At 36.3% G+C, this 121896-nt stretch overlaps 1 protein-coding gene and 1 long non-coding RNA gene across 3 annotated transcripts; one reads left to right on the forward strand and one right to left on the reverse strand.

Moving 5' to 3' along the window:
* Window positions 1-41083: 41083 nt before the first annotated feature.
* Window positions 41084-79246, reverse strand: LOC126831802 (uncharacterized). 2 transcript variants are annotated; one of them, XR_008789226.1, is made up of 8 exons: window positions 79125-79246; window positions 58791-58909; window positions 56454-56664; window positions 54320-54423; window positions 49132-49267; window positions 47998-48042; window positions 45739-45832; window positions 41084-44950 (listed from the first exon to the last, which is right to left on the reverse strand). It is a non-coding gene; the product is annotated as an uncharacterized LOC126831802 (long non-coding RNA). The 2 variants fall into 2 exon arrangements; XR_007684351.2 differs by having other exon boundaries at window positions 58764-58909.
* A 13315-nt stretch (window positions 79247-92561) lies between these two features.
* On the forward strand, window positions 92562-97230 carry LOC126831794 (cyclin-dependent kinase 5 activator 1-like). The gene has a single exon (XM_050562442.2). It carries the CDS (start codon window positions 92963-92965, stop codon window positions 93827-93829), a length of 867 nt encoding a protein of 288 aa, XP_050418399.1. The 5' UTR covers window positions 92562-92962; the 3' UTR covers window positions 93830-97230.
* The last annotated feature ends 24666 nt before the right edge of the window (window positions 97231-121896 follow it).

Here is a 121896-nt window from a genome sequence, read left to right on the forward strand (position 1 = left end):
AGCAACATTTTGATAAGCTAAATAAGCTAAATTTAACAAGGACATTATTCTTTCAGCTGGATTAGCCCAGCTGTGACCAGGTGCTGTTCTCCCAGCAATTAGTAAATCAAGATCTAAATCTTTAAATATTGCTATTAAAGAGAGTTTCACGCTATTATAGGTAACTCTGTGATCAGGACCCCCATCAGAATATAGCATGAGTATAGGTTTAGTGCAATTTTTTTGTTTCAATAAGTCTACAAGTTCAGTGGCATGTCTAAATGGGCTACTGGCTTCAAATATTGAATCTTTCAAAGTAACAGTAACTAAACCAGAATAGAAACTTTTGCTGGTTTCATCTGGAATATTAACATCTAGACATACTGAAGGTGTAAGAGACCCCTTTGAGGCTACATCATGGTCTAATGCAACTAATTTTGATGTAGCTGGAACAAGAGAAGTTTTGCCCCTCACACCTGTTGATAACACAGCACCTGGTTCACCAAAATCAACCTTAGATTTATTATCAATGCACAACAAGGTAGTGTTAGTTGAGAATTTCACAGCAAATGAACGCATATACTTAAATTGAGCAGCACAGAAGTGTTCATCTATGTGAGAAGAGCGTAATTGTCTTGATTGAATTTTAAACTTTAAGGGTATTTTGCTTTTATACAGTTTGCTAACATTTGAATGAGCACTTCTAGGAACAAATGCAAAAAGTATTGTGGCCTCAGATGGGATGGGTGTTTCAGGTGGCAATTCTTTGCAAATATCCTCTCGGAGGTCCCTCACACTCAGATATTTGGCCATATGCTCCACACCATGTCGTCTCTCATTTTCAGCACACATTTGATCAACTTTTTCTTGGAGTTTATCAAAAAATGCAGTAAATGTGTCACCAGGGCGTCCTCTATTTAAATGTCTCATGTCTATGATTAAATCTGGATCATCAGAGAGTAAGGCTTGTTGAACACGTGCATTGAGAGTGGAATTTTGATCTACCGAACAATCTAAAGTCAAGTCTGCATATATGGCACGTAGAACATGTTGAGGAATTTTGTTACCCGAGATATTTCTGAACTTTTCACTAAATTCCTTGTGCATACGTCTGGTATGATATTCTGGGAGTCTGTCCTCTAATGATTTTACTATTCTCGCTGCACTACTCATCATTTCTGTTGGGTTACGCCCATGTGGAACTCTCCATAGGAATAATGTTTGACCACAAGCACCTCCAGGGTCATATCTCAAAACATCCACTGGTACACTTAATTTTAATTTTTCAAAAAACCTAGATTTCTCCATGGCATTTGTAAAGCGTTTTGGCACATGAATTTCCTCATCAAAGTAAATAGGTTTATAGTCATCACTAATTGATAATGTTTCATCCAGTGTATCATAATTGTGTTCAATATTTTCAAACTCGACATCACAGGAATTGTGAAATGAAACCCATACATGTGTACTAATTTGACGAACTGGTTGTGAAAGGGCATGGTTTGTTTTAACATCAGCCAGTCTTCTTTCTAAATAAACTCCGTATGAATTTATAGAGACAGCTAACTTTTCCAAGTCAACTCTTAAATTTTCAGGCCAAGTTTTTGTAAATGGTCGGCTAATAATATTAAAAATGGAATCTGCATATTGTTTTAACTGACCAGAATCTAGTCTTGGCACTTTCTGTTTTTTCTTTCTCCAATCATTAAAGTCATTGAAATTTATTTTAAAGCGTTCAGGAATATCTTTGACTATTCCATGAATTGATCGATCAGCAAATTTTGATTTATTTCCGTCCAAGTACCATAAACAGTTAACAATACTACTTATGTAATTAACACAAGTAAAAGTGTTTCTTGTAAATATCAGTCCTTCTTGTTCAAAATTATCACAAACACAATTATACAGTTTGTCTTTCCCAGTAAACCTTTCTCCACTTTTGCTCTGCTTTCTAGGAATTTTTACGAATTCATCTGAACTGTGCATAAGCACGTCAAATGCATTTTGGTCAGTTTTCACATTACCATTGGTGTTTTGCCCCGAGCTCGATTGATTGATATTGGGTCTGACGTAAAAAGTGACAAACTTAAAGTTTTTATTAAACTTTAGAGCTAATTCGACAGCTTGATCCTTTTCCGGGTGGAAACATTCGTCTTCTTTATTTGCAAACAAATCGATGCCAATAACATCGGGATTTTTCGTGGTGCACGATTCGCACACGATTTGCCACGAATTTGAAGAATGAATTTCCTTCAAAACGTTTTTAATGATCGTGCGGGTTGTACTTTCATTTTTCTCGTAAATCGATACCGAAAATAGTGTGGTCATGGTTAATACGACGCTCCACAGACATAGTAGAGGCAGAATCATTTCGTGGGAACGGACATTTTGGTGAGAAGCGACACCTATGACGCTTTCGTCTTGATCAACCAGTATGGCCATAGTAAAGGGAAATAACTCTCGTGATATAATTTCAGGTTGACACATAAAATAAAATAAAAAGATCGCGGAAAAGTGCAATAAAATAATTTAAGTCGGGGGTGGTTTTAGGTAGTCGGTCGCGTTAGGCGAAACAAAGATATTTGTAAGGTCAGCCTAGTTATAGTTTCGAATAAAGAACCGCCCCTGTCGTCTGCTCCACATTGGTGACATCGTTCAATCGTAGCCATGGACAATAATAATCAGGTATATTTATGTTTGAATATCTTCCACAAAAAACTTGTTCTTAGAGCACATAAGCGTACAAATATACTACATAAGTGACACAGGTCTTTCTTCTTTTTTTGGTTGTCAGATGGTAGCACTATCTACACTACAGTTCTACACTCGTTCAGTCGTTGAGTCGTTATAGTTTCACGCGTAGACGCCGTAGATACCACATGGTCAATGAAATGGGGTTTAACGTCCTATTTTGATGTATTTTTTGTATTGGCTAATGAAGACTGGCATATACCATGCAGGGTGCAATGAGGGAAATTTTGTCAGGACATCCATCAATAACTCGCCTAGCCCTAGCTAGACTATGTCTATGAAATGAATCACTAGGCCTACTACTACTAGTACTATCAGTATCTCTAAGAATTTCCAACTGTCTGGGATTTTTAGCATGCGCCCTGTCCTGATGCAGCACACTGGACCTCGGTTTTTCGTCCCATCCAAACGACTAGGTGCTATTCTTTGCCAGCCCCTCAGCTCGGGTCTGCACCACTGTGACTGACAAGGAAGGGGAATCCGTCATGAGTTTTTATGACCGGGAATCGAATCAACAACCTGGACCTGGTTAGTAAGCAAGCTCCGTAGTCACTGAGCCACTGCTGCTCCCCATATAATAAATAAGAATGATAAATAAATAGCTCTAACTAAATATCATGAATGATCATCTGATCTGGATGTCCATTATTCATCAAATATGCATAGATTTAGAAAGGGGTAGGGGTGAAGGTTACCTTGATCATGGCCTGATGCCCCCCTGAAATTGCGCCGTTGATTACAGTCTGGCTACGGGCCTGCATATTATATTATAATGAATCAAGGCCAATGCAAGGTAGATAAGCTCTTACGTGATTGAGTGTAGTTTAGCTTTATTATAAGATTATAGTAAACAAACAATATTTTCGAGTTTCTATTAGATGGGGGTTGTTTTGAACATAACATGTATTACATTGGTCTAAAAAAAGGGTATCAAATTCCTGTCCTGACAAAATTTCCCTCATTGCACCCTGCATGGTATATGCCAGTCTTCATTAGCCAATACAAAAAATACATCAAAATAGGACGTTAAACCCCATTTCATTGACCATGTGGTATCTACGGCGTCTACGCGTGAAACTATAACGACTCAACGACTGAACGAGTGTAGAACTGTAGTGTAGATAGTGCTACCATCTGACAACCAAAAAAAGAAGAAAGACCTGTGTCACTTATGTAGTATATTTGTACGCTTATGTGCTCTAAGAACAAGTTTTTTGTGGAAGATATTCAAACATAAATATACCTGATTATTATTGTCCATGGCTACGATTGAACGATGTCACCAATGTGGAGCAGACGACAGGGCCGACAGGGGCGGTTCTTTATTCGAAACTATAACTATGCATTCAAAATTATGTTAACGACATGAACACCAGAAATGGTGAATTCAAGACACATAAAAATAACAAAGAAAGCAAACTATTAAAAGTTGTATTAAAATTTAGCATAAAACAATATGTTAGTGTTAACTTCCGTTAAAAATTATTGATGCTCCCCATGCAACTTTCTGGTAGTAGGAATGACTTTCCTCGAAGGGTAGCCTCGGTCATCCAAGCCCGTTAGTCGAGGGAGCTATCGCGGAGGAGCCATATTGTCTGGATGACCGAGACTACTTGAAGGGAGGTTTTGTTTTTATGACGCAAGCTTCGGCTAAAATCGGAACCACGCCTTGATGGATGTGACATGTGGAGAAATTACATTGGAAGAAAATACCGATGTCGAAGTTACATATGTCGATTATGCACTAGTAGAAATTACAACAGTTGAAAGATCAGATGTAGAAAATACAAACGTTACAAGGCGCATTTGTACATGTGTTTTTTCGTTAGTGGACAATACTTTTCTATTTTGTAAAATCGAACATGGAAAAATCATCAAAACAACACTTTCATATGCTGACATAGTAACTTCTACTCGTGTTTACATGTCTTTTAATGTGGCGTCGATCCCCTTCCATACAATTACGGGGATACTTGCGAACTCAACTTATTAAAACCTTTAAAAAGTTTTATGGCCGTCATATTGACTTGATTGGTAAATATAACATGTCTCTCTCGGCTATTATTCTATATATATATTTAATTGACGCGTACACTATCTCCCTGATAATGTCTGTCTACTACATCGTTAACACTGTTCATCACGTGCATTTTGCATACCGATAGTCCATTGGTCAATCACGCTATTTTACCGAGATTTCGTCTAATAGTTTGGATGCAGCTATGGCGGGTGTGGCGCCAGGCAGGGTAAGCTTACTCTTCCGGACACCTGTTACCACTGTTTGTCGTGTATTTTGGACACGGTGAACAGTCCATATGCTGATTAAACTATTTTGCCTTATTACATTATTTTGCCTATACCGTTTTTTTAGGACTTCGAATTTTGTCTAATGGTTTGGATTGTTCGTACTTGGTTTTATTTCATTGAATTAGTATTATATAGAATAGACTTCTAATTGTCTTGGTTAACAATTACGCTGCCTGTGGGCACAGACAGTAAAGCTCAGAAGACGCCAATTTTTATTTGTGGTAAATTGAAATGAAATGAAATGGGGTTTAACGTCATACTGTTCTGAACCTATACTGGGCTAATGAAGACGGGCATACGCCACACAGTGTGCTATGAGGTAAATTTTGCCCGGGAAGCGGCACCTACTCTTGTATCGAATTCCAACTATCATGTATACACGGGACTTCTGTGTTTCGTCCCATCCCAACGACTAGGCAGGCTGTCTTTGTCAGGCCCTCCGTCCTGCATCACTGACAAGGGGGGGGGGGGGGGCTCACACCGGAAAATCCCCATGAACTTTCTCGGCCAATGCAGGGATCGAACACGCGACCTCCAGGCGTCTTTACCCACTCATCCCCCATGGCTCCTTATTTGTGCGGGGTGGGGGTGGCCGAATGGTTAGCACGTGCTGTATCATAAGGCCTGTCATTGAGTCAACTGGCGTGGTTTCGAATCCCTTGTGTACGTGACAAGGAGTAGGGTCGCCTGTCCAACCTCGTGGGTTTTCTCCGGTTTCCTCCCACTGCTAAAGACCCCTACGCGCAATTATTGAAATAAAATTAAACCATTTGTTAGTCCCGAAATGACCTTGTTTGTGTCGAGTGGACGTTAAACCCCGTTTCTCTCTCTCTCTTCTTATTTGTGGTAAAACATATTATCGTCTGCGCACGCAATTATAAATAATTTTATACTATCAAGTTAAATTATACGACAAAGATGCACGCAAAATAATTGGACATGTTTTTAACGGAATTAAATCGCAAATTGCCTCGATGGTTATTATTAATCATTCAATATGTGCCTCCATTATGTCGTCTGTCTAACCTACCGATTTTCTCCAGGTTCATTGGTACTATCTATAGCTAAAGACCCACGTGCGTAAACGATTTATTGAGTCTTGAAATAATGTACCTCTCTCTCTCTCTCTCTCTCTCTCTCTCTCTTCACAAACCGGGTAAACGAAGACAGATGTACACTTGAAATGCATTTATTATTTTGGTTAACAATTTCTTATTGCACCTGAACATTTGAATTGTGTCACTTTTTCAATGTCAAATATATGGAAGGGTATCGCTGCCAATATTAAATGCTCTGCGACAAAGTCCTAATGCCGATAATGATGAAGTCAAAATACCAATAAGGCAAGAGTTAAATGTAAAACGTCAAATGTTAAGTGTTAAATGACAAATGTTTTGACGTGTCTACATTTTACATTTCTCTCATTACATTTTACATTTGCGCTCTGCCACATCCCATTTGTCCTTCACGCTTTCTACATAGCATCTTTCGCACAGCATCAAATTTCATATGCAAATGTAGGCTAATAGTGCGTAATTATTAACATATACGGAAACCTGGTACACTATAAGCCAGAACATGGATATTCACGACACTATAACAGGAAATCAGCCTAGCACACAATAAGAAATGTACTTACCTTGACACTTGGACGGTACTTTACCATGATTACGGGGGTTGGGGTGGGGCTGGGCTGTGCAATGTCCAAATACGAAAATCCAGGTATTATGTTACATATTAGTGAAAAGCACATTCATTTCTATTTGTAAATATGTAAATATTTTTCTGGTACAATCGTATTTTCATAATTCAAATCCAATAAATATCACACTTTTAAAGGGATATTCAAGTAAAAATACTGGTCTAAATACGATATTCCAGATACCATGTTATGTATCACTGATTTCTCTTTTCAATTATGCAAATAATTTTCTGGTACATTCATATTTGCTTAACTTTACAAAATAAGATGAAAGTTGAAGTGAAGGGTGGGTGGGGTGGGGGTCTAAACAAAACGAAAATAAAGATACGGGGCTTAACTCTTAAACGACCCAGAGGTTTGACGTCATAACGTCATAAAAACCCACGTCATAATGGTCAATAGTATTAAAATATAGATATGCATTTTAAAGTCATATCATTAATAAACAACTGTAGATAGACCCTTAATGTAAATGGATGAAATAATCTAAATTTAATGCCATTTTCATAAATATAAATTTATACAAAAAATTAATTTAGACATTTCATGCAAAATCCATGTATATAATGGTTATTTCTATTTTTTTTGTTTTTTTTGTTCGGCTGTTGTGAACTAAAAATTATTCATCATGAATCTCTTTTAATTTAAGCTTATTTAAGTACCGTAATAGAAATTTGTTGATTAACTAAGCCTACTTCTATCACGTTCTAGGCCTAACGCAAAATCTGAATCACTGTCATTCACTAACGATGGTAATCCGTCATTAGGTGAACGTTGCCGAATAGGTCTAGACATATCACCGTTTTATTATAATTTTTCATGGAGAAACAGTAAGATTTTTAACTGTCAAAATGTCAAACAGGAAGTAAACAAATGAGATAAAGTCGTCTGTTCATAAGGGAAATAACTCTCATTACGCTAGAAACGTTGCATTCGGCTAACCGGTTTTGTCGACAAAAGTCGCCGTGGGTACTTAACGGTAACGTTATAGGTGTCGACAAAAGTCGCCTTGGGTCAGTTAAGAGTTAATCAAAAATTCTTTATATCATTTATTTGTTGGGCACAATGCTTAAATGGATCAAAGTTAATTAGGCTGTACGCATCCAGATTTTAAAAACCGAGGTCTCGTGTACACATTGGCGTGCACGTAAAAGATCCCTTGACAGTTGGAATTCGATATAAGAGTAGGCCGTAGTGCCGCTGTCCGGGCAAAATTTCCTTCATAGCACACTGTATGGCGTATGCCCGTCTTCATTAGCCCAGTTCGGAGCAGAACAGTAGGACGTAAAACCCCATTTCATTTCATGTACTCAACTATGTTTATAGAGAGACCGGAAAGAGTAGGGGGTGTTTAAATATCAAAATACGGGTATTAATAAGAAATTCCAGTTATTGTGTTATAAATTGCTGGAAAGTATGTTTCTTTGGCCCTTTGAATCGATCAATTATTTCCTGGCACATTCATGATTACGCACGGTCGTCTAGATAGTTTCTTATAGTGTGCCAGCTTGATTTACTGTTATCGTGCGGTGAATATCCTTATAGTGTGCTGGTTTATAGTGTCCCGGGTTTCCGTATATGTTAATAAGTCACGTGGTATCCTACATTTGCATATGGGAGTTGATTTTGCGCGAAATATGCTATGTAGAAAGCATGAAGGACAATGGGATGTGGCAGAGCGCAAAAGTAAAATGTAATGAAAGAAATGTAAAATGTGGACACGTCAAAAAAACATTTTCCCGCAAATGATTTGTCATTTAAAACTTAACATTTCACGTTTTACATTTAACTCTTGCCTTAGAGGTATTTTGACTTGATCATTATCGGTATTAGGACTTTGTACATTGTACTTATTACGTATAATCATTGGAAACGACATTGTCGCAGAGCATTTTAATATTGGCAGCGATACCCTTCCATACAAATATGCATTGTGTTCATTAGCAAAGTCAAGTAGCCTGCGTTCAGCAATTACTGTTGGTTCCTTTAGAATTATTGCCCTTGATCCCTACCTTTAACACTTGCACAGCTGCGTCCCATTACACAAAATTGCCAGTTTAACTTCTAGTTTAAACATTTCACAATTACGAAGCCCGATAGTGCACGCGGAAATTTTATTTATCTCGTTGCCACGATACATCAAAAACGAGAATGACGTTACACTAATATGACATCTTTGTTTTATAAGATAAAGAAGGTAAATTTATCTGAAACAGAAATTTTCCAATGTTTTAAAGAAATATTCCATGCTTTAATAAGCAAACATACATTCGCCCACTATATAATATCTATTTGTATCAATTTACATTTATTTATATATTCAGTTTTTCAAGCTCAAATGGATGACATTTTGTATATTTTTCGCGATTCTAAAAATCATACTCTACAAATATTATACTTGTAGGGGTTCGATTAAATTACATTATATAATTATTTCGGGGGAAATATATTTCCTGAATTGTATTGTATTTGATTTTGAATGCATCCATATTGTATTATATTTTGGTTATTAAATTTGTAACCTAATCTGTATCAATTTGATATACACATCACAAATATATAGACATTTTCATTAAAATGCTCTCAGATAATATTGAATGATTGACAAAACAGTAAGAACCATAGCGCTAGATGCTACGAAAAACTAATGATAATTTTAGCATTTTTCATCGTCGTTGTTAGGTTCTTTGTATTTTTTTTAAATTTTTTTTTTAAATAAACTCCTTTCTGTTTGTTTTACTTTTTTTAAAAAACAAAACATTAAGGGACCAGTCGTAAAAGATAAACTCCTTTCTGTTTGTTTTCCATTTTTTAAAAACAAATCTTTAAGGGACCAGTCGTAAAAGATTGGGCTATTATTGATCGGTTTTAAAGGCTTGTACATGTATACCAAAATTTACATTTTAGCCGAACAAAGCCATTATTAGTAATAGTAGTATGTCATATTTATAGTGTTCAAGGGCACTTTACGATATAACATGAATCGTTATTATTGACAATAATTAATATAAACCCTATGATCAATAATAATTAAATATTGGAACAAACTAAATGTGCTTTAACCAGTTTGAAATTTCCCTTCCGAGTTCTTATATCAAGGGGCAGTTGATAGTTTACAATAATTTAGAAGAGTAAAGAGCTTAGATTATATCTTGGCATCGAAGTCATGGAATGTGAATCCCGTGATCTCAAAAACAAACTGAAGGCGTCAAATAAATACTTGCGTTGAGCCACTTGATTTGATTATGGTGTTTGGTCCCTTTAAATGTGATCTGGGTATGAATTAACTAAATGTTTGCAAGTGGTGGTTGTTTATTTCAAAATGTCTGATCCAGACTTGTTTTTTACAGACATCGATAATACGATTTCAATTTCTTATGGTGTATTAAATCTGTTTCTGTGGTCTAACTGCCTTAAAGTTACTGATAGATGGTATAAAGTCAATTTATTTTCATGCAATCATCCATATTTATATTTCAAAACCATAACATTCGTAATACTAGACCACAAATTTATTGTTTTCTAACATCAAATTGTTTAAGAGTCTTCGACAGAAATAAAATTATTCGCCTTTCTTCAGGAATATTGCCATTTGTAATAACAGCATTTGGCTTTAACCCGTGAACGTTTCATAATATTGCCGTCAGTATCCAAAGCGAACGATCACGAAAAAAAAAACAACCACGAATATAATACACCTAGGTTTCTAGCTACATCATTATAGTTAGGATGCCGCACACAGCCAAAATTTGCTCTATCTATTGAAAGATGTACACGCCACAGCGAATGTGCATGCTTCAGCGACTAGTCTCGAAATGATTTCTGGCACGTGGAATTTTCAACACATCTATCGACTATTGAAGCCGTAAATAATCTATTGTTAACCATTCTGAATAACAATAATGTTTAGCTGATTCGTTGTTACAACAGCTTTAGAAAATTACGTTCGTTTTGTTTTTAAATTTGCTATTTTATGAACTATACTTGTTAGCATACTAGTAATATTTTCCTTTTGTTTTTACAAGATGCGTGTTTCTAAATAACATTTAGTGATCTAGCTTTCTGTAACGTTTCGTAGAAAATAGTCTTGATTATCCCGGAGAACGGTCCGTAGACGGGTTAAGGGGGACTAATTTCATATCAAGGGCAGATAGCCAATTTTGGACGCAAGAATGCCTGGATTTTTCAGTCTATTTTTTTTTTTTTTTTTTTTTTGGTGGTTGATGTTAAATAGTTTTAACTTGTTAAATACAACATGACCGTTTATTTAGGGGCTATTAATGTGAGATGGCAAGTTAATACTTGCTATATATATTGTGGTATAATTATCGAAATAGTTGAAGATATTGGGAGATATTTATTTATGGTGGGGCTTCCTATTATAGTAAACTGTAGTTAATTGTTTAGTATAATACCGTTAAGGGTTTCGAGAGATATATCATTGATGGTAAGCAACACGATGGGGATTCCGCGGCACGGAGTAGGTAGTTTCTGCGATCTCCACTGTTGGACGTTATGCGCCACTGCTACACGTCAATGATTTGGGGGTTTTTTCTATGAAGATTTCAACCGGGTGAAATTGGCACTTGGATCTCACGAGTGTAGCCAGGGGTGCAAATGTGGGTGTTTGGGGGGGGGGGGGGACCAAGGAAAAAAAGTAGTCGCTCTCAAAATTATGCATCGGCGACTAAATGAAATAAGGAGGTAAACAAGCAATGCCAGACAGGGGCGTACATAACGAGTACGAGTGAGGCAGTCAGGAGCCGAGCACCACAGGTGCGAGTTTTGTAGGGGACATGTGCAGTAGCGGATCTAGATAGCGGTGTGTTTGTATGGGGGGGGGGGGGGTCCAAATCTAGGGCGCCACCCCAGCCACAATTCCACCCCACAATGAATGTCAACAAAATACTGGCTATAACGTTAAGCGTCCCGGTAGAACATAGGTGGTATTGTATAATTATATAGTTGTTTGCCGATCGTTGTCTCGCTGGAAAGCAGTTTTATTTAAGTTGACATAAAGTTTATGTCATATATGATTGTGCCTATAACACTGAGCAGCCTGAGAAAATTTTGAAATATTGAGTCAATATCTTGACATTTGAGGTCATTGCTTGGAGAAATTCTTGTGGACGAGAGGACCAGAAATGTGAGTCAATTAGACAAAATCTCAAGATCTGCCCCTGTCAATTCCGCCTGTTTTGCAAGAATTGACAGAACTTTTGTATAGCCTGACGCCCCACACACCAGTGCCAGCGGTACTACTAACATAACCAGGCAGATCAGTATAACCGTGAATACGATAGTGCTGAGACAGTATAAGACAACAGAGGAGTGGAAGAATGATGTTGTAATGGAATCGAGCGCCGCAGGCGCGAAAAAAATTCAGATGTGTAACCGAGCTTTTAATTTTTGGGACTGGGGCTGACAATTTTATTCAATGTCATGGCAAATGGATCCAAATTCTCGTTAACGAGAGGATAAGAAATGGGACAGAATATTGAGGCCTATCTGTCAATGTCGCCTGTTTTGTGAGAGTAGAACTAACAATTCTACAGTCTTTTGAACCAAGACTCACTCACTAGTGGTACTACTAACTGGGCGATTCACTGTAACTGTGAATATGATAGTGATGAGATAGTATAAGACAGAGAAGAAGTTGAAGAATGATGGCATAATAGAATTGAGCGCCGATATGAAACTGAGCTTTTAATTTTTGAGGACTGGGACTGAGGGCACTTTACCTCAATGGGGCGCTTACTTGGTATATGAAATGCCCTGGACTTTGGGGAGAGATTTTGCAGAATTCTGATGGTCAGAAAACACCCCATTAATTCATTTAGTCTGAGACCGACTGCGGTGAGCACTTTTTTTTGAGACCGACTATTTTTTTGCCATGGGGTGAAAAACATTTTTTTCAAACATGATAAGCTGACAAGGTTATTTTATACTAAAGTTTTGCGTGAGTACAGTGACGTGTGCAGTGAGCACTTATTTTGATACCGACTGCTCATATCTTACGACCGACTGCACTGATTTTGCGACCGACTAGTATTTGGGATCTATTCTGGCATTATTTGTTTACCTCATTAATTCATTAAGACGGCGATGCATGCTTTTGAGACCGACTGCAGTGCCTGCACTTATTTTGAGACCGACTATTTTTCTACCTTGGGGAAATTTTGTTCTAGACCTACATACTCACAACAGAATAAGAGTGAAACACATCATTTTTTCAAACATGATAAGTTGACAAGGTTAGTTTATACTAAATTTTTGCGTGAGTAGCGTGACGTGTGGAGTGAGCACTTATTTTGATACCGACTGCTCTTATTTTGCGACCGACTGCACTGATTTTGCGACCGACTATTCTTTTTCCTGGGGGGGTGTACCACCCCCCACCCCCACCCCCCACATTTACGCCCCTGAATTGCCAGAATAGAAGGGGGAAATCCCAAATATTTAATATATACTCAGCCAAATTAAAAATTTGACACTAGGGATTTTTGGGACCAGGTTTTTAATATTTGGGTTAAGGCAACTATTTTAGTGTTATGTTGTGCACAGACGACCTTGACATCAACAGAAAGCAAGAATATGTCTCGCCGAAAGTCCTTGACATTGATAACGTTCGTGATGTCACAGTAACCCCCCCCCCCCCCCAAATGAAATTCACAGACTTGGAGAACAATCGGAATAAAGTGTTTAGTAACGGTTGTGGCCTCCTCTAGCGTCTCGTACTGCCACACAAAGTCTTCGCCACTGCTCAGCAAGAGCATGTTGAAGGTCCTGCAACGTCAGTGGTGGATTCACTTGCTGACGAACACGTCGACCCAGTTCGTCCCAGATGTGTTCAATGGGATTAAGGTCGGGGCTAAGCGACGGCCAATCCAGGACTTGGACACCGGTATTTCTTAAAAAATTCTGGGTAGCAATTGCTGTATGGGGTCGAGCATTGTCTTGTTGAAACGTTAGTCCAGGCCCATGTCTCCGCATAAACGGAAGAAGAACAGGTTGCAAAATCTGATCCCTGTACTGGACAGCACTTAAGTTCCCTTGAACAACAACAAGAGGAGAACGTCCATGTGCACAAAAAGAACCCCAAACCATGACGCTGCCGCCACCAAATCGGTCAACTTCTCTGACGCATACTTGAGCGTAACGTTCACCTCGTCTGTGGTACACTCGGACCCTGCCATAGGCAAATCTCAAAGTGAATCGAGATTCGTCACTAACGACAACTGAATTGCACTGTCTTTGAGTAAATCTTATGTGTCTTGGGGCCCACACAAGTCGGTTACGGCGATGAAGAGGTGTCAATATTGGTCCATTATAGGGCCTCCGAGCTCGAAGACCAGCAGCCTGCAAGCGATTTCGAACAGTTTGTGCAGTTACCCTTCCACCAAACATCTCTCAACTTGTGGAGGTTGCAGTGACAAATCTGTTTCTAAGATGACGTAATCGTATTGCTTGATCTTCCTGGAGTGACGTCACACGTGGCGCTCCCGCCCTTGGGCGGTCGGCAATAGTTCCAGTTTGAAGCACTCTCATTCTAAGATTAATTTTTGTCTGGCGTCAACAATTAAAGGCTCTTGCAACAGTGACCACAGACTGACCAGCATAGAGCCTACCTATAGCACGTAGACGTTCTACATTTGAAAGGCGCGGCATTTTCTAACAAAGATGAAAATAACAATTTTAATTTGTTTTTCCAGTTCAAGTTACGTGTGCGTGTTCAGTTTAAGCAAACTTGCATCGATTGACCTCACGAGTTTGTGTTTGCACGTGTTTTTCAGGTTTTTCATCTTTATATGCTCAAAAGTCACGTGATCCACGTGACTTTACAATTTTATGAAATTAAAGGCTTCTTACTACTTACTACCGTTAGAAACACTTTAAAATTTATTTGACTTACCAGAAAAAAAAATTTGTTGAAATTCATCAGCGTCAAGTTTTTAATTTGGCTGAGTATATGTATGGTTATATCTGTGTATACTTTTGATTGCTTTGATTGGATATCACAATACGCGCCAGTTTTTCAAAGCTCAAATTAATTAGTAAAACCTGTTAAGCGCTCTCAGTATTGAAATGAAATGAAATGGGGTTTAAAGTCCAACTGTTTTGCTCCGAACTGGGCTAATGAAGACGGGCATACGCCATACAGTGTGCTATGAGCGAAATTTTGCCCGGACAGCGGCACTACGGCCTACTCTTATATCAAATTCAAACTGTCAAGGGATCTTTTACGTGCACGACAATGTGTACACGGGACCTCGGTTTTTCGTCCCATCCAAACGACTAGACAGCTGTCCTTGTCAGGCCCTCAGTCCTGCATCACTGACAAGGGAGGAACACGCCGGGAAATCTGGATGAACTGTGTATAGATGGACAGTCCGAAACCCGTGTCGAAAGTCGGTTTGGGTATGTAAATTCCAATTTCCGCCCACTTATCATAATATGATCGAGTTTGGTATCAAAATATACGTTTTCGGGGTAAGTGAATCTATTTCCATACACATTTTTGTGATTAGTGATACAGCTGAATCAATATTGGGCGGTCATTTTTGGCGGGAAAATTCGAATTTTACATAAGGATCAAGTTTGGTGTCAAAATATACTTTTTCGGGGTAGCTTGTACATGTTTTTGTGATTTAGTGATTTCTCTGTCTCAATATAGGAGGAATTCCAATTAAGGATTTAGGTTTCCGATTAGGGATTGGAGATTAATGATACTCCTCCTTTACTTAGACCTAATACAATGACATTCATCCAGTATCAACCAAATTGTATTTGGAATCACTAACAAGGGGGGGGGAGCGGCGACTGTGGCCACTCTCGTGTCACTGCGGAAGCTGATCTTGCCTATTGGAGCACGTTGCGAATTTATTTCACAAAACGATTCAAATGTTGAGACATAGATGGATACAGTTTGTCAAATATGCAGTGAACCATTTGATCATCGTCATTCCGAAAATAACGGGTATTTCAACCTTTAATAAGGCGGCTAAGCTGAGAAATTATGGTCGTGATTTCGAGCTCGGTGACAAAATTTATTTTTGCGGAAAGATTATTACACGGTCAATTACAGCAGATAAAATAGGTGACAGCTGTTACAATAGTAAACAGTAGAACTCGTAACATCCATTTTGTTGACATTAATCTTTTTTTATTTAAACAATATTTTATTCATTTAAATTTACACAATTTATATAATAAATATAGGATACGATAACAAGCTTTATCAGCTTATATAAAATCGCTTTCTTAAAATGGATCTTTAACAGATTTGCAACTGGACATTAATCTAGTTGTAATCAGCAGTGAGACTGGTGTCCCTAAATAGATGACACTCATTAATTCCTTGCATAAAACATCTTAATAAAACATCTAGCAATGAAATTGTTCATCACTGTGTGTAACCTAAAAAAAATGACCATTGTCGAACTTAGTCAAGTTATTGATGTAATGAAACTATACACTAAGTTTTATTCTGTCCTAAATTATCTGCCATTGAAATCATTATCTCCGCTCAATATTGAAATTAGTCAAGCCTGGGATCTTAATCGGCTCATTATTGTCGGCCTCCAATACCCGTTATCTTTCCGCTATTTTCGGAATGACGTTGGACATTTTATTATCAAATGCTTCCGAGCATATAGGGATCCATCTGTCTCATCATTTGTATCATTTTGTGAAATAAATTTGCTGCGTGCTTCCATAGGTTTGGTCATCTTGGTTCAATTTTCGAGGTTGGAGACCAAAATCAGACACGCCCCACAACACTGCACCCAAAGTGAGCTGAGAGTGGCCCAAGGGAACTAATTAATTACCAAGATGAGAAAATGTGTCGAGAAGGGGATCAGCTCATCCAAAACGTATATTTTTACACTAAGTGTTATCAATTTGTAAAATTCGAATTTTGCCGCTCAAACTCACCGCTATCTGGAATTGTTTCCCAATATCGACTAATCACCAAAATATGTATGGAAATAGATTCAGTTATCCCAAAAGGATAAATATTCATACCAGACTCGATCATATATGATAATTGGATAAAAATTGACATTTTGATTTTCTCCAATTTGACCAATTTGGACACGGATTTCCGACTAGGGCTTTTTTGGGGCGATAATATACGTTTAGACCGACCATAAACCGTGGTCGGCATTTCTATTGCAGCAACTGCTCGGGATGGTGCGGGTTTGAGTTGAAATATCGGGACTATAGTATAACGATGGTTGTCGATTGAAGAACTTGACAATCGAGAATATGAACTTGTCAAAACTTCAAACATGTTAAACTTCGCCCAGAATTTCTATATATTTACTTTTCATTTTCTATTTCTGAACTTTATCTAAATCTTACATAAAACACCTTTAATTCATCACACCTGAGTATAAATACTTTCGTGTGGAATGTGCTTGAACAAAAATGGTAGCAAGATTATTATTATGTGAAGATTTAATTATTCATACATGACTATAAAAAAGCTTTCATTATTGTTATTTTACTTGTCTAAGACACATAAAAATGTCGATGTGATATCAGGTAAAACTAATATAAAATATGAAATGAAATGGTGTTTAACGCCCTACTGGTCTGCTCCGACTGGGCTAATGAAGACGGAACGTAAATATAAAAGATACTTACTTCAATTGGAATTGGTCGACTTGAATCATTGTTTAATAAAACACTTCTGGTTGTACCTGCTCTCGATTTAACCTTGCATATTGCCAATATTATTGGGGATTTAATAGGGATGCGAATTTTATCCCTCGGTTTACCTTGCATATTCATAGAATTTAGATAGCACTCGGAATGTAAATATTTTACAGTTCCAGACGGATTTACGATGATCTTAAACATACATTATGCAAGAGCTAAATCTGCCTATTGCAGCTCATTCTTTAGGCCTGAAATGTTATCTAAATTATTAATTAGACATTAATTGACTTATCCAGACCATAATCAACTCTCGATGTCATCGATAGCCTGCGATGTTTATTGGATTAGGTTCCGATTTGCTGTTCGACGTCTATTTATCCTGAAATGGATAATCGAGACTATTTTTTTTTATCGTACCGACTTTAGTAATGATGATCTAGGCTAGGCCGAAAATTCAATCGCTAAAATCTCGGTTCAGAGTGGATCAATTTGACTGAAATTTTCAGCAAATTCGTTTTACATTATCTAGTTTTTAACTATTACTAGAAGAATGCCCGGTTTCGCTCGGGGGTCATAACCCCGAAACCGGAAGTGGTAGACTAACGCCACCTGACCTATGTTACTCCCCGGTCCGAGCTACCCCTATACCCCAAATTTCAGACTCGGGGCAGACCTAGTGTAGCCGCCAACCCCGAACAGACAAACAGACAGACAGACAGACAAACGACAGTCACAAATATTAGTATAGATAGATAGTAAGAACTGCCAGCTTTTTATCTAATCTCCCATAATGTATCTTTAAAGAATGTTTTTGTTCCCATTAACAACTCCTTGTCCAATACTGTTTTTCTTCAGTAGAACAGTTTAATGATATATATTAATGTTGTGCCATTTTGATATGATAGCAACATCAACACGACATAAACAAGGTGTCACCGCAGGATACTGGTCCTTAGCAGGAAGTAAAAATAACAGGAACAAACATTTGCTAAATACAGGAAAATGTAAACCATATTCTTCAAGGACAAAACATAATTTTATCCTTACAAATTGGCTGTAATGATTAGTGTTATTGTCTTAGCTTTCAGGAAATCTAAAATAGCAATTCGCGTGTAAAATGAGAAACTGTATAGAAGGATTTTCAAGAAAAGATTTTAAATAATTGAGTCTAGTTTTCCCTTTATCGGACAGAATTTGCCATGATCATCACCCACGCCCAATATTAAGGAATCATAGTAGTAAGTGAGGAAAGTCCCCGAATGTGAATAAAGACTAGTAATTACTTCTATCGAATGTAGTGCCTCTATTTATAGCAATTCTCTCTTTCTCCATTTTCTTCCCCTTAACATGGCAGGTCCAGCAAAAAATCGAATTAGTGGACCTCTTGTAATATTTCTATCAGATGATAGTGACGCGTTGGGTTCTTTGTGTTTATAGAGATTAAGATCATCGGAATGTTCAAAAAAAAGTCAATGCGAAGAGAATTACTAGTCCGACACAGTTACATTGGCGATGCAGTATCTATCAAAATATGAGTGGGTTATATCAGAAAACTATTTCTGACTAACAGGGCTATTTAAGTGATAAATGTACACCCTTATCTACCATTTACAATAACATATTTTCAAGATTACCTAAATGTTTTGCCAGAAAACTTGAAAAATGTAGCGAAATCTGTGCTATCTTAAAAGTGGTCTGTAGTTATAACGATGAATGTAAAATGTCAACAGAAGGAATAGCTTTTTCTAAAGTGAATGTCTTTTTAAGCGAATGTCTTGTTTGTATGTATGTCTTTTTATAAGTGAATGCCCTGTTCTTTGCATTTAAGGAGTATATATATGTTTTAAGTGAATGTTTTGTCCTTTGAACTTGACGAAAATATATGTTTTTAGTTAATGTTTTGTCCTTTGCCATTAAGGCGTAATACTTGTCATTTAGTACTTCATCTGATCTATTGTAACTGATGAAATTGGGTAAATTGTTGACATTGGGCCTGTTCTGGGGGATACTTTAAAATGTGTCACTAGTCAGAGTAAATGTCCCAGGTAAAGTTGTCATTATAGAGTAGTAATTATATTAGTATCTAGATTAATTATTCCAATAAATCTAGGCTCTTTTCTTCATGTAATGCTTTATATATATTGATCAAATTTTTTATCTTTGGGGAGATAAATCAAAGGATGCATTTTAATGTTTGTGATCGTCATTTGAGGGGTTTCGGTCACCCTTGCTAGCCATGAAATTTGACCCTTTAAAACAATACCCGTTCAACTTTAACAAAGCCGCCGCCCAGCTCGCCTTTTGACTGACATGCGTGACTAACCTGAAAATTTTCCAACATTCGGTAGGCTATGCTACAATATTTAGCCAGAGCAGAGTCACCTATGTGGTTAACGTCACAATAATGTACGTTTTCATCACGTAAGGGATTTTTACCCACAATTCAATATGTGCATCGGAAACTTCATCCCAGTTTCTATTACCACTTGAAAGACAAGACGTGTTTCTGTATAGGCGTTCCACACATTATCCAGGGCACATATGAACCGGGAATGGAAAATATAAAAAAGTCGCTGTGGAATTGGCTAGGAACATTCTAGTCAATGGACACGATCACTGGGTCCAAAAGACTTGACGTTGCTTAACTTCAGTGCCTGGTGCTTTTGGCGTGTTCTGGCCATAGACATTTATGCTTTGTAATTCCGCTTCGCCTTTAGAAATTTCCAAACACCAAATTTTCACTGATGGTCACTCATCCAAGTACTGACCCGACCCGACGTTAATTAACATCAGTCATTCGACAAGAACTGGCGCTCTCGTCGCGGTATGGCCCCGTAGCATTCGTGTTTCTTACATCTGCAAAGTTTTTGGCAATTTCGAAACAACACAAGTCCATCTGGTAGCATTCGATTGGTCTAAATCCAATTCTGTCTGTTTGTTTCTTTAGTTTTGATTCGAAGGTATTACATACAAGTTCACTGTTTATTTTTTAAATCCTACGGAGAGGTATGGCTCAATTTGTCAGCAATTTGTGCAGATTATAAAGTATTGATGATAGACAGTTTCCTCCAGTGCCTTAACAATTTTGCACTGTTTCAGCCAACGGAATAACAAATTAAGTTGAGATCACGGAAACACAGAAGAAAAAAAAACAATTTTACATTTTGATCAAATTTTTAATCAGCAGTCAATGTCGTATCTAATCAATTAATAATTATCATGAACAAATTCCCTACAGGTTTTATTTTTCTTTCATTGTATTAAAAGCTCAATACCACTCTTGTTGTAACTGAATAATCTGTCCCAATCTTTATTCTGGTCAACAAATTGTACTATTTTACAATATTCCAATTAATTGATGATACAAATTTCACACCTAATTTAAAAAATTGGAAAAATTCAACTAAATGATTTGAAAAGCCTGACGTAAAGCTTTTCAAATGTGACTTGGATTTAAAAATATTTTTGAACCCTCTGGACAAGTAAAAAATAATTTACACAACAGGTAGGACACTAACACATCTAGTACTTAGAATAAGGCTATTTTTTAATTTCTGGAGCTGTCAAGCCAGCAAGAGTGTTATTATCCCTTTAAGCTGAATGAAATTGTTGACGAACAATTTGTTTATTGGTATCATTGTCTTAAAAGACGGATATATCGATTTACACCAATCAAATACATGATGGAATGGAATAATGAACCTTCCATATTGGTCATGCACGGATAATATTTGTTTCTGTTGCACATGGATGTTACAAGTAGTCAAAATAATCACTCTATGATCAGCGATGGGTGGGATGGAGGTACACTTGTGTCTTCGTTTTGCCAAAACAGCCAAATTCCAAAAATGCGTCATTTTGATCAAAATTGCAAGCTTCGTTAAAAATCAGAAATTTGCTGCCTGATATACTTTGATCGAGGTCGCTGTCCAATCAAAATTCTCTACTCTAGCATTGTACACGTTACAATGAAAAATATCTGTATGTTAGTCTAAAAATAATCAATGCGCTGTGTTGACGAGAAGTTAGACTCCGATCTGTTCCTAACCTTATTTAGTTTAAAAATTGTTAGGATTCTTTTATAAGATAAACAGAAAACTACGGATACCTGAATAGGTTAGCTCACAAATTTCTTGTTCCGCAATGGGAAACGCGATGGCTCATTGTTAACGAGAAAGTACATGGGGATTTTCCGGAGTGGTTCTCCCTTGTCAGTGGTGCAAGACAGAGGACCTGGCAAGGGACAACATATAGTCGTTCGGATGGGATGAAAACTGAACTCCCGTGTACATTGGATTGCACGTAAAAGATCTGTTGGCAGGTGGATGTAAGTGTATGCCATAGCGCCGCTGTCCGGGAAAAATGTCCCTCATAGAAGACTCTTCATTAGCCCATTCGGAGCAGAACAGTGGGATGTTAAACCATTTCATTTCATTATTCAGTGGTCTTTGATATTTACTCGAAATCTGTTTTTATTGTAAAATTGATTCTTTGTGTATCAACATCATAGATGATATTTTGACACCAGTTAATTTGCAATAAGGAAAAGATCGTGTTCGCTGTATGAGGATGTGATTTGGCCAATCACAGTTTGCTTTCTTTTAATATTTTAAGATTGGCATTCCACACGTCGACAGCTTCTTATCCCATTGTTGACTGGTATACGAAACAATCACACGCCATGACAAGATAATTTTCAATACATTAAGAAAAAAAAATAATATATGATAATACAAAAATAAAATAGAACTAAGGACAAATTTATGTATTATTGCACTACTTTGTGACTTTCATATTTAATGATAATATATTTCCTACCTCTGTAATGTTGTTCAAAATAAATTCAAGTAAGATAGTAATGCGCCTCTATATATGTGAAATTCTTAGGTTTTAATGACGCAAACTTTGGAAACTTTTGTAAGGTAATAAGCAAATGTTATACGGGATTTTGATCAATTTATCATTTTATTATGCATTTGCATACCTTTAATCTTTTAGACATTGGGGAGCTGCTGATAAAGTTCTCATTGAGATCTTATTCAGCCTATTTTATAATGGCTGTTAACAGTTGAATATGCGATTAAATACTTGTGGGAATAGGATAAACCCACAGCATTAATAAAATTATGTACCATTCGCGAAACTTTCAACGCACATCGCTGTTCTAACCATAAGTTGGCATTCCAGATCTGAATTACTTACAAACGCAAAATCGCTTTTCGTAACGATTCGTATGTTGGAAATCTATGAAATCACTCGCCAAATGGGTGATTTTACTTTGTTGTAACAATCTTCCATCCCACACACGTTGCAGTTTCACATTCACTCTTGAATATAATTTCCAATCACAGGGTTATATTTCATAACTCACAAACACCCTGGCCCTGTTCATACACTAGTAACCATTTCCATCTCCAACTCTACATAGAGGGCTGGCTGAAAAGTTCTAAGCCTGAAAAGGATAGATAAAATGGGCTGAAACAAACTTTTGCCACCAACAAGTACAACCATTGAATGAATCATAGATATAAGAACTGCAACGGTGGTGTTATTATTGTCTTCGTACTAGACCATCTTGTGAACCTACCAATTGAAATTACCGGAAATGGACATAGGCCTAACTAGCTATAGGGCAGTCATCAAGTACCTGCAACTGACAGGACAAACCCCAGCACAGATACATGCCAACATGGTCTTCACTTTAGGGGATGACGCCCCTTCCTTTTCCACAGTAAAGAAATGGGCTGTGGAATTTAAGTGTGGCAGAGAGTCTGGACCATATGTACCATTATTACTGCTGTAGCAATATTGTGACCTTACCAATTATTGATTCCAAATTCATAATTAAGAAATATAACAAGTTAGACGTCACGTATCCAACAGATATAAGGGATATATTGATATCTGAAAATGCCATATACTGGTATTTTATCTTCTTTGGTTTATCATAATCACGCCAATTTGTTTTTAAATGTTATTGAAATAGAAATTTACTAGATATTGTCCCAAGGCCAATGTCCATATTTGAGCAATTCTTGAGTAATTGGGTGTGATTACCCAATCGAATAATGAATACAGGAAATTGGGGGATATGTAAAGAAAAATAGGCAAGATATACAAAACTAAATCTAATGAACAGTTCTCTACCTAAAGGCAATGCACAAAAAAGTTTTAACCTTGATAAATCATTATTCTAGACTGTCATAAAATGTGTCAAAAAGGAAAAAGGAAACAAAAAAAAAGATGCAACTAAAAAACAAGGCAAAAAGTCAAACAGCATAGTAAACCAATTATAGGTCTAAAAGGAACTAATTAGAGACGTAACTAAAAGACAACGTAAAAAGTAAAACAGCATGATAAACCAATTCTCGTCTTAAAATAGGTCTAACGGTGACAAAATTATTTCATTAAAAAATAAAATCCCATGTAAAATGAACTGAGCCAAACATCGACACTAAAGAGATGAGAAGCATATTGCGTGTAGTGAATATGCTTCTTCGAGCATAATTAATTCGTCTATTCGATCCATACATTATTGTTTAATGAACCTCGTATTTCTAATGACCGGGAAAATAATGTAATTGATTCAAACTGCCTGTAAGACCACAACCATTGCCGACTATTGTTTCGACTGTTAATAATTGTGTGTGTGTGCATTACTCGTAGTTTCAAGGTAACACTAATGTTCATCCAGTAGTCTTTCTGCATCTGTATAATAACATAATGGCTTCCCGAGATTGTAAAATAAGCTATCCTTGGTGTTTCTGGGAAAGGGTATAGTTTTCGTAGTGAGAATTTATCGGGAAGATTATTTCTTAAGTTTTTTATAAATATAAACCAGGCATGAACTATAATTTAAACCTAATAATGATATTTTTTTAAGACTTACGTAACATAAACGCTATAAACTTAATCTTCCATGCAAGGACGCGACCGGTTAATGACCCTACTCACAGATAGAATCAAGAAAACAAGGCTTGATTCATTTGGCAATAAATCGGAATAATTTGTGTCAATGTCAATTGGTCATCACCGGAGTAGATGCTGTAGGTGAAATACTTCAAGTGTAAATAGGACGAAATGTAGTTAGTTACTGTGACGCAGCTTGATGTACGTATACATTTATAAGTATCCCGTCTCGGTGAAAATCAACTTATCTGAAGAGGGTCATCGGTCGGTTATCCATAAGCCGAAAAAGAAAACAGACGCCATGGACATGGTAATTTAATAAGTCGTCAACGTATGGTGCTATAATATTTAGCGGAGGTTGGATGGTCGAATGGTTAGTCATGCGCGTTGCATCATAAGGTCTGTCTTTGAGTCAACTGGCGTGGTTTCGATTACCGGTTGTACGTGACAAGGAGTAGGCTAGGGTCGCCTATCCAACCCCGTGGGTTTCCTCCCACAGCTAGAGACCCCTACGCGCAAGCGAATTATTGACCAAGTTTGTGTCGAGTGAACGTTAAACCCCATTTCTCCCCCTCTCTCTCTCTCTCTCTCTCTCTCTCTCTCTCTCGAGATTTGTGCCCAGAAATGTTGGCATATGTAACCATCTTCATACCATTCTGGTGTATTGGTCTAACTACGTTAGTCAATATGATAACAAAATGTTAATATCATAAGCGGTTTAGCCCAACATCCTGATGCCTAGGTGCTTTGATTTGTCAGGAGATAAGTGACATTAGCATGCCCTTTTAACACTGGAAGGAAACAGTCTGTTTGATTTCAGTAAACTAAAACCGCCAATGTTATAAAATTGGGTGTGTTCTTTGGTTGTGTCTACCTAAGAGAGTCAGCGTCGTTTCGGAAACGAAAATTGGATCGTGCAGATCTTGACCCATTACTATTCCAAATAAATCACACCGATCCAATTCAATTATTTTGACCCAACTCAAAATGTTAAGCTCCCTTAAACATGGACAAAGTATAGAGTTCGCCCAATACTAAACACCGTCCAATGCTAAACGGCCACGGATCACCAATGATTTCCCCATTGACTCTAATGTTAATTCTCGTTTGACCGGCTCTAACTTTTCCCCAAATTTTCGTTGTGTAGAACGCTTTCTACCACAGATGGGGCAACATGTGGCAACCTGAGGTTCAGCATGAAAAACTTGAGATACACAAGCTGTAATTAGAAACAATAAAACATGCAAATTTCCGCCCTACATTTCAACCTAACCAACCTCTTAACTCTTGTATCCTTCCGCTTTAAAATTATGAATATTCACCAAAACCTGGCAGAAAATGTATATTCAACACCTTTTCTTTAATTCTACACCAAAAATTCAACAAAGATCACCATGCAAAAGGGGGGTGGGGAGAAAGGGGGAGAAAGACTAAAATAGCTTTGGCCATGGTTTCGTGACGGCGTAGGAATAATTGGTGAGTTGTTTCCAAACACCATAATTCTCCGCTTTGCTTCACATAACAATACAAGTTAATGCACAAAATGAGCATTCGTTAATCATGTCCAATAAATCACTATTTTGGGAAGAATAGTCATAAATGTGCGAGGTCTTTCTTTTGTCTTTCCCCGTATCAATGAAGTGGGGCTATCATTTATTCTACTTTTGAGAGACAACCAGACTCATATGTTTACTGTTCTATCGATTGTCCACTCAGTGGTAAGTGGACATCGTTGTTGTTGTTAGTTAGTTGTATTTTACGTCCGCTTCCACCGAGGTGATATCGCAGACAAGAAGTGGACATCGGTCACGCACTCCTTATATTCGATGTCAAAATGTAATTAAAGGGTCAAATCTGATGAACTATTAAATATTCTTCTTGTGACCATTAATCAAAGATTCATTCATTACCTTAAGAGACTTTTATATCCGGTATACATAGATTGTTTTGAACATGTAATATCCAAATGCCGAACTGTGAAATGGTAAATGTGGCGTCTCTTGTGGCTAAAATGGCGACTTCGTTCTAATATAAAACTGTCAAGCTGAAGTACCGCGCTTAGAATTGACGAACGACCGAGGAACGTTAAATTTGAACACTTCAAAATCGCTAAAGTAAGACCTGGATCGTCGTTTTTATTTTCTACTAGCAGGATACCCGGCTTCGCTCGGGGGACATAACTCCGAAACCGGAAGTATTAGACTAACGCCACCTGGCCTATGTTACTCCCCGGTCCGAGATACCCCTATACCCCAAATTTCAGACTCGGGGCAGACCTAGTGTAGCTGCCAACCCCGAACAGACCGGCTTCGCTCGGAGGTCATAACTCCGAAACCGGAAGTGGTAGACTAACGCCACCTGGCCTATGTTACTCCCCGATCCGAGCTACCCCTATACCCCAAATTTCAGACTCGGGGCAGACCTAGTGTAGCCGCCAACCCCGAACAGACAGACTTCGCTCGGGGGTCATAACTCCGAAACCGGAAGTGGTAGACTAACGCCACCTGGCCTATGTTACTCCCCGGTCCGAGCTATCGCTATACCCCAAATTTCAGACTCGGGGCAGACCTAGTGTAGCCGCCAACCCCGAACAGACCGGTTTCGCTCGGGAGGTCATAACTCCGAAACCGGAAGTGGTAGACTAACGCCACCTGGCCTATGTTACTCCCCGGTCCGAGCTACCCCTATAACCCAAATTTCAGACTCGGGGCAGATGTAGCCGCCAACCCGAACAGACTTCGCTCGGGGGTCATAACTCCGAAACCGGAAATGGTAGACTAACGCCACCTGGCCTATGTTACTCCCCGGTCCGAGCTACCTGTACCCCAAATTTCAGACTCGGGGCAGACCTAGTGTAGCCGCCAACCCCGAACAAACCGGCTTCGCTCGGGGGTCATAACTCCGAAATCGGAAGTGGTAGACTAACGCCACCTGGCCTATGTTACTCACTGGTCCGAGCTACCCCTATACCCCATATTTCAGACTCGGGGCAGACCTAGTGTATCCGCCAACCCCGAACAGACAGACAGACAGACAGACAAACGACAGTCACAAATATTAGTATAGATTTAAATTCTATATCCGGCTTCCATCATTGATTATACATTCTCATTGTCCAGCTTTATATAAGACTTTAAACCGCAAAGCTTATATTGCCATCTTAAATATTTATTCTAATTGCACATGAAATATAATCAATAAGTAAGTTTACACTTCCTTCCAATCTATCTAATAATTGGTCAATGAATAATTTATTTACGTAGGTGGCTCAATGTTGAATTTGAAAATGAAGCGATATTACTATCTGAACTGAACTAACGAGGATATTCACTAAGCACGCCATATGGTTAATCGGAGTAGTGGACAGACAGATTATAAAATCTAGCCAACAAAATTAAAATTTCTGGAAAAATGTCTTTTAGATACTGTGCACTTCCAAGATGCATGCAAATTGTTAATGTTGCAGACAGTATTTCATACATTACACGTGCACTATTGAGTGTTTGTAATTATGTTAACCAATCTATGTCCTGCTTCGTGTATCAGGGTAGAGTAGTGTAAATGCCCGGGGCGATTGCCTTCACGCTCGTGGTATCTGAATTAGGGATTTGATTTTTAGTTAGTCGGGTGCTGTAGAAATTCTCAAGTTCAATGACGTCATGGTCTGGTTATCCACATGATTGTGACCGTGATTCTTGGTATAATTCACGAAAGTTCTGTTGTGTTAAATAAATTTGTACATGATCACCGATAATATTTCTGTAAATAAATAACGGTTTTGTCTAGAAAAAACATTCGGTACTCCTACGTGATCGGCTACGGTAAATAAAATGTGATTTTGCCGTTGCAGCCATGATTTGTTACGGCTTTTACCATATAATCAAAGGTCACGAGATGTAAACAGGGATAGCCCTAACCATACGCGTACGGGGAAATTTTTGACTGGGGTGGGGCGGTGGTGGTTGGTGCCCAAAAATGTAGTTAGGTTCTTAGTATGTTACATAATAATAATAAATTCGCTGTTAAATTGGACACATTCAAGAACGCAATATTAATTATTTTATACAACTTTTACAATTGTGTGCCCAAATTTTCCCAGCATTTGGTGCCCAGAATGGGGGGGGGGCGGCCGCCTACGCCTATGACCTAACCCTAGCTCTAGCCCACAATCTCGTCAACAATCACGTGCCCTACCCCTATCTTCATCTCGCTACCTTGATGAAATCTGCAGGTGGCCTTAATATTTAGACCTGACCCTCTACAACTTACTATTCTGTTGGATGTTTTGAGAATACCTGAACAACACCTGAACAAACTTTCGTAGACACGTGTATCATTGAAAGAAGGCCAACATTAACTCCCTGCGTGCTTGTTTGTCAAATTACTATATAAATGTATTCAACTAATGGTGGGGTTGGATGGCCGAATAGTTAGCGCGTACGCGTTGCATCATAAGATCTGTCATTGAGACAACGGGCGTGGTTTCGATTCCCCAGTTGTACAGGGGTTTAATTGATGTGAAGCCATTTAAATACATATAGCCGGTAAATCACAACAATAAAAACAGGTTATTATTAATTGTCAATTAAGATCTACGAGCTTTATAATCCTGATATTATTGTACATTTCAATTTTACCTATATCAAGAATTTTAATTATTTCAGAGTTTACAGGCCATTCCCGTTCGGATGATTTGACGATGCGCAGTGGTCAACTGAACACCATCTGTCGCCTTTATTGTAGTGATTGCAAAATGTCTAGTAGAATAAATGTACTAGCAGCAGGGCATCGATTCCCACTTCAATCAGAGTTGGGGGTAGTTTCGATCAGAGACATATTATGCTATGATTCGTCGGTCGAATGATAATGAAATGGCACGTCGTCTAGATAGGAAAATGAGCTTAATCTTATCTAGTTTTATACATCTTCGTATTGAGATTTTGATTAGTGAAGTATTCAATAACATATTAGTCTAGACATATGACTTGTTTTAACCTTAACTTACAACAGCTAGATTATGGTTTCGCAATACATACATCTGAGAGTATGGAATCTGATGTTTTAACTCGAACAAACGATCCTGGTTTAGTTCATCGTTATATGAAGCAATCGGGATTATTCGGTTAATTCCGGGATTTCAACCAAACCCAGGGCGTCATACACGCAAAAGTATTTTATGTTATCAAAACTAGGAAGCGTTTTGAAATGTTGCCAATGAAACCTTCCCTTGGATGTCCTGTAACCAGTACTTCATAACGTAGGCTACATAATGGTGATATAAGGCAATCGCAAATTGGGGAACCTGTGGTCGCAGTAATTCGCCAATGGGAAGTTGCTTTGTGATAAGTTTTATTACATGTATAACGTTCCGAGTTTGATTTTCCAGTCTAGAGGTGCAAAAGGATGGAACAAAACCCCAGGTCGACCCATATTAAAGAACCCATTACAGTTACAATTTGATGACGACGAGGCGAAAATAACTAGATCCGGGCAGTCACCTGTCTTCATAAGCCAGGTTGGTGTTGGAAAGATAGTTAAACCCCATTCCATTTCATTTGTCGTTCCATGAAAATGTCTCGAAAACCTAGACTATATACGTTTACATTATAATCTAGAGATTTTGCAAAGGAAAAACGTTACGTTCTTTTCCGGGCAATAACTCCACTAAATAAAAATAATCTTTTTTATAAGATTATTTCATTTTCGATAACTTTCACTTTCAGGAGTTTGGAGTGCAAAAACAACGAACTCTCCTTTCAAAGGAGGTGAAAAAAATTTTGAGCCGCACATAAAATACGACTAAAGTACCGCAATTATATTTTCGACAACACCGAAGAGTGTAAATTCATCACGTGATTATTCGGGGAAGCACGGTGGCTCAGTCAGTAAAACTTTGGCTCGCTAATCTGGTGATCCCGTGTTCGATCCCGGTGTTAATTGAGATATTTCATCGGGATTTTCCGTAGTGGCTCGTGTCAGTGGTGTGGGTCGGAAGGTCTGGCAACGGACAACAATGTATAGTCGTTCGGGTGGAACGAAACAACGAAGCCACGTGTACACATTGGCGTGCATGTAAAAGAACCCTTGACAAATGGAATTCGAAATAAGAGTAGGTCGAAGCGCCGTTGTCCCTGCAAAATTTCCCTCATAGCATATTGCATGGCGCATGCCCGTCTTCATTATTCCGGTTGGTGCAGGAGAGTAGGAAAGTAAACCCCATTGCATTTTTCATTTGCATTTATCACTGAAAACTGCTTTTGTTTTCTCAATTTATATAATTAATTTGAGAACATTTTAGCGTGGATTACACCCTGACAAATTATATAATTTCCGAAAACATAAAGATCGGTACCGGTGGCTTTGTCCGATATGGCACAAAATTTAAATGAAGTGAAGTATTAATAATATACGTAACTTCAACAATATTTAAACGAAGCGTAGTATATAATAAAAGTAGGAACACAAGACAGTCAGATAGAAGATACTTATATTTAACAAAATTTAATCGAAACGAATTAGTAAGCAAGGACAGAAGACAGGCGGACAGAAGATAGTCTTATATTTAACCAAATTTAAACGAAACAAAGTATTAATAATATAAGTAACCAGCGGCTGCCAGGCAGGATACGCCCACATTTTCGAGAGATGGATAGAGAACAAGCTAAAAAGGAAGTGATTTTTCCTACAATCAAGGGCCATAATTCAGAAAATTACAATTCGATATGCGCAAATATCGAAAGGAACCGAGATCTTTGGTTCAACAAAATCGGATAAAAATTATGACCTCTATAGGGTCCACAACCTTGATATACCATATTTTTACGCTATTTGAGAACAAAGGGCGGCCATTTTGTCTGTCAGTTTTGGGCCGATTTTCACGAAAGTTGAACTCAGCCGTCCTTAAGGTGTAACGGTGATATAATAATACGGTTTTTGAAATCGGATAAAAAATTATGACCTCTATAGGGTCCACAAGCTAAAAACGCGACTTTTTCGTAGAATCAGGGGCCATAATTCAGGAACTTACGTTCCGATATGCGCGAATATCGAAAGGAACCGAGATCTTTGGGTTATAAGCATACTTTTCAAGTTTGAACCAAATAGAATAAAAATTGTGGCCTCTACAGTGTTCACAAGCTAAAAACGTGATTTTTCGTACAATCAGGGGCCATAATCCATGAAGTTACAGTCCGATACATGCCAATATCGAAAGGAACCGAGATCTTAGGGTGATAAACCTATATTTCAAGTTTCATTGAAATCGGATAAAAATTGTGACCTGTAGACTGTTCACAAACAATTGTGGACGGACGGACAGGGGCCACGACAATATACGTCCACATGAAAATGTGGGCGTATAAAAACAGCAGAACAATATTTAAACGAAACGGAGTATTAGTAAGGACAGGGGGCAGGACCGGTGGCGTAGTCCGATATGTTACAAAATTTAAATGAAGCGAAGTATTAATAATATACGGAACTGTAACAATATTTGAACGAAGCGGAGTCTATAATATAAGTAGGGACACAAGACAGTCGGACAGAAGAAATGAAATTAAATGAAATGGGGTTTAACGTCCTACTGTTCTGTTCCGAACTGGGCTAATGAAGACTTGCATACGCCAAACAGTGTGCTATGAGGGAAATTTCGCCCGGACAGCCAATGTGTATACGGAACCTCGGTTTTACGTCCCATCCGAACGACTAGACAGCTGTCCTTATCAGGGGGAAACCAATCGGACAGAAGATACTCATTTTTAACAAAAATTTAAACAAAACGAATTATTAATAAGCAAGGACAGAAGACAGGCGGACAGAAGTAGTCTTATATTTAACAAAATTTAAATGAAGCGAAGTATTAATAATATAAGTAAGAACAGCAGAACAATATTTAAACGAAACTAAGTATTAATAATATAAGTTAGGACAGGAGTATGTCTAATATGTAACAAATAATCGTCATTTTCTACATGTTTCCCATTCTTTCACTTGGATCAAAAATAAAATCATCTATTTCATTAAAATTTATGTTTAACCGATATTGTGTTCCGCTGTTCCGTTTATACGTTTAGAAACAAAATAGAAATAACAGGCCCGATTTAAACATATCCAATGATCTTTTCAATTTTAATACTAAATCAAAGAAGTTTGGTTCCCTTAAATTAATCAAATTGCAGAAAAGTCTGTGCTTTTGAAATATAGACTCTATTAATAGAATATTGTTTTATCAAGGGAATAATACGACTTTATTTCATCTATTAGATGTCAGATTATAAAGACTGCGGGGTAAACAGATACTTGATATACGTGTACAATAAAGAACTAATCATGTCATCATTTGATATTATCATCATATGATAGTCATTTGTAAAAAATTCAGACAATTTTATAAAAAAAAGAAATCTCACCAGAGAGAGAGAGAGGGGGGAGGGGATTAACGTCCACTCGACACAAACTAGGTCAATTTGGGACTAACATATGTTTCAATTTATTTCAATTCGCGTGTGTGTAGGGGTCTTTAGCAGTCCACAAGTAAGGTCCCTGGAAGGCAAACGATCGTTCACCGTAGCTCACGAGGCGAACAGGTCTTTTAATTAAAAGATTACCATAGGATGACCGCAAAATACGATTAGGAGTATATAATTCTAACAGGTTGCTCAAATAAGAAGGCGCCATGTGATAAAGACATTTATAAGTTAATACAAGTATTTTAAAACGGATTCTAAAACGAACAGGGAGTCATTGTAAATGGTATAAAACCGGAGTAATGTGGTTTAAACTGGATCTACTTATAAGCCTGGCAGCACTATTCTGCATCTTTTGAAGTTTATCCGTCAATCTTTTGGGAAGGCCAATTAAAAGAGAATTACAGTTATCAAGTCTAGAAGTGACCATAGAATGAATTAAAATCTTTGTAGCTTCCTCGGAAACATTTTCCGAATGCGACTAATGTTTCTGATGTGGAAATAACATGATTTACAAATATTATATTATAAACTTGTTGTTCCATGGACATCTTAAAATCAAATACTACACCTATATTGCGAACAGAAAGAGAAGGAGACACGTTATATTCAGCTAATCTAATTTCCTTATTGAACGAATCATTAAGTTTTGATAGCAGATTATCGGATCCCAAAAGCAAATACTCGGTTTTATCAGCGTTCCTTTTCATGATAAGTATAACTGTGTCGTCAGTGTAGAAATGGAATTCAACGCCATGTTTCCTTACTAGATCGCCAAAAGGGTAAGTGTACAGACTAAACAGTATATATGGGTCCTAAAACTGACCCTTGCGGAACTCCATACTCAAGAGTAGTTACATTGAACGAGCGACCATTGACTGGGACACACTGCTGACGCCCTTTAAAGTAAGTCCTAAGCAGTTCAAGAGCACTATCTACAATACCAAAACGTGAAGACAGGCGTTTCAAGAGAATGCTGTGATCGACAGTGTCAAACGCTGCTGACAAGTCCAACGGTATAACATGGTTATAACCAGACGTTACCTGTCGCTGAAATCTTTTGATTTTTTGGATTTTGTTTTCTTAATGATGCATTATGTAAGATTTAGATAAAGGGCTGACCGTTCTTGCTATGGTAGGTTGATTTTTAAAAAAAAAAAAAATAAGACAATGAGAAATGAATATATTGAAAATTTAAATCAAATTACTTTATTCTGGGCGAAGATGTGGGTGTTTAAAGTTTTGACAAGATCGCCTTTATTGTCAAGTACAATTTCATACGATAATAAAGTCTCGGTTATCCAGTATATCGTTAAATTATTCAATGACGAAATTGAATGGGCTATATCTCAGGAGTCGTTACTCTAATCTAGCTAAAATTTGAAATACCAGTGTTTGCAACCAAACTAATTATGGAAATCGTTGCTCCTAACGTTGAAGGACAGGCATATGGACACATTAATATATGATCACATTAATGTGGACGTATAAAAACAAAAGATTAATTTACTACTATTAATGGGGGAACAGGACCACTATTCTACACTATATTATTATATAGACATTGATAAAATGACACCACCTATTTGATTTGATACGTATAATATGCTGGTTTGATTTAATAAATGTTACCGTAGACAGTGTTCAGATCTTACCGATTTTGTGTTCTACTGTCGACACAGTCAGCCAAAATTCAAAACAATAAATAAACAAACCGCGTAATCTTTCGAAACAAAAATGTAATGGTAGAGAGTTTAGCCCATCACTAAAGCAAATAACACACCACCAGATCAACCCAATTTGCGTTATTTTGATCTAAATAAAGTAGCTTTAACTCCTATAACATCTCAACTTCCAAAATCAACGGCAATGAAAGTGAATAAGCTTCCCCTTAACGGTAACACGCGTCATTAGATTTTTAGCCGTTGACAAGAACGGGTCTTATATATTTCATATGGTCATTTCGAATATCTCAATTTAACTATATGAACATAAATGGGTCATATGCTCGAATCTTGAAATTTATTTTCATCTGAAAGTAGCATATTTTTTTAATCAAAGGCTAAAAATCTAATTATAGACTCAAATGGCTTACTCAAATGATGCTTCGACCCTTAAATCGCTTTTCGATTTTATCGACTTGAAACTGTTGTAAATAATGTTAAAATTTAAAGATTTGTCAAAAGAGCAGTTCTTGGAGTATACGAAGAATGACTTTGGGTACAAATACTTTTTGCCCGATAATTTTGAATTGTTTTCCATTCGATGGGTAAAAGGCTCGCAATTTTCAAGAAATGTCCTTGATGTTCTCGTTTGTTTATATTCATATTTTATTTGTAGCGTATTTCGCATTGTGTTGGCGTCATTATTGATTTACTTAGCGAAATGAACAATTATTCCAAAAATAAATACAAATACGGTCTTTGGTTTGTCATTAAAGGTTTTTTTTTTTCCATAATACTACTTCCGTGTGCGAAGATTCCTTTTAAGAAGCAGACCATAAAGTCACAGAATGAAAGTATTGTCATTGGATTATTTACTTTTAAGAAAGTCATTAGGATTTACAATTGTTATTATCCCCCCTAGACCTCATTAATACATCTTAAAAGTACTGGAAGTTGCTCACAAATCATCAATATGGCTTCGTTTCCGTTCGTGGCGGTGCTTCTTGTAGTAATGGTCTATAGTTTCTTTCTTCTCTCGGGTAAATTAAAATAGAGGTCAAAGAGTCATAGCCGGTGATTTTTTTGCGTGAGAATTCATCGTAAACTTTGAGAAAAGTAATGATCCCCAATGTTTTCTTTTACAAAATGTTATAATGACGTAAAATTGAAGTATCTCTGGCAGGAAATGTTGTCATTGTAACCATGGACACGTTATAATATTGTAAACAGCTAGATTTAACATCTTGGTTTGTATACTTATTGACCGTCACATAAGCTGCCATGTTTTTTAACTTGATTTAATGTTACGTTTTTTAAAACACGAGAGACATCACTGTGGGTGGGTGTGTTGTGTATGAATCTTATTGTTACTGAGATGATGTAACGGTGTGAATTATTTCAAAAATAAAGACTTCTATATACAAACATTTAATGCGAATCAAAAGTTCATTTCAAGTACTCACATGAACTTAAACAAACGGTTGTCATGCAAGATACAGCCACATTTTGTAAGAGATGGGCGGAAATCTGAATAAATTGGAAGGGCCCATCCTCTCATTGTCCCAATGCTTTACATCGAATTTGAGACAAAATATGTTGAGGTATGCATACTATGCAAGATACACCCACATTTTACAAGAGATAGGCAGAGATCTGGGGAAAATCGGAAGGGACCATCCCCTCATTGTTCTAATGCTTCAAATCGAATTTGAAAAAAATGCCTTTTCTTTAAACGTTTACATTTTTTTAATTCCTTTGACCAATAACTAAAACTTCTTTACTAGTATATGGTAAGTGCCATATATTTATTGTTAAGGGTTCTAGCAATAGACCTGGGGTCGGTTGCTTAAAACTAAGTTATTTTAACGATACGTTAAACTGTAACGGGTCGTTATCTTGCTAATGTGTCGTTTGTTAACGGTCCGTCTTGCTGTTAAGTCAATTTCATTATCCATTAACTAACGGACTGATTAAAGTTAATCCAAGAGAAGACTGTTTGTTCATTGGCTGAATTTTAAAGTTTTAAATTCAATGTACATGTGGGACAACTGTGCAGTTTGTTCACAAAATTTGATTAAAGACAAAAAAATAAGTTACTGTAGAATTACTACAGAAAACACTATAAAAAACTATAGAATACTTAATTTTTTTCCTTTAGAAATTTTAGCATAAAGCTGTAGGAAAAATTAAGGGATTTGCACTACAGAAACTGTAGAATATTTGGGGCCATTTTTTCCTACAGGCCCCCAAAATTCTGTAGAATACTATAGAATTTAATCCTATAGCAAATGGAATAGCCACCCATCGCCCGACCCTCTAGAATGTTCTACTGAAAATTACACTGGTAATCTATGACTTTTTGCTAAAGGGTAAACTTTGACTGACAACCGACTAATGCCATTGTTAAACAGATAACGGGGCCAAGCACCTCCGTTAAATATAATGGCAAGTTAACGACATGTTAAAGTTTACGGGGCTTCCAGCAAAAGACTTTCTCTCCGTTAAAGATACGATCCATTAACTCCATGTTAACGAGTCGTTAAAAGTTAACGGCGAGCTTTGAACAACCGGCCCCTGATAAACGAAATGAAAATGAAATGAAATGGGGTTTACCGTCCTACTGTTTTGCTCCAAACACGGCTAATGAAGACGGGCATACGCCATACAGTGTGCTATGAGGGAAATTTTGCCCGGACAGCGGCACTACGGCCTACTCTTATATCGAATTCCAACTGTCAAAGGACCTCGTATCACCCGAATGACTAGACAGCTGTCCTTGTCAGGCCCTCCGTCCTGTATCATTGACAAGGGGGAACCACGCCGGAAAATCTGGGTGAACTTTCTTGGCCAATGCAGGGATCGAACACCCAACCTCCAGGCTAGCGAGCTAGCGTTTACCCACTTAGCCACCGTGATCCCTCCCTTGTTAAACAACGAGACACTCAGTCTAAGTACATGCTTAAAAAGTCACGTATTTTCTTAACGATATATTTAGTCCGGGAGCTAGCTGGGTATTTTACTGTTTGTCAATGATGTTTTTTTATGAACATTGGTCAAATCTGCTGTGAATCCTATGATCATTCCCTACATGTTACACCTTGTTCCAATGTCGCATCTTTCATGTTAATTAAATGTCTAAGGGGTCATTCAGTGCAAACCAGCATTATTCTCTTCTTAATTACACTGACCACCAGAAATTTCATTCTTAAGTTGATGATCATAATTTCTGATATTATTCCGCACATTTAGGCTTGAAAGAAGAAAGGTCAATATGGAAACGATTTTTTTTTATTTAGAATAACGCACCACCTAGCTACCCAAGGGTGCAACGAAATAACAAGCCAATCCATCTCGGTACATGGCCTATATAAATATTCAGAGTCTATTCCATTCCTGAACTAATCATCAATAGCAAACTTTTACTACCCTCTTCGGAACTAGTAAGGGTCACCAGTACTGAACTGAAGTAAGTGATTAATCTCGTGTGAATGACCTCTTAAAAACTTGACAAATGGACTATAGTAGCCTGTAATTATAAAGGTTTATATCCAGCAACTGCAATCTGTGTAAAAGGTAAAGTCTATTTGTAATAAAGATTTTGTTAAAAACGACAACCTCTTAAGAGTTGTTTAAACAGGCATTAAAGATACATTAGTTAATAGTTTAATAAAGAGTTGACCATTCTTGCTATAATAATTCAAAAATAGATGATAAAAAAAAGAAAATATTCAAAATTTCATTCAAATTACTTCATTCTCAGCCAAGTTATCATTGTTTGTAGTTTTGACAAGATGTGTGCAGTGGTAACCAGGGCACTGGTATAATCGGGACTTAGCCTCGTTTTCCAATTTTTAAATTAAATTTTTAAATGGCGAACCGTTTTAATCTAGTTAAAATCTCGAGTATCCGATGCCATCGACAGTTGATTATGGTCTGGATAAGTTAAATAATGTCTAATTAATAATTTTAGATAACATTTCAGGCCTAAAGAAAGACCTGCTATAGGCAGATTTAGCTCTTGCATAGGGTATGTTTGAGTAAGATCTAAATCTGCCTATTGTGGATCTTTCTTTGGGCCCTAAATATTATATGAATTATTAATTAGACATTTATTAACATCACAAGACCATAATCAACTCTCGGTGGAACCGGATAGCTCCGATATGAGGTAGATTAGAACGCTTCGGCCATTTAATGACTTAATTTTAAAATGTAGAAGCGGGGCTGAGACTCGAATAACCAGTACAGTGGTTACGATCAATGAATACATCTTGTCAAAACTACTCCAATCGATAACTTCGCTCAAACTAAAGTAATTTGAGTGAAATTTTCAATATAATAATTTAGCATTATGTATTTCTGAAATATTATAGGGAGAACGACCAGGTCTTAATCATACATAATCCCCCTTCAAGCCTAGTCGCTAAGAACAAGCGAGTCCGGCTCTGGCTTGTCATTGAAAACACTGAGATGGTACAAAAAAAGTATTTATTGTTACTAAGAAAAGAAAACTGGCTATTGACTCGTCTTCCCAGTATTCATTATTCAAGTTTTGTATGGGTGGGTTTGTGTGTTTTATTTTTTTTATTTTCTTATTTTTTTTATTTTATTTTATTTTTTTGTTGGCGACAGAAGCTGGTTTACACTATTAACAGGCCCGGATTAAATATGGGGGCGGGGGGGGGGTGTGTTACAGTCAGGGTCATCATATTAATGGGAGCACCAGATTAGTTGTAAAAAATAATTTGTGACTTTAATTATGTTGTATATCTTTGCGCTAAATAAATCTATCCATCTACAATACTACTGACATATGCCCTGTTTTCACTGTTGATGCATGGGGCAACAGTGACATTTTCGGCCAGGGACCTCATGCCAGCACTGACTCTTAGCCTATATTTTCATTTCTTTATTTAGTTTCCTTGAAAGTATTACCAAGTACAGGTCTACCACCTTATTTTTACTCAGGGGCCACGGCCTGTGTATAAATCTTGGTAAGCGTCTTGTTCTTGGGGTTTTCTCAGTTTCTTCTTAACTGCTACAAAATGACCAAATGAAATGAAATGGGGTTTAACGTCCTACAGTTCTGCTCCGAACTGGGCTAATGAAGCAGGCATACGCCATATAGTGTGCTATGAGGCAATTTTTTTTCCGGACAGCGTCACTACGAACTACTCTTATATCGAATTCCAACTGTCAAGGGATATTTTAGGTGCACGCCAATGCGTACACGGGACCTCGGTTTTTTCATACCACCAGAACGACTAGACAGATTTCCTTGTCAGGCCCTCTGTCCTGCGTCACTGACAAGGGGGAACCACGCCGGAAAATATGGATGAACTTTTTAAGACAAAATAAACATTTTACCATTGGTACATGAATCGTGTACCATAATGCGTTTCAGTGCCATTTGTAACAAAAGGACTTGAAGAACGCCGCGAGACATATTCCACAATTCATGTCAATAAATAAATATTAACGTGTTTGACGTATATCTAGATAAAAAAAACATTTCTTATTTAGTGTAAATGGGTATATAAAATGAGTAAAGGGCACCATTCTGCCCGGACCAGTTAATGCAATAACGTCTTATGTAAACCATGCACGCGCCATAGAGCCAATGATAGACGCCCCGTGATGTGACGTCGCCTGTAGAAGGCACACTAGAACTTATAATGGTCAGTAATCTAATAAAGGGGTATAAGAACGCCTATTGGTCTAGATGGCCGGTCACCTCTGACTTGCGGTGTTTACTCCGGGTACTCCGGTTTCCTCCCATAGGAAAGACCCCTGCGCGCGTGCTAAGATAATAAAAATGAAAAATAAGACGTATCTGTGATATCACCTTCGGTAGAACTGGGCGTTAAACATTAAGAACTAAATGTACCAATTTAAAACCGATTGTCAGTGCAAAACAGGCTGAATTCGGACAGTTGTAAAGGGGGAATAACTCCTGTTTTTTACTATTTGTATAATAACATGTTTAGAATTTAACATGACATGCGATTAGCCTCAACCGGGATAATGATGACGGGAATACGCCATGCAGTGATGAACGAGGGGAAACCATGACCGAACAACGGATATATATTAAGGGCAGGGCTTATTTTCCGTGCACGCCAACGGTCGATTTACGACTAGAACTTGGTTTTCGTCCGACTCGTACTGTTAAAGCATTTTCCATATCAGGTCCTCTCTGTGGGGCATAACATTTCTAACAAGAGGAAAGCAGGCTGAAAAATCCCGATGACCTTTCTCGGCCAACGCCAGGATTGGGGTCGGCCAACTCCAGGATTGGGGACCTCTTGAACCACCTTAGCTCGTTTGAAATGTAATCACTACTAATGATAATAGTTTAGTCCATCTGCGGTGTTGCTAAATGTTTCACTCTAGTAGACAGTTCATCTATACTTGCAGGTTTGATTACGTCTAACAGCAACCAGTCATTAGATCACGGGTTTTCTTATATAATTTTATAACATTAACTTGTCTTATAAGACAGTCGAAATTCTGTCAATGTTATTTTGAAGACACACCTACACCAACTTTCACCATTGATCCGGGAACATTTTCATTTTTTTTTTTTTTTTGACGGAGAGTGGTGCTTTTGCTATCACCCCCTCACTAACACGGAAGAAAGAAAATTTTGTAGCACAGATTGGATTTTATATTGTAATATATATATAAGCTATAACACAATCAACAATACGTTTTCAAATGCACCAACTTTGCGGAGACAAAACAATCATCATCAAAATAAATATTGTTTAAAATGTGACGAAATACAATAAGTGAACAGTAAAACAGAAGCAAAAACTTTATATACAATGGAATGCGGTTATTCACAAAGCATATTTCTTCCACATTGATTACAAACTGCGTTTTGCTAGTCTGAAACTTTAAATCAGAAGTTCCTTATTTATCATAAAATTGTATTTCCTCTTATTACTGCACCCGTGTGAGAATAAGACACAAAATCACAAACGGTATCTTCGTCTACTTATACAGGATTACCAAAAACTTTTATTATATTGAATGCGAAGAGAATTTTAAAACTCTATTTGATATAGACAGGTTGACCGCTATATGTATAAAGCAAATTGCTGTTTGTAATCCATGTGGTAGAGACTGCAGAAGGTAAATCACACATTTAAGTAGCAAAGACAATATACAAGACACACTTAAAATAAAAACACTATTTTATGGATACCATTTGCTATGGCTTATTAGACCTGTTTCAACAAGATTTCACACGTCGTTATCAAGCATCTAACACAAACAAATAAAATGAACATTTAACAGTTACCTAAGACGCTGCTTTTGTAATGGTCTACTTTCTGTTTTTTACCTATAGATTTGGTTTGAGGTTTTTACAGGTCTTGAGTCTTCGTTTCGTACTTAATGATTCGGCTTTTGGGCTTGTGGTTTGTCTTTTTTAACCCCACAACTAATGATGAGAAATGGATTTGATAAAAATGAGGATTGCATAATGTGGTCGAATAGGGTGAGTTGACTAGAAGATCCTTGCTTTTACGAAAATGTTGATAAACATGAAATGACAAATTTGGTAATGATGATATGTGTTAAAAATTATTCGTTTAGGGGCTATTCCTACTTGTACAAGGCTACAATAAATTTACAGTATTGCAGGTAGCTCTCTAATATTCCATTATATTTTTGAAGCGAAGTGTCTGGCGGCACCAACCGGGTTAATGAACAGACATACGCTTACGAATTCCAAGGTGAACATCGGGTTTTCGTCACATCTGAACGTCTAAACGCTGTTTCTCACCAGGCCCCGGGCCTTCACCACAGACAAAGGAAAAGCATGCAGAAACATCCTGCTAGTCCGTATCTCGCCGTTATCGTATTACCTTTTATAGCCACGTTACTGTATGATCATGAATAAAACTGTAATGGAGGATGAAAGGTCTTCTGGGGTGTAAGATATTTTAATTCCAGCGGAATCATCTACTCCCCAGGATGGCAGTATAATTAGTTTGAGATTGCCCTTTCAGATCTGACTAGATAAACGATATATACTATAACAACATCTTGAGACGTATATTGGGGGGGGGGGGGGGGCAGACAGCTAGCTGATGATTTGGTGTATATCATAATGAACTAAAATGGTTGATTTTTTTACCTGGACGTATTTTTATGTATATATACTAAAGTACTAGTAGATAAAGTACAAGTACTTCTTTGTTTACGATAGATAAATGCATAAATAAATAAAATATATACATACATTAAAAGCTAAAGAATAATAAACTAAAGACATATATATAAATAAAAAATGCGTCCTGGTACAAAAATTCACAATTTACTTCATTCTGACATACATGTACATTAAATAATTTATATGGTATAACAAATTTCAAATACACGCAATAACTTAAACGCAAAATATACTGAGACGCAATATGACGCACCACTAATTTCACTGGAAGTTCTGGTGAGACATGACTCTATTGAAATTTGATTTTTGGCATGGTTGTCTCACAGTATTTTTTAAAAAACCACATTTAATAGTTACATGTCTGTGGCAAAAAATCGTGGATTTCAACAACCCTATTCTGTCGAATTCAATCTTTTTTATATTTAACAGAAGTGATCTGTGGTGCGTTTACACGATCATGAAATCATCATTCTAGTATCATCATCGTCTATGATGTTGACGATGTTGTTACATCCAGAAAAGCATAATTAAAATATATCTTTGCATCAATCATCCTTTTATAAAAGTGGAGCGTTTTCATTGCGTCCCTGTATATTTCTTTTTAAAAGACAAATAGCCGTGTTCAATAAATATGTTATGCAATTTTATCGTAGTTTTCTACACAATTAATCCTTCTTGTAGGGACTCTAAACGAGATGTCATTGCTCTAAACATTTCAAATAACGCTCAAGTCAAGAGGATGTAAAGGACTCGTTGAACAAGGCTATAGCCAATTTCTGTCAATTAAATTATTCCTGGCTTCATATAAAATCAATGATAAAACATAAATAACAACCGAGCTTAAATGCAAGATAATAAACAATAAAAAAACAATGTAAATAAACATAAACTAAAAAATAAAAAGTAGGCTATAATAATTACTTACATAAAATACTACATTTTGTAGCAGTAAAATTAACAGTTAGGAAAGTGCCACGTTTGTGTAAAAAAATAAAATAAAAATAAAAAGAAATTGCAGTTCAGAAATATAGGCAGTGAGATAATTCCTTCTGGTTGGGGGCGCTTAATTAGTCTATCCAAGATTGTTATAGGCTGGCTATATGCCGATAGATACAATACTGATACAAACGGTGGCGATACAAATGGTGCCGGTGCCGGATGTATATATAGTGTATAAAGATGGTCGTCGGGAATGCATACTGAATATATAAATATACATAAGTTACAAATAAAACATAGGTTACATACCACTGGGGGAATCATTTATCTGTGGGTCACAAAAATTTAGAAAACTAAGAATCCATCATTTTACTCATTTAGGTGTAGATAGCATAGAATACAAGATATATATGGGCAGACAACTGATTCCTTATAGGCTACCAGTAACATCATTTATTATAACTATATAATAATGGTTAAATATCCCACAAATTCTGTTTTCAACTAGGATCCGATCATTTTACTCAGAAAATCTAATTTCTGTATATTTCATTTACTTATAGATGGTGTAGCATACAATACATATAATCGACAGGCAACTCTCATATTTACATTATTTAACAAATATATACATAACATAATATGCCATGTTAAAAATTAATATTATATTAACAATGTGTTGTCATCCTTGGCACAGATCCAGGTGTTACTATTATAGTAGTATTTATATCTTTATACTAGTCATTGATTACTTCTATCATGCAAGTAGACCACTTCCGAATTAACTTATAGTAAATATGAACATCAAATCAAACTTAATGGGCATATTATCTAGATCTAGTTTGTCTTGGGTTAATTCATAGTGTAACAATATTGTAATGACCATCACCATAAACACTTACATGATTCGCGATTGATCGGTCCCCAATGATGTTAATAGGAATTTTAAGCATGTGCACGAAAGAGTTGATAACAAAGTGTTTGATCGTTTTTGGATAGATAATTACCATGGATATTTTTTTTTTCAGGAGGTCCTGTTGAATTTTGTTGGCTAGGGGAGACAACTCCTTAAATACAATTATCTACCTTTGAAATGCAACAGAAAATCTATGGGTATATTGATTGAACGTTGTGTTTAATTACATCACGATTTTCTGCACACTACCAATGTTATTGGAACTGACAAAACTGTGATGGCACTGAATCTGTGTCACTTAATGTCCCCTTTCATAACTACAGAACAATCAAGCTTCCCTACAAAGTATCAAGTGTCTTTTTTTCCAATTTAGTTAAACATTTAAATTGCCCAATTCTTTAACAGAACCACCAAAAGAAACCATGTATCCATATTAACACATATTATGGGTGATCCTTTGCTCCATGCTTCTTCCTGAAACGAAACATTAAATAGACACATCATTGACTGTCAGTACAAAGTTAGTAAGATTCATGCCAATATGGGATTCAAAATAATCCACATGTTTAATACTAGATGAAATGAAATGGGCTAATGAAGACGGGCATACGCCATACAGTGTGCTATGAGGGAAATTTTGCCCGGGCAGCGGCACTACGGCCTACTCTTATATCGAATTCCAACTGCCAAGGGATCTTTTACATGCATGCCAAAGTGTACACGGGACCCCGGTTTTTCATCCCATCCGAACGACTAGACAGCTGTCCTTGTCAGGCCCTCCGTCCTGCATCACTGACAAGGGGAAACCACGCTGGAAAATCTGGATGAACTTTCTTGGCCAATGCAGGGATCAAACACCCGACCTCCATGCTAGCGAGCCAGCGTCTTACCCACTTAGCCACGTGATCCCCTTAATACTAGACAATTGCTAGATCTCTTAAATTATATACTTTATTTTTGACATTGGGTTGAGTGGTTTTTTTTTTTAATCCTGGGTATGATCTGTTGATCTCTTGCCATTTCATCTGAGACACAATATTAATCATAGTGCCTTAAGTAGAATATGACTTCAGGATACAAGAGTGGGGTGGGGCGAGGGGAGTCTTGGGTTTAAATGATCAGATAGGTAATGTTAGGCATATTTTTCAACAAGGTTGAATGCTTTAGTTGGGGCTATAATGAACAATTTTAATAGCAGTTAAATAACTCACAGTACCAGGACTTTTTAATTAATGTTAATTAAAATTAAACAAATCGCCAACCTGATAAAGATGAAAATAATGAAGATAATGATAACAACGGGAACTGCAACACCAACAACGCATCCCACTATTACTCCAACTCTAGCATCTTTACCTACAAAATACATTTAAAATAACAAAATAACATAAAATAAAGTTATAAGAAATTGGACTTTCAAAGACAAAATGAATATGTCTGCTTATCTAATTATAATAACATACAATTCAACATTTCCACATTTCAAGCAATGATGCAATATAAAGAATATTACTGAAGCAAAATGTTTCCCCTACTGTACCAGCCCCTACAATTCATAAAATACATGCGTCAATATGTGGCTGCTACTATGATTACAGTTCAGACGTGCTTATTATTATATTCCTAATACTACAGATGGAATAAATTCTGTAAAACAATCAATGAAATATTTTTTTTAGGAACTTTAAATATATTATGCAAAGAGCGTAACGGCCATTTACCATATACACAATTGATGTCACTTTGTCTAGACTAATGTGTGGTATAAGTGATGTGGAGAGATAAATTGGGATGGGTTGATCAAGAGTTTCAGCAAGGATGTTGTCAGACTGTATTGTACAATGTAAATGTTAACAACATAAAAAAAAGAAAACAATAAAAAGAACAATTCAAGTTTGATAGATATTTGATTTAAACAGTTTGCAATTTACACTTTGCATAGGGGTTTGAGAAGCAGACAGATCAATTAATTTGGTGCTATGGCATCTTATTTGAATGGGAACAGAGCCAGCGAGAAACGATGAAATTAACCATTCATGATAATGTACCATGTAAGATGTTAATGGCTTCTTTCAGCTGCTAAATCCCATTCCATTATGTCGATAAAATGTAAAAAATAAATAGTCTTGTATAGTCTTCTGTAAAACAATCAATGAAATATTTTTTTTAGGAAAACAGAATTTCACTGATTTTAAGTCAACAAATGGACATAATTCACAAAATAATTCTTAATTCCAACAAAAACAAATTTTAACAGGAAATCTTTAACAGAAGTGTTTAAATCGAATATCTAAAAGATAAATTCTAAAAAATCTTGAAAACAACATGAAGACGTACCGGGGGGCTGTCAGATAGGTTGTATGGAAACCTTATAGTCCCCTCCAGTAAGGTATTATATATAGAACTTGCTCAGTAATAAACAATAAATGTATTCCATATTTCCATTTCAAGCAGGATATTAAAGTGCGTATGACTCTATTCTTTTGAACATTAAAATAGACGAAAATGGATCTAAAAGCACATATTAGTGTAATATAAATGTATATAATGTGATTTATATTCATTTTTAAAAAAATAATATTGTAATTTCAATTATGTTCGGGAAATACATGAACTGTTCAAATTGAACAGCAGTCTTTTAAGTCTAGTATTTCCATTCTACATGCTTTTTAAATTATTATATTGTCATTTGTGAATCAGCTATTACTTCTGAATTGTCTTGTAGGATATTTTGGTCTTGTTCATGACAAATGGCACCAGAAACCATGAGTACACAACTCGTCTACTGATGTAAAAAGTGCATTGTGTCTTTTAAAAATATTGGATATATTGATTTAAATCAATCTGATTAAAATACAGATCTATATTTCGTTTTGTTTTTTTTATACTTTCGATGGCCTCCGCTACCGGTTGTAGTGGTAGTTCCTATGAAGTTAGTTAGACATTTGATTAACCAACCAGCGTTAATGTTTCTAGTTGGTTACCCACAGTTCTGTGTCGATTTTCTTGCGACCCGTTGGAGCTAAAGTGGGAATGCGAAGAACCAATATCAACCAATTCATCACCCTACGAAATATACCATACATAAACAGAAAGTTGGAACAGTCAAAGGTAGTTTTACTGTTAATGAGCAGAGTATCAAAATAGAAGGCTTTCTTCGAAATCTTGTCATACCATTTTTTTTAATTGAGTTAATTATTAGAATAAAATATTGTTATTTACTATTCTGAGTAATACTTGTTTCTTATTTATGTGCAAACAAAATCTGACGTGTCGTGTAGGAGCTAATGTGACCCCCTGTAACCCTGTTTACATTTGTACGCTGATATGTCATCTCGGGAAAAACAATATAAAAGGCCGATACACTGGCCATAATTATAGTATATCGCAGTTATTTCACAAACAAACAGCATGTTGCATATTGCCGCAATAATAGTTTTACTGAAATATGAATACTAAAATATCGCAACATTAAAAATAGCTGATATCGTCCCATCCCCGATATATTATATTTCTCTCACCTGTATCACTTGAAGTACCTTTAAGAGTTCTATTTTTATGTTCAGCTGAAATTAAAAATATAGCATAATTATGTCATCTATTTCAGCCATAGAGCCACAGTGGCTTTATGGGTATAGTTTTACACGTGCACTGCATAATGTCTGTGTAGATTACAAGATTGCAGAAATTTGATCTAAACACCAATCGTCATATCTCGGTATATTTCAGTAACCTCCCCCAAAAAATGGTACTTTGCCATTGACATCTGCTGTTATGTACCAGCAAAAATCAGATAATGTATATTTATTAACAACTGCTCCTGGCTGTATCATCAGGAGACATAACTATGCAAGTACCGGTACTTAGCGGAAACACCAAAAGTCAACAGGGGGTAGATTTAAATTTACCCCCAACACTTTCTATACCATAATGTTTTCTTATCAAAAATAATTGGGAACTTAACCTTGTAGTATGAATACAAGTAAGTGTGGACTGACCCATCGATATTTACAACCACAGTAAATAAAGAAAGGTTGTCAGGCAACAAAACATACACCCACGGTAGCTAAATAGGACAGCAGTCTAACAGAGGTAATGGAAAAATTAAAAGACCACTAATAACTGGTCAAGAATAACAACCCAGTAATTACCAGAAATAATTAAAATTTGATTGGCTTCTAATTCTTGTTGTTGCTAACATTTATTATACAAACTTGTACCGGTAACGATGATAAATAGTTTGTGTTATCGGTTACATCAAATAATCACTGTGTATTAATTTCAAATCAATCATAAAATAGCTTTAACAGGTAAAGGGTCTACAAGATTTTAAAAAAATGATCACGGGTAATAACCCAGAAAGTAATTCATTTTATGAACATATACTTGGTGTGTAAAAATTTAAGGCAATTGAAAATAAATTTAAAATCTTGAGCGTTTACAATATTTTCAAAGTTATCAAGGGCAATAACTCTTGCAGTAATAATCGAAAATCAATAGGCCTCTTTGTTTCATGACCATAAACACTGTGTATCAATTTTAAGTCAATCGGATGATAACTTTTTTCTCTAGTTAGAGCATCCACATGCAATAGCAGACATAGGGCAAACATGGATGACGACAAATACAATCACATTTCAATTATAAAAACTCACCATGACATGTACAAGGGCCTGTTTCTACTAGGAGACACTGTTTTTCACCGTTGACAAATTCACCCAGTACATAACATCCATCCTTTTGAAATTCAATGTCTGCAGAACACGCATGCGGTGTTTTTTGTATTTTTTTCTGTGAGTATAGAATAGATAATTAATCAATACAATGATATTAGTTAAAATTTGTTGAAATTTTGCATTGGAATTGGAATTGCATATCAAGAAAAAGACTAAGACAAACTAATTAGAGATTTAATTTGTTGTATGCCATGACATAAGCAATGGTGAAAAAATACATTAGTCATGTGTAATGTTAGTATCACATAACATAATATATAGCATATGTTTTACGCATCTATCTCAGATTTCATTTTCCTCAACATAAGTATTATGTAAGCATATACATAAATAATAGAACAAGCCAACAGTGAGGCTGATGACCGCAATCCAAAAATAAATAGATGATACATATTAATTCCACATTAATCTTTTTGATTAATCTTTGTTCACAATCAAGCTCATTCAAGGTGTTGAAGTACCTGGTAGTGAAACTGTACACTAAGTTTCATCACTCTCCATCAGTTAGAATCAAAGTTATCTTGTTCCAAAGCATCGACCAATGAAATTGATTAGCTTTGCTTAGCTTTAGTGGAAAATGTTAATCATTGAACTCAGTCAAGACATTCACCTAATGAACACGTACACCAAGTTTAAACATTCTTGACCAATTCCTTATCAGTCATTGGATTCGGCGGGTAGAATTCTTATAGAAACTACCTACAAACCGAGGTCCAAAAGAATGTCACATATTTTACCTCATTAAATAGCCAGAAAATGCCTCATGGCGACCATCTTGAATATTTAAATTTCCTTAAAGTTGCTAGGGTGGCATCATCCGGATTCTGAATCTACACATACTAAAGACATATAATCCACCAAAAAACCTTAGGTGGACTATATATCCAGGTTTGTCAACCTGCTGCCAGTCTCGCAATTGACAGTTAAAATGGCTTTACAGATTTCTATCAAACTTAATTGTATACCAAACAACAAACATGTCTATGTTCTCTTTAATTATCCTAAAACATGGAAATCCCTATTCATTTTTAGTAGGCCGGAAGACTGTGTGAATGATGTTCACAATTTGCCCTAATCTCACGTCTACCGGTATATAATTATTACATTCAGGATACAGAGTATAAAATGTATGGAAGACCAATGCGGTACACATGTCTATGACGTACATCCCTCTACAGCTATTCGGTCGATATTGATTATCTTCCCGAGTATTTATGAGAATGTGTTGGTGTCAACAAAAGCTGACAAGGAGTTATTAATACATTACCCTATAAATCACCATTATCTCAATAATTACAATCTATTCATTGCCATAGAAAACCTGAAGGGCTTCAAATAGGTCATTATGAGAGTTCCTGTATTTAGATAACATGTTCTGAGTGAAAATAAGGTATATATTATTGGTAGTCTATAATTAACTGATGATTATTGATAGATTGATGGTTGGTTTCCCACTCCGTCACCAATATCTAAGGTAACAAAATAGAGAGAGAGAGAGAGAGAGAGAGAGAGAGAGAGGTCCAATCACACAAACTATGTCATTTTGGGACTAACATATGGGAGGGAACCAGGGGGACCCTGAGAAAACCTACAATGTTGGACAGGCAACCCTACTCCTTGTTACGTACAATTGGGGAATCGAGACCACACCACTTGACTCAATGACAGAACTTATAATCCAATGTGCACACATTAACCATTAAATAAACAAATCCACCATATATATTATAGAATCCATTTTTTTTTTTTTTAATTTCAAAGATTCGCATGGTTACAGTGGAGCATTTCAAGACAGAATTGTATCTAGTCCCAGCATCATCTTCATCCTGATTTGCATTCTATGCATTATATAATAGCTTTACTTATTTTCTGCTTTTTCTCATGTGTCACTCAAAGAATCTGATGGTTTTTGTTATTAAGAAAATTCTTGGCATTTTTTGACATTCCTTGTATTAGAATGTGCATGAATAGATCATAGACATTTTTCTTGTAGAAGAATAGAAGAATATGAGTTTAAAGTGAAGAAGAAGGGAAGAACAGACTAACTGATCTAAGGTGGAAAACATTGATTTGTAAATGTTCTGAGCGCTTTTTTGTATAGCCTACGTGAATTATCTGTTTCCTGTCAAATTACCCAATGTTGTTAATTTTTTATCTTTCTTCTTCTTCTATAAGTGTTTAACGTCTGCTTCCACTGAGGATGGCATAGCAGACAAGTTGTCATATTTTACTATGCTAAGCAAACTAGAGATTGAAGCGCTGCATTCTTGACCACTAGGCCATTCCACCCCCCACCCCCTTTTTTTTATCTCAACTTCTATCTGATTTAGATGCTGTATCTTTACTTCTATCTAACAACTTCTTTATCAGCTATCTAATATAACACAATGTGATTGGTTCAAAACCACTATTGCAAATAAATGTCATCTCTTGATTGGTTAATTGAGAGGTCGGTGAAGTCAATTCATAACTTCTTAAAGTAGTCTTGACTACTCCAGCCCAAAATGTATCAGTTTTGACAAAACCAAACAGTACATCCTAAAACAGCTTGAGAAGAAAAATTACCTTTATAACCTGATGCTGGAAACAGGGCTGGATTAAGATGTTTGGAGGTCAGAGTATCACATGTGTAAAATGTATCATTAACCTGTTAAAGTTTTAATACTATAAATATATAATGGGGTGCTGAACTGCTGATTCAAATCCAACACTGGGAATAAACTGTGGTGCTCCCTTTCCCTTGGTACCTTAAGCACTTGCTTATTTTGTTTAGTTAATCCAGGGCTGATTGGAAGTTCAAAATTTCATTCTGTTTGTCTGTACTACACTAGGATCTGGAAGAGTTGTTATATAACAGGCGTTCTGGATGGTGAGAGGGATTAGCAAATGAAACCATCTGTTACGGCGACTTCTTGGCGTGCCATGTACGGAACTGTGGGTAATCTAATCCACTAGAAACGTCAACGCTGATTGATTAATCAATGTCTGACGTCATAGGGTCAACAGCCGCTCGTACGACCCCTGACAAGAGCTTCCAGTACAACTGGTCAGATCTTCATGTAGTGTAGGCCATCGAAAGTATAAAAAAACAAAGCCAAATATACATCTGTATTTTAATCAAACTGACATATACGATAAGTCATTGCATGAACTTTAAATATATTATGCAAAGAGCGTAACGGCCATTTACCATATACACAATTGATGTCACTTTGTCTAGACTAATGTGTGGTATAAGTGATGTGGAGAGATAAATTGGGATGGGTTGATCAAGAGTTTCAGCAAGGATGTTGTCAGACTGTATTGTACAATGTAAATGTTAACAACATAAAAAAAAGAAAACAATAAAAAGAACAATTCAAGTTTGATAGATATTTGATTTAAACAGTTTGCAATTTACACTTTGCATAGGGGTTTGAGAAGCAGACAGATCAATTAATTTGGTGCTATGGCATCTTATTTGAATGGGAACAGAGCCAGCGAGAAACGATGAAATTAACCATTCATGATAATGTACCATGTAAGATGTTAATGGCTTCTTTCAGCTGCTAAATCCAATTCCATTATGTCGATAAAATGTAAAAAATAAATAGTCTTGTATAAACACTATCAAGGGAATCAGTTAATCAATGGAATTAGCTAAAACGCTTTTACTTGATAATACTGTTTCAATGTCAATCTTTAAGGTCACAGTCATTAGTTTGATTCCAGGATTCCTAAACTTGGTTTCTTTAGTGATGCTTGCATGACTAGGTTAAGATACAATACACAATATGCTCTGTGCTAATCCTGTGTTCAGTAAATCAAGTCATATGTACAGTAAATCAAGTCATATTTACAGTAAATGAAGTCATATTTACAGTAAATCAAGTCATATTTACAGTAAATCAAGTCATTATTACAGTAAATCAAGTCATATTTACAGTAAATCAAGTCATATTTACAGTAAATCAAGTCATATTTACTGTAAATCAAGTCAGTAAACAAGGAGAATTCATTACATATAAAAGATGTTGTTGTCTTTAATCGCTGTCCATTTACCATAAATATCGAAGCCTACAAATGTAAGTAAATTCTGGGATTATCCCCTGCCCTCAGAATCTGTTGTATGTTTAAGTCTCTTACTTTTTCCAGGTCTGCTCACAATCATATTTATCAACATATACATTAAGCACTCCGTAATGAAAAGAGGTCAGATAATCTATACATGCAATATTTGACGTCACTCGAGCAGACAGGCCTAATCATCAAACTGCCAATTAGTGACACCCTTACATTTTTGTCCTGTGCGCACTCCATGGATGTTTTTCTGGGAATCCAGTATATTTCTAGTAAGATTGGGTGTCTCTACTTTCAATACATACCAAAAGTGAAATAACCACCCAATAAATACTTTCGATGGAAATGAAATGAAATGGGGTTTAACGTCCTACTGTTCTGCTCCTATACTGGGCTAATGGGCATATGCCATACCGTGTGCTATGAGGGAAATTTTGCCCAGGCAGCAGCACTATGGCCTACTCCTATATCGAATTCCAACCGCCAAGGGATCTTGTACGTTCACACCTATGTAAACACAGACTTTTGGTTTTGTTACGTCCCATTCGAATGACCAGACAACTGTCCTTGTCAGGCCCTCCGTCCTGTACCACTGACAAAGGGAAACCTACTTTCAATGGCTTACATTACATGAAGATCTGACTGGTTGTAGTGGGAGGTCATGTCTGGGGTCATATAAGTGGCTTTTGATCCTATGATGCCAGACATTTGATTAACCATGCAATCAGCATTGATTTTTCAAGTGTGTATTTGAAAGTACAACTTTTGCTTTGTCTGCGAATGTCTACCCACAGTTCCTGGCACCACATGCCAAGAACATGTAGCTAAACTAAAGACCGTTTCATTGGCTAATCCCTCACATCAACCGGAACGCAGATTATATAACAACTCTTCCAGATCCTTGTATAGTGAAGGCAAGTAAAACAAAATTTGAACTATAAAAATTGAAATAAGATCTGTGTTCTAATCAGATTGGATATTGTAGGTCTTTGAAAGTTTTTTGGGGGGCTTATAATACTAATAGTGATTTTTAAATCAAAATACTTACATCTTTGTATGATTCAGTTAGATTCTTCACCAAGTCTGTTGACGAGTTAAGATCTATTGTTGTATTGTATAGTTGTTTTTTATCCTCTACACAAGCATTCCATGCTGCGAATTGAAGAAACATTAAATAAACAAACTTTTACCACAGACACATACATGTAAGAGATAGGTACAATTCTAAGTTATTAGCTTTATTTTTAAGATACGGGGTAACTTATATAGGCTTTATGTAAGATATACTGGCATACATCTAATAAATGGAAAGCCATATCTTAATTTGAGACCATTTGGTGTTACATTTACATAGATGGAAGAGCAACACAGGTCTAATTTGAAAACATTTAGGGTTAATTGGCATAATCCTAATGACCTAATCAGTGATGCAACATTTTCGTAATTATGGTCGGAAGCTAGTTAACTTGTCAACACTCAGCCTCGTCCACATTTAAGTCTTCCACAAGCATTGGTTGACTCTTCCACATGGTATTGGTTATGTCATGCAAAACTAATACTTGACTGATACACATATGGTAATTGTATGGAATAAATCAGATTAGTTCCCCGATGTTTTTATAATAAAGTAGCCTTTTATTGAGCATTGATTGGCATTTTGCTTATTCTTAAAAGTTAAAACTTTTATCAGTTGGTAGAGTCATGTTGATATTTTCATTTTTGTTTTGAGTTGGCCTATATGTAATTCAAAATAAATTCATAGGGCGAGGTTTTTTTTTAAAAATTTTTATCTAATATATACCAGCGGCTGCCAGGCAGGATACGCCCACATTTTCGAGAAATGGATAGAAAACAAGCTAAAACGAAAGTGATTTTTCCTACAATCAAGGGCCATAATTCAGGAAATTACAATTCGATATGCGCAAATATTGACAGGCACCGAGATCTTTGGGTTATAAACTTACATTTCAAGTTTCAACAAAATTGGATAAAAATTGTGACCTCCATGTCCACAACCTTGATATACCATATTTTTACGCTATTTGAGAACGAACGGCGGCCATTTTGTCTGTCAGTTCTGGGCCGATTTTCAGGAAATTAGAACTCAGTCGTCCTTAGGGTGTAACGGTGATAAAATAATACGTTTTTTTAAATCGGATAAAAATTATGACCTCTATAGGGTCCACAAGCTAAAAACGTGATTTTTCTTACAATCAGGGTCCATAATTCAGGAAGCTATGGTCCGATATGCGCGAATATCGAAAGGAACCGAGATCTTTGGTTATAAGCTTACATATCAAGTTTCAACAAAATCGGATAAAAATTGTGACCTCTATAGGGGTCCACAAACTTGATATACCTTATTTTTACGCTATTTGAGAACGAACGGCAGCCATTTTGTCTGTCAGTTTGGGGCCGATTTTCACGAAATTCAAACTCTGTTGTCCTTAGGGTGTAACGGTGATATAATAATACGGTTTCTTAAATCGGATAAAAATTATGACCTCTATAGGGTCCACAAGCTAAAAACGCGATTTTTCGTACAATCAGGGGCCATAATTCAGGAAGTTAAGTTCCGATATGCACGAATATCGAAAGGAACCGAGATCTTTGGGTTATAAGCATACATTTCAAGTTTAAATCAAATCATATAAAAATTGTGACCTCTACAGTGTTCACAAGATCTTTGGGTTATAAGCATACATTTCAAGTTTAAACCAAATCATATAAAAATTGTGACCTCTACAGTGTTCACAAGCTAAAAACGTGATTTTTCGTACAATCAGGGGCCATATTCCATGAAGTTACGGTCCGATACATGCCAATATCGAAAGGAACCGAGATCTTAGGGTGATAAACCTATATTTCAAGTTTCATTGAAATTGGATAAAAATTGTGACCTGTAGACTGTTCACAAACAATTTTGGACGGCCGGACGGACGGACGGACAGGGGTGACGACAATATACATCCACATGAAAATGTGGGCGTATAAAAATATGAAAGATACAAATATATAACACATATATAAAAACTTTATTTTTATAACAATCAATATTGCATTGGTTAAATACAATGGAAATATTGTCGACTTTATTAGACTTTTCTTGTGGACGAGTTAACATGCATTGCTATGGGGTCACGGTTACACAGTGTATAAACCATATTGTGTTTTCTACTTACCTTTGTTTATAACGTATAGTTTATTTCGGGTGTTTATAGATGTTGAATTAATGAGTACAATGTTACTGTTATATATTCCTGTGTCTTTTGAAGTAGCATTCATTATCTCTAAGTGCATATCTTTTTTTCCCACTTTTTCTACACGCATTGTTTTATTGTAGCCATTCTTTAAGTTTATATTATTTTCATACCAGTAGCCAATTTTTGTATCCTATTAATGTCAATTAAATGTATGATTATAATTTCATACACCAACACAAAAGACAGGTTGCCAGGCAACAAAACATACGCCCACAGCAGCTGAATTGTCCGAGCGGTCAACAAGGGTTGTTACATACTTATTTATTCTTTTGAAGGTAATGGAAGGGGGGGGGGGGGTATTTACAAGACAATTTTATACAGATCAGATAGTTATTTTCATCGTTTGAGGGTTCACAAGGTTCTACAAATTGAAACAAGGGCTTTTAAGTATGGAAGTAACCTACAGAAATTGTTGTTGAATTTAAATAATTCCTGTCGATAACATTTGTCATTCAAGCGTTCACAGGGTTGACTTCACAAAGTTCAATGAGGTGAAACAAGGGCCATAACTCTAGACGTAATTAACGGAAATTGCTGAAATTCATTAATCGTCTTTGTTTCACTAATTCAAATGAGGCATATAAATTCCGTACAAATCAAATGATAACTTTTGTTGTTAAAGCGTACACAATGCGCAAAAAAGTGAAACAAGGGCCATAACTCTAGACGTAAATATCGGAAATTGCTGACATTCAATAGACTTCCTCATTTCACTAATATACGTGCTGCATATAAATTTCTTATAGATCGGATGATAACTTTTGCAGTTAGAGCGTTCACGAGGTGCAACAAAGAGAAAAAAGGGCGGACATAACTAATGAAATTGCTGAAATTCAATAGGATTCTTTGTTTCACGAACCTAAATGAGGCATATGAATTTCATACAGATCTGAGGATAACTTTTGTCGCTAAAGTGTTCAAAAGATGCAACAAAGTTAAACAAGGGCAATAACTCTAGACGTACATGTAATTATCGGAAATTCATATCAATTTCATACAGATCAGATGATAACTCTTGCCATTACAGCGTTCACAAGGTGCAACAATCCACATAACATCACAACGTTAAGTTTACATAACAATGGTCAGTCACTGTTTACCATCATTTTGCTCATTTTTTTTAATGATAAAGTGAAACAAGGGCCATAACTCCAGAAGTAATTAACGGAAATTATTGAAAACAAATAGGATTCTTCATCTCACTAATGTAAACAAAATATATCAATTTCGAAACCAATGAAGCCTGTAGAGTGTTCCATGTGGTTGTATCAAAATACAACAAAGGGTCATTATGAATGGTTCAATCAAAACATGACAGATATATTCTAATTACCAATACATATTGTTTTCCTTATAGATTTTCAGCACATGTGTGACAACGAATTCACTGTCTTGTGTTAAACTGTGTTTGAAATCTGAATCTCCTGCTTATTGTTTCTTCATTCAAACCAGAAACCCATGGGTGCAGTCCGTTGATAACTGTGTAGTATTACTTATTACAGAAAACAGTTCCGGAATGCCTGTTTTGGTTTCACTTATAATATGATACATATTAATTTTGAATTAGGAAACTGTTGAAATTTGATGTGCATGAAGTTTTAAAAGATCGGGTGAAAAATAATCAGGCGCTAATAACGAAGTGTGCCCAACGAACAATTGGAATAACAACAGGTGCACAGCAATATAGGCCTACTATTACATTATAAACCTTGTCATTGCCAGGTAACAAATACTTTTAGGCAGGCTTTGAAAGTTTTCATAGTCAGGGGCAAAAACTACAAATAAAGGTTGAGGTGAATTTTGATAGGGATCTTCCTCGTGATAAAACTGCCTCATCTACTTGAGTCTTTGCAAGGTTCTGGTGAGCTGGACAAGAACTCAAGTAAAAAATACTGCACAATTCTGACCAGCACAGCAGAACAATTTCATTATCGAATTCCAACTGCCAAGGGATCTTTTACGTGCATTCCAATGTATACACGGAACCTCAGTTTTTCGTCTCATCCGAAGGACTAGTCAGCTGTTCTTGTCAGGCCCTCCGTTCTGCACCACTGACCGAAGGAAACCTCTGACCTGTACTACATGTATGTTTAAAAGAACAGTGGCCAGCTGGACAGGAGTGACGACAATATACCCAATTGATGTGTTGGCTATAATAAACACATCACAAAATACACATTATAATTAAATAATTATTCAAATACTTATAAAAAAAGAAATTGTAAGTACGCTAGCATTGTCATTCTGTTTGTATACCCAGTGTACTGCTACATAAGTGAAATCTTCCGCATGCATGTGCAATTCACACTCTGTATCTTTTAAACAATATATGACCTGGTCTTGGTTCTTGCCACTGCACACAAACACAAAAAAAGCTGGAAAATAAACCGTGATATATTAAAATAAAAAAAAAAAAACAGCAGCTGCCAGGCAAGATACGCCCACATTTTGCAAGAGATGGATTGAGAACAAGCTAATAAAAAAGCGATTTTTTGTACAATCAGGGGCCATAATCCAGAAAGTTATGGTCTGAAATGCGCAAATATTAAAAGGGACTGAGATCATTGGTATGTAAAGATATTTTTAAGATTCATCAAAATCTGAAAAAAATTGTGATTTGTAGTGGCTCCACAACGCGGCACAACCTTCGTACATGTATTACATACTTTTACACAATTTGCGTACAAAGAGCGGGCATTTTGTCATGCAGTTTCATTTCGATTTTCTCAAAATTCGTATTCAACCTTCAATATGGTAGAATGGCGATATATTTAAACTGTTTTTAAAATCAGAAAAAAATTTTGACGTGTAGAGAATCCACAAGCTAAAAATGCGATTTTTCGAACAATCTGTAGTCCTTTTTATACGCCCACATTGAAATGTGGTCGTATATTGTCGTCGCCCCCGTCCGTTCGTCGGTCCGGCGTCCACAATTGCTTGTGGACGCTCTAGAGGCTAAAGTTAATATCTGATTGACTTTAAATTTATACACAGTGTTTAATGTCTTGAGACGAAGAAGTCTATTGATTTAAATTTATATACAATGTTTAAGGTCATGAGACGAAGAAACCTATTGATTTTCAACGATTTCCGATAATTATTGCCAGAGTTATGGCCCTTGATCACTTCAAAAAATCTGGTGGATGCTCTAGAGGCTAAAGTTAACATCTGATTGACATTAAATTTATACACAGTGTTTAAGGTCATAAGATGATGAAGCCTATTGGTTTTCAGCGATTTCTGATAATTACTGCCAGAGTTATGGCCCTTGATCACTTCAACAAATCTTGTGGATGCTCTAGAAGCGAAAGTTAATATTCGATTGACTTTAAATTTAAAGTTATGGCCCTTGATCACTTTGAAAAATCTTGTGGACGCTCTAGAGGCCAAAGTTAATATCCGATTGACTTTCAATTTATACACAGTGTTTAAGGTCATGAGACGAAGAAGCCTATTGATTTTCAGCGATTTCCGATAATTACTGCCAGAGTTATGGCCCTTGATCACTTCAAAGAATCTTGTGGATGCTCTAGAGGCTAAAGTTAATATCCGATTGACTTTCAATTTATACACAGTGTTTAAGGTCATGAGACGAAGAAGCCTATTGATTTTCAGCGATTTCCGATAATTACTGCCAGAGTTATGGCCCTTGATCACTTCAAAGAATCTTGTGGACGCTCTAGAGGCCAAAGTTAATATCCAATTGACCTTAAATTTATACACAGTGTTTGAGGTCATGAGACAAAGATTCCTATTGATTTTCAACGATTTCCGATAATTACTGCCAGAGTTATGGCCCTTGATCACTTCAAAAAATCTTGTGGACGCTCTAAAGGCCAAAGTTAATATCCGGTTTGACTTTAAATTTATACACAGTGTTTAAGGTCATGAGACGAGGAAGTCTATTGATTTTCAGCGATTTCCGATAATTACTGCCAGAGTTATGGCCCTTGATCACTTCAAAAAATCTTGTGGATGCTCTAAAGGCCAAAGTTAATATCCGATTGACTTTAAATTTATACACAATGTTTAAGGTCATGAGACAAAGAAACCTATTGATTTTCAACGATTTCCGATAATTACTGCCAGAGTTATGGCCCTTGATCACTTCAAAAAATCTTGTGGATGCTCTAGAGGCTAAAGTTAACATCTGATTGACATTAAATTTATACACAGTGTTTAAGGTCATAAGATGATGAAGCCTATTGGTTTTCAGCGATTTCTGATAATTACTGCCAGAGTTATGGCCCTTGATCACTTCAACAAATCTTGTGGATGCTCTAGAAGCGAAAGTTAATATTCGATTGACTTTAAATTTATACACAGTGTTTAAGGTCATGAGACGAAGAAACCTATTGATTTTCAGCGATTTCCAATATTTGCTGCCACAGTTATGGCCCTTGATCACTTTGAAAAATCTTGTGGACGCTCTAGAGGCCAAAGTTTCGTTGCCTGGCAACCTATCTTTTAAAAATCCAAAAGTGGCCAAAGTTACCCATATGGAGTCCATAATGTATATTTGAAATGATTATATTTTTTTAAAATTCCTAAGGTGGCCAAAGTTACCCATCTATAGTCCACATGTTGATTGGTTCAACACTTTAACTCTGATTCTAAAGTGGTCAAACTTACCTATCTGTGGCTAAAATTACTCATCTGTAGTCCACACAAGCAGTTTCAATGGGTCCTGGGGGGTTGAATGGCCTATTGGATTGCGTGTGAGCATTGTATCATAATGGCGAATACTTAATGCATGCACATTGGATCATAAGATCTGTCATTGAGTCAGGTGGTGTGGTTTTGATTCCCCGCTTGTACATGACAAAAAGTAGGGTTTCCTGTGCATCCCCGTGGGTTTTCTCCGAGTCCTCTGGTTTCCTCCCACTGCTAAAGACCCCTACTTCTGTCCACAATTTGTTTGTGTACACTCTACAGGTCACAATTTTTTGACGAAACGTGAAATATAGGTCTATCTCCCAAAGATCTTGTTTCCTTTTGATATTGGCATGTATCGAACCATAACTTCATGGATTATGGCCCTGATTGTACGAAAAATCACATTTTTAGCTTGTGGACACTCCAGAGGTCGCAGTTTTCACCCGATTTTGATGAAACTTGAAATGTATGTTTATAACCTTTTCGATATTCGCACATATCGAATCGTAACTTCCTGAATTATGGCCCTTGATTGTACAAAAAATCACGTTTTTAGCTTGTGGTCCCTGTAGAGGTCAAAATTTTTATCTGATTTAAAAAAAAACAAAAACGTGTGAATATATTACTGTTACACACTAATGATGGTTGAGTTCGAATTTCGTGAAAGTCGGACTAAAACTGCCGGACAAAATGGCCGCCCCTCACATGCAAATAGTGTATAAATATGGTATATCAAGGTTGTGATACGTTGCGTCAGTGTAGTTTTAGAGTTTTGGCAGATGTTCGCGCCGCGTACGTATGAGTAGCTGAGCTGAGCTTAGTTCTCTTACAACATGACGACGGTTATCTACCAAAATCACCATCAGTGCTAGTCAAGTGCCTAGCCACAAATGCCTAGACTCGACAGCAATTTTGGATTTCACTCATTTCAGAAAGGTTATACCCCTTTACGGTAGAATCACACCATTTACACCTCCCTAAATTTAGCACGTAGATCAATCAGCATGCAGACAAACAGGAAAAATATGAAAAATCCAAGAAAAACTTATAAAAAATAATGATTAAAAACACGTCTTTATCATGGTTAAATCACATCAAATATACACCTCCGTGTTCTAGGATACATATAGATTCATAAAAACGCTATGCCACAACATTTCAGCGTATAAAAGTAGCAAAAAGGCGATGAAAAGACGACGATGTTATACAGACCTTTCCGTATGAAAGCTGTTCGATATGTGCTGCCGTATCCGTGTGCCGTATCACGTATGAGAAATACACACACATTGATGACGTCACACACAAAATTCATACGGATACGCGATGCGGACCAGGAATTTACGCTTGCCAAAAGTCTATAATATCCAGGTCTACTTTGACGTATGCTCTCACTAATACTGTCGTTATGTTGTGTTGTCTGGCTATGAAAATGGCGAAAAATTACATGGTCACTATCAGCCACCATAGTATTGGAGAAAATCTGCTTTAGAAATTCCTGGCTAGAAAATCTGAAGTGGAAAGTCGAGAGTCAAAAGTTGACAGTAGAAAGTAGAAAGCGGAAAGTCGAAAGTCAAAAGTTGATAGTAGAAAGGAGAAATTTTGTCCATGAAAGTAGAATTATGACGATTAAAAGTTGAAAAGCTTGATGTTTCTACTGACTAAGTACATAAATTTATAGGTTTTCACCATAAAAATACCCTTTTAGATAAGAATTTTCCCGTTTACTTTAGATTTTCTACTTTTTACTGTTGACTTTTTACTCTAGATTGCATTTTGAAAACGATACCCCGCCATAAACCACCACCCTTTGCTATAATAGTTTAAAAATAGATAATAAAAAATTAATATATTGAAAATTTCAGTCAAATTACTTTATGCTGAACGAATTTATGAATCTTTAAAGTTTTGACAAGAAATTGTCTACACATTGTATACCTCTCCCACTGAGGAGATCATCACCAAACACAATCTAGGTGCCATGATCTATACAGATGACAGTCAGCTCTATTTAGTATGTAAAGATCTGTCAATTCAGTTGAATCGTTAGAGACTTGCATTGATGAAATCAGAGCCTGTTTTGAATGATTCCAAAACCCAAGCTCTATCACTTGCCTATCCCAAAGGTCTAGCAAACAATAAATGTTAAGGTGATCGAATCTTCTCACGATACGCCACTATTTTATGAAATGGACTGCCATGTGAAATTAGAGCTGTGGTGAACATTTCGGATGTTACACTTTTTGTCATTATGTTTGTATTGTTTTTATAGTTCCTCTTTTACATATCTTATTACAGTTTTACTAAAGTTTCCTCTTATGTACTTTTATTATTTGTAACAATCTTATTTTAAATTTTATACCACTCCATTTTGATGACTATTTTCCTTTACTTGTAGGTCGTAGTTCTTCATTCATTGTTGCTAACTATGTTTACAAATGTATGTTCAGGTCTTCAGGACTTAATCATATCCCACACAACCTAAAATTTCCTGCAGCTGCCCCCCGCCCCAACCCTAAAGTGTCCTAAGTTTGGTCTGCCTACCCTCCTTCGGAGGTCCCAGCGCACCTCTGTTTAAATATACATTCTGGACTACAAATGGATAACTTGGGCCACTTTAGGATTTTTAAAAATATACTTTGACCCATAATAATCATTTGAAAATATACATTATGGACTACATATGCATATGGGTAACTTTGGCCACTTTTGGATTTTTTAAAAAATATATCTTTCGATCCCTTAAAACTATTTTTTAAACAGTGACACATATTAATTAATTGCGCATATATTATTTTCAAAAGTATCGAGCAATCAAACTGATTATCTATACTTAGTCTAAGCATTAAATGTTGACAATCAAGATCAGTCAAGGTTAGAAGTACCTGGTAGTGAAACTATACACCAAGTTTCATCACTCTCCATCAGTAAAAATCAAAGTTATCTTGTTCCAAAGCATCGCCCAAAGAAATTGCTTAGCTCTGAACTCAGTCAAGACATTCACCTAATAAACATCTACATCAAGTTTAAACATTCTACCTCAATTAAAAACAAAGTTGTTATATTCCAAAGTCTTAACCAATCAAATTGCTTATCGCTACTTAGCCTAAACAGAAAATTCTCATCATCAAACTCATTCAAGGTATTGATATAATGAATCTACACTCGAAGTTTCATTGCTCTCACCCAATCAAAATCATTGTCTCAACCAATCGAATTGCTTATGTGCATGATCAACTTTGTCAAGGCATTTCACCTACTAGACACCTACACAAAGTTACAAAGTTTAAAATTAGAAGGAGAGACGTTGTGTTCCAAAGTTTCAACCAATCAGATTCAAGTCTCTACTTCGCTTAAGCAGAAATGCTTATCATTGAAGTTAGTCACGGTATTGATGTAATGAAATTTCACCTACATGTATCGCACTTCATTAGAATCAAAGTTATCGAGCTCCAAAGTCTCTATCAATCAAATTGCTTATCGCTCTGCTGACCCTGAGCCGAAAATGTTCTTTATCGAACAAAGTCAAGGTATGAATGCGACTAAACTATACGCCAGGTATCATCACTCTCACTTGATTAGAACCAACGGTGTGTAACTTTGGCCACTTTAGAATGATAATTAAGGCATTCAACCAATCAGTACTGCTCAGGTGGACTACAGATGGGTAACTTTGGCCACCTTAGGATTTTTAACAAAATATGGGTAACTTTGGCCACTGTAGGATTTTTAAAAAATATACTTTGACCCCCTAAAAGGTCCACACACAATCAAAGGTACATTTTGGTCCAAAAATTATTTAAATCGATTATTTTTAACTTATGGCCCTTTCCACTTTAAAGGAGCTAAGTCGCTAATATTTGGGACCTAAAAATTGACACAAATGGGTCACAACGCATACAATAATGTAATATGAATGTATATAAATTGATTTACATTCAATCGTTTCTGTTTTTACTGTAATTTCTAATCAGTTAGGTTCGGCGAAATACGCCAGTATTCTCAATCGAATTTCAATCTCTAGCTTCTGGTTATTTCAGTCTTTGCCGATAGTATTTATTGGGCATGCTCTCCATATAAAAAATATAGCGTTACCGTTTGACATGACTTGTGGAATATGCCTAGCCTCGTTTTACGAGTCCCTTATTACAAATAGCGCTGAAACGCATTATGGTTCACGATTCGTGTACCAACGGCAAAATGTTTATTTTGTCTTAAATATTGAATATTAGAAGGCCATCTTTTCCTGGTAAGATCACAACATCAATGTTGATTTAAACCGACAAATAAATCGTGTTTTCAATTTCGAAGATTTTGGATGATATTAAGTTAGAGACTTAGCTACTTTAAGCTTTACACTGGTTGCTATTGATTTCAAACCACCACCCAGTGCAGATTCAAACGCAAGAATCTGGTTTGTCTTTTCGTTGTCAAACCCTCCATCCTACCCCACTGACAAGTGGAAACCAACCCCGACAAATTAAAACGCAAGGAGTTGTCAAAATAATATAAATGTTGAAAACCTCAGAATGTAAAATCAGATTCAGTTTAAAGTTGTATATTTTAATATTCATTAATGCTTGGTTAGTGATTAGAGGCAGACAGCAATTAATCTGTCAGTCAATTTAAATTATGATAGGCTGGCTACTAAAATGGTTGATCTGTTAAGTATCTTCTAACTATTCTTTTAAATGCCTTAAAGATACATAAGGGAGATTTGATAATGAGTTGGCAGTTCTCACTATAATAGTTAAAAACTAGATAATGTAAAGGCAATTTGCTAAACATTTCATTCAAATTGATCCACTATGAACCAAGAAATTTCCGCCTAGACTCAATCATCATTACTAAAGTCAGTACGATAAACAGCATAGTCTCGATTATCCATTTAATTGTTAAATTGTGAAGGAAAGTTATGCAGTAAATCAGCTCATAATCCACTTCTAACTATTCTTTTCAATGCCTTAAAGATACATTATGGGAGAATTGATAACAAGTCGTGTTATAAGCATAAAATGTTCAGGATCAAACACAAGTTTTGAAGTACCTGGTAGTGAAACTATACACTAAGTTTCACCACCCTCCATCAGTTAGAATCAGTTATCTTGTCCCAAAGCAGCACTAATATACATGCTACATATAAATTTCATACAGATCGGATGAAAACTTTTGTCATTGGAGCATTCATAAGGTGCAACAAAGTGAAACAAGGGCCATATAACTCCAGAAGAAATTAATGGAAATTATTGAAAATAAATAGGATTTTTCATCTTACTACATGTAATGTAAACAACATATACCAATCTCAAAACAAGCAGATTTTCATCGTTTGAGGGTTCAAATAGGCCTGAACTCTGGAAGTAATTTGAAGAAATTGTTGAAATTTCATTTGACTATTTAAATACGTGTAATGCATATCAATTTCATACAGATCAGATGTAGGTTCAACAGGGTTAAACAAGGGCCATAACTGCAGAAGTTATAAACAGGAATAGCTGAAATTCAATAGGCTTTTTTGTGTCACTAATATACATGCTACATATAAATTTCATACAGATCGGATGAAAACTTTTGTCATTGGAGCATTCACAAGGTGCAACAAAGTGTAATACCAATCTCAAAACAAGCAGATGATCAATTTTGTCTGTGGAGTGTATACAAGAAATTGTGGATATGGACTGGCCAACGGCATTTCCATGTAGGCGTATAAAAACTGTACAAGCCCTCTCCATCATATTTTTATAAAGTAAGGACTTGAATTTGGCCCATATAGGGATGCGTAGTTCTCCAACTTAAGTTAATGCACAGAAATGAACAATCTAAATTACATTAATATTATTAGTTCAAGAGGTGATCAGGGGAGAACATACTATTTACCCCACCCACCATATTTCTGCTGTTTAAAAGGAGCTAAATTGCTAATATTTGGGACACAAATGGGTCGCAGTGCATATAATAATGTAATATGAATGTATATAAACTAATTTACATTCAATCGTTTCTGTTTTTACTGCAGAGGCGGATTTAAGGGGGGGCGCAAAGGGCGTGCGCCCCCCCTAATTTTCGACAGTGCCCTTTTTTACTGCTGAAAGTGCCCTTTCTCAGACCCAAATATGTCCGTTCCCAACCTGTTGCAGGGATCCCAAATGACTCAAACCATCGATTCAAACACACCAGTCTGGTCTTATTAATGCTTTCACTTGCAAACGAATTCTTGTTGTTTAGCTAACGGTGCCCTAATCCTATAGAGTGGCTATAGACAGACATCTTGTGGAATCGGCGGCGTATACACTCATGCCCATCACCGACGCCAGTAGCGGATTAACAGTGAGGCTGATGAGGCTTCAGCCTCAGACCCAAAGATTTTGTAAAAAAAAATTTTTTAGACTTGTCTGATACGATTAAAAACGCATAGACAATGAATGTTTGGGGGGTGGGGTTTAGGCCCAACGGGAATCAACATAGGCCCTGACCCAAAATTAATTAGGCCCACGCCATTTTAAATAGGCCCTATTGTTTGGAGATCTGATCTTATTTTTTAAACGTAGGCCTACAATGTACGTTAAATCCTTGTAAGTTTTCGGTTATGTCTTGCTTATTATATTGTATCCACGTGACTCATTTATGGGCATATAAAGTAAATTACGTTTATAATGTTAGCAACTACCTTGGCTCTAACTTTAAAAACTAAATAGGCCCTCCAGCAACTGCCGCCTTAGGCCTTGGTGGAGCTTAATCCGCCACTGACCAGCGCACATGAGAGCAACTTGATGTAGCATTGTTTCATGTGTGGACAGTACAAATTACAAGTTACAAGGCTTAAATAGTGAAGTGGCTAGGGAATAGATTCGTCTTTTTTCTATCATAATGCCTCGCTCGCCTTGACAATTTTCGAGTCGCATGTTCAACTGGTTTTTTTGCTCGATTTTAACTTATTTAAGGCTATTTTTCAACGATTTCCGAACGTTTACTTAGACGAAAATATCAGCCAAATAGCTCTTGGAATGGCTACAGATGCAAGGGAATGACGGATAATTTTCTTGGGGACCCCCCCCCCAAAAAAAAAAAAATCTCCTCTCAGCGGCGTGCCCCGTCTCCGCGGTCAGTGCCCCCATTTTGCGGGGGCCCCCCTTTTCAAAATTCCTAGATCCGCCCCTGTAACTGTAATTTCTAATCGGATATGTTCAGCGAAATATGCCAGAAATCTCAATAGAATGGCCATCTCTAGCATCTGGTTATTCCTGTCTACACATAAAATATTTATTGCGCATGCTCTCCAGATAAGAATATTGCATCACCGTTTGACGTGACTTGTGAAATATGTCTAGCCTCGTTCTTCCCATCTCTTGTTACAAATGGCTCTGAAATGCATTATGGTACACGAATGGTAAAAATGTTTATTTTGTCCAACATCAATGTTGATTTAAATTGACAAATAATTCATGTTTTCAGTGTCGAATTCTTTGGATGATACTGAGTTAGAGACTTAGCTGCTTTAAATATAGGCCTAATCATAAGATTGATGATTAGCCAGTCGGGTATTGGTTACTCATTCAACTGTTTTTGTAATTACCACGTGAACACCACGTGCTGATTTATAGATTCAGTGATCTAATAAGAACAAAACGGAAACCATAATTTGTGGGCTATATAACTGCTCGTATTATTGTGAAATGAGGAAATAATGACGCTTAATCAGCAATCGTTATCTGTAATACAACCGGTGGGAAGTGGGAAAATTCTGGTTTTTCTGGCCCGGCATTATTCTACGAAACACCAAACAGGAAATCCTGGATTGAACTTTTCCCGAGAATTGATAAAATTGTTATTCGCCTGGAATTTCACCGATTCACAACTTTTATGGCAAGACAAAATGGGGTAGGCCATATATCGAATAATCACTAAGGTTTAAGCCCCGTTTACATGACGAAATTTGCACACGTGCAAACCTTTTGCATATATGCAAAATTACTCATGTATGCAAATTTCGTCATGTAAACGCATTTGCATACATGTGTAAAAATACTGCAGGTGCAAATTTGCACCTAGTCCTGACCAGATGCAAAAGTATATTTGCATATATGCAAAAGTATTTAGGGTAAGTATTTGTGCAGATTGTGTCATATAAACGCTCAGCAATATTTGCATATGTGTGTATATCTCATTATCAGTTGCATCATCGCTAAATATATGATGTTGAGTGGTGTTTTGGGTAAAACAAATACATCATTAGTAGTCTGAATAGTCAGCAACATGTCTAGAGGTAAAGTCGGTCGCAAAAGTCGCGGAATCGCATGGGATGATGAAGCAACTAGGGCTTTGATAAGTATTTGGCTTGAAAATAGTATTGAGCATCAGTTAGAGGACCCAACTGTAAATAATGGGAGCATTTATAAAAGTTTATCAACAGAACTATCTGAGAAAGGCTTTGAGAAAACCTCTGATCAATGCAAGGTAAAAATTCATACACTTAAAAGAATTGAAAGGTTCTTTGACGACGAATCCTTGCTATCCGCTCCATGACTAAATGGCATCTAAACACTTTATTACATATTTACTGTGAATGCCTATATAACATGTGAACGCTTAGCAAATATACTTTTGCATACGTGAGTAATTAATACATATATGCAAATATGCACATATGTGTATTATTTGGTCATGTAAACGGGGCTTTAGATAAAGAGCTGACCATTCTCGCTATAATAGTTCAAAAATATATAATGAAAAATTGATGTATTGAAAATGTCAGTCAAGTTACTTTATTCTGAACGAGCTTATGAATGTTTGAAGTTTTGGCAAGAAATAGCCTAAGTCATTATGCGCACAGAGAACTATCTATTTCAAGAATAGATCTCTGCCCTGAATGACCGCCATATCCAAACATTAGTTTGCTACTTTGAAATGCAGCTTTACTACGTTTCGCGTCTGTCATACACAAACGGACTCTTCAATTTTATTAAATGGATGCGGAATAAATACTTCCCAAAATTCTCGAGGATATACTTTGAATTTTTCAACTAAAATGATCGTTTTAGGAATTAATATTTCAGTCAACTAGCCCAGTTGTCTGTTCACAAGCAGAGCTAATTGTAGACAGACAGCGTAAGTTTAGTATGAGCCTAAATTTCCGACGATTGCCGATTGCAATAACATTTTCTCAATGGGTCGTCACCATGACATATTCTAATCCACACTAAACCATCTAATTGATCTAGAGAGTTTATTATGTGCTAGCTATGTGAATAAATGTCTGTATAATAATTTATAAAACATCTGGAGGCAGAGAAATACCACAGTATGCAGATTTGGCTCTCATATTTGACTATCATACATGTATCTATGAAACATTTGTTCGTATCGTATCAATTTTCGTATATTTCAAAACCGAAAATGTCAAAGCTACAATTATTGAAATATACAAGTTATAAAACATGGCATACATTACAATTTTAGATATTTTGATACATGACCAGACACATTAAATCAAAGGTTATTGGTATGCACGATAAGGTATAACATACATACATGTAAGGTAATCGATACAATGATCACACTATAATTTGTTATTCCGAATGTGTGTGCTTTATAGTTTGAAATGCAAATGATATAAATACAATCGAGTAACCAAACCAGAAAATACAGGTATATGTATCCCGTTAAAACATCCGAAAACGTGAACCTGTGGGGGGGGGGGGGTCTAAGGACTCCCGAGAAAAGCAACCAATGCTCCAACACATATTAATTGTTAAAATCGGCGAAGAGTTGAAGCGAGAAGAATGGTCAGACAATTTCATTGCTGATGTACGAAAAACATTTCAAATGACAGTCAACAAAAAAGTAAGGGCAGTCGGGCATTTGCCACGTGCTTTTGGGGTCGGGGGGGATTTGCACCCATAGCTAGCCGTTCCGGCGCCCCTTGAGTTGGGGCGGGGGGGCGTGGATTTCCAATCACGACCATAGTATAAGCACACTGCTCACGGTGGTGCATTGACAATGATGGACTCCATATGAGTTACTGACATTACCGAGGACTCATAGACGGCCTCGAGAAGTTATTTCTTAGAATTTTATATTTCAAGAGTTGTGTCTGGCCGGCTTATTTGACCTCCCAAGTTCTCGAAAATAATTTTATTTTTACAGACTAATATGGTAAATGCCCCAGGCGGTAACTTGTCCAGTCTAAGGTAAAAGATATTGCAGTGAACGTGACCTCGGATAAATATCTATAATAGAAGTTCCTGATAGCGCCCACATTCATTACGAATATCCTTATCAGGCATTCGTGTGTAGCGTTTGTCATGATGACATCACCGTATGATCAATACGGTTGCCACACAACATGGCGTGAGCTCATGTTCTTACAAATTGATGTTGTGTCACTGATCAATGAAACTGGGTTTTCCCTGGGAATGACAAATAATATCTTCGTGACCTAGACGTTATCTGAACAATTTTCGGAGAATACTTTTTTCTAAGCAGTTGACACGCCGACCATCTGCTACATATACATGAACAGAATTACCTGTCGTTAGTAGTCTCAATGGGGGCTAATTCATGTGTAAAAATCCTTTAATCCTTTCTTAGAAACTGTTTTTAAATATTCAAATAATATGTTGGTTATTAAAAAAAAATCCGCCTTTCCTGGAATACATCATCAGACTATCGTCAATTTTAAAATCTATAACAAGCCATTACGAATGCAATGTTCGTTTTGCAATGAAAACGGGTAAAATATCGAGATTTACACCATTACATTCCTTTTCAGAAAAAAATATAGCACGTGGACCTCATTGCACAATGTCTACGTAAAACAATTTATGAGGGCATCTTGAGATAGGGGGAAGGCCTCACGCCAATCTCCACCACAAAGCATGTCATTCTATGCAGCTTTGTTATCTCGAGGAGTGTTGAACCAAGTTCTAAACTCAACAATACAATCCATATGCACAAAGACGATTTTGTGAACATACATGCACACAGAAGTGAGCCATACGTAAGTTTGTGACAAAGATTTCAAGCAAAGAGTATGTCAAGGAAATAATGTGAACCTTAATACATTAACATTAAAGATGTGTTGTGTAAGATGTAGATAACGAGCTAGAAGTTCTTGTTACAATAGTTCAAAAATAGATAATTAAAGGAATAATTTGAAAATTTTATTCAAATTACTTTATTCTGAGCGAAGTTAAGACTATTTAAAGATATAGCGTAGCAACTGTACTTGACAACCGAGACTTAGCCTCGATTGTCCATTTTATCGTTAAACTTTTAAATCTCGCAGAATGTTTAAATCTCGGCCATCCGATGGTTGATTATAGGCCTGTCATGTTAAAATATGTCTAAATAATAATTTATAATTGTAACATAATGTATCTTTAAGTCACGTGATAAAGGTATTTATTCAGTAAACTAATCGAACTGAACCAATAGTGTGTTCGGAATTATCCCCCAGAGGGATAAGTCAAAAATGTTTTGATAGATGATTCAGATTAGAAATACCGCGAGAATGTGTCACGATCTCACAAATTTCTCAATAATATTAAATACAGATAGCCAGACAACGAACCATACGCTCAAAGCAGTTCAGTCGTCCGACAATCCATAATGATAATTTTCGGTCTTGGCAGTCTCCAAAAAGTTGAGCGAATCATAATTTTAGATGCTCGAGTCCTACCAATCTGATTAAAATACAGATCTATATTTCGTTTCGTTTTTTGTTGGTTTTTTTATACTTTCGATGGCCTACACTACATGAAGATCTGACAAGTTGTACGAGCGGCTTTTGACCCTATGACGTCAGAATTGATTAATCAATCAGCGTTGACGTTTCTGGTCGTTTACCCACAGTTCCGTGCATGGCACGCCAAGAAGTTGCCGTAACAGACCGTTTCATTGGCTTATCCCTTAATTCAACCAAAACGCCGGTAATATAACAACTCTTCCAGATCCTAGTGTACTGAAGACAAGTAAAACGAAATTTTGAACTATAAAAATCGAAACAAAATAGGATCTTTGTTTTAATCAGATTGGAGTCCTACTAGATTTATCCAAATGATTAAGGACTGTAATTCTAAAAGTAATTCTTCTGTCCGCATTAGTTCACTGTGTCTCTTTATTAGAAGGCTAAAATATGTGTCCTTTGTTAAGTTTAACACTGTCAAGAGAGAAAGTAACCACCTCCGTGTGATAGTCCACCGTAAAGAACTGCTACGCGTACGCACTCCACCCAGAACCACTGGTACAACAAATAGACCCACTTCTGGAGTGGTAAAGATGATTTGGGACGAAAATATACATATTTACATTTAGAGTGGGTCGAAAACCAATTGTCCCGTGTACACATTGGTGTGCACGTAAAAGAACCATTGACAGTTAGAATTCGAAATACGGGTATGCCGTAGGGCAGCTGTCTGGGTAAAATTTCCTTCATAGCAAAGAAGAAGGGCGTTAAACGCCGTTTCAATTCATTTCACTTATGTTTCAAGAGCATATTTTGACACTGTTACTATAAAGCCGACACCTTGACCATGTTAGTAAAACCCTAGGTTATCTTACAGAATAACTCTAAAATAAGAGGACTAAATTATACAACAGTTAGCCCATTTGTTTGTTTTCCACACAGTTTAAGTCGATTAATTAAACAATTTTTTGAAGTATTCATAGCTGAATAGTCCTATGTATATAGAACATGTATATGAAAATAAATAAGAAATGTACAGACACAAATATACTTTATTTTTATGAAGTTGGGGACAGCACTCGCATAAAAAAATTCAGTTAAAATCTCCCCATTTGATAGTCTCCACTTCAGTGCTTGATTGAAGTCCTCGATCAATATTTGGGTGCTATTTTTGGCAGATTTTAAGGTTTCTTTGTGCTAATACTTAGCAGATTAAGATAATTGATCAAGTAACATCAAACATGATATTCAACTGGCTTGATTGGCCTTTATAATATATATAAATAATATATATTGGGATAAAGTTTTAACACTTGATTAACCTTTAAAATATCTACAAATCGAGGTAAAGTATTAACAATTGACTTGATTAACCTTTACAATATCTACAAATCGGGGTTTTGTATTAACAATTGACTTGATTAACATTTAAAACATCTACAAAACCAGAGTAAAGTATTATAAACTGGCTTTATTAACCATTAAATATGTACATATCACTGTAAAGTATTACCAACTGGCTGGATTAACCTTTAAAATATCTGCAAATTGAGGCAAAGTATTTAGCACTGGCTTGATTAACATTTAAAATATCTACAAATAGGTAAAGTATTAACAACTGGCTTGATTAATACTAAATCTTGATTTTATGAATAGCGTACTAGGTAAAATATCAACAAATATTTATTCTAAATCATGATTTTATGCCAAGTGTACCTTTATACTACAAATCTAGTTAAGGTAGTCTATTAACAGATGATTAATCGTATAGTTTTATTGAAACCAGATGGCTCCGGTAGTTTTCTTTAGTAGTCTGCAATTGATTCCATTAACACCATAATAGAGCATGCCAGAAGACTTCTGGTAAATCTAAGCCTGTCTTTCTGTTAACTGCTATTTGGTAGGAAATTACAGGTGCGATAAACCATCCTTTTTTATGATTTGGTATATATCAAACCCACACAAAGGAAGGTTTAAGTAATTAAAGCTCATGCCTCACACTTGGGCTTGGCTGTGGTTAAAGACATGCGAATTTGTGCGATAATAAGAATGAAATCAGTCCTCAAAATCAAGTATTAAATATAGATTTGTTAATTTGCTATATCCATACTTCAAATTTCAGAGATTTAAACATACATCATGCAAGCGCTAAATGTGCCTATAGCAGGTCTTTGTTTCGGTCTGAAATGTTATATAAACATAAGACATTTATTAACATGAAATAACCTTAATCAACTCCCGATGCCATCCTATGTGTCGGATTTTCACTGGATTTGAATCCGATCTGCTGTTTAACGCTCATTGATGATTTAATCCAAAAATTGAATAATCTATTTATCGTACCGACTTTAGTAATGATGATCGAGGCTATGTCTAAAATCCAAACGCTAATATCTCGGTTCAGAGTGGAGCAATTTGACTGGAATGTTAGCATATTCCTTTTACATAAGGTAGTTTTTAACTAGCACAGTGAGAACTGCCAGCTCTTTATCTAATCTTCCATAATGTCCCATTAACAATCGATTACCAATACGCCCATGCATGATTCGTCAGGAGGTAATGAATAGACATTACTATAAGGCTTCCCTACTTTTGTTTCGAAAATGGATAACTATTAATTTCTGTAACTATTACATTTAGATTTTATCGTTTAACACTATACACATTGCTGCACTAAAAGCCACAACTCCATAAGGACGTCATTTTTTAACATATTTAATCTTTTAACGGAGTTTTAACTGAATCGTACCAATAAACTGAATGTTTAACATAATTACTTTAAGCTGCAATTAAAATAAACTTTAAGTACATTTTATTAGTTTTTCCGTTCATGTCAGAACGTAAATATGATAGACAGGATTTTAGTATTTAATTTGGGGTATGCTTAGTGCAGCTGTATTATGTACCACGATAAACAATCTGATTAAAATACAGATCTATATTTCGTTTCGGGTTTTTTACGTTTGATTGCCTACACTACATGAAGATCTCACCGGTTGTAGTGGGAGATCGTAATTGGCTAATCTCTTTCATCAAGCAGAACGCGGTTTATATAACAACTCTTCCAGATCTCAGTGTAGTAAAGACAAGAAAACGAAATTTTGAACTATAAATAAAAAACGAAACAATAACAAAATGTGGATTATTGCCCAAGAAAGACATTATTCAAATCAGATCTTAATTCTGTTTTCACTTTATTGATTCGGTTGATTATTACGATGAACATCATTTCAATTGTAAACATAGAAGCTTTAGGGATATATCATTTCCATACATGTTTTTGTGTAATATAAAACATTATTCAAGCATTATCCGGGAATAGGGATTAACATAAATAGACTACTGGTATCGCCTATTCGGTGGGAACTGTAAACAAATATATATCGTAATACGTTACATGGTAATAAAAGTTGAGATTACAAAAATTACGCTAGTTCTTATATATATATAGAGAGAGAGATTGAGAGAGAGAGAGAGAGAGAGCGAAATGGGGTTTAACGTCCACTCGACACAAACTATGTCATTTCGGGACTAACATGGTTTAATTTTATCTCAATAATTCACTTGCACGTAGGGGTCTTTAGCAGTGGGAGGAGACCGGAGGACCCGGAGAAAACCCACGAGGTTGGACAGGCGACCCTACTCCTTGTCACGTACAACCGGGGATTCGAAACCCGCCAGTTGACCCAATGACAGACGTTATGATACAGCGCGCACGTGCTAACCATTCGGCCCTAACGTAGTTCATATAAGGACAACGTATTGGGGTTAAAAAAAAATGAAAATTTTTTTTTAAAAAAAAACAGGATTAAGACTTGTGTAGCCTATACATGTTAAATAAACTATAAACATACTTCTGGAAAACAGCTACTGATTTATTTAGGCGACGTTTTGAAGAGTATTCTCTCAACGTTTTCAAGCTAATACATGTTAAAGTAAATTGAATTTCAAGATTAAACATGTATACATATTACATTAAATTTTTTAAGCGTGTCTAAATTATAAATATAAATATTTGTATTCAAGTGAGTTAGCATTAGATTTCCACTTAAAATTTGCGTTTACAAGGAATAGACACAGATGCAAGTCACTTCTTGTATCAGTGTAAGCGTCTAAATAACAAACGATACGGGTATTATAGGCTTAGTGATCAAACAGATAATAAAGACCATTAGATCATCAACCGTTACCAAAGAACAGTAATGATTGATCCCTCGGTTTCATATCCCAGTTTACTGCCTTAAGAGGTCATAAGGCCAATGACGTGTTTTTTCCTTAGACCCAGTTTCCATGTGCACGTTTTGGCAGGTTTTCGCCGGTGAAAAAGTCGGTCTAGTGCAAATTTAATGTGACTTGAACTGAAATAAGGGTTGAAAAGTGTATTTTAGATAATTTAGTCGATTAAGAGCTCAATGTTAAAAGATAGAAAAGGGTTATCCATAATCGACTGATTGGCTTTTCTGACATGGTTAAGATGGCGACATAAAATCTATCGTAAATGTGAGCTTCATATGATCTTAATATTTATTAGACTAACCATCCTTTAGTTACGACTAGTGTTATTAGGCAAAGTCTGCACGGATCTTTTAGACTGAAAGACTGTGCCTTTAAAGTTCATATCGCATATACAAGAAATACTACACCAATATTTTATATTAACGAGTTTCGCTCAAAACGTAAAGCCAAATGTCCAATTAATTATAGGCCCTCGTGACCCCTTTCGCGAGTCCGATTGGTGTTAACTAAAGTGGGTAATCTACTTGAAACGGGGCAGGAAACACCTGATTTTTCACTTAATGTGTGAAAATGGTTTACCCTCTGTTCTTTCTGCCAACATATAGGTCGTGTATACATGTACCTATATTATACCTTTCATAAAATGATTCCTCATTCTTTAATACAGTTTGATCAGTATATTATATGTCGTGTATATACCTATATTTTACCCTTTTATGACATTATTCCTCATTGTAGATTCCAATGTGCACAGTACTGCACAGTATGTAATACGAGGCATTACTACGTCATCTTAAATGCTTATGCATTCTAACATAAACTTATTAGGCTTCCATGCATGTGCATAACTGACACAGAACAAAATATAGTCTAAAGTCAGTCTTAATTATAAAACAGAACTAGTCCTTGTTCATAGTTTTATGACAGAGATCAATAAATACCTGCGCATGCAATTGCTGTTAGCAGTCTAAATAACTGACTCAGTTAAAAATATACGCCTACAAGAAATTTTCACCTAATGCGTAATTCAATAAGTCTCTATACATATTTAATGTATAGCTACACTGACTTTTAATTACTGCTTAATTAATTTTAGAATAACTCAACTTCCATTACAACCTAGGTCTGTGCGTCTGAATTAATGAGTATTAAAACCTGAAACTGGAAACGTACAACACTGATATTGAATAATTATTGATCATATAGCTCAACTTAGGATGCGGAGTTTCAATGTGATTATATTAAAATACAGAAACTGGTTATGCCATTATGGCCTTTTTAAATGTAGCCAATGCCTAAAGGTTGTTAAAACAATACTTAATGTCAATTTGTTTTGTTCGAATACTTTATATTGGGGTTTTTTTATTACGGTATTATTATTTTTTTTTTGGGGGGGTGGGTGATTGATATCTTCATATATCAATATGACGCCGCACGAGAAATGACTAATCTAATCCAACACTATAAGGTATTGATAATTCAAAATATCGAAATAGAATTCTTAGTTTGAACAACAACAAAATAATTTCATGACCCTGGGAGATAAATCACATATAGGCCTATGATCCCTAATACTGTATATTATTCAATCAGCCGTTAGATTAGGCGGGAATTTATGAATAAGAAAGGGTCTAACAAAAAGGGTTGATCAGATGACAATCCAGTTACTACTATACTGATCGCCTGTTTGACCACGGTTATTAGTCATTGTTGACATGTCCACTACTATACAGTGTCGGTGTTTTAAATTGTCTTTAAATCATAAATGACGGTTACTTTGTCAAAAATCGTACATTACTATCACTCGGTTCATTTGAATATTATTCATGTAACTGCAGCAGGGTCGAACAATATAAACGCTCCCCATACGTGTACCATAGTGGGCTATCAATCCAACAAACGAACCCAAACACAGGGGTTTGACCTACAAAAACTATACGTGTGTTGTTGTATGTCTGCGCGTTTATGTCGACGTCGGACACAAATATGATCATAAATTTGATAAAAACTCTACTTACCTATTGTGAATAAAACATAAAATATATCCATTATTAAAAACAAGAGCGAGAAACGTTAACTTCCATATCGTTAGACCATGATTCACGACAACCAACAGTCGGTTTACTTATGCATCTATGGTGGCCCAAAGAGGACTACACCATATTACATGTATACAACACTACGCTATATTATACCGTGAACGCCAGATCATTAGGCTGTAGTACATGTATTTGTCAAGGAGTTTAGTAAAGCATTAAATATTTTCCCCCAAGGTCTAGATTTCTAAATATATTTGGGATTGTACAAATTTATACATGGTTATACAGAATAAGGAAATTTTGGTGGAAATGTGTTATTGTTGATGTAAATGATCATCTTCTTGTAGATCAATCTGTTTCACAGAGAATTACGAAAGTCTTCTAATATCTCTGTAAAAGATGACTGCCTTCAACACGTGACGTCTCATCACGCGGCGTCAATCATTGGCTCAATGGCGCGGAATGGAGACTTTTACTCATTTTAATACCCATTTACACCAAATAGGAAATAATTTTACCTATAAATACGTAAAACGTCTTTATTTATTTTTCTAATACATAAAAAAAATGTTTTAGAATTTAATTTGTCGGAGGAAAAAAGTTAATATTTGTGGCTCATTAAGTCACATCGATGTCATCCTTATCAGTAATTGTAGCTAGCGGGTGGGGGGACAAAGGGGGGTGGGGGTCTGCCTCCCCCGGGAAAAATCCGCGCTCCCATTGGACGTAATACGAAGCCAACAACCAACGTGCCCATATCAATATGGGCGCCCCATAAAGCCGAGTGACATTGGTTGGGCGTCCAACCAATGGTACTTGGTTTTATGGGCGCCTCGCACATTATGGGTGCCTCACACGATTAACACCACTATTTGATTTATTGGGTACGAAAGCCCAGAAGGCGCATTCCAAATTACAAATTACAAATTACAAATTTGCTGCTGTAGCAAAAAAAAAATGCCAGTCCTAGGATACCGAGTAGCTGAGTAGCTCACTGCAGAGGAACTTAGGCCCAAACTGTTCACATCTGCCGAAACAAACCCGAACTGGAATATTGTTATTCTAACTGATTAGTCAAAAGCAAAAACCTGATCCTATTGGTCGGATCAGATTTGGAATTTGGAATTTCGCATTTGGAATTTGGAATCTGGAATTTGGAATCTAGTAATTTGGAACGGGTATTTATCCGGCCCAGATAGGTAAACTAGAAGTAATTACATGTAGTTGTGTAAAATTACAATTTATATAAATTCTAATTTGTTTAATTGAGGGGGGCTGCCAATTTGCTATTTTATCGGTAAGACATGAATTTTGAATTTCGCATTTGGAATTTGGAATTTCGCATTTGGAATTTGGAATGAGCCTTCTGGTCTTTCGTAATTGGGGGCCCAAAACGGCGTGATCTGTGTAGTGCCTTATCCCGGACAGGCAACTGTCCTTATAGGATAATTTCGATACTTTGACTTCATTTGAAACAATCTCAAAGAAGCAGGAAGTCCCTATCCCCATCTCAGAATAATTTTGATGAATTTGCTTAATTTTTTGCATTTACGACAGGGTCGTAAGATGTCAGAAAAGTGTAATATGGTAATATGGAACGATCGCCGCGTCTCTATGAGCGATATTTTCGGATATTTAGATGCAACGTGGCTTACCTCCAGAAAACATCGCCACACATCATCTGTTCGGATGCAGAGAATATTTCATCATACACCGTCATTAACAATGGAAGGGATAAAGTGGTCGTCACACACCTTTTGACCGGATTAAGGAAGTAATGCGATGGTTTCAGAAAATAATGCAATGTAGGGTGTTTCGCTTTTCATTTTTTTCATTATTTTTAATGTTTTTATCCGTCACTGAAGTCCACTCGGGGTTAAACTTACACCGTAATATTTTCAGAATTTTCTTGCCAAAAATGGCTGCCAACGGCTATTTTTTTTTTCAAAATTGCGGCCATTTTCAGGATTTTCCAATGTTTAAGCTTAACAGATCACTTAGAAAGGTCAGGTATGGCTTGTAACGTGTCTATTTTATACTTTTCAGGGATGTAGAGTCCATTCTCATTATCTTTTATGAGATTGTCAGCATCCAAGATGGCGGAAATCCAAGATGCCGCCTAAAATCGTCTATTTTCATGACATGGAAAAAAAATTTCAAAGACTATATAATTTTGCACTCTTAAAATTAATTATCAGGGCCAAAATGATGCACAGAATGACACTGATCTACCTTTTGATGAAAAATGGCAGAAGGTATTGACTGAAGGTGACGCTCCGATGGGGGGGGGGGGGAGCTGCCCCCCTAACTTTCGGGCAGACGGGTAAAGTGAAAAAAAAACTTATCATTTTATCTGGTTCGCAAAATAAACTGTCCGAAATCTAATAGCACGCTAATTTTACTTTTCTGGAGCCGCTCTGCTTTGTGCGGCATTTTTCGGACATCGATTTTTATTTGTGAATGCAGCATCAATTCAAGTCGGCATAGAGTGGGATTTCGGTTGCAAACCGACTGGAAAGTTTGAAGTTGCTTAATTCATGGGCTAGAATAGCAGAAAAACGCATTTGCGGCGGTTAAATTTTCAAACTTTTCTCGGGAGGGTGAAGCTTCCATACCCCACGACGATTGATTAGTTGTTTTGGATTTGGGATTCAGGTAAGTCACCTAAGGTAGGTTATTTTGGACCACACTGAAGTGTCTGTATTCACGGGCTGGAATAGCAGGAAAACGCGTTTGTAGCAAGATACATTTTCAAACATTCGATATAAAAAATCTTAAATATAATATCAACATCAGAAACAGAATAAATCTGCTGGTCTTTTATGGAAAACCTACAAGCACGGGTATTGAAGCTTTAAAATGGCTTGTGGAGAAATTAAATGAAGACAAGTGCTCTCCAAGACGATTTTTTTTTTCACGAAGGGAGAAAAATTATAGCATTTTCACTATATGATTTCAATGAATGGACACAGATCACCAAATATTCCTACGCCGTCACCCACGAAACAAGGGCCAAAGCTATTTTTAGTCTTCCTCTCCCTTTTCCTTTTTCCCCCTTTTGCATGGCGATTTTTGTTGACTTTTTGGTGTAGAATTTAGGAAAAGGGTTTGAAAATACATTTTCTGCCAGGTTTTGGTGAATATTCATAATTTTGATGCGGAAGGATACAAGAGTTGAGAGGTTGGTTACGTTGAAATGTAGGGCCTGAAATTGCATGTTTACTTGTCTCTACTTCCAGCTTGTGTATCTCAAGTTTTTCATGAAGAACCTCATACGTGCTTTTGGGCAAGTGGTTGCCACATGTTGCTCCATCTGTGGTAGAAAGCGTTCTACCCAACGAAAATTTGGGAAAAAGTTAGAGCCGGTCTAAGATACGAGAATTAACATTGGAGTCAATGGGGAAATCTTTAGTGATCTGTGTCCTGTCTGTGTGTGATAAGGCTGTCACTGATATTGCAATACAAATTTGTAACATGCCTCTGAGGTTTGAGATGTTGGAAACATTGAAATATTCCCAAATTTGTGAAAATTGTGTATTCTGTGACCCTTCTGTTAGAGAGGGGTGATCATAGACCAAATATGGCATTTTTTTCATTCATCAAGGCCTATTTTTAACCATAATTCATATTTATTGCACCTATTTTAGTTTATATGTGCATATGTTAGCCAGGGATGGTAAAACATAGCTGTTAGACAGATTCCTTTGGTAATGTAAGTTCTGCAACCATAGATTAGATTAATTCAATCAGTGGCATGTTCAGGGGGTAGGCATACATGTTTCAGTATAGATCTCTAATATTACAATCATTGCAACTGGTTTGCATTTTTTCTGTTTGCATATTGTCCACAGATTCTAAAAATATATTTCTTGTCCGTCCGGATATTTAAAAAAGTGGAAAATTATTGGTATTTTGAGAGATGCTACATGTGAATTTTGTACATTTTTCATCACATGGCAGTAAAAAATTATATTTTTGAAAAAAATTCCAAATTATAAGTGTTTTCTATGTAGTTTCTTTGTTACTTGTCTAATTTTTTCACAGAACTCAGATACTGCCTTTAATAAGAAAGATTTTTTAATTTTAGCACAAAAGGCCTATGGACCTGAGATGCACCAGTGTACATAAAGCAGCATGTGTACTTAAAGGGCCATCATTTTTACAGTTATTCTTTGATTTTGATTTTCTTTCACCGGCATGTTGCCAGAACACATGGGAAGGAAATAAAAAAGGCCTTTTGGTGATCCCTGAAGTTTCACCCCTATATGTCTGTGTGTGATAAGGCTGTCACTGATATGCCTTAGTTTTGAAAATATGAAGATTAAATTCTCAGAAAATATGAATAAAATAGTTTGGCTACAGAAAAACTAAAAAAAGTTAATTAAAAAAAAAAAAAATCTAAGTTTTGAAGAAAAATTGTTATTTTACTGCAAATTTCTCAATTTTCAATTTTTATTGAATTTTTAATAGTAAGTAAAATATTCTAATGCCCAATGTTGGCTTATTCAGTCTCAGAAAGCACAGATAAAATGAATAGTATTGAAATTTCACCAAATTTTGTCTAAAAATCAGGAATATTCACAAAAAATCTTGAGATTCCCCCCATTTGGATGTAGAAATTAATATTTTCATGACTACTAAAATGAGTCAAAATGTCTAAAAATGCCCATATTTTCTTTGCTAATATAACTTAGATGGGATCTACATGTTTGTCAGGTTTAGAAATAGCTCCAGCTTTCCTACAGAAAATTAAAAATTGGTAACACTGAGTTAATAATGTACAGCAGATGGGTTTGTACAAAATGTTCAAAACAGGGGTTGGCTCAATTTTGCCACTATTTTACCCAGAATAAGCATTTTTTTCTTCTTTGAAACATTAAATTCTTGCATTTCCTTCATGTAGGAAGCAATATCCCAGCCTTTCTAGACATTTTTTACTCCATCATTCTGTTTAGAGAGGCAATAAATGCCCCACCCCACCCTTTTCTATTAATGTGTTTTGAGGGATTTAAATGCACCTGTGTTGACATGTAAATGATCTTAATTGGAATTTGTGGTTGAATTACAGCTAAGAATGTTATTTTTCACCCAAAAATATTTTTTTTGTGCATTTCAAGGATTTCTAACCCTTATTTGTTCAGAGTCAAACGTAGAACCCTGAGGCATTTCAGGCCAATGAGACCAGACCCAGATATAAAACTGGTGTAGATGTGTAAATGTCAGTTTAATGTTCAATATTTTCTTATCAAAATCCAGCATTTGTGGTGTTTGCTGCATTTATGTTGCCTATAAAACAATAAAATGTTAATTTTTCTCCTTTTCAGGCCTCTTTTTATGTTGTCAAGTCTGTCATGACTACTTTTTTGACTTCATTTTTTCAGGAAATTAATGTAAAGTTCCAGACATCTTGCTTCAGCACAAGGATTGCAATACAAATTTGTAACATGCCTCTGAGGTTTGAGATGTTGGAAACATTGAAATATTCCCAAATTTGTGAAAATTGTGTATTCTGTGACCCTTCTGTTAGAGAGGGGTGATCATAGACCAAATATGGCATTTTTTTCATTCATCAAGGCCTATTTTTAACCATAATTCATATTTATTGCACCTATTTTAGTTTATATGTGCATATGTTAGCCAGGGATGGTAAAACATAGCTGTTAGACAGATTCCTTTGGTAATGTAAGTTCTGCAACCATAGATTAGATTAATTCAATCAGTGGCATGTTCAGGGGGTAGGCATACATGTTTCAGTATAGATCTCTAATATTACAATCATTGCAACTGGTTTGCATTTTTTCTGTTTGCATATTGTCCACAGATTCTAAAAATATATTTCTTGTCCGTCCGGATATTTAAAAAAGTGGAAAATTATTGGTATTTTGAGAGATGCTACATGTGAATTTTGTACATTTTTCATCACATGGCAGTAAAAAATTATATTTTTGAAAAAAATTCCAAATTATGAGTGTTTTCTATGTAGTTTCTTTGTTACTTGTCTAATTTTTTCACAGAACTCAGATACTGCCTTTAATAAGAAAGATTTTTTAATTTTAGCACAAAAGGCCTATGGACCTGAGATGCACCAGTGTACATAAAGCAGCATGTGTACTTAAAGGGCCATCATTTTTACAGTTATTCTTTGATTTTGATTTTCACGAAGGGAGAAAAATTATAGCATTTTCACTATATGATTTCAATGAATGGACACAGATCACCAAATATTCCTACGCCGTCACCCACGAAACAAGGGCCAAAGCTATTTTTAGTCTTCCTCTCCCTTTTCCTTTTTCCCCCTTTTGCATGGCGATTTTTGTTGACTTTTTGGTGTAGAATTTAGGAAAAGGGTTTGAAAATACATTTTCTGCCAGGTTTTGGTGAATATTCATAATTTTGATGCGGAAGGATACAAGAGTTGAGAGGTTGGTTACGTTGAAATGTAGGGCCTGAAATTGCATGTTTACTTGTCTCTACTTCCAGCTTGTGTATCTCAAGTTTTTCATGAAGAACCTAACGTGCTTTTGGGCAAGTGGTTGCCACATGTTGCTCCATCTGTGGTAGAAAGCGTTCTACCCAACGAAAATTTGGGAAAAAGTTAGAGCCGGTCTAAGATACGAGAATTAACATTGGAGTCAATGGGGAAATCTTTAGTGATCTGTGTCCGAATGAAAAGGACTGGGTCGACTAAACCGTAGTAGGTTGTCTCCCTCCATTATAACAAATGCCGTTTAAATCTTCTTTCGTTTTCTGAGAACATAAAGCACCACCCTGGCGGGATAGCCACATTTTCGCTAAGACAGGACTATTAATATGTTTTTTCAAAAGAGTATAACTAAATATTTACAATATTTACAATGCGCCATCAGCCAGGAATACGAAGGATGTGGTGTTGCAAGAGAAATTATCCACGTTGGCTACAAATATGTGTGAAATAGCCTTATTTAACGTCCTCTTCCGCCGAGGTGATATCGCAGACGAGATGGGCTACAAATATAAGAATCTGTTTATATACGACCATATTTTAATGTAGGCATGTGCCGCCACCAAGGACTCAATGACGACCTTTGCGTTGTCATAGTTTTGAGTTTTTGCGCTCCCTCACAAATGGCAAAATAATCACGCGGTTTCAATGCGGTTTTCAAGATTATAATAATAATCAAAACGCTCAATCAGTATTACCCGGCGACACTGGGAAGGATTGCCACCCCACCCCACGCCGCTTCCCCGCACACACATATGAAAATTGTTTTTTTGGGTCTGGTCGGGATCTTGTTCCTCATGCAAAATCGTTGGTACGTTGATCCGTCAACAATTGTATTTTATCTCCTTGTCCCCAGACCTTAAATTGTGAAATTCACCTAAATTAACTTTCATAAATAATTACAGGAAACAACCATTTAACTTCGATGTTTGATACTATATTATCATTCTCATACGTTTATACGAATTCCAGCTTTGTGACCTTATCAAGGCAATTATGATTTTGATAATGGTCATTTACCAAGTGTTATATAACAGACTGTAGTAGTATCAGTAGTAGTAGTAGTAGTAGTAGTAATAGGAGGAGGAAGATGGTTCACAGCCTCAAATATTTGTCCTAATAAAAACTGACCTACTTGTCAACATGTTGAATCTATAACCACAACTACGCGAATGAAAACTCTTCAGCCACTAAGGCGCTATGCGTGCACTGCAGACAGCAAACATTCGACCAAAATACATTCACGTGACCATATTCATTCACTTATTTATCAATAAAGCCATGAAATTATTTTCTTCTTTAGGCGTTGAACTTCTAAAAATACGTAGTTACGAACTTGATAAAAAATTTGGCTAAAACTCAGTGATTTTATTTTTAATTTAGTTGATTGTAACTAATGACCTATATACTGTAACGGTTCTTGGTTCAGAGTCACCTCAGTAGTTTTTTTTTTCTAGTTTTTTAAACTCACTGTCGCGGCAACTTACCGATACTGCAAGACTGTGAAATTTACTTTTATTTTACCGTAACGCACTGTGGTTAGTTGCCGCCTTAGTGAGTTTATGAGAAATATTGTTGCTAGCTCTAAATACGCACAAAAAAACTGAGATTGGAAAATAACCGAAACAAATCTGGTATTCGTAGTCTTCATTTTTCAAACACTTATTCTTTTTGTATTCTTGTAAATTATTTTCACCGTATTTGAATGCGTTTATTTATTTATTTATTTTATTTTTTATTTTTTTTTTTTCTGCGTTGTGAGCAGCAAGATGAGGTCCACCCATGATTTGCTATACAACATTGGATTTAACAAGTATCCCTTGTCTGATTTGACTGAGGAAACTAGACATTAATACATGTAAATTCTTTAAAAGTACGGGACACCAGTTTATCAAGCTTTTGTTCTGTCATGCCTCATAACAAATTTTTGGAAAGAATGTTCAGATATCTTGATATATTAATAACGATTGCTCCTATGGCATATTATTCAAAAACTAAGCCCTGGGCATGCGTACATGTTTAATTCAGTCATAGATATTATTCCGTTGCTTATAAGTAAACGATGATTTCCGAGTGACATACAATAGTATTCGTCACAGGAACAAAAGTTAAGATTTGAATGTGACCAAGACTGTTAGATCGCATTGTCGCTAAGGGTTAACTGCCTTGATCATGGAAGCTGATCAATTTTTTAGCCATTTAAAAAATGCCCAAATGGTTATATCCTCAAAAATCAAAATTTGTCAGACTCCGATTGTTGATGAATGAAGTTTTTTTGGTAAGTCTTATCATACAATATTAAAATAAGCCCCAAATATTGTCTGTTGTATTTTTTTTCTGGGAATGAACCACTCTAGTAGTAGTGGTAGTAAATCTACGCAATAATACTAGATGTGTGACTATTATTTACCCATGTGAATATCCAGCTGGAACTGGGATGGGCTTTTTTTTTATCATGGCCTACATTATCACTATTGGTTCGAGACAGTATAATACTCACAATCCACTATTACTAGAATCGAGTATTTTTCTATGTCTAACCCTGTTTTCTTTTAGAAAAAAGTCATTTTATGCAAATATGTCAACTTAAATTAAATTATTGCGAATTCTAATTACCATGAGGAATATTTTAAAAGACAGTGTCTGATCACGCATCACTCATCATGCAATAAAATGAAATGAAATCGGGTTTTAACATCCTGCAACTCATCATGTGAAACATGTTAGACACGGTGTTTTGATTAAAATTTGTCCGCTGTACACGTGCATCTCATCTCATAATAAAGAAAATCTGGTCAGGGCCATTTAGCTTTCGAGGAAGTCATATTTACTACGAGCTAAATGTGGTCTGCATCCAATGTCAAGGGAAAAAAATGGTAGTCTCCCTTGTGCCATGGATCGTCACTGTCGTATTAAGAATTTGAGCTATTAGGTTATGCTAGATCATAGTTATTTAAGATGGAATTGTTATGAGTGTGGTCATAGAGACAACCTATCACCAAAACCTGGTCCCACAATGAATATTACATATATTATATGCATACCCGTTTTAACTACAGAACCTTTGCTGTCATCACTAACTATTGATCTTAGCTGTAGAACAAAAGCCATTGCATAACAGTTTGGTGCGGGGGTTCCTTGGGAAAGATGGTATTACTTCGACGAGGTTATTTAGGTGTGGGTGTGGCTCATCGTAACATAATGAGAGATAAATATACTCTTTAATCTTAGGCCAACATTCCTTTCAAAATTTACTGGAGTAAGTTATTCAAATACCCAAATGATTGGAAAGCAAGTTTTTCAGAAAACAAAATATCACTTCACATAATTTGTGTTATACCATTAAATAGCTCGGGGCCTTTAAGTTAGTATTCAAAAGAAATAAATGGCCCAAGAAGAATCTCCATGGTGAGTCCCGAATATCGAGACATCTGAGCTTGGGACCATTCAAAGGTATAGATATAAAGTAAATGAGAGAGAGAGAAATAGGGTTTAACGTCCACTCGACACAAACTAGGTCATTTCGGGACTAACATGGTTTAATTTTATTTACATAATTTGCGCGTAGGGGTCTTTAGCAGTGGGAGGATAAAGTAAATAGAATCAAAGAGCGTTTCGCCACGGTCACGCTACGGCTGTTGTGTTCTAGACCTTTGACATTTTTCGGTCTTCTTGAGATACAGAGTTTGTTCATGAGCTTCCCAGATTTGAGCCATGGTTCTCAATACGAAACTACCCCAGTAGCGAACAATTCCATTTGGTTAGTTGAATTAAGATGTACCAAGGTTGCGAAACAACACTGACCACATTAGCTGACCCACAGTACTTTGTGGACCAGCGGCATTGGAACTATGGTCTTTTTCCAGATGTATTAGTATGCATGAGTGATGACATAATCTCTCATGTGCCGCGACTGGTCCATGGACAATAATTAAGGTCGTTGGTATAATCTTTCACATGAAAATAATCAGAGGGCACTATGTTGCCTAGTTGACCGTGAGTTCTCTTGCGTAGAACTTAATGTGGAGAATGCAGTCGATTCGTGTGCGAGTCATGGGCTAGGGATGCGACACAAAATTCTATATTATAGAAAACCTTACGATCAGATATTGGACACAGTAAATCAGATTGGGAGAATGGTGTCCTGCCTTTCGATATACCTGTCAGTGCAAAACAATTACATGAATAGTATGGATCTCCATGTATTCTTCAGAAATATGCACCCTGTGTCAAAAAGGCGGGGGTGGAGGTCAAAAGAAATGTTTGAGATCTTCGAATACTTTTTTCAAGAGATGTCACTATTGGTTATTTTCAATAATTTACTGTCCTAGTGGCGCTTGGCATGCTTGTGTTTCAATTAACGTAACAGCAAGACTGTCGTTTTTTAGAATTTAAAGTAGCTAAGTCTCTAACTCAATATCATTCAAAACCTTCGACAATGAAAACGCGAATTAATTGTAAATTTTAATCAATATTGATGTTGTGATCTTACTGGGAAAAAATGGGCTTCTGATATCCAATATTTAAGACAAAATAAACATTTTACGATTGGTACACGAATCGTGTACCATAATGCGTTTCAGCGCAATTTGTAACAAGCTACTCGAAGAACGAGGTTAGACATATTCCATAAGTCATGTCAAACGATGATCCCATATTCTTATCTAGAGCAGAACGGAGGGCCTGACAAGGACAGCTGTCTAGTCTTTCGGATGAGACGAAAAACCGAGGTCCCTTGTATACATTAGAATGCACGTAAAAGATCCCTTGGCAGTTGTAATTCGATATAAGAGTAAGCGATAGTGCCGCTGCCCGGGCAAAATTTCCCTCATAGCACACTGTATGGCGTATGCCCGTCTTCATTAGCCCAGTATAGGAGCAGAACAGTAGGACGTTAAACCCCATTTCATTTTCTTATCTGGAGAGCATGCGCAATAAATACAATCGATGTAGACTGGAATAACCAAACGCTAGAGATTGCCATTCGCTGAACATAACTGCTTTGAAATTAGAGTAAAAACGGAAACGATTGAATGTAAATCAGTTTATTTACATTCATATTACATTATTATATACGTTGCTACCCATTTGTGTTAATTTGTAGGTCCCAAATATTAGCGATTTAGCTCCTTTAATATACATATACAAACGTGCCAGGTGACAGACGGATAGCTGTCCCCCCTAACTGTCAGGCAATCTGATATTTCGGCCAGACGGGCAAAGTGAGAAAAATGTAATAATATATCATCTAGTTTACAAAATAAAGTGCCCATATTCTAATTAAACACTATTTTATTTTATATTTTTAATTGAATACCGTGAATTAGTACTGAATTCACTATGGATTAAAACATTTTGTCTGGATCCGTTCTGCTCTGTGCGACATTTTTCGGGCATCTATTATTTTTTGTGAATGCAGATGCAACAGTCTGATTGAATGATTGGAATTTAGGCCAGCGTAGATTGGGATTTCGATTGCGAATTCAGGCCAGCATAGATTGGGATTTCGATTGCAAAACCACTGGACAGCTTTGGAAACCATTGGAAGCTTTGGAGTTGCTTAACTCGCAGGCTAGAATAGTTGAAAAACACATTTGACGAGGCCATTTTTTTTTTAAATTTTCTCCGGTTTCGACTCCATGGTAGGCAGGATTCGGCTGCTTTGTGAATAGCGCACCATCTACGGGTGCGATATTTAGCATGGTACACAACACTTCGGTAATTTTGAGACAAACATGTCATAGTAACTTTTTTAATTGTATGGTTACATGTCGGTCAAAGAAGATATGGTTAAATGTGAAATTTGAGGTAGGATAATTTCACAGATAGCAGAGTTTCTGTCTACTCTTGATGTACGCCGATGTATACACGGGGTTTTCATGCCATACAAACGTATAAATAATGACCGGGATTGGAACCTCGGCCATTCTCTTCGAGAGTCCACTGGCGTCGTTTATGACAGTGTATCACATAAGCGAGCAGTGATCCCAAAATGTGCAGTGATCACCTAAGTCAGCCATGGTTAGAACAGAGGATGAGCAAATTGTTCAGTAATTATTGTTTCGTATTTTGTACCCTGGTTTGTAATGCTCGAATATAGCACTTAATTATGTCACGTTAGGGCAAAATATAAATTTATGTTTCGAACCGATTTGATACCGGACACTATCTTTCTCACATTTCAGTCCATTCCTGGATCACTAGCATACACTGCTTCCTACATGACAACCGTTACAACACGATTGTCAATTTACCTCTGTTGACTTTGTTTAGTTTAAATATTTTGGGAATTGTATCCCTGCTGTATACAATAATAACTCTCCTGTATGAACATCTGCTTGTATACGTAATTTATTATTTATGTTAAAAGATTATTTTAATTATTCACCAACATATGTTAAAAATAACCATTACACAAGCATGTATTTATTGATTTAAATATTTATATTTGATGTCTATATATAGACTTTACCTGTTATTTCTATTTTCTCCTAATTAATATGATGTTATGGATATGAATAATAAATGGAGCGATGATTTTGGAAAACAAAGACAAATTAATATAGAATATTACATTTTCAGAATCATTGTCTCTTTCGAGTGACTATTACTATTGATATTTACCCATTCATCATCATTTCGATTCATTATATATCGCAAAAAAATCGATCGATGATTATCATTTGATTGGTTGCTTAATCACCAATTACTAAATGTAAATTAGATATTTAAAACACAATACCAACAAGCTATATAAGGTGTTCTAATTCAATGGAACCCAAAAGTACATGAAGCAGACGACAAGAATCCATATAAAGGAGCCTTTCAAATTATCGATCCGGTGCCTTTATGCTTAATACATTGCCATTCGCCACCACGTTTCCATGGAAATGATGTCATCCAGTTTATTATGATAATTATTTCACGAACCGACAAGGAGGCCACTGGAACTGTCAAACGGGAATCAACAAGAATTTCTGGTTCCAAATTACCAGATTAGCCATCGGTTCTCCGATCAGGACTTACGGATATTTCGTTTTATTGTGGATTAGACAAAATATCGAGAAATTAACAAAGAGCACAGAAGCATTGTGAATTGTTTTTAGCTTGGAGTGTAAAATAAGCCGTGAAAATATTCATCAGAAAAATCGATTTTTGACTACAGCGAATAGATAGATCCACCGAACTGTAATTCAACAGGGAGGAATTGCTTCTTGAATCTACTGTCACAGAAACAAAATGGCTAACATAGCGTACGTCTGCTGAACTACAGAGGCAGTTTGTCGTTTTTTTATTATTTATTTTCTTTTGATTTGTTTTGGATTGAAGGATTATCATGGGAACCGTCCTCTCCTTTTCACCAAGACCACGTAAACCATTGTACGAGGACATCAATCTCAACAACTTTAATTACGAAGTCCTGAATAATGTGAAAAACCAAGCCAAGGAGAAGAATTTTAAGCGACACTCGATTTTCCTGAGTGCCCTTAGTTGGAAAAAGTTCACTGTAAATCCCAAAAAGAAGGACAAAAATCAAATCAAAGTTTCCAATTCTGCGTTTTTGGCAAGTAGTAAATTTGATAATAATTATAATTCTGAGAATATCAACTTGAACAAAAATATACAGAAGTCGATATCGTGTTATAATCTGAAAACTGGATCGGAAGAACCCAGTCAAGTGATAAATACCGTCAAAACAGCGAAAAAAACAGAAAAATGCGCAAGTCCCAAAAGAACTGTTATACAAGCATCCACATCGGAGCTGCTGAAATGCCTAGGAGAGTACTTAAAGAAGAAATGTAAGAAAATTCGTCATTTGGAAGGTAGTGATGTCATTTTATGGATGAGAACCGTTGATCGTTCGCTTCTGTTACAGGGCTGGCAAGATATCGCGTTTATTAACCCCGCCAACGTTGTGTTCGTCTATCTGTTGATACGAGATATGGTAAGCGGTGACATTGAGAAAGAGCAGGAACTCCAAGCCACAGTGCTTACGTGTTTATACTTATCTTACTCCTATATGGGCAATGAAATAAGTTATCCTCTGAAACCTTTCTTGGTTGAGGAAGACAAGGACAAGTTCTGGGATCGTACCATTGTTATTGTGAACAAACTGAGCTCCTCCATGCTCCGAATAAACAGAGACCCAAGTTTCTTCGCCGAGATCTTTACCGAATTGAAGTCGTATTCCCCGTGTGTATAAATACAGATTAAAGATACGTTATTTTGTACACGTGTATTATAACTTAAATTTGGAGTATTAATATTAATACTCCATATATTGTGTGTAAGATAGATATATATATAAATTATTTCAATCTCCGAAAACAATGAATTAATTTAATTGACCTTTATTAAGAATTTTTAACAAAATATTTATTAGCAGTTTTAATTTATAAATTTTTAATTGTATAAGGTCGAGACCAAACTCTTATTCGGTTCTGTACTTATGTTTGATTTATCCAGGTCATGTGAAGATGTGTTTGAATGCTTGATAGCTTGTCTGTTGATTGTTTGACTGATCTGAACCTTTAACGAACTTGAAGTATATTTAATATTGAATGCGCATGAATAATCAAATATTTATGAATCAAAATTAATCAAATTAACAGCTTGGTTAACTGTATAGCTATAAGCTTATTTAGAAATCTAGATATTTTCGAATAACTTAACGTGAACACGTATAAGAATCGATTTTTGAAAAGAAAAAACATTTATAACGGCGATAAATGTTTAATGTTGTTTATGAAATATTGGTTTTGATTACAATTAATTAGTAATCAAATATTAATGAATCAAAATTAATCAAATTAATAGCTTGGTTAACTGTATAATTATAAGCTTATTTAGAAATCTAGATATTTTCGAATAATTTAACAGTGGCGAACACACATAAAAATCGATTTTTGAAAACAAAAACGAAAAAAAAAACATTTATTAACGGCAGTAAATGTTTGATGTTGTTTCTGTAATATTTTGATTAAAATTAATGTTCAGGAATTCAAGTATTATGACACATCATAGAAAAAAATATCCCAAACTCTCCAACAGAATTCCAGATTCATTGATTTTAAGTGCAGAGCTGTATGAAAATGCAAGGTTAACAAACAAAACATTAAGCAAAAGATATTATTTATAAAGGAGTTATCTGTTATTATCAGTCCCAGCTAAATGTGATTTAGATTAAAGAATGCGTTGTGCTTTGATTATTTATGATGGAGATTAGAATTGGGCTAAAGAATGGCCGTTATCAATTCTCTTCCCTTGATGATTTCTGCTAATATATAACGAGGTGAATATCGATTTTTATCGCCATTTTACCAACACGCTCCCCGGTAAATCGATTTCTTTATCGGTCGACAGACTCCAGTGTAAATTATTCCACTGTAATTGAAGGAATCGTGCCAAACCCACTCTGTCGTGTATAAGAATGCAGATGCCCAATTCCAATTTTGATTAACGGTTATAATTTGATGTGTCTCGCCGCATGCATATTGGCGTTTGTTTTCGGTCGTTATATTATATCAACTCATCATAGTCCAGAGTTGGCTAAATATTTACTGCGTGGCTCAAATATCGACCCAGCGCCATCAGAGATTGGTATAAATAACGGTTAATTACGGTTAACAAACTGCAGATGTTTTTCGGGGTGTTTTTTTATTATTTAATCAAACTGATGACTACTTATATAAACCTACGTCTTTCCTTATACGTTATCTATTTCTGATGTCCATCACAGGGGTGTGATGAGAGATAAAATGCATTCGTTCTTGCTTTTAATGTTTTCGATAAAATCTTAAAATCTCTCCTGTCCTTTGTTTTTCTTTGTGGTGCATAATAACAAATATTATAATAACATAACTACTATTTTATTTTCATTCTGTTTATATTTCATGTTAGCGAATATATAATCTGTCCATTTTGAGAAATTATTTTGTTCTAATATAAGAAAGAAAACATGAATCAAATTTGGACCCGTTATATGAAAAATTGTAATCATTATGTACAGTAACGATTGTACGTAATGTAAACTTGTGTCGCGCCCCTGTGAAGGAGAGTGTGCTAACGACCTAGTTATGTAGTCATTATTAAATTTATTTATAAAGAGATAATCTTTTTTTTTTCTATCTTTAAGACACTGAAATATATAAAGACGACAGAATCATATTATAGTTCATTGTTATTATTATTGAATATTACTGTAAATAACTGTAAATATTAATAAGCCATTGTATATAAATATTATGTATGACTGTCATTAAGGTATATTAAGTTTTATTGATATCATTCATCTCACTGTTTATATTTTCATACGGCGCTTCCACCGAGTATTAGAAAATTTGCTACAATTATACCCAACCGTACTTAAATGGAGCTTTCGTGCTTTCGAGTAATAATTTTGTTATATTGTCGTTATTAGGTCCACTTTTTGGGTAATGGTATAAATCTTTTAAAATAGGTCATGGGGGGCGGGGAGTAGGGGGTGGGGAGTGGATTTGTTGCTAGAAGCATACGGTTTAATATTCTAAATTTGCACTACAATACTTTCGGCCTCAGAGACAACTAAATATGATAGCAGAGGAAAGGACTAAAATGAAATACTAATTTTTTTTTTTAGCTACAACAAAAGATAACTATTGTTCACATTGAATGAAGATTATTAGGTCCATGGGTTGGACTGTAGGTCTGCACCCATTATAAATTTTATCAATTGATATTTTAAAGTTATCAATTCACATTTTAAATTTATAAATCTTTGTTGAAAATTTTACACACTCTTCGCTCATATTATTGAATAAGCGCTACGCTTCCTAATATTCTTCTTGGGGGGTCACGTTCTCCGAAAAAGGCCTAAGGCTCTGCCAATTTAATTACGGTCGACATGAAACTTGACATGTTTGTTCCTTGGATAATTGCGCATGGATTGGCGGACTCTGATTTTTGAAATGATGCCAAAATTCTAAGATGTTGTCGATGACATCATGGTCGGTCCCTCGTTTGTTATAGTACTTTTTTTCTGTTTTGGATGATTGGTGAATAAAGTGAGATAAGGATAAATGCAATTTAATTTTTATCTGCCGTAAAAATCCCATTACAGTAATTGAAATATGAAATCGTGGTAATTTTTTTAATTTACTGGTTTAGTCTCACCTGTATGCATATCACACTGGTTGTCTCTGAACTTTCGATATTAAAATATACAGATTAATTAAATTGGTAGATTAATCCAATTCGTGATTAAAATGTCACGGTTTAAATTTTAAGATAGAGAATTGTTTATCACAATTTTTGATGGTATGAAAATTTGACCTGAAACGTGTTTAGACTATTACAATTAATATTCCTAATACCTCGCTCAAACTATAGTCAGTTTTCAATTTCATTATTAGAATTATAAACGAGATATCGTATTATACATGTATATAAAAATGGTGGGATGGGGGTATTTAAAAGACTTCTTTGTTATCTTTTTTTATATTCATTGATTTCAAAATGGCGTTTAATGAAAGTATTTCTGTTATTATTATTTATTGTAAATGTTTTATATGAATCCCATGCTTGTACGAATTGTTGATCATTGATGAAATAAATCAATGTTTGCTATAATAAAATACATAGTTGGCTTTAATTCCACGTGGATTACCATCAAAAGAAGAATAAAGTATGAAGGTAACAGTTTCTAAAAATTAGAAATTATAATATGCACCGTGTCACTAGTATTTACCGGATTCAGATGAGAGAGATAGAAATGGGGTTTAATATTTCAATAATTCGCTTGCGCGTGAGGGTCTTTAGCAGTGGGAGGAAACCGGAGGACCCGGTAAAGCCCATAAGGTTGGACAGGCCACCCCAATCCTTATCACGTTCAAGCGGGGAATGTATACCACGCCACACAATGACATACCTTGTGATTTCACGCGCACGCGTTAAACCACTTAGCCCCCCCCCCCCCACCTTCCAGGAATACTATAACGTGCTAATTATTAGGAATGATTATATTGTATACGATTATTTATCGTTGCATTTGCAAACAGAAATAATCCGTAAATTCCTGGTAATTCCACCATTTACCCTGTAAAATAGAATGGAATAAAACATTGTATCCCTAAATTTCACGAAAATTTCCTGTTTAATACTGAATATTCCACAGAAATACATACAACACGGAGCCATATAAGACGAAACGAAATTTAGGTAAGCCGGGGGCGGGATTGATATCTTTGAAAGGTTGAGAATCTTCAGTCATTTATTGCTTTGCATGGGCCAATTGCAATAATTTACAATCAAATATTTTCAAAAACCCTAATTTTGTTTCACCTGCTTACCTAAATTTCGTTTCGTCTTATATGGCCGAGTTACGTAAATTTGTGAATTACCTTGTATTTAGATTACAATGGCGTCTGCCAGACCGTTTAGCAGAAGGGTACGTACTTATAACAGCATGTTGTGTTACACATACTGACGCTAGCGAGGTAAGCAAGGTCTTATTTTCTCACTAAAATGTTCCTTTGCATTGTTCAGACGTTCATAGAGACTGACACACGAACGTTTAGCAGTAAAATGTTGCCCAGTAAAATTGACTGGGGCCGATTTTAGTTTCGACAAGGATTCAATAGGACGGTCCCTGAACGTACAGGGCGAGTGTAATGAGACCTACGTTCAGAGCTGAACTAATAACACCCATTCGATTTGCGAGCTATTTCATTCCTAAAGGCCGTTTCGGGTTGGAGGGGGGGGGGGCAGAATGTAACAAATATTAAATTCGATAGACTAAATTGTAGAACTCGTTCTCAAATGTCTGTTTTGTACGGAAAAGAACTGGAATGATTCCGCAAAATGATTCCACGCTTCGATAATTGCAGAAGTCAATTTTTGTGATTTTAGATCATGAAGAGTTTTGAATTGATAGATGATGATTGCGAATAATCGACTCGGAGTTCCGATTACAACTCTTGATTGGCAGATATAAGTTGACATGATCAATGGCGAGTTTATTATTGAGTAGGGTAGACCAAAAGAAGACAGTAGAATCGTTTCTTTTGATCCCTGAATATAATATTCTGGTCACGTCGGTATATTCCGCTTCCCATGGGCATTTCGTTTCTCCATTTACAAAAACGAGTGCGGAAATTGTTGACGGATATCAGCGTCTCCTGGTGACTACGTCGTTAATTGTAATATCTACTGATAGTCAGCTCAAGTAGAATCGGATAGAGTGGGACATTAGGACTAACCAATTTCTCATATTGAAGTGTTATAAATCTAGAAAGCGGAATAAAAAATATTGTGATTACCGCCTTCTTCATATGTGATAATTCAAAAAAGTTTACTATTTTCGATGTACCAAATGAACCGTTTATTCCATTTTGCGTCCGTCTTTATTAGCCCAGTTCGGAACAGAACAGTAGGACGTTAAACCCCATTTCATTTCATTTCCATTTTGCGTGGGAACATGATTTTATACGTCATCAGCATTGCCCGAGATGTAACGGAGAATGGAAACCCCCGCCACTTGACTTAATGATACACCTTATGATCTAAAGTGTATGTGTTAAACCATTTGGCCACCCAAACCCCGTTGTATCCGAGGCAGGTGGAGTAGGGTATTTAATTTGAAATTATTATGTCGTCTTAGCTCTACTCATCCTAACATTGTTTATATCTATATAAAAATAGGGTTGGGCCAATATGCAACATTTTCGAAAACTGAAAATCGCCCAGGTGTTTCTATGGCGAAATTGACCGAATAACACGAATCCGGAAGAATTTTGCCCGAAAAAGTGCTCTTTAGATTGGTGCAGGGCCATTTTTCACAATGGCGCCAATTTCGATATTCTTTGCATACACTGTACATAATCACTTTTAATATCCACTGTAGGGTGTCTTTTATAGGGTTTTGGGGGTCAGAGAATTCATATCTGCAATAATTCATCTCAGAAAATCCAATATGGCGGAAATCTAATATGGCGTCCAAAATCAACAATTCTCACCTTAGCGGCGCGAAAACACCCCCGTTATCCACTGTATGGCGTCTGTTCCGCGATTTTCGGGCTCAGCATATTCAAGTTCCGATATGAAACCACTTCGGAAAAATCCAAGACGGCGGCCAAAATAGGGCCCGAAACTCCTTTTTACGAACGCGCAGAGCGTAATCGCATGGTCGATGTATGATGTCCCTAATAGGGTTTTTGGAGTCGGCGAGTCCAAATCTGCAATTATTGGATATGTCTGATGATCCAATATGCCAGAAATTCAGAATGACGGGAGGAATCCCACGGAACACAAGCAAAATCACCCGTCGAGATAAATGAAATTTCCAGTAATCTAAAAAGAAGTATTTTCTAGGAAGTACTGAGAAGAGCATTCTGTTTGAATCATCATATATCTCGAACCTGATTCATTTTTATTACGATTTTCGATCAATCCAATAATATATCATTTATAATTAAGTACTAATTATTATATCATATTATTATGATTCATATCCAGTACAGTTCAGTCAGTTAACATCATATTTTTTCGTTACAACGCAGATGTTCAGAGTATGCCAGATCATATGTCTTTTTTTCTAACCTTACATTACTGATAATCTGGGGACCCTGAATCGTCACCCGAATTACCATGAGAATGTTTATATCTGTACGTGCAATGGTCCATTATTGCTGCAAATGAATTAAAACCCCATTCAAACAAGCTTCCCACATAGTGCCATCTTAAACAGTTCATCGACAGCATCGCTAACATCACTGTCTGGTTTTATAACACCGAGTGGCGTTCACGGTGGCCGGAAAGTCTCTTTCGAGTTTCTTCGCCTCTTGTACATCAGGTCCTTTCCTCGACTTCTTCCAAATTGCCCTCCTCTCATCATCGCTCTTCTCAACGAAACTTGAGTCCACTAAGAAACGATTGGTCGCTACCACTGACTTCATTGAATGTATCCGAATCGTTGTCATACCAGCTGTTCGAATCTGATTGCTCAATTGTGCAAACCTCGACTCCCATCCAAGGTTTGTCAACGGTGTGTACGCAAGCATAAGGAAGATGAGAAAAGGAAGAAAATACAGAAAACTCAACAAAGTCTTGCTGAATGCAAAAAACACGGGGGTCCAGTTACTCCGGATGCTGTAATTGTTTTGGACGTCCTAACAGAACGACAACTCTTGTCTGAAGTTTGTTATCTCAGGCACACTATTGCACCTGATATCAGACAGAAGAGAGGAGCTAGAGTCGATGGCAAGCTCAGATTCCAAAAGTTTACAACATCAGAACTAAAAAGAGCAATACTCGGTGTTATAAATCCAGACAGTGATGTTAGCAATGCTGTCAATGAACTGCACGTACAGATATGAACATTTTCATGTTATTCGGCCTACTCTGAACATCTGCGTTGTAACGAAAAAATATGATATTAACTGACTGAACTGTACTGGATATGAATCATAATAATATGATATAATAATTAGTACTTAATTATAAATGATATATTATTGGATTGATCGAAAATCGTAATAAAAATGAATCAGGTTCGAGATATATAATGATTCAAACAGAATGCTTTTCTCAGTACTTCCTAGAAAATACTCCTTTTTAGATTACTGGAGATTTCATTTATCTCGACGGGTGATTTTGCTTGTGTTCCGTGGGATTCCTCCCGTCATTCTGAATTTCTGGCATATTGGATCATCAGACATGTCCAATAATTGCAGATTCGGACTCGCCAACTCCAAAAACCCTATTAGGGACACCATACATCGACCACGGCATGCGATTACGCTCTGCGCGTTCGGAATATAGGAGTTTCGGGCACTATTTTGGTCGCCATCTTGGATTTCCGCCATATTGGATTTTTCCGAAGTGGTTTCATATCGAAAATTGAATTTGCTGACCCCGAAAATCGGAGAAAAGACGCCATACAGTGGATAGCGGGGGTGTTTTCGCGCCGCTAAGGTGAGAATTTTGTTGATTTTGGACGCCACATTGGATTTCCGCCATATTGGATTTTCTGAGATGAATTATTATTGCAGATATGAATTCTCTAACCCCAAAAACCATATAAAAGACACCCTAAAGTGGATATTAGAAGTGATTATGTACAGTATATGCAAAGAATATCGATTTTGACGTCATTTTGGCCGCCATTTTGAAAAATGGCCCTGCACCCATCTAAAGAGCACTTTTTCGGGCAAAATTCTTCCGGATTCGTGTTATTCGGTCAATTTCGCCATAGAAACACCCGGGCGATTTTCATTTTTCTAAAATGTTGCATATTGGCCCAATCCTAATAAAAAAAGCAAGTTTGTACGTGTGTATTTGGAGCTACGGTGGCTAAGGGAGGAAGACTTTGGCTCGCTAGCCTGGCGGTCGCGAGTTCGCTCCCGTTGTTGGCCGAGAAAGTTCCTCTGGATTTTCCGGGGTGGTTTCCCGTCGCCAGTGGTGCAGGACGGAGGGCCTAACAAGGACAGCTGTCTAGTCGTTGGGGTGGGAGGAAAAATCAAGGTCCAGTGTACACATTGTCGTGCACGTAAATGATCTCTTGGCCCGTGGTGTCGGGAGACAGGTGTGACACTCGTCCAGGTGTCCGGAGCCCTGTGGGGCTCAGAAGTATGCCGAGTAATGTTTTTTTTTTGTTTGTTTGGGTTTTTTTAATTGTTGGTATAAATTAATAAGAATAATACACGGTTACATGATCGAAAAGTAGAAGAAAATCGGTGACTTTTCGGAATGTGGGTACCTAATTGCGTGGGTAGGATTAGAATTGGATTCTGTCGGTCCACATTTTTTGTAAAAATGGGTGAATTAAAAATTATAAGGCATCTGCCCGGGCCTTCGTGCCGTGGGACTTCGGACCGTCCTCGTTTCGCTTGAGGCTCTCGTCCCCGTCAGGGTATCCGTCCGGCGGGCCCCTTTCCGTTTTAATCCAATTATCTTTTTCATATTTTGGCGTCGGATGGTCACGGTTTTTGTTTTCCAAATGTCTGCTTGCTTAGAATAATTTCCTGGTTACTATTACATCAGTAAAACTAAAACGTAGTATATGTATCTGGTATATGTCACATGTTGTGTTAAATCTCACTTTTCGTGTTTTAGCAAAGTCATCTCCAGTTACCCCAGATATACATCAAAATGACGCTACAGACCATGCATCTTTCATACACCCCACTCACTCGGCAAACCTCGGCAGATTCCGGTGTCCTATTAGATGTAGGGTACTGGAATTTGTTGAGGTTTGCCGAGTGACACCCCACTCTCTCGCCGAGTTTCTTGTCCCAGGGCCCAGAACGCTTTGTCGCGGACCCTGGTTGGAATTCGATACCAGAAACTAAACGGTTGGTGCTATTTGTTTTGTATTTGATGCAGTATTTAATGATGCATTTGACAATTAATATAATGATTGTGTTACTATGGATGTGACGAAATGGAAATATGCTCGATCCGCACAACGGCGATTAACACAGCTAGTTCAGAATATATAACTCAAAGCTGCAAAGCTCTCGTCAACCAAACCTCTTACCCCCAAAAAATATTTTTAGGCGGGGCTCTCCTCTGATTCAAAAAACTGTTATGAGTTAATTTTAAAATAATTTCAACCAAAAACCTTCTGCATGCATGTTTTGGAATGCCTTTTTTGATTGATATCGACAGCTGAACTTTAAAGGGCATCGCTATCAAGACAAAACAAAAAAGAATTTTCTAGATTCTGTTTCATTTTAAATTAATTGGTTTTATAATACAGCTATTGGATCATTTCAACAATACTGTAAAGTGAGTGGGTGGCTGACTGGTGCATCTTTGCATCCACGCGATCTTAAAGGACACCAATTTTACATATGTGTTAGAATTGCTATGGGGGTTGAGCCGAAATAAGGAAAGGCGTAGGTTAAATTCTAGGCAAGTAACACAAGTTAAATTAGATAGAAATATTGTGCAATGTGAAGTTGAATCGTTTTTCGTTATTCATCTACTATACGTCATTTAACCAGTTTTATATTGCTAGCCTTTGGGATACTTTGCAGTCCATGATTATTATATTGCTGCCTAGTTATCGTTTTTAATTAAATCCTGAAATATTCTCATTAAAGATACCCGAAAACCTTCATAATGTGAATCCCGAATAACGAGGTGAAAAACGAACAACACACAGTTCATTTTTCGCTGTGTGAATAACAATTTCGCCAATAACGAGGCGATCCACCTCGTTATTGGATTTTCGTTATTTGTGAATAACGAAAAATGATTTAACTTCGCATTGCCCCTTTGTAAAGACAGTCACTAATAAATTAAATTCCAATAATTTTTGTTCGTTGTCCCGAGTGTAACAAGAAGTCAAATTTCAGCGCAAACCTTTAAACCTATTATATTCGTATTAATGGACGACAGGACGAGTATGAATGATCCTCACATTCCCGGACGAACTGACAGCACTATAAACAACGGAGTTGGGGTGGCCTCGTGGTCTAGAGTGTCGCGCTTCGACCTCTAGCTGGCCGGTCACACCTAACTTGCGGTTGTGGCTTCGATCCCTGGTGTGAGCGTATGTGGCTTGGAGATAGGGGCGCCTTCCCAACCTCGTGGGTTTACTCCGGGTATTTCGGTTTTCTCCCACAGGAAAGACCCCTGCCCGTGCGCTAAGATAATGAAAATAAAAAAAACCGAAAGACAACTTGTCTGCGATAACACCTTGGGTGGAAGCGGACGTTAAACACTAAGAACAACAACCAAAGTCAAAATTTCCACAAATGTAACAGCCAGTAGTTCAAACAGGGCATTGAAAACTTGACTTTCCATTTTGACTTCAATTGTTATATAAATTATTATTTAGACATTTATTCACATGACAAGCCTACAATCAACTCTCTAGATCATCGAAAGGTGGAGATTTAAAGGGACTGAAACACGGTCGCCATGATGATTTAATTAAAAAATGATGAATCGAGGCTGAGTCTCGGTTAACAAGTATCGCTGCTATGATTATAAATAATATAAGCCACATCTTGTCAAAACTTCAAACAGTGAAAATTTTGAAAAGAATAAATAAATTTGAATGATATTGTCAATATATTCATATTGCATTATCTTTTTTGGAACTATTATCTAAATCTTACATAATGCATCTTTATTATACTATCAGTAAATATTAAAGTAAAAAGAATGTATGTTGAAGTACAGTTTCTAGCTATGTATAGAGCTATAGGTTAATATTGAAATGAATAGGAAGTTAAATTTGATCTATTAAGTTAAAATTCACCAATTAAGCTGTGACCAATCATGTTAATAAACCGATATTGGCAAATTTACTCGTTTGTCTGTAATAATAAGGTTTAATATTAAAGGTAATATGTGTAATGGTATTTTATAAATTGACGTCTGAATACTGAAATTATAGAAGAAATAGAGCTCATTACTAATTAAAAAGAATCTAATACCACCTTTCTATACAATTAAGACATGGTGGATGTCTGGGCATTTCATAAGGTGAAGCAAGAGTGGGTAGCTCAGAACTTAATGAATATCACGACGGTGTATTAAAAACATGTATGATATAGGATAAGAAATAGTTCAGATATAGTAAACATTGGTGACAGAGAAATAACATGATCTCATTGTCTGATCTGTTCACTAAGAGGATTTTTTGAATGGGAGAAAAGTAAATCTCATTACGAAGCTTTCGTTAAAGAGACAATTTGATTTTTATCGACTATTCTACAATCAAATTAAATTTGAATCTTTATTTTGTACCAATTTCAGTTTCGGATAGCTTTTAAGATCTAATTGCATCCTTATTATGTCAGCTTTCGGTCTAATTACACCCTTATTAATTATCAATTCTCTTTGAAGTATATAAGATGTTGTTATAGATCAGGTCAATTGAACACAATCTTCTTAAAGGACCAATCCAAATTATATCTGTTTAAAACTGTTTAATTTTGTGTTAAAGGCCCTTAAAATCCTCTATCTTAGGGCTGAGCAACTAACTCAATATGATACGTTTTCGAACAACTTAAACTCGCCAGTCCTCATCTGGAAAAGGAGATCTGTGTCCGAAGCTGTATTATACGGTGTCTGGATAAAAAATAACGTAGCACGTGGGTCATGCACTGTATAGACCTCTAAAGGAACCTCAATAGATTATCAGGTCACCCAACGAAAAAATTGACCCGAAATCTTAAAAGGGTTACGTGTCCGGATAAGCGGTTTTGACGTTCACGTCCAAACGACTCAACATTTTTAGCTGAAAATTTGGTGCAAGGTAAATACACCATACCTCTATATTTTTGCGCTTAAATTTCATACGTAAACAGACTTTTATTTCTGCGACTCGGTCAAAATCGGGACGGCCCCTTTAAATATGATGTTAGACTTTAGTTTATATGTAAATAACGTACAAACGAAATAAAAAAAAAGAAAGTACGTATACTATATTTAATTATACGTATTTTAGCCATTACATAAAACAAGCCAGTAAAATTAGCAAACAGACCAACTTCCACTTGATGTGTTAAAACGAAAGGAGTCTTTCTCCTCTAAAAGAAATTTGCATCTAATATAATGCCCCATGCTTTAAATTACTAAACATACCAACTCCCGCTTAATGTCTAAACATAAATTTGTATCTATGTTCTAATTCACTAATTTGTGTTGATTTTCAGCTATAAGATGTCAAAACTGGAGTTTTTCTATGTCAACCCCAAGTAATCGTTTGTGATGATGGAATTGAAATAGTGGTGATCAATGGCCTGCTGTGGACTGGTGATTTCCTTTTACTAAATTACAAGCTTTTTTTTACATGATTCTTGCGTGATATTACTTTTATCGTTATGTAATCTGCCCACAAATTGTTGGATTTTGTAATCGATTTTTTCCCAATTAGTTTGTAGTTTGATATCGCCCATGTTTTGCTTTAGCGCGTGTTGTTAATACCGACTGTAATTTCCTAGGTAATAATTCTGGAAAGCGTTACTATGACAACTAAAGAGATTGTTCCTTGCCAGTCGAACTAATAGTATTGACCAGCTTTCATTTATTCCAAATAAAAGGTACTCAATATAATGGAAGTTATGACCTGTTTGAGACACTCTCGTTGAATGTGATATATGAGAAAGATTTCGAAAGCCTCGGATCATAAATACTGCATTATCTGGACTAGACACCCCGCCATCGGTGATACTTTGTCTGGTTGTTTTGTTGGGTGTTTTCGTCTTTTTGGGAGTAGGGTGGGTGTAGCTAAGTAGTAGTATTGCATTTTACCACACCAGCGACATACCTTTTAAAACAATGCAACACTATTCCGATTGAATCCTAGTTTTTATCCCGTGTTGTTCAACAATTGACATATTTTAATTTTTTTATTATTTGTATGAGGCGATACGGGACAACATAGTGTATGTTGCCTCATAAAAGAATGCACAACGCGAAAATTATCATTACATGTAGGGTCTATATAGTCTTTAAAATGTGATACCTTTATGAAGATGTTACCAAATTAAAATTGTATTTTCTAACTATCGACTCGTTAGCCAAGTGGTTAATATCTTAAACATTGCTAAATTACCATTGTTTTAAAGTAATTCTTCACGGTTTCCAAATGATATTAGGCTGTTAGGTGCATTTTCTAGATGCATCCCACTCCCACCACAACTACCAGAACACCACGACCAGGAACAGCTCCAAGCCGACAGCTGTCTGGTTAGCAATTGATCTGACCTAATTCAAGACATTATTAATTCAATGCTGGACTCCAGGCTACAAATTATTGACAAGAATTAATCCAGCTTCTATATTGAATGACTTGAGTGGAAGCTGCTCAAATAAAAGCGATACAATTACACCCTTGAGATACCCAGGGCAGATCTTCAAAATGTCAAGTCATTCTACTAGAGAAAACCTATAAACTAACATTTTTATAAAACAAAAATAAAAAAAATATGTTTTTAGATCTTAAGACAATTGTAAAGGTCATATACATGCATAATGATCACGATAAAACACTGAGATAGGATAAGACAAATGACACGAGATATTAGGTCTTTACGGAATAATCTACCACGTACACTTGCACATAATCAACGTAATAACTTAAAGGAGAATGTCCGAATTTGGTGGTCCTTACATATCATACTATTTAAAGGTCACCGGAAAAGCTTCAATTTTTTTGGATAATGCAAGTACTTATGTTAGTAATTTCCGCCATTCTCCGTGAATAGTCGTAACTTTCCATCTAACTGATTCATCCATGTTTGTACACCGAGATTATCTAATCCAGGGGCAAGTCACTCGTCTGAAACCAATGAAATGAATGGGGTTTAACGTCCTACTTTTATGTCCTGACTGGGCTAATGAAGATGGGCATACGCCATACAGTGTGCTATGAGGGAAATTTTGCTCTTATATCGAATTCCAACTACCAAGGGATCTTTTACGTCCATGCCAATGTCTACACGTGACCTCGATTTTCCGTCCCATCCGAACGACGATAGGTTGTCTCTTGTCGCCCCCCGACCCTTCAACACTGATAAGGTGGAATCACGCCGGAAAATCCCGATGAATTTTCTTGACCCGCAAGGATCGAACACGGGACCTCCAAGTTAGTGAGCCAACGTCTTACTCGCTGAGCCACCGTGGCTTCCACGTCTGACACCGATTCTCTATCAAGACAGTCACATGTTTAGGGCAAACGGGAAAATTATGGAAAAAATAAAATAATATTTTTGTGGAAAAATGCAGTACGCCAGATCAGTATAATTATTTCTTGGGCAAACATTTCAGTGTGATAGTATAAGGACAATATTTATGATAATAAAAAAAACCTTTTACTTGAATACGGCGAATCTGTTCTGAACTGACTATGGATAAAAACTTTTTTTCTGTAGTCACTTATCTTGTGGGACATTTTTCGAGCGTCGATCATTATTTGTTTCATCAATTTTTCGGGGATGGAAATTTCTTTAATTTGACAAATGGATTAAATATTTTAAACATTTTAAAATCAGTGTCATAAACAATGTCTATCGCCACTCTTGAGTAGTCACTCAGCTTTATGCGCGTCATTTTTTTCGAGAATCATTATTATTTGTTTTATCAATTTTTCGGAAAGTAAAATGCAGCTGCAACAGTCTGATTGATTGAAGAAATTCAGGTGAACATAGACAGGGATTTCAGTTGCAAAATTTTGTCTCCACCACTATTGTAAAAGCATGTCAATAGAACAAATGTTTTGATGGAAGACTTGTACATCAGGTGAGAAGGGGTTCGGTTGACACCACACCCGTTGGAAAAAAATAATAATAGTTGGAGGGGGAGGGGGCAGTGATTGCGGGGCAAAATGGGGTTCCGGCGGCTTGTCCCCGGGTCAATTTTTAAACTAATAAAGAAAAGAAAAGAAATGCGGTTTAACGTCCTAGTTTTCTGCATAAACTAATAACACATACTGATGAACTCTAGATGTTTATTCTGACCTCACTTTTGTTCCTTTACTGATATTACCAAGATAGCTGGTCGTAATACTAATCTAGTAAATACTTGATTGCCAATGTCTGATATATCCAGACGATCGGTTGATCCCGAGGGACAGATGGACTAGCCAATGAACTCTGTAATTTTCCGCGGTAGTCTCGCTAATGACTGTGTTAATAATGTGATGTCATGCAGCATCACGATTTTTAGACATCCCTAACCAGAAACTAATTCTGAGATTACTGACAGGCAAAGCTGTTAATTTTCTTATTTGTTTTGGGGTTCTTCAATATTGTTAGCGTTTCTGATATTTCGGATTTTCGTGAATTATCGTGTCAAAACAGTGACAGTAAAATCCGCCAACTTTTGAAGTGAGGAAAATCATTGGCAGCTGTACCAAAACAGATTAATCTTAGCAAAGAATATCAAACCATCTCGTTAATTCAAATACAGTGGGGGCCGGAGAACCCAGAGAAAACCTACGATGTTAAGTATGCAACCCTACTCATTGTCAAGAACAAGCGTCGGATCTAAATCGCAACACTTGTATCGATGATAGATCATGTGTTAGACCAGTGGAACACTCACCGGTTAGACTTGGAGCTATTACATGTAATCATTAAATTACTTTATCACAGTACCATTACGCACTACTTTGAACGTAGTTTAAATATCATAACACTTAAAGTTACAATTTCATATTTTCTAAGAAAGTCACAACATAATTATTTCTATGTCTTTTGCACAATGGGTTGTCAACTCACTATTATACGATCATAGGTTATCTTTCTCACACTTATAAATCTTCACACCAGAAATAATAACACAATTACCTCCCAGTTACCTCCCTTGTTTTCCTATTCCCCACCATGGAATAGCTATCCTCAAACGTTTGAATTTGAAGTTGAAAATGATATTTTTGCCAATTTCTCAACTGGCAATAGTGAATTAATAGGATTATTCTTTAACAAGGTAGGGCTGTTTATAGATACCATCTATTTTAGGGCTTTATTTTAATACATTTTAAAAATATAACTTAAAAATATGAAATTGTAACTTTAATAGCAGGGGTGGACCGAGAAGGGGGTTGAGAGTATGTGAAGCTGAATGAATGAATTTTATTATCATAAACACAGTTACAGAGAACATATAACAATATAATATCATATGATTACGTACATGTGCAAACAATACAACAAAATTAACTAAGAGGACTGACTTTCACATTTATATATCTTTCATAAATTTACATTTTTCCAAAGTCACAATATTTGAAGTATTAAACAACTGATTAAACTTATAAGTATTAGGATTTGAAAAGCAGAAAATGGGGTAAATATTTTCAGAACTAAATGCATTATATACCATTACATAATGGAATTTGTCACCAATGTCCCCTGGGTCACAAAGATTGCACGTCCTGTCGTGTGTCGCAACATCATGCCACCTTCCCAATGTAACATAATGTCTTAGGGGGTATATCGTATGAAAGACAAGGGGTCCCTAAAAAATGTTAATGTTCTTACGTAATTTATGAGTCATTTTATAGTATTGAATTAACCTCGTTTTTTTAAATATTGGTAAGACCGACACATGGTGAATTTGTGCATAAGCAAGAAATATCGTGATATACTCTAGAAAGCACTTACAGTCAGTTTTTCTTTCAAAAATCTAAATGACCTAAGTACAGGGCCTATTTTAACGTGCCTACAGACACGGACGTGCCTCGAAATGAAAAATCCGTGCTTGGAGAATCTAAAATTCATGCTTTGAAAAGATGGTATAATGGTATGTTATGTATCCTTGTGAATCTGAAAAGATCGCATGAGGAAATTTAGCAAGTGTGTCCTTAACAATCATTGTGATCATCAATCAATGCGTTTGGTTTCGATTCAATTTCGTGGATTGTATGTAAATGTCAAAAAATAAAGCAGTTGTTGACGCAAGTAGTCAGCTGCATGTTACAGTAAAGGTTCGTCTGCTTTTGGGCGTTTCTTTGGACTGCCAATGATACCGATACGCAGCTATAAATACAAATGTCAATAGTATGCAAATTTTAATTTAGGCCTCAATTTTTGACCGTTTTAGATGTTGAGGATCAAAAGATCTTGGTTGAATTCGATTTTGGTGCATCTGCTTGGATTATGGCCTTACATACACAGAGCGTAACAAAGTTTGTGAGCTTTATATTGTGATGAATTGAGAACACGGGAGCAAGAATCATACCGATAATCAGCATTCCGCGACCGTCTGTTACGGAGTTAAGCCCCCTGGAAAACCTTGTGGAAGCGACAGGGACTTGCGTTTTAACCGTGTTTTATTTTTTCACATTTGATGTGAAGCATTGGGGTAATGAGGCGACAAACCCCATCGAGTTACCAAACTTTGCCAAAAACCTTGTGAACGCGATATAGGCTACAGTTTCATATTCGATGTGTAGCATTGGGACAATGAAAGGTTGAGCCCTATCGATTTTCCCTGTTCCCTATCCATATCTTCCAGAATCTCGGCGTATCGTGTATGCCAACCGCTTGTTTTGTTTTAAAAGTGTAAGCGTGGTGATAATTCAGGAAGTTTTTATTTCACTTCTGGTGAGCCTTTGTTTTGGTCACAACTAATTTGGTCACGATTTCAGAAGGTTTATTCCAACACATTAGAGCTAATAACGGTGATGGAAGAAGCTAAATTGAGCTACCAAGTTCTGTGTTGAAAATTGTGAGTCATGTTTTGGAAATTTTGTCGGAAACCAAAGGGGGGAAACCCAGTCAAAAAACTTCCATCTCCGGAAACCGTGCTTCGTCAATAAAACCTTAAAATAGGCCCTGCGGCTAAGTATGATTTATGTTTGACGCTAAACGACCCAACTTTGAACACGTAGCAGAGCACACTGGTCAGCAGTGAATTTTCGCTAGGCCGCTACAACCACTGATAAGGATGACATCGATGCGACTTAATGAGTCCAAAATATTAACTTTTTTCTTCCGTCAAATTAAATTCTAAAACATTTTTTTCATTTATTAGAAAAATAAATAAAGACGTTTGAATTATTTGTAGGTAAAAATCATTTCCTATTTAGTGTAAATGGGTATTAAAATAAGTAGAATTCACCATTTAGCCCGAATCAGTAACGTCTTATGTAAACAATGCACGCGCTATTGAGCCAGTGATTGACGCCTCGTGATGTGACGTCACGTGTCGAAACAGTCATCTGTTACAGAGATATTAGAAGATCTCTGTGAAACAGATTGGTAGTAGAGCTGTTTATTTAGGAAAAATATGCATTATCATTATCTCAATTCGGAATATGTATACAAAACAATTCAATAGGAAGGTAATATCCGTGAAAAAAACGGTCAATTGACCTGGATCTTAGATTTAAATTTGTTTAATGGGTTGTTTTCGTGCTATTTATAACTCAAATAACTCCAGGGGTCATTTCTGAATTAAAGTTAATTTAAATGATCAAACAAATAAACGTCGACATTGACAGAAGGCAATCCTGGCGGGACCATTATCTGTTCTCTTTCAATAGTTATTTTAGTCCAAAGTTTCTTGTCGTCAACAGAACAGGCAAGGCCAGACCATCACATCAAGTTTCCTACTCGGGATAAGACGTTTTATCGCTGTCTGAGTTGAAGTATCTAATTCATTTACCTATTACTGAATTTGAAGTTCAGGCATTGTCCATCGTCTGCAACTCAAAAATTTATAGTAGGCCTATAAACAGGCAGGTTGTCTAGGAATTTGGCAAAGCCATTACGCCAATAACCAGGAAAAAACAATGATAATTGAGCTTTATGAAAGGTTTATTTTCTTTAACGTCTGTCATTAATGCATTTAAAGAAATAAAGAAAGGTTTCTGTGTAGAGCCAACAAATATTTCAGTTCTGCCATCTTCGTTTAAACAATAAGGTTCAGAAATCAAAGACCATAAAGAACGCAATAAGGATACATGAATAGTTTGTACGCACGGGCACCAATTCAGGGGATGCACATTTAATTTCTATTGGCGTCGAGCAGAGCACCACCCCCACCCCCGCCCCAACCATCGTGTACCACCATGACTCAACAGAGAAGAACGGACACTAGCTGACAGATATTGATAAATAATTTAACAACCCCCCCTCCCACACACACTCTTGGCCCACCCTTCGATCAAAGCGAAACAAATAATATATATGTGTATTTTGGTCCAAAACAATAACGAAAGCTACTCTTTTAACGGCAAAATCCAACATGTATGTCTAAACTTGACATTTTCACATTTGTATTACGAGGGCTGGCTGAAACGTTCTAAGCCTTTCTGTTGAAGACCTATACAAACTCGGTGGTTTCCATTTATTTTTCTACATAGTCCACTTTGAGGCGACACACTTTTGCCAACGATGTTGCAAGGACGTCAGGAATCTGACACTTTTCTGTTTGACAGTAAAGCGCTTTGGCACCCCCCCCCCCCTTGCAGAAACTTCTGTCATTCCTGAGCAATAATGTGCTCGAGTGGTCAATCGTGGATCAGCCATCCCTATGTCATATGCACCCGAGTAATGTTTTCTTGAATGGTTGTTTTTCGGGGGGGGGGGTCTGAATATACTTGCCCCCCCCCCCCAAAAAAAAAAAAAAAATTACATAGTAGGCCCTAACTCCTATTTATTTACAACAATTATTAGGATTAGTTAAGATTCTGTCTGTATAAAACCTGTACATATCCCAGTATGCATACGACACCCCCTGACTTAAACATTATAAACATTGTATTGGTGTAAAATATGCCAAAACAGTGTTTACAGAAGACTGAAACTTTAAAAAAATTATGGGGGTGCCCCTCCTCCCAAACTCTCTTTATCGCGCTACGTCGTGCGTCCGGCGTCACAGATTATCAACATCTATCTATACTAATATTTGTGACTGTCGTTTGTCTGTCTGTTCGGGGTTGGCGGCTACACTAGGTCTGCCCCGAGTCTGAAATTTGGGGTATAGGGGTAGCTCGGACCGGGGAGTAACATAGGCCAGATGGCGTTAGTCTACCACTTCCGGTTTCGGAAGCCGGGCATTCTTCTAGTTTTATATAATTTCATTTGCGCCCCCCCCCCCCCCTCAATATATATTTCACGGCTACGCCTCTGGCCTTTCAGTTCGCTTGTCATCGTCAAGGCTGTCTCTGCCACGCTTAAATTCCGCAGCCCACTTCTTTACTGGAGATCATGTTGGCATGTATTTGTGTTGAGGTTAATCCTGTCAGTTGCAGGTACTTGGTGACTGCCCTAAAGCCAGTTTTGCCATTTCTGGTGATTTCAATAGGTAGGTTCACAAGATGGTCTAGTACGAAGACAATAATAACACCACCGTTGCAGTTCTTATGTCTATGATTCATTCAATGGTTGTACTTGTTGGTAACAAAGTTTGTTTCAACCCAATTGATCTATCCTTTTCAGACTTAAGACTTTTGAGACAGCATTCGTAACATGGTCTCAACAAATTTTCTTCTTAATTTATAATCTTTGAATCAAAATCTTTTTATGAAATTGCTGATGTTTTAAAACTAATTTAAAATATTTTTCAGAAAAATTATTTAATATAAAACATCTAGAGAAAAAACTTCTTTAATCTTCAAACTGTCTTATAAACTTGAAAGGAAAATATCAATTAATAAGAATTAAAAGATTGAATTACTATGTGTGAGTACAGGTACTTTAATCCGATTATACCAAATTATTGCTAATCTCCTTAAATGAAGAAAACCAGTTTAAAGGAATATATGTTGTAATTATGTTACACTTGTATTATATACAAATTATTCTATTGATTTATTTTGTGTAAACATAAAGAAAAGAAGCGGACTCCGTATATTCCATCAGCCAATTCTTCATTTCTAGTATTTATAGCGTTTTCTGGAGAGTTTTTATTTCCTAGCTGCAATTCCCTGTTGAATCATTAAAAATGGCATTGTCGAATCTAACACTGTCTTATTGTAAATCTAATTAGACGTGGTAATTTGATTAACTGGAATCGCCCTACAGTGTCATCGTGAAGTTCATGTTATTGGAGATAAGGTTGTGTAACATCATATTTTAGAACTTGATCGGAAATCGATTACAGAGCAGACGATAGTTATAGCTGCGTACAATACCCTGCTGCCATAGATTACTTACTTTTAGTGCATATGTCATAAAATAGTCATAGCTCTTCATGACTATCCTATTACACTGGGGTATCAACGCCTGATTGAAATAAATGGGATTCAACCTCTTACTTTTATTGCACCAGCCGGGATAATGAAGACTCGCATACGCCATACAGTGTACTATATGGCGGAAATTTCGGCATGACAGCGACGCTAGAGCCTAATCTTATTTCGATTTCTAACTATAAGGGGGTCTTTAACGTACTGCCGTTACAAAATGGCCTCACTTTTTCGTCAAACGAAGAACCAACAAAATCCCGAGGAACGTTCACGGTTCGTGGGCCAGTGCCATACACACTAAGTCCCCCATCTTGTTAGAGAGAGAGAGGGAGAGAGAGATAGTGTTTAACGTCCACTCGACACAAACTAAGTCATTTCGGGACTAACATATTGTTCAATTTATATTTCAATAATTCTCTTGTGCGTAGGGGTCTTTTAGTAGTGAGAGGAAACCGGAGGACCCGGAGAAAACCCACGAGTTTGGACAGACGACACTACTCCTTTTGACGTACAACCGGGGAATCGAAACCATGCCACTTGACTCAATGACAAACCTTATTAGAAAGGGCAGGGGGGGGGGGGGGTACCACACACACATACAATTACACAAAACAAATATACGGACAAGAGTCACAAGACACAATACGCAGAAATCACAAACGTTAACCATTAGGCCACCCAACATCATTTCCAAAATTTGAAAGATTTCATAAAATTATAAATTATTGAAATTTGAACCAAAACGGTCCTACCAATTACCGACACGAACCGAAAAGGGTGGGTTTGTTTTGTTTTTTTTTAATTAGGTCAATTTTTATAAATCATTTAAATTTTTGATATGACGTGTAGAATATACATATCTATTATAACGCATCTTTCCATGTCGGTCAATTTTTCAATACTTTGTGCGGTATCGACTAAAGCCCGTCTTCATTAGCAGAACAAAGACGTTAAACCCCATTTCATTCAATATCGATTAAAAGAACGTTCATTGTCGGTTCTGGTCGGTAAATAAGGACCATTTATGCTTTTCAAAGAAATAAATATCTCCCATGCCCAGGGCCTGTACTAGATTATTTTACGCCTAAGACAAGGTCATAAGACGAATTACCTTCTTGTAGAAGAAAATGAAAAATATAGAACTCGCATCTACTAGATATATTTTAAATTGCAACAATAATAAACATGCCAATGTTTTATCATTTTTATCTAATACGTAATCTGTATATAAATCCCTGCCCTTCTGAGATGTGCGTGCTAGACGACGGCCTCCTTAACCTAAAGCCGTAGCATTCTCCCTGTTCATACCTCAAAAAATTAGTCATATACTTAGTCTAACGATGACTACAACAAATGTCATCTTCAGCAACATATCGATTTTGTACATTCAGTTTCCAGACTGATAACGGAACTAAAATACTGATGACAAATTTGAGGAAATGGATGTGCGACGAGGCGGAGATAATGGAGTTTGTTATCGTTTGTGAACAAAGCCGACTTATTTTGCTCACATATTCAAAACCTCGGTTTACAATTAAAATATACTCGCTCGGGTGGTAAATTTCAGTATTGCCCCGTATTCTTTAGCCCAGTCGGCACAGAACAGGGCGTTAAACCCCATTTCATTGCATTTCATTTCAGTATTGTAACTCTCACACCTTGGGGGTTTGGATGGCTGAATGGTTAGCGTGCGCGCGCTGTATCATAAAGTCTGTCATTGAGTTCACTGGCGTGGTTTCGAATCCCCGGTTGTACGTGACAAGGAGTAGGGTCGCCTGTCCAACCTCGTGGGTTTTCTCCGGGTCCCCCGGCATCTCCCATTGCTAAAGACCCCTATGCGCAAGCGAATTATTGAAATAAAATTAAACCATATGTTAGTCCCGAAATGACCTAGTTGTGTCGAGTGGACGTTAATCCCCATTTCTCTCTCTCTCTCACACCTTCAGTGGTGTGCACGTATACGTTATATTTATGTGTGTGTGTGGGTGTTCATGCATGGGTATCAATAGATGTATTAAGTAAGAGTTAAATCTGCCAATTGTAGGTCTTTATTTTGGCTTCGAATGTAAAATAAACTATTATTTAGACATTTATCAACATGACAAACCTATAACCAACTCTCTAGGTCATCGGATGGCAGAGACTTAAGTGGATTAGAACGCCCGCTAAATTTAAAATTTAACGATAAAATGGATAATCTAGACTAGTCTCCTTTGTCCAATACCATTGCTACGATAATAAACAATTTACGTTACACCAACATTCATAACTTCGCTCAGAATAGAGTAATTTGAATGAAATTTTCAGTATATTCATATTTCATTATCTATTTTTAAACTATTATAGCAAGAATGCCTTTTCATAATTTACAACTTCTGGTGTAAATTTAAGTGTAATCTTTGCACTTCAAGTAAGATTTTGATTTTGATTGTCGTATTTTCAATGTAAGAATTCTAAGGTCAGTGTATACTTAAAATCATCCATGTAGACATGTGTAGTAATTGAGTCCGAACTTAAGGACCGTTAAGTTGTTGATTCTACAACAAATTCATCTTACAAATATTTAAGAATAATTAATCACGATATTCTAAAAATAATATATAATTAATTCACATATAATAGACGATAATTATCTATTGGAAGATAAATAAATTATGAGGCATTAATGGTATATTCTACAAATAATATATCATTGAGGTGTTAATAAAAATTAATTCAGATATAATAGACGGTAAGTTATATTTGAGGTATTAATGCGAGTAGTGCAAAATGTAGTGATATTTTACGAACACTTTTGCAGCCCAACATGGCGCCTAGAAGTGTAGCGAGCAAAATGAGATTCCGGAAGCTTGGCCCCACGGCAATCGTTAAAACTAATTAACACGTATTTGCAAATTCCAGTGGGAGTCAATGCCCCACACACCCGGTTCCCACGACCATGTCTGGTGCTTAGTGGTCATGAATACCTGTTATACTTAGATATTGGTTATATTTGTGGCGGCTTGAAGGTTGTACGTATTTAAAGGTTAACGTTTATGCATATACATTGGTATAAATAAATTAAATACAAGCGTACACTATATATTATTGCTGTGGTAAATGTAAACTGAATATAATATACATTATTAGCATGGTAAATATGAATTAAATACAATATATATCATTACCATGGTAAAAATAAATTGAATACAATATACATCATTGCCATGGTAAAAAATAAATTGAATACAATATACATGTACATCATTACCATGGTAAAAATAAATTAAATACAATACATGTATATATCATTACCACGGTAAAAAATAAATTAAATATAATATACATTATTAGCATCGTAAATATGAATTAAATACATTATATTACATCATTACAATGGTAAAAATAAATCAAATACAATATACATCATTGCCATGGTAATAATAAATTAAATACAATATATTACCATGGTAAAATAAATTAAATACAATATACATTATAACCATGGTAAATATAAATTGAATACAACATAGAACGAAGAGACGTTTAGGTATAAACACGTCTTCATTAATGATTTTAAAATATTTCTTCAAAACCTGGCAATATTCCCTTTAAGTTTTAATGGAAGAGAATACTTTCTCAAGTTGAGTATATGATTTGATTAAGTTGTAATAAGATCGGTATTTAATTAAATCATCGGCTTGTGGCGTGGGCTTATATTTCTGTCCGTAATGAAAAATATTAACGGTAATGTGGAGGCTGACGAAGACAACTAATTTAATGACAGACTAGTAATCTAAAACTCAAAATCTAATGGTAAACCGGTAATTTAAAACTCAAAATGCAATGCAAGGCTATATGTATATTGTTTGCCGAGGTTAGTGACCTTGGAATATCACTATTGATTTCAAGCTGTAAGAAAATATATACCATTTCAAGAGTTTTCTGTTTCAGAAGTTTTCATTTGTATGCTGATATAGAGTAGGTCTAACACAATCTGTATATTACTGAATGTATCCTATAGAACACAATTAATTGGTGTTAATAATCGAAAAATGAAACGCCCTACTGTTCTGCACCACCCGTAATATAGAAAACTGGCATATGTCAAAGCAGTGTGCTGTTATATTATGAGGGAAATTTAACGGCGCTACGACCTGCTTTTATCGGAATCATCAAGCTTTTTTTTACCTGTGCACGGAACCTATCCTATGTTTTATTTCACCCAAACGAATAGACGTTATTCCTTACCAGGTCTCCCGTCCTGCACTACTGTTGAGCACAAGGGTGCCACTTATACGTGATTAATGCAGTGACATAGCTAGGTCTACAGTTAGTCAATCACTCAACGTCAAAATATGAAAACCTTATGAGGGTGGTATGAGTGAGGATTCGATCGTTCAGGGGTGGATCTACTTTGAACACAATGAAATCTAAGCGTCAGGACCCCTAAACTCGAAAGGGTCCCATAAGTGGCGGGTTGTTACTGTAAGGAAGAGGGAAGTTTGAGAGAAAATGGCTACTGTACTATAGCTGGATGTCCTGCAAAGTTTGTCAGGAATTAAGTTCCTATTGAATTGGAAGATCGTAGGTTAAGTATTATTTCTTTTCTCATGGAACATCCACAATTGAAGAAGATAACAGTTGTTACCCGAACCGCGTTCCTGGTTGCGAGCACCGCCCCCCCCCCCCCTCCCCTTCCTCGCGCCTCTCCCCCTTCATCACGCAACTGCCCCACAACATCGGCCCGTAGCAGCTTCAAGGTCCACAAATTTATTGTCTTCAAAGTTTCTATTTCTATTGTACATAGATATAACATTTTATATCGCATGTCGCGCAGACAGATTTTAAAAATTAGTATATTATAAATGATAACGATATAGGGGCCATCTAATTTAAAACTACTAAATAATCGAAGACATTGCTGCATTCAGAATAAATTTGTTCAACGGTCAGGATGTGAAAACATTTATCTTAACGACTGAGTGAGGTGGCTGGGGATAACTTTGCTTCCGGAACTAATTGTGTAGGACATTTAAAGATAAGCACTGCCAAATCAAATCTAGCTTTTATATCTGTTTTATATTCCAATTTGTTAATACTCTTCAGACTAATTTAGCTATATTTTCCTCGAAGAGTTTTGTTATTGACTTGTCTTTTTTACGACATTACCCACTGTATCTTCGATCTTCACTAACGGCTTTTCAAGCTTTTAAGACACAGCCGAGAGCATGGGTTTGTGTCGTGTTATTCAGTGCTCAAATTAGAATGATCTTCAATAAGCATTCGGGCGATTTGTAAAGCATCCATAGACATCCGCGATAAACTAGGGTTATTTAAAGTGACATTTTACGATGGCAATACATTAAAGTAGCTAAGTCTCTAACTCAATATCACTCAAAGTCTTCGACATTGAAAACACTAATTATTTGTCAATTTAAATCAACATTTATGTTGTAATCTTACCGGGAAAAGGTGGGCTTCTGATATCTAATATTTAAGACAAAATAAACATTGTACCATTGGACTCGAAGAACGAGGCTAGACATATTCCACAAGTCATGTCAAACGGTGACGACATATTTTTATCTGGAGAGCATTTGCAATAAATATTATCGGTGTAGACTGGAATAACCAGACGCTAGAGATTGCAATTCGATTGAGACTTCTGGCGTATTTCGTCGAACATAACTGATTAGTAATTACAGTAAAAACAGAAAAGATTGAATGTAAACCATTTATATACATTCATATTATATTATTATATGCGCCGCGACCCATTTGTGTCAATTTCTAAGTCGCAAATATTAACGATTTAGCTCCTTTAATTCTTTTCAAATCTTTATAGAGAGCGAGAGAGAGAAATGGGTTTTAACGTCCACTTGATACACATTAGGTCATTTGGGGACTACACATAGTTCAATTGTCGTTGCCATGTCCTTCCGGACGTCCGTCAACAATTTGTTTGTGGACACTCTACAGGTCACAATTTTTATCCGATTTTTATGTGACTTGAAATGTGTTTTTATAACCCAAAAATATTTGTTCCTTTCTATATTCGAACCGTAACGTCTTGGATTATGGTCCCCGATTGTACGAAAAATCCCGATTTTCGTGAAAATTGGACCGAAACTGCCTGACTAAATGGCCGCTCCTCGTATGCAAATAGTGTAAAAGTATGCCATACCAAGGTTGTGGACCCTCGAAAAGGCACAATTTTTATCTGATTTTGATAAAACTTAAAATATATGTTGATATCCAAAATATCTCAGTTCCTTTCGATATTCGTGCATATCGGACCGTAACTTCTTGGATTATGGCCCCTAATTGTACAAAGACTATTTTTTTTTAGCTTTTTCTCTGTCCATCTCTTGCAAAATGTTGGTGTATCTTGCATGGCAACCGCTTGCATTTCAATAATTCCCTTGCACCTCTGAACTCTGAATAAAAATGAATAGACAGTCGGATGGGTTGGGAATTTGGACTGAACTGCACCGTTAATATTTTTCATTAGCAGTTCTTGAAATAAAATTTCTCAATTCCTTTCGTCAAGTAGCATTCCTGCCCCGCAAAATGAAATGAAATGAAATGGGGTTTAACGTCCTACTGTTCTGCTCCGATCTGGGCTAATGAAGACGGGCATACACCATACAGTGTGT

Source organism: Patella vulgata, chromosome 9 (assembly GCF_932274485.2).
Source record: "Patella vulgata chromosome 9, xgPatVulg1.2, whole genome shotgun sequence".
Lineage (NCBI taxonomy): Eukaryota > Metazoa > Mollusca > Gastropoda > Patellidae > Patella > Patella vulgata.

Bases quoted from the DNA above. Each gene is read 5' to 3' on its own strand.
- LOC126831794 (XM_050562442.2), top strand. From the start codon at position 92,963: ATGGGAACCGTCCTCTCCTTTTCACCAAGACCACGTAAACCATTGTAC.